The 136049-nt window shown below is 47.0% G+C and overlaps 1 protein-coding gene and 1 long non-coding RNA gene across 2 annotated transcripts; one reads left to right on the top strand and one right to left on the bottom strand.

Moving 5' to 3' along the window:
- Nucleotides 1–38770: 38770 nt before the first annotated feature.
- Nucleotides 38771–133392, top strand: LOC147106545 (mucin-2-like). Its single transcript, XM_086008475.1, is given in 30 exon segments — nt 38771–38866; nt 39640–39646; nt 46196–46273; nt 47425–47686; nt 57084–57198; nt 69472–69559; nt 69652–69761; nt 72531–72750; nt 72866–72991; nt 74371–74488; nt 74607–74745; nt 75460–75570; nt 75685–75754; nt 80425–80562; nt 80672–80836; nt 84611–84705; nt 85136–85262; nt 93788–94040; nt 94129–94181; nt 94266–94366; nt 98896–99047; nt 99162–99300; nt 99617–99727; nt 105344–105523; nt 110393–110632; nt 120907–121063; nt 122209–122337; nt 123328–123475; nt 129928–129942; nt 131005–133392. Coding segments are annotated over 30 exon segments (5994 nt in total). The 3' UTR covers nt 133256–133392.
- On the bottom strand, nt 106234–110035 carry LOC147106546 (uncharacterized). The gene is made up of 3 exons (XR_015080948.1): nt 109849–110035; nt 108162–108513; nt 106234–106636 (listed from the first exon to the last, which is right to left on the bottom strand). It is a non-coding gene; the product is annotated as an uncharacterized LOC147106546 (long non-coding RNA).
- Nucleotides 133393–136049: the final 2657 nt, after the last annotated feature.

The following is a 136049-nucleotide window of genomic DNA, read 5'->3' as shown; positions in this document are numbered from 1 at the left end:
ACTGAAATGCCCCTTAACAAAGTCACAAATGACATCCTATGTGACTTTGACCATGGTGAACTATCCCTCCTCATCCTTCTTGACCTGTCTGAAGCCTTAAACATGGTTGACCACACCATACTCCTCCAATGCTGCTCCTCCATTTTCCAGCTGGGTGGGACTGCCCTTGCCTGGTTCCATTCCTATCATTCCAGTCGTAGCCAGAAAATCTCCTGCAACGGCTTCTCAACCCGCTCCCGCACCGTTACCTCAGGTGTCCCCCAAGGATCTAACCTTGACCCCTTCCTATTTCTCATCTGTATGATGCCCCTCAGTGACATAATCTGAAAACACAATGTCAGATTCCACATGTACGCTGATGACACCCAGCTCTACCTCACTACCACCTCTCTCAATCCCTCCACTGCCTCTGATTTGTCACGCTGATTGTCCAACATCCAGTGTTGGATGAGTAGAAATTTCCTCCAATTAAATATTGGGAAGAGTAAAACTTGAAGAGCTGAACTTCCAACCCCAGATCCTCTCCATCACCAAGACCACCTACTTCCACCTCTGTAACATTGCCTGTCTCAGCTTATCTGCTGCTGAAACCCTCGTCCATGACTTTCTTACCTCTAGACTCGACTATTCCAGCGCTCTCCTGGCTGGTCTCCTACCTTGCACCCTCCGTAAACTTGACCTCATCCAAAACTCTGCTGTCCGTATCCTAACTCGCACCAACTGCCATTCCCCCATCACCCCTGTGCTCACTGACCTACATTGGCTCCTGGTTGGGCAACACCTCGATTTAAAATTCTCATCCTTGTGCTCAAGTCCCTCCATGACCTCGCCCCTTCCCATTTCTGTAACCTCCGAGATCTCTGCACTCTCCAATTCTGGCCTCTTGTGCATCCCCGATTTTCATTGTTCCACCATTGGCGGCTGTGCCTTTGGCTTTTGGAAATACCCTTCCTAAACCTCTCCGACTCTACCTCTCGCTCCTCCTCCTTTAAGATACTCTTTAAAACCTACCTCTTTGACCAAGTTTTTGGTCACTTGTCCTAATATCTATTTATGTAGCTTTTGACTGATTATGCACCTTGGGACATTTTACTATCTGAAATGCGCTATATAAATGCAAGTTGTTGTTGTGAGCTTGATGGGTGAGTATTAGCAAAGTATTCACGAATGGGGGACATCACAGCTGAGCTCAATTCTGTTCTTACTCAATATTTATTTGGCATGTATACACACCTTTTGGAAAGCATTTTCTACCTCACTACCACCTCTCTCAACCCCTCCACTGCCTCTGATTTGTCATGCTGATTGTCCAACATCCAGTATTGGATGAGCAGAAATTTCCTCCACGAGCAAGGCTATTGTCCTCTCTATGTATATAAAACCCATTTTCACTGAAGGAGGCCTGGAGTGATGAACATTCTGCTTCTTGTGCAAAATGAACTGCTGTCCTTAGTTAACTCTGGTGTATAGTTACTACTTTAGACAGAGAGTAGGAATAAACAGATCTTTTTCAGGTTGGCAGGCTGTAACTAGTGGGGTGCCATAAGGATCAGTGTTGGGGCCTCAGCTATTTACAATCTATATTAATGACCTAGATAAAGGGACCGAGTATCCAAGTTTGCTGATGATACAAAGCTAGGTGGGACAGTAAGCTGTGAGGAGAACACAAAGGGCTGGATTATGGCAGGCCCGAGGAGGCGGGTTTGGAGGCATGTGAGTTGTTAAAATTGCAAAAAATGGCGGGCGGATCCGATCCCACCTCCAGCCCGCCTCTGAGCAATTTTCCCACAATCGGGGTTTCAGACCCTGTTTCCATCCCGCCTCCAAGAGTCGGGATAGGCCCTTAACAACCAGTTAAGGGCATCTATAATCCCATTTTGAGAGGTCTTACTGAATTTAACACATTTCCCCCATGCTGCACGTCTCCTCTCGAACATGTCAGTGAATCCTGGCGGCCTCACAAGTGGACTGCTTACTAACAGCTGCAGCTCCACCATTAAAAAGGAGTTTTCAGCGATCATCATTTGCAGGTGGCAGAACTTTGTTGTCTCAGGTCTGGGGGAACTTTTAGCAGGCCTACTCATTGTTGTGGAAGTTTAGAGCCTAAGACCCATCTCCAGTGTGTAGGGGGTTTCTCTTACTTGCTCTGGTCTCCTGCCAGGCTTCTTGCAATAATTACCCGTGAGTGGTTCGACCCACTCGCCCCTACGGTTCTCGACCTTGGACTTAGGTGCAGGGAGCTGTAGTGCAGAAAAACTCAATAGACCAGGTCGAATAGCACGAAATGGATGCCTTTATTGAACAGTTTGCAGCATTATAAAATACATGTCATATGCACAGATTAAAGCAACTACAAGCATGCACACATCTATTAACTTAACTCTATAAGAACATAAGAACATAAGAAATAGGAGCAGGAGTAGGCCAATCGGCCCCTCGAGCCTGCTCCACCATTCAATAAGATCATGGCTGATCTGATCCTAACCTCAAATCTTCTATCACTCTGCATCCACCCGAACCCATGTGATCTCCCGGGAGAGGCGAAAAACCAGATAAAGACCCAATGGCCAATTTGGGAGAAAAAAATCTGGGAAATTCCTCTCCGACCCATCTAGGCGATCAAAATTCTTCCAGGAGATCACTCTGTCCCTATATTTTCTACAGTACTTACCTTCTGTAAAGGCGATCTCCACCCCAGCCAGGAACAGGAATAAAACCATCTCCTGAAATCTAACAGAATTAGAACACAGTAGGAGCAGAACAAGGCTACACGGCCCCTGGGCCCGCTCCACTACCCACAGGGCCATGACCATTCCGAACCCAGACTCATGTCCAATTTCCTGCCCGCTCCCCGTAACCCTTTATTCCCTTTACTTCTAGGAAACTATCTATTTCTGTTTTAAATTTATTTAATGATGTAGCTTCCACAGCTTTCTGGGGCAGCAAATTCCACAAACCTACCACCCTCTGAGTGAAGAAGTTTCTCCTCATCTCAGTTTTGAATGAGCAGCCCCTTATTTTAAGATTATGCCCCCTAGTTCTAGTTTCACCCATCATTGGGAACATCCTCACCGCATCCACCCGATCAAGCCCCTTCACAATCTTATATGTTTCAATAAGATCGCCTCTCATTCTTCTGAACTCCAATGAGTAGAGTCCCAATCTACTCAACCTCTCCTCATATGACCACCCCCTCATCCCCGGGATTAACCGAGTGAACCTTCTTTGTACTGACTCGAGAGCAAGTATGTCTTTTCTTAAGTATGGACACCAAAACTGTATGCAGTATTCCAGGTGCGGCCTCACCAATACCTTGTACAACTGCAGCAATACCTCCCTGTTTTTATATTCCAACCCCCTAGCAATAAAAGCCAACATTCCATTGGCCTTCTTAATCACTTGCTGCACCTGCATATTAACTTTTTGAGTTTCGTGCACCAGGACCCCCAGATCCCTTTGTACTACAGTACTTTCCAGTTTCTTGCCATTAAGATAATAACTTGCTCTATGATTTTTCCTGCCAAAGTGCATAACCTCACACTTTCCAGTATTGTATTCCATCTGCCAAATCTCTGCCCACTTACTTAGCCTGTCTAGGTCCCTTTGCAGGTTTTTTATGTCCTCCTCACTCACTACTTTCCCTCCCATCTTTGTATCATCTGCAAACTTTGATATGTTACACTCGGTCCCCTCCTCCAAATCGTTAATATAGATTGTAAAGAGTTGGGGACCCAGCACTGACCCCTGCGGAACACCACTAGTTACTGGTTGCCAATCTGAGAACGAACCATTTATCCCAACTCTCTGCTTTCTGTTAGAGAGCCAATCCTCCACCCACGCCAGAATATTACCCCCAATCCCGTGATTTTTTATCTTGAGCAATAATCTTTTGTGTGGCACCTTGTCAAATGCCTTTTGGAAGTCTAAATACACTACGTCCACTGGTTCCCCTTTATCCACCCTGTATGTTACTTCCTCAAAAAACTCAAGCAAATTTGTTAAACATGACTTCCCCTTCATGAAACCATGCTGAGTTTGCCCTATTAAATTATGTTTATCCAAATGTCCCGTTACTGTCTCCTTAATAATGGACTCTAACATTTTACCAACCACAGATGTTAGGCTAACAGGTCTATAGTTTCCAGCCTTCTGCCTACTACCCTTTTTAAATAAGGGTGTTACATTAGCAGTTTTCCAATCTGCCGGGACCTTTGCTGAGTCCAGTGAGTTTTGGAAAATTATTACCAATGCATCCACAATCCCTACCGCTACTTCCCTCAAGACCCTGGGATGTAAGCCATCAGGTCCAGGGGATTTATCCGCCTTGAGTCCCATTATTTTACCAAGTACCACTTCCTTAGTGATTTTAATCGTATTTAGTTCCTCCCCCCCTAGAGCCCCCTGTTTGTCCAGTGTTGGGATATTCTTAGTGTCCTCTACTGTAAAGACTGATACAAAATAATTGTTCAGTGTTTTTGCCATCTCCATGTTTCCCACCATTAATTTCCCGGTCTCATCCTCTAAGGGACCAACATTTACTTTAGCCACCCTTTTTCTTTTTATATAACTATAGAAACTTTTACTGTCTGTTTTTATATTTTTTGCTAATTTACTTTCATAATCTATCTTCCCTTTCTTAATCAATCTTTTTGTTATTTTTTGCTGTCTTTTAAAGACTTCCCAATCTTCCATCCTCCCACTAGATTTGGCTACCTTATATGCCCTTGTTTTTAGTCGGATACTATCCTTAATTACTTTGCTTAGCCACGGATGGCTATCTTTTCTTTTACACCCTTTTTTCCTCAGTGGAATATATTTTTTTTGGAAGTTGTAAAATAACTCCTTAAATGTACACCACTGGTCATGTACCGTCTTACCCTTTAATCTATTTTCCCAGTCCACTCTAATTAATTCCGCTCTCATACCTTCATAGTCTCCTTTATTCAAGCTCAGCACGCTTGTTTGAGATCCAACCTTCTCACCCTCTAATTGAATATGGAACTCAACCATGTTATGGTCACTCATTCCAAGGGGATCCTTTACTAGGACATTTTTAATTAATCCTGTCTCATTACACAGGACCAAATCTAAGGTTGCTTGCCCCCTGGTCGGTTCAGTTACATACTGTTCAAGAAACCCATCCCTAATACACTCAATGAACTCTTCCTCAAGGCTGCTCTGCCCAATTTGATTTGTCCAGTTAATATGATAATTAAAATCCCCCATAATTATAGCTGTTCCCTTATTACAAGCCTCAACTATTTCCTGATTAATACTCCGTCCAACAGAGTTGCAACTGTTCGGAGGCCTATAGACTACACCCACTAGTGTTTTTTTCCCCTTATTATTCCTTACCTCCACCCAAACTGTTTCACTATCCTGCTCCTTTGACCCAATATCATTTCTCTGTATTATAGTGATTCCTTCCTTTATTAACATAGCCACCCCACCTCCTCTCCCTTCCTGCCTGTCCTTCCTGATTGTTAAATAACCTGGTATGTTTAATTCCCAGTCATGGTCACCCTGCAGCCATGTTTCTGTAATGGCCACAAGATCATACCCATATGTCATTATTTGTGCCGTTAACTCATTCATTTTGTTACGAATGCTACGTGCATTCAGATAAAGAACTTTCAAATATGTTTTGTAACACTTAGTTCCTGTTTTTTCCCTTTTTAGTACTTTACTTTTTACTTCATACCTTCTGTCCCTTCCTGACACATTCTGTTTTTTAATTCCCCCACTGCTACCTAAGTCTATGACCTTCTCTGTTGTCATTTCTATTATTTGCTCTCTAGAAACCTCCCCCCCACTAATTAGTTTAAAGCCCTCTCTACAGCCCTAGTTATATGATTCGCCAGGACTCTAGTCCCAGCACTGGCCAAGTGGAGTCCGTCCCAACAGAACAGCTCCCTCCTGTCCCAGTACTGGTGCCAGTGTCCCAAGAAGCAAAACCCATTTCTCCCACACCAGTCTTTGAGCCACGCATTTAACTCTTTAATTTTATTTATCCTAGCCAAATTCGCTCGTGGCTCAGGTAATAACCCAGAGATTATTACCCTTGAGGTTCTGTTTTTTAATTTGACCCCTAGCTGCTCATACTCCTTTAACAGAACCGTCTTCCTTGTCCTATCTACGTCGTTTGTACCAACATGGACCACGACAACTGGATCCTCCCCCTCCCACTGCAAGTTTCTTTCCAGCCCAGAAGAGATGTCCTTAACCCTGGCACCAGGCAGGCAACACAGCCTTCGGGACTCCCGCTCTTGACTGCAGAGAACCCTATCTATCCCCCTAATGATACTATCCCCTACCACTACAACATTTCTTTTTACTCCCTCCACTTGAATGGCCCCCTGTACCACGGTGCTGTGGCCAGGTTGCTCATCCTCCCTGCAGTCCCCGCTCCCGCCCTCACAGGGAGTAAGAACCTCGATCCTGCTGGACAAGAACAAGGGCTGCGTCTCCTTCAACACTACATCCTGGATCCCTGTACCTTCCTCACTCGTAGTCACACCGTCCTGTCCCTGACCACGGACTACATCTGCAGTAATTAACTTCATAGGTGTGACCATCTCCTGAAACATAGAGTCCAGGAACTTCTCCCCCTCCCTGATGTGTCGCAGTGTCCGAAGCTCGGTCTCAAGCTCCATAACATGGAACTTGAGTTCCTCTAGCAGCAAACACTTGTCGCAGATGTAATCACCGTTAGCCTCAATGGGGTTCACCGGCTCCCACATCTCGCAACAGTAACACATCACCTGCTCCATTCTATATAATTAATTAAATTTCTTATTATTAGTTATGAAGACCCTGCCCGGATATATATGATAATATCACACCACTATTCAATAGGACTTACCAACTTAAAGGTATGAAAGAGAAGAGAAGGAAGAAAACCAACCAACCAGCTGATCACCAACCTCCTCCTTGAATACTGTCTGTGGAGCCTGTTTGGTTGACTCGTCTCGCTGCTCCGCCTCCGCAGTGCTGTCTAAGCCTGGGAGTGGGGAATAAAACAGAGCAAAAAACACACCCTCACCTCCCACTTATCCGAACTCTCCCACTTAGCAAAACTCCAGCAGCACTCAATGCACAAAGCACTCCGTGCACCGCACTAGCCCCTCCCCTTTTATACCTGGATTCTACTTCCTGTTTAAACTGCCCAAGAGTTTAAAAAACCCTTAAAAAATTAAACTTACTTCAAATAATTGACTTCTTAACACACTAAAATTCACAAAATACACTTAAATGATTTTTCTCCCACTTAGCAAAACTCCAGCAGCACTCAATGCACAAAGCCCTATGGAAATGGGGAACACACGGCACATCGTAAAAGGGGTAACACATTACAACTACCCTTAACCCCCTCCCCTAGACCTAACTACGTTTCGATTTGAGGAACTCGGGATCATGCTCACCACTTTAAGAATTGCGAAAAAGGGGTTTGCAGCCTTTCGACACAGCTTTCCGTCGTCACGTGGGTTTGGAAAGTTCTGGCGCAGCTTGTTTTCCTCTTGGTTCTCCTGCGATGTAGGCAGCCGGTACAGCCTTGGTGAGCGCTCGCCACGGATGAATCCGTTACCGACGTGATTTTAAGAACTGGATGCACATGGGTGAATCCATTACCGATGTGATGTTGAGACACTGGAGTGCCGGGCCCTGAGTGTCCTCTTATACAGTCATGATAATTGTCCTTCCGAGGGTGTCTTCTTCTTCGGCCTGGGTCGTCGATGATCTCCCGACAAAAGTACCTGGGCCACCCTCGTCGTCTTCCCGTCGTGGCCGGGCCTTGCCTGCCCGAACACCGAACACGTTCCGCAACTGAAGTGCTGTCTCACCGAAGAGTCTGTCCCGAAGCGTTTCTGAAACGTCCAAGAAGTGAAGCCGAAGTGAAGCCCCTGATGGACTTTTTCAATCCACAGTTATACCTTTTTGGAACATTCTTATCTCCCGCCAAATCATAGTCCTGTCTTTGTAATAATTTTGGCGGGCAGAACTCTCTGCAGGGGTGTTTTGTCTTCATAACGGGAGTCGGTGATAGCTTAACTGGCCTTCCTGGGCCAATAATGTCTTTGCTTTGTCACCGTAACTCGGCTTGTATATTGATCGGTCTGGAGATTGCCCTTGATGGCTGTTAAACGGCTTCTCTTTGTACAGTAAATGGGTTAAAGTGATCATTCAAATGTCTGCCCATTTCTTGATGGGTCTCATCCTGCTACCCAAATCTGTCCTGTACTTATAATCTAATCAATATGTATACTCAGTTCCATGAGTTTCGGTTTCCCGAAACTGGTTTTCGCGGGTTTTTAATGTCCTTAATCCACAAGCCTGTCTGGCTTGCAGTAACAGAAATTCAAATGGTCCCAGAAGCTGGTCACGAGGTCTGGCGGCCATTTTGTGTGCCCTTTTATCAAAGGTTTCTCTGTACAAGCTTCTTTTGGTCAATAAAGCTGTTTTATTAACCCTGACTTCTTGCGTGATTACTTGTGAAAATTTCACGAATCTTACAGTCCCTCCTGTGATACTGATAGCTTGCTTAAAGTATCAATAACCCTTGGTGAGCAAATTTTCCCTGATTCCTCACATCCAAACATTCCTAGTAATTAACTACCTATAACCCCCACGACACATGCAGTTCCCATTTCAGAAAATTACGTTGTGTACAGTTGGGCAACCATAGGCAGTACTACCTTAAACTATAATACATTCATCTTTCAGATGTGAAAGGGGCCGATAACCTTTACACCACCTGCATACACATTTTGCTGAACAAAATTGAAAAACCAATCAACGGTTATAACACAACAGTATCCATACACTTAAATCATATAGTAACCAAAGCCAGGAGTGGAGGGACGCTTTATCCTTTAATACGTAGCAGCCTAAGCGGGGGTCTCTTCACCCACTCGTACATAGCGTTCTCTCCATTCTCCTGTGTTTTCGTGCCTCTGGAGGCGTTTGCCTCTCTTGCAATGCACGAACAGTAGATATATTACAATCAAAACCTGACACACTACTAGGATGTGAGATGCTATTCTAATCCAGGGCGGGATCTCTATATTAGTGAACAGGTCCCACCATGGTGGGGTGACTGTGTTCAATATGTCTTTCCCTATCTCCAATGTCTTCTGCTCTAGTGTGTAAAAATGCTTCTGTGAAACTATTACGGCTTTTAAAATCTTGGTGAGGTGTTCGGGGAGAGGGGGAATGACATAACCAAAATGCACAACGAATCGCTACAAATCCGTGAAATTCTCTTTTACAGTGAGGTGAACAGTGGAAGGTACAGGAATGGGGACAATTCGTTGTTGTGCCACTTGAACTTCAGCCCTGGGTTTGAAACAGAAACTGCTGTCACTGACCGGACACCACCTGTGCTGTCCGTGTTGGTAGTGAGGCGCTGCAGTGGTGACACATTAAGTCCCACCTCCGATATATGCCACCTGCGGGGGCACATGGTCTTTTGCCATTGCCTCCATGGTGCAATTTACCGGCTTCGCGCTAGCGGCTCTGAACCCGCACTGTGGTTTTAAAAAGGCATTCAAGTGCTGGGGACACAGGATGATGTGTGCTCCCCGGCTTCGACACCCCGAGAGGTCGGTGCCTGTCATCGTACGCTCCCATCTGATGACATAAGGCGGGACCACTGCGTAACGAATGTGCGCACCCCCCTGAATGACTCCAATGTTCTCCACCCTGTATACCGGAGCGGGTTTTGCTGTGGGACCCAACACCGGCATCCTCACCACTATTCCCATGATAGTGTGATTTGAGCGTCCGCAGTCCACTGGGACTGGGTACGCCTCTGCAGCTAGTCTGAGCTGGCACGGACTTAATGCATTCTCAAAAGGGTGGAGCGCTTGCAAGTGCTTGTTGCTGATCCAGGACGGGACCAAACCTTGTTTTAAATCCTCCAGATTACTGCGGCCCTCGCCCAGTAACCATGCCCCATATAGCACACAAGCCTCGTTCTGTGCTGCCTGATCGGACGCATTCCGATCCTCCCTAATGAGTGCATTTACCATTCTAGCGTGTTTCTCCAGCTCAGCGATTATCTCTTTTAAGTGTAGTGTCATGGCCTGGTCCTCATGTAGCTCAGAACCCACTACCTTATTTTCGTTTGTCAGTATGTTCCTTAACTGTGCCTTTAGACCATTAACCTGTGTCTGCAGCTCCATATTGTCTAGAGCGTTGACAACAGATGTCCCGGTACTAAAAGCAGTGAATATGTCATTTACAGTACCCCTTCTTTGCCTCCCTACCCGATCCAAAACTTCCTGTGGTGTGGTGTACAATTTGGCTTTGTCGATGTCGGCAAAGTCAAATTCATAAAATTGTCTGAACATCCTGGTTAACAGAACCTGGTACAATTGCTCCGTTTCCTTGGGACACCACTCTGGCAATCGTACCTCAGTGAGGTTTAAAATCACTGAGGCCACCGCGTAGTGTACCCCTTGGTACAGCATCTGACCGGTGGGTACCAATACTAAACCGTTCCCGGGTCCCTTTGTGGTGGTGGGGCACCCTTCCTTCTGGGCTAGTGCTACCGGAATCGTGGGCAGGGGTTTGCGTGGGCGGGTGATGAGTTCGGTGGCGTTTACCGGAATCGGGGAGAATGGGGCTCCGCACGCCCGGGTGCTGACGTCCCACCTCATCCCCTTCCCTTCATCCTGCCACTGCCTCTGGAAAAAGATGGATATGCCTTTGGGGCAAACGTGCTTTGAACCCCACATGCAGACATATATCCCTTCATCTGGTTCCCACCATTTGTCCCAACACACACGTAATTGTCCGTGAGTCCCTGTAATTGTCCGATGGGTATTGTTACCCAGTCGCTCCCACTCGATTGTAGAGTTCTTCAGATTCTTTCCCAGCTTTCGGAGCCACCATCATCTACTTAGCGGTACGTTCCCATTACACACCAAACAGATCCTCTTTCCCACGGTAACGCTGACTCTGGGTGCAATGATCCTCACCCGAGGGCACAGTAACGAAGTCTCTTGGTAGGCAAACCCGGATTTGCTGCAGTATTCTGTAGAATTCGACCCCAGCCATCCTGGCCATCTCCCTTGGTGGAAGTAGGTGGCGGTTTCCTCAACCTCTCGCTTCCCCGTCCCATCCGTCGCGATGGGGGCTGTGTCCCCGGAGCATCCGAACACGATGACGTCCTTGGTGCGGCCTCGGTAGGCCAACCCGCACCCGATCGCCGCGAGCACCACGAGAATCCTCTCCATTGTATCCCTGGTTTCTGTAACCGATAAGATGATGTAGCCCGGCTCCCAATGGGCGCTGGCCTAATTAAACGGATGCTCGGGTCCCCTGACCCTGCTTCCAAACACACACACATACTGGGCAGACTTTGAAAACTACCTGTTAAAACATCCCCATCATCTTAAACTTTGCATGCCTTAAACTAACATTAAAAATTACTTAACTTAACTTATCATTACCTAAACTTATGTACAGCGCCGCCCTCCTTCGGGCGGCCTACCTAATTCCTGTGAGGGCTGCAGCGTTCCGCCCCCTGTGGCGGGGCTGCACTGACCTTCGGCTTTGATCCCCCGCAACCTGTCGCTGCTGAACGGGAATCGTGCCTTTCCTGGGCTACCCTGGGTCGAGGTTGGGGGAAGTATGGAGGATCTGACCAAAACATTCTGGGCTGAGGCGTCCGAGCCGACCTACGAGGGGGCACCTTGGGTGAGGCTCCCAGGGCTAACGGACCGGGGATCGGGACCTTCACCGTCGCAGCCTGTGGTCCCACCACAGCTGCTGGCTCCGGCTCCCTTCCCTCAGGCTCCGCCCCCCCGGGGCTGGGATCTGTGGCATCCGACTCCACTCCACCTGTCCCCACAGGTGGTGAGTCTCCGCCTCCAATCCCTACCTCCCCCAAGCATGAGTCGGGGGCGAGACCTTCGTCCTCCGACTCCTCCTCCTCCTTGATCGGTTCAGGGGCGGGGTCGAGCTGTTCGGGCTCTTCCTCGTCCGAATCCCAGATCAACGGGGAGACCTCCCACTCCAATGGGATGACTCCTCCCCTCACGCAGGCTACAGTTCCAGCCTGTGTGGTCTGTGACCCTGTCTCAGGCTGAGGATTTCTGTCCTCAGACCTGGCCCCTGTTGTTGGCCCTTGTGCACCCGGCTTAAACAGTTTACACTGGTTAATGTGAAACCATTTAGTGCGTCGGGGCACCTTCACTGCGTACACCATGGGGCTGGCCTTGTCTACAATGCTGTAGGGCCCCATGTACAGTGGTTCTAGACTCCCTACTCGGGCATAGTTCCTAACCATGACCTGGTCTCCGACTTCCCACTCTTGCATCTTACGGGGTTACAGCAACAGTCGATTGCCCTGATGCTGTCTCCCCATGTTCCCAGCCGCTTGCTCATAAACCTGTTTCAGGCGCTCCAAAAGGGTTTGGACGAACTTGTCCCGATTCACCTCTTGGAGCTGGCCCTCAGTGAGCACCGGGGCTAGTACATGGGTGGGTGTTCGCATGATCCTCCCAGTCATTAACTCGTGCGGGGAGTACCCCGTACTTTTGGACTGGCTGGCCCGGATCCCCATGAGGACTAGAGGCAGGACCTCCGCCCACTTCTGGGGCGAGCCCATTGCCTCTTTCCTCAGCTTTTCCCTGAGGGTCCGGTTCATGCGTTCAACAATCCCGGATGATTGGGGATTGTGCGCTACGTGCCACTTCCCTTCAATGCCCAAGAGCATGAAGGTGTTCTGCATCACTTGGCCGGTGAAATGACTCCCTCGGTCGGACTCCACAAACCGGGGGAGCCCCCACCGTGAGAACACTTCCCGGATCAAGATCTTGGCAGTACCCAGCGCCATAGCTGTTCTACACGGGAAGGCTTCTACCCACTTGGTAAACACATCCACTAGGACAAGGCAGTACTTATAGCCTCCCTGGTCGGTGGGCAGGGGCCCTATGTAGTCGACTGCCATGGTCCCTCTACCCTCCTGATGTGCCCCATGGGCACCTTCCTTTTCTGGGGGTCTGGGTTGTTTGCAGCGCACACAAGACAGCTTGCACAGAACTCGCGGACATCGCCTCGAAGTCCCGGCCACCATCCCGCCTGCTCTACCCGTTGCCAGGTAACCTCAGGCCCGGGGTGTCCTGCCCCTGGACCCTCATGGGCCAGTTGAAGGAATTCCCTCCGGTGCTGCTGCGGCACAACCCACTGTTCCTCCCGGAACAACATGCCTTCCTTTACGGAGAGGGCTGCCGTACTGTACGGACCCTCTACCTGCTTGCCCTCAGTGATGGCATTGAGGACTGTTTTCAGGGCGGGATCCCGGGTTTGGACGGTCTTTAGGTCTAGGGGCGGTGTCACCCCTGTGTTCCCTGGAGTCCCCTCCCTGCCTCGGATCGCTGCCACGGGTCCGGGTCCATAGGGGTCCCAGAAAATGCCGTTGCGGGCACCCTCCCTGGCTAGCGCATCCGCCTGCTGGTTGCCCTGACTGCGGGGTTCTGTGGTGGAATGAGCCTTCACCTTGTGGATGAACACTTCCCCTTCCTCCCCCACTGCTGCCAGGATCTTTTCCAGCAAGGGCTTAACTGTTAAAGGTCGCCCGTCCGCGGAGGTGTATCCGCGACGAGACCAAATGGCCAGGTATTCCATACACGAATTGCATGTGAACATGCTGTCCGAGCAGATCGTGTATGGGGTGGGGAAGATCTCGGGGTGGGTAACCACGTACGCCACCGCGGACAGTTCAGCCTGTTGTGCGCTCATAGTGCTGGGGAGCTTAATCGCCAGGGCAATGTTTGCCGCGGGGTCATAAACTCCACACCCTGTGAGTCGTTCGCCAGCAGATACCGTGCTGGAACCGTCTACGTAGATCTCGCGGCCGTTGGGGTGTATCCCGGCCCGTAAACCTATGTTGACCTCCCATACCCCTTCGACGGAACACCGATGGGCTGTTCCGGGATATACCATGTTGGCCGCGAGCTTCGGCTCGCAAAGACCTTTAACTTTGAGATCCATCTGGGAAAGGAGGAGGGTCCAGCGCGCAATCCGAGCGCTGCTTACGGTCCCATCCTTAATCCTTCCATCCAGAAGCATCTTTGTGGGTGTGTGGTGGGTGAGGAGAGTGATGGGAGAGGGTCCTGTGAAGATCGATGATCTGTTCACAGCCCAATGCGTGGCCAGGAGATGCCGTTCGCAATTGGAAAAACTCCTCTCCACATCCGTAAGCACCCTGGAGGAGTAGACCACCGGCCTCAGCTTGCCGTGTCGCTCCTGGAGCAGCACAGCACTCAGGCTGTCTCCACTGGCGGCTACTTCCAGGAAAAACTCCTCTCCCCCATCTATGGCCCCTAGGGCTGGCGCGGTCTGCAGGTCCCTCTTCAACTTCTCGAATGCTGCCTGACAACCCTCGTCCCAAGACCACTCGACTCCCTTGTGTAAGAGTCGGAGTAGCGGGGCTGCTGTGGCTGCATAGTCCTCGATGAACTCTCTGCAGTACCCGGTCAGTCCCAAAAAGGACCTCACACCCGTTACTGTGTTAGGAATCGGCAAATCTTGCACCGATTCCCACCTAGCATTATCTATGGCTCTTTCCCCAGCGCGGATGGTCAGACCCAGGAATTTCACCTCCTGCAGGCCGATCCGTGCTTTCTTTGGGTTTACTTTAAAACCCTCTCTTTCCAGCAGCTCCAATAATTCGGCTAATAGTGGGCCGTGCTCCTCCCTCGAATACGTGAACAGGAGCAAGTCGTCCACATACTGCACTATCTGATTGGGCTGGCTAAATTCCTTTAAACTTCCTGCCATGCACTGATGGAAAATGCTGGGGCTGTTGTGGAAACCCTGTGGCAAGCAGTTCCAAGTGTACTGTTGCCCTTTAAAAGTAAAGGCAAACTTGTACTGATCCTCCCGCCGCAACGGAATGGACCAAAAACCGTTCGAGATATCCAGCACCGTGAACGTGGTCGCGGATGCTGGAATACTCCCTATTAGGTCGGCAACTGCTGCTACCGTGGGCGCGCAGGCTGGGATGTTACTGTTGAGGACTCTGTAGTCCACTGTGGCCCTCCATGAATTGTCCGGCTTCTTTACCGGCCATAATGGGGAGTTCACGTGAGTGGCTATCGGCCTCAACATGCTCTGCTGCACTAATGAAGATATTGCTATCTCCATATCGGGTTCTGCTTCCTTGGGGAAGTTATACTGCTTTTGGGGTCGGATCATGGGGTCCCCGTCTACGCTGACCTCAAACCCGGTGACCTTCCCACAGTCGTGCTTGTGGGTGGCAAACGCGGTCAGATTGTCCGACACACGCGCTTGCAAGTCCGTTGGGACGTCCGCGACCATAAGCTCGAGGTCGTAACCTCCTGACGGCTTCATGGTGCACAGGGCCCCTTTTTCTCCCTTCCCTGGGATCACGACTACCTTGCCTAACCCATTCTCGGCTCCCCAGAGACAGTGATTTCTAAGGTCCACGAGGATCCCGTGTTCCACCAAGAAATCAGACCCGAGGATGCCTTTTCCACCCCCCTTGCTCCACTTCAGCAGGATAAACGTCCATGTGGTTTGGAGTGCTCCCAAATGAATGGAGAGCGGGATGGAGAACGCGCCAGCCTGTTCTTTGCCTGTGAAACCCGTTACTGAGAATGGAGCCTGGGCAGACAGAGGTGAGGCAAAGTGTTTAGCTGTGTGGATCACGGTACATGATGTCCCTGTTTCCTTCTCTACCTCCATCTCCACAAGGGGTCTTCTCCACGCATCATACCGGAGCGGACACAGGTAGACGGGCTGCGCGGGCTTTAGTCATTTGGGCGCTGCGGTTTGGGCTGGGGGAGCAACAGGGCCGTTGGCAACTGCCACCTTCCCCTGCGAGGTCATTAGAGACCGCATTGCCTCTAAAACTGACTCGATCGCATCGGGATGGATCGACACATCGGCTCCTTTCTCCCGGATGGGCGTCTGGGCTGGGGCTGAGGGAGCTTTTCCTTTTGAATCCTTCCAGGGATTTTTACAGTCCCGGCGCCAGCGACCTTCCTTCCCACACCCGTAACAACTACTTTTGGCTTGGGGAGGGCGATTCCCCTCCTGATGCCATTCCTTTTTAACAGGAGCTGCAGGCCTCAACTCATGCACCTTTCCCTTCGGGGGAGGCACTTCCTTACTCCTGCTGTTCCTGTAACCTATCGTGAGCTGATCAAGTACTATCTCTTCCGTGGAGCGGGGGTTATTGGGGTCAAACCATGTTTTGGCCTGCACCCTTGCCTGTGGCAAGCAATTTGTGACCAGGCACCAGAGCCAATGAGCCCTTTGACCAGCGTCCAGCCCGTCCCTGGGCGGCCCGCCCGGGCAGCTGCGCCGATACACTGACCACAACCTTCCGGCGAAAACCCGTGGGGGCTCTCCCTCTAGCTGTACCGTCCTACCCAATCGGAGGAACGGATTTCCGTCATCTTCCCCTATAACCTGCAGGACCTCGTCCCGTAACTCCTCATAATCCCCGTGTCCTCTCTTGCGCTCGTCAGAGAGACACTGGAGGATCGAGCTGTCCAGGGAGAACAGCAGCATTCTGGACTGCTCTCTCCCGTCGCAGTCATTAACTGCTGCGGTCTGCTCCACGTCCCGAAAATGGACGAAGGGATCTCCTGACTCGGAGAGTTTTGGGATGTGGCTTACCATTGCCCTTAGCTGTTGTGCGCTGTGGGGCATTATGACCTGATTCACGAGGGGTCCGTCATCGCCATTTTCATTGTCCGGACCGAGCCTCCGGTGTCGAACGGGACACACCGGTGCCGGCTTCGACCCTACTACCTGGAGTTGCTCTACCTCAGGAATCTCTTCGACTAACTTCTCCGTTTCCTTCCCCTCATCCCAAGACTCACTATAGCTGGGAGGTGCCGAGGGCTCGGTGGTTGGTACCCTAACTGCCTCTCGCGGAATCGGTCTTTTGGATTCCCTGGCTAACTGTAGATGGCTCGCTGGTGGGTTTATGAGACACACCAAGCCGTTTGCCTTCGCTAGGGCCATCCTCAGGTCCTCTAGCTCCCTTTGGCAAGCGCTATGATCAGCGTTCTCAGACCTATCCTCGATGGCCATCTTGTAAGCTGCCCTAGCTCCCAGAATACTTTCCTCCTGTGCCTCTACCTGCTGAGCTAGGCGGAAACACCTGTCTCTTACTCTACCTTCACTGGCCTTGGCCTCAATGACCTGACACTCCAAGTAATCTATCTTGGTCTCATGGCGATGGGTTACGGATTGGCGTTCCTGATTCAGCGCGTTGAGCGATGCAATCAGTTTCTTTCCTCCCGCAACCTTTTCCTCTACTTCTGCTAGTAACCCTTTGATCTGGGCCGTCTGTGCTACAACGACTTGGTCCAAAAGCTCGACTTGCTTCTTGTAGCACATCAGCCAGACCGCTTTCTCTGCAGATCTTTTGTGCTCTTTGCTTTCTGTCCACTTGATGGCTGCGCCTAGCGGGCGCCTATCTCTTAATAGGTCAGATATCCACTGTTTTGTAAGGTTTACCTTCCCAAAAACATAATCCGCTATTCTCTCATCCATCACATTTCGTTTATTCAGACCTTGATCTAAAACACTACATTCCTGCTGCCAAGGTCCTGCCGCGGTCGCCATCTCTGTAGGGGGTTTCTCTTGCTTGCTCTGGTCTCCTGCCAGGCTTCTTGCAATAATTACCCGTGAGTGGTTCGACCCACTCGCCCCTACGGTTCTCGACCTTGGACTTAGATGCAGGGAGCTGTAGTGCAGAAAAACTCAATAGACCAGGTCGAATAGCACAAAATGGATGCCTTTATTGAACAGTTTGCAGCATTATAAAATACATGTCATATGCACAGATTAAAGTAACTACAAGCATGCACACATCTATTAACATAACTCTATGGAAATGGGGAACACACGGCACATCGTAAAAGGGGTAACACATTACAACTACCCTTAACCCCCTCCCCTAGACCTAACTACGTTTCGATTTGAGGAACTCGGGATCATGCTCACCACTTTAAGAATTGCGAAAAAGGGGTTTGCAGCCTTTCGACACAGCTTTCCGTCGTCACGTGGGTTTGGAAAGTTCTGGCGCAGCTTGTTTTCCTCTTGGTTCTCCTGCGATGTAGGCAGCCGGTACAGCCTTGGTGAGCGCTCGCCACGGATGAATCCGTTACCGACGTGATTTTAAGAACTGGATGCACATGGGTGAATCCATTACCGATGTGATGTTGAGACACTGGAGTGCCGGGCCCTGAGTGTCCTCTTATACAGTCATGATAATTGTCCTTCCGAGGGTGTCTTCTTCTTCGGCCTGGGTCGTCGATGATCGCCCGACGAAAGTACCCGGGCCACCCTCGTCGTCTTCCCGTCGTGGCCGGGCCTTGCCTGCCCGAACACCGAACACGTTCCGCAACTGAAGTGCTGTCTCACCGAAGAGTCTGTCCCGAAGCATTTCTGAAGCGTCCAAGAAGTGAAGCCGAAGTGAAGCCCCTGATGGACTTTTTCAATCCACAGTTATACCTTTTTGGAACATTCTTATCTCCCGCCAAATCATAGTCCTGTCTTTGTAATAATTTTGGCGGGCAGAACTCTCTGCAGGGGTGTTTTGTCTTCATAACGGGAGTCGGTGATAGCTTAACTGGCCTTCCTGGGCCGATAATGTCTTTGCTTTGTCACCGTAACTCGGCTTGTATATTGATCGGTCTGGAGATTGCCCTTGATGGCTGTTAAACGGCTTCTCTTTGTACAGTAAATGGGTTAAAGTGATCATTCAAATGTCCGCCCATTTCTTGATGGGTCTCACCCTGCTACCCAAATCTGTCCTGTACTTATAATCTAATCAATATGTATACTCAGTTCCATGAGTTTCGGTTTCCCGAAACTGGTTTTCGCGGGTTTTTAATGTCCTTAATCCACAAGCCTGTCTGGCTTGCAGTAACAGAAATTCAAATGGTCCCAGAAGCTGGTCACGAGGTCTGGTGGCCATTTTGTGTGCCCTTTTATCAAAGGTTTCTCTGTACAAGCTTCATTTGGTCAATAAAGCTGTTTTATTAACCCTAACTTCTTGCGTGATTATTTATGAAAATTTCGCGAATCTTACAAGTGTGCCCTCCTGGAAAACCCCTCTCCCCACCTTGACTGAGTGCTTCCTCAACTGAGGTGTATACCAGAAGAATGGGAACCATTTATTTCCTTTCCTCCTGGACATCAGATTCAGACGAAGACCAGCCGCGGCAGCAGCAGAACCATGAACAACAGCAGCACCAACAGCAGGAGCAACAACAGGAGCACCAAGCTGCTGCTCACCCACCTGAAGCTGCACAGGTCAGAAGGCGCTGTTACATTGTTATAGTATCACATCGTTAAATGGAATTACTTTGGTATGGAACTACTTTGGTATGGTGTAGTTATATTGCTATGTGGCACACTGTGCACGGGCAGTGCACAGTGCAGCGTCGGACATCTTATATCACTCCGCACCATGCGGCAGCACAGAAACAAAACAGAAATACAGCTAGTAAAAGCAGTAACTAAAATGAGCTAAAAGTGTCTATTATTTATGGTAAAAGAACACAAGGAGACACAACATGGTGGCAGCGGTATAAGTGAGTAAAGAATTGTGCTATACGAACTACAAATAAGACGAAAAGTGATTTTATGAGCTGATTGTGAGTGCCGATGTCTGCGGTGATTTGAGAGTGAATCATTTGGGAAACTAAAATGACGACTGTGCAAATGCAACCCCTCATGAACTGGGAAGCCGACGATATAGTAGAAGCATTCCGCAAGTTCAAACAGAAATGTGAACTTACATTCAAAAGCTTCCTGAAGAGCGCTACCAACGAGGAAAAGGTTAGTTACATTCTGTTGTGGACAGGAGAAAAAGGTCTAGATTTGCATAATAGCTGGAGTTTGACTGAAGACGAAAATGAAAACCCTGCGACAATTTTTGATAAATTCAGCAACCATCTAGAGCCTAAATCCAATCACCGTATACACAGATACAAATTCCAGAGTCTAAGACAGGAACCCGGTGAAACAGCTAACAATTTCCTAACAAGGCTGAGAAATGAAGCCAGCAAGTGTAAATTTAAGGAAATGGAGGAAAGGCTTGTGGACCAGCTAATATGGGGGTCAGCGCATGTAAAGGTACAAAAAGCCCTGATAGGAAAAGAAAAGCTCGGAATAACAGAGGCTGTAGATACTGCGAGAGCTCATGAAGCCATGAAGCAGCAAATGAAAACGCTGATTTCTCAAACGGCTGACATGCGGACGGCTTCTGAGACGGACAACAGAGTGGATGCAGTGAGAGAAAAGTACAACACACAAAGACATACACATGACAACGGGGGAAACGTGCAGAAATTGTGGAAGACCGCACGATTACACAGACAAGAGGAAATGTCCAGCATATGGAACAAGCTGCAATGCATGTGGCAAACCAAACCACTGGGAAAAGAGGTGTAGAACGAAGAAAGAAGGAACATACATCAAAAACAAAGGTGGACAGCAGAACCAGAGAAAGAAACACAATATCCATGCCATGGATGAGCAGGATGATGATGATGATCACGACAATCCACTAAACATCGAAACCATAAAGATACAGCTTCACGAGATGTCCAGAGCGGAAAATACTCCGAGGAGAGAATTGCACACCATCATCCAAATCAAAAAAAAGATCAAAGGTCGGCCCAAAACCATCAACTTAAAGTTGAAGCTGGACACGGGCTCAGAGCAACATTCTCCCATTGAGACTGTACCAGCAGATCTTTGCCGAAAATCTGAGAGAAGATGGCTACCCAAAAAATGGTTGTTTAAAGGCAAGTAATGTCACGCTGACAGCATACAGGGGGAGTGAGATTAAACAACTCGGAATAACCTTTATCAAAGGGACACATAAAAGAAAGAACATCAACTGCATGTTCTATGTCACCAACACTGAGGGGCCAGCGATCCTGGGATTAAACAGCTGCGAGAAGTTGAGATTGATCTCAGTGCATCACGAGCTGACGGAAACGCCACTGAAGATAGACAGCAACACCCCACTGGAGAACCGCCCACAAATCAAGAGTAAAAAGGACTTGATAGACATGTATCCGGAATGTTTCGATGATACAGTGGGATGCTTCGGAGATTTCCAATACCACATCATCATCGATCCAGAGGTAAAGCCCGTTATCCATGCTCCATGAAAGGTACCCATTGAGCTGAAGACAAAGCTTGAAAGAGAGCTAAAGGGGATGGAAGAAAAGGGAGTGATCGTAAAGGCTACTGAACCCACAGACTGGGTAAACTCAATTGTGGTACGAGAAAAGCCAAATGGACGTCTCAGAATATGTTTGGACCCCAAAGATCTAAACCAGGCGATAAAGAGGGACCACTATCCCACCCCAACGCTAGAGGAGATTACACCATCACTGGCAGGAGCCAAGGTTTTCTCAAAACTAGATGCCAGAAATGGATATTGGAACGTGAAGTTGGATGAGGAATCAACAACACTGACAACATTCAACACACCATTTGGGCATTACAAATTCCTGCGGCTACCATTCGGGCTAAAGGTCAGTCAAGATATCTTTCAACAGAAAATAGACGAGACATACAGAGGCTGTGAAGGAGCTATAGGAATAGCTGATGATATTCAGATCTATGGAGCAGATGAAAGAGACCATGACATGCACCTACATGAGGCCATAAAGAGTACCAGGAAGGCTGGCATCAAGTTAAATGCAGATAAGTGCATAGTTAAAGTCAAGGAATGCCAATTCTTCGGTATGATTTATACACCAGAGGGAGTCAAGCCAAATCCAGAGAAGATTGCGGCGATTGCTGAAATGAAACCACCCAAAGACAAGAAAGAGCTGAGGAGTTACCTCGGCTTGGTCCAATACATGAGTTCTTTCATCCCACACTTGTCGGAACATACAACAAATCTCAGAGAGCTATTGAAAGAAGACGCCGAATACCAGTGGTCTGAATCACACAAAAGGAATTTCAAACAACTTCAAGAACTGTTGTGCAAAGAAACAAGTCTGTCATATTATGACAGAAGAAAACCAGTCACTCTGCAAGTAGACGCTTCTACCAGAGGACTAGGGGCAGCTCTGGTGCAGGAAGGAAAGCCGATAGCTTTCGCATCAAAGGCCTTGACGTCAGCCGAGACGAGAAATGCACAACAGAAAGAGGAGATGATACCTAGTGAAATACCGTCAAGACCATGGCACAGTGTTGGGGCAGATCTCTTCATGTGCAATCAAGAATGGTATCTCATAGTGGCAGATTACTATTCCAAGTTTCCTTTTGTGAGAAGGATGAAAGACTTGAGAGCCACAACTACCATCAGGATTGCAAAGAGCTTGTTTGCTGAACAAGGAATCCCGGAAAAGGTAATCTGTGACAATGGAACCCAGTTCACATCGAGTGAATTCCGAGCTCTGGCAGAAAAGTATGGGTTCAAAATAGTAACCTCATCCCCACATTTCCCAAGGGGACACGGGTTCATCGAAAGACAGATCCAGACTGTCAAGAGAACTCTCATCAAAAGTAGTGAGATGGGGGAAGACCAAGACCTTGCCCTCCTATCACTCAGATCAACACCACTGAAAGCAGACATGAAATCACCTGCGGAATTGCTGAATGGGAGGAAGTTTAAGACTACACTACCAGCAAAAATACATCCTCCCCAGGACCAGGAGGACTTCAGACAAAAGCTGGCAGAAGCACAAATCGTAGGAAGCAAACATTACGATAAACATGCAAAGACGCTACCAGAATTGCTGAATGGACAATCAGTGCATGTGCAAGACCCGGTGTTGAAAACCTGGAATCCAGCCAATGTCATTGGAAAAGCTGATACTCCAAGATCCTACTTCGTAGAGACTGAACCTGGTAACCAATACAGACGGAACAGACTCCACATCAGACCTTCACCTGAACTGGATAAGCAGCAGACAACATCAGCAACATTGACAACACCAGCTACCACAAGCAGCACAACACAAGAAACAAGCGCCACAAATCAAACAACCACGAGCATGCACACTCCAACTCCAAAGGCAACAGCAACAACAACAACGAGAGCGGAACACACCAAAACCCCGCAGAGAGGAATGGTCACCACCAAATCCACAAGATGGAGGGACAACATCCAAACACCTGAGCGATATCGCGAATAAAAAAAAACCTCACGATTCTTTGTAGTTGATAATAATAGTTTAGATATATTTGTTAATTTAAATTGTTAAATTTCATGTTTTTGTTTTTTGAGAAAGAGGGATGTTACATTGTTATAGTATCACATCATTAAATAGAACTACTTTGGTATGGAACTATTTTGGTATGGTGTAGTTATATTGCTATATGGCACACTGTGCACGGGCAGTGCACAGTGCAGCATCGGACATCTTGTATCACTCCGCACCATGCGGCAGCACAGAAACAAAACAGAAATACAGCTAGTAAAAGCAGTAACTAAAATGAGCTAAAAGTGTCTGTATTATTTATAGTAAAAGAACACAAGGAGACACAACAAGCGCCAGCGCAGGGAAGGACGTCGCCGCATGAGATACCCCTAAAACAGGGATTGCAGAAAGAGGATGAGCTACCTCAACATGACTGAGCAGCAGTGCCAAAGGAGGCTCAGACTTTCGCGAGAGGTAGTGGGTGACATCTGCGCAATGCTGCAGCAAGACCTGGAGCCCAGAGGAGTGGGTGGACACCCCTTACCAGTGGCCATCAAAGTCACCACCACACTCAACTTTTTTGCTTCAGGCTCATTCCAGGGATCAACAGCAGACATCAGCGGTGTCTCCCAGGCGGCTGCACACACTTGCATCATGCAGGTAACCAATGCCCTCTTTGCCATCACGCACAATTACATCAACTTCTCCAAGGATCAAGCTAGTGTAACCGCACGTGCGGTTGGGTTTGCAAATCTGGCAGGCTTTCCAAGGGTGCAGGGCGTCGTTGACTGCACACATGTGGCCCTTAAGGCACCCCATCACAATCCAGGTATTTTTGTCAACCGCAAGGGCTTCCACTCCGTCAACGTGCAGCTGGTGTGTGACCACAAGAAGGACATTTTGCATGTTTGCGCCAAGTAACCTGGCAGTCGCCATGACTCCTTCATCCTGCACCAGTCTAGTGTGCCTCCGCTCTTCAGTCTGCCAGACCAACTTTCTGGATGGCTACTTGGAGACAAGGGCTATCCCCCGACGACGTGGCTAATAACGCCATTGAGGAGTCCATCCAACGAAGCTGAGGAGCGCTACAAATCCAGCCACATTTCCACCAGATCCATAATCGAGCAAACCATCGGCTTGCTGTGATGCGCCCATCTGTCCGTCCCCCACTTGCGCATCCTCCTCCACTTCCACGACCTCCAGGGCCGCCTCCTTTGCAGTGGTGAGCTGGGCTATTGAGGGTGGCCCTCCTCCTGTCCTCGCCCTCCCCCTCTTATTGTGGGCTCTTTTTTCCTGCAATGAGGGACACAAGTGGAGTTTGAGTGACAATGAAGGAGCGAGTCTAGAGAATCCATAGCATAGATGCTTAGAAGGACACAAAGATGGAGTGAGGTGCCAAGACCAAGGACCCTCCCTGTGTGTTGCAAGTTGTTGTCATAGCATCACAGTGATAGGGAGTGTGAGGGCTGCATAGTCGAATAGTTAAGTGAATGTGAACATACAGAGAGAGGGAATGGGTAAGGGTGCAGGGATGTAAGGGTGAAGGGGGATGTGGAGGAAGAGGTTGACAAAGCAAAGTGCTGGTGATGTGAGGCGATGGGGATCAGATTGAGGGTCATGGGGATGGAATACTCACTTTTCTTGTACGGAGAAGGTCATGAAACCTCTTTCTGCACTGCAGCCAGGTTCTGCTGCACACTGATATCGCATTCACCTCCTGGGCCACTTGCAGCCACACAGCTTTGGTCTGTTGTGGAGGCTTTTTTCTCCCTGAGGAAGGAAAGAGCACTTCCTTATTTGCTTTTGCTCCCTCCACCAGAGCTTTGAGGGAGGCCTCATCGAATCTGGTGCTGGACATAGTTGCAGTAGGAATCCCTCAGGAGTATGTTGATAAAGTTGTAAGGCTGAAAAAGAACCAAGGCTGCTTGCAGGCCTTAAATCCAGCTGCATAGATGACATCATCGGAGGCGAGTTTCAGTATCAAAAGACTCATTGGGCCAGGGGTTCCCACATGCTGGAAATCAAGGGCCCGATTAGGGTAAAATCGCACTTTTGTCCCACCTCACATCAGAGGCGGGGTCCTGACACGCTGACCACCTGGCACGCCCCCAGCCCGCCCCCAATGACAAAATCCAGCCCAAAGAGTCTACAAAGGGATATAGATAGACGAAGTGAGTGGGCAGTAAGGTGGCAAATGGAATATAATGTAGGGAAATGTCAGGTTATTCACTTTGGTAGGAAGAATAGAAAAACAGAATATTTTTTAAATGGTGAGAAACTTTCAAATGTTGGTGTTCAGAGAGATTTGGGTGTCCTCGTGCAAGAAACACAGAAAGCTAGCATGCAGGTACAGCAAGCAATAAGAAAGGCAAATGGCATGTTGGCCTTTATTGCAAGGGGGTTGGAGTATAAGAGTAAAGAAGTCTTGCTACAGGGCCTTGGTGAGACCACACCTGGAGCACTGTGCACAGTTTTGGTCTCCTTATCTAAGGAAGGATATACTTGCCTTGGAGGCGGTGCAACGAAGGTTCACTAGATTGATTCCTGGGATGAGAGGGCTGTCCTATGATGAGAGATTGTGTAGAATGGGCCTATGCTCTCTGGAGTTTAGAAGAATGAGAGATGATCTCATTGAAACATACTTGATTCTGAAGGGGATTGACAGGGTAGATGCTGAGAGATTGTTTCCCCGGGCTGGAGTGTCTAGAACTAGGGGGCATAGTCTCAGGATAAGGGGTCGGCCATTTAAGACCGAGATGAGGAATTTCTTCACTCAGAGGGTGGTGAATCTTTGGAATTCTCTGCCCCAGAGGGCTGTGGAGGCTCAGTCTTTGAGTATATTCAAGGCTGAGATCGATAGATTTTTGGACTCTAGGGGAATCAAGGGAAACGGGGATCGGGTGGGAAAGTGGAGTTGAGGTCGATGATCAGCCATGATCTTATTGAATGGCGGAGCAGGCTCGAGGGGCCGTGTGGCCTACTCCTGCTCTTACTCCTTATGTTCTTATATTATGTTTTTATGTTCTTTAGCTAATACTCAGAAGAGAATTTCACCAATGTTCCTTCTAAGCTGCAGTGTGTGTGCAGCAATGGGAAAGGTACAGCGCAGGCCGCCCACAAGTTATTCCCTCTAAGATACTGCTGGTGCTATAAAGGGAGTGTTTAGTTTGGCAGGGTGTAAAGAGTTGTGTTCCCCAGGGATCTGTACTGATTTGGAATAATGATGAAGGAATAGAGAGTTGTCTATTCAAATATGCAAACACTAAGAGGCACAGTAAGTTGTCAAGATGTTACAAAGGGACATAAACAAATTGAGTGAGTGGGCAAAACGATGGCAGATCGAGCTCATGTAGGGAAATGTGAGGTTCCAAGAAAGTCAAATCAGAATATTTTCTTGAATAACAACAGAAAACGCTGGAAAAACTCAGCAGGCCAGGCAGCATCGGTGGAGAGAGAAACAGAGTTAACATTTCAGGTCGATGACCTTTCGTCAGAACTGGAAAAAAGCAGGAAAAGGAATAGATTGTGAAGCAAGTTAGGGGCTGGGAAAAGGGGGAGGGGATGAAAGAACAAAAGGGAAGAATATTTTCTTAATGGCGAGTGACTGGGAGCTGTTTAGGAGCAAAGGGATTTAGGTGTCCATGTACACACATCATTTAAAGTTAGTGCACAAGTAGAAAAAGGCTAATGGAATGTTATCCTTTATCTGAAGAGAGTTGGAATATAAAAGTGACGAAAGAATGCTTCAGTTACAGAGAGCCTTGGTCAGACTCCATCTGGAATACATCTTGGCCATTGTACCCCTTGGAAGAGGTACAATGCAGATTCTCCAGAATGATGCCAGAACTTAAAAGGTTAAATTATGAGGTTGCAGAAACTTGCTTTATATTCCCTTTAGTTTAGAGGGTTGAGGGATGATCTAACTGAAGTGTTTAAAATGATAAAAGGATTTGCTAGAGTAGATACAGAAAAACTAGCCTGGAAATTTGATTGCGCCTGAAAACAGGCATGCCCCAGTTCAGATGGTCACAAGGACCACGTTAAATTGGTGTTGCCAGCTCATTATAATGAGTCAGACGTGCAGCAAGCGCTTCCCATGCTATTCATTGGCTGTGCGTCTGTTTGGGGTGGGTCAGAAATGGGGCTTCACTTATGTCACTTAAATGGAGCTTGCATCTCTTAAAAAGGAAAGGGTGGGATCATCTAAAATGGCTGGAAGAGGTACAGAGGGAGCACCCAGGTTTTTGGGTACAGCTTTGGAGGATGTGGTTCAGGCTGTTGACAGGAAGCTCCTGTCCCCCACAGGGGACAGATAACCCTCCAGGCAACACCTCCCATCGCCTGTGGGAGAAGTTCAATGACCTCACCAGAGATATCAAGGTAAGAATCTTACCTCTCACCTTAATTACGCTCTCCTCACACCTCCACTGCCTACAGGTACACTACTCACAATACAGGTTGACTATCCCTTATCCGAAAACCTTGGGACCAGCTGTGTTTCGGTTTTCAGAAATTTTCGGATTTCAGAAGGTATTATTTCAGACTGCGAAACTCTGAACATTAAGTTAATTTGGTAATTAGTATTTGTATTTAATATAAATTTTAAAAGTTCAGGCTACCTCTTGCGACTGTTCCATGTCTCATTCCCCTTCCTGCTTCTTTGTGCTGCCGCTCACAGTCTGTTTACAGCTCCCCCTGCTCCGTGTTTCATTCCCCTTCCTGCTTCTCTGTGCTGCCGCTCACAGTCTGTTTACAGCTCCCCCTGCTCCGTGTTTCATTCCCCTTCCTGCTTCTCTGTGCTGCCGCTCACAGTCTGTTTACAGCTACCCCTGCTCCGTATCTGAATTCCTTGACTTAGCGGGGGTCTGGGGCTCGACTGCCATCACCAGTTGTGGGAAAGCCGGATATCGGCGGACTCCTACGCTAAGCTGGCCCGCAAATCAGGTCAGAAAAGCATTGGCCGCGTCGGGTCATGTTTGGCGCCACTTGGGTTATGTCGTGCTCCACAAAAAAACTTTCGGTTTTCAGAGGTTTTCGGTTTTCAGAAGTGCGGATAAAGGATAGTCTACCTGTACTCTTCCTGCTCTTCCCTTTGCTCTCCTGCAATTAATGCACCGCACTTCACTCCACCTACTTCTCCTCCTACTCACACAATCGGCATCTCCTCCTCTCCCCATTATTGCAACACTCACTTCCCCACGCCTCACATCTTCCACACAACATATGAACTATTTTACCTTGACAAGAACATTCTCAAAACAACTCACAAGGCTGTTACTGGCACATTCCTTTCTTGCAGTAGAAGGTTGTGCACAATGTGCAGCAGGAGGCTGCGACCATAGGAGGCGGAGCCCGCGATCACACCCTCTCCCCTGTGGAACAAAATGTGCTGAGCATCACAGGCAGCAGGAGAGTTATAGCCGTGGTGAGTCGCAAAGCTAGAGGAGATGTTGCACAGGGTTTCTTCACCCCCTCATCCTCTTTTTCCCCTTATTACTTCTATCTCACTCTACACACTCTGGATGACAAACTGCAGCTGCTTTCACCAGCCACTCATCTTTCTCTGCTCTCCCTTCAAGCTAACCCTTGATCCTCTCTTTCATTTCAGGTGCTGGAAGTGTAAACGCTTCTGTGCTACTTCAGGAAGATGCACCATCACTCGATCTGACCCTCGCAAGTGTGTGGCACCACGCATACATTAGAGGCTAGGCTAGAGAAGGGGGTCTTCCCGTGGTGAATCACTGGTCACAAGTGTGCAGGATCCAAGGCTGGGGATAGGACACCACAGGGTCAAATTACATAAAAGTTTTGCTGCAGAGGACTCGGATGCATACTTCAAGGCCGCAGGCAATTGAAGAAGGCTGACAGTCATACACCAGAAAATGTTAGGTGTAATGGGCTGTTTGGCAGTGAGGTTACACAAAATGACTCAGAGCATGGTAGAGTCCAGCTCCAACTTGTGTTTGGTCACCGTACTCTTTGCACAGCCCTTTCTGTCCAACATAGAATGAGTGGTCATCTCCGTGAACATGTCATTGCCACGCACCAAAATGAAGCCTCTGCAGATAGCTCAACCTGCTGCCATCGAAGCGCAGATGGATGCTGTCTTGGCTTTGGGAGCCAGTGTTAACAGGGGCTTCCAGAACATCACATCACTCCTGCACTCTGTTCTTGTGCAGAACAATAGGCGGGGGTGGGGGGATGGGGAGAATTCGTGTTCGCCAGCAAAGTTGCCGTTGTTCCTGACCCACTGTCAAAAACAGCAACTTTCCCACCCCACCCACCACCAATCGCACCTGCTACCACCCCAGAAAATTCCGGCCATTATCTTTCTCCTCTCCTTCCATTTTTAATACTCAGTAAAATAATTATATGGTTTGTAGCAGGAGAGTTTTGAATTTTAAACCAATTCATGTGACTCAATTTAAAAATATGTGACCCAATGGCTAATATCAGGACTGCATTTGCAGCTGTTGGCAATGTTTCTAAGTCTAACAGTACAATCTACTCTTAATTCAACGTCACTTAATTCAAATTATTTGATGATTGAGTTTCTTAGCATTACATTCTAGGGATTATCAACTGCATACAAATGTGTACATAGGTGCCTACAGCCAATTGATGGCCTAACACAATTAATGTGTTGGTTGTTTGCAGTGCACAATGAAAGATTCACATAATTCCTGGATCATCACGTGATGCCTTTATTCTCAGTTGGATTGTAATAACTGACTGTAAGGCTGATGTCAAGGTATATGGACTATGACCTGAAAATGTAAGTCATGCTCCTTTCTACATCTGTAGGTATCAACAAAACACAAGTACAAGGTGACATGCTGTTATTGAGCAAAATGTCACTTTCCTCAAGAGGCAATTCAGGTGCTTGATGCTAGGGGGAGGCTTTTACGATATGAGGCAGAATTAGATGTGCAATGGACCCATGCTGTCAGCATGGATGATAAGAAAGCCTGTCTGCCTGCACTTGCAAAAGCAGAGTTGAGAAGGATAAGCTCTTGCTCTCAGCAGGGAAGCCATATTTTCAGATAGGCTACTGTATTATAGCCCTGATTCTGACCTATGCTTCCTGTGAACAAGGCTTCCTGCTAAGAGCACAGAATTGTGCAGTCATCCTTATCGTGCACCCAGGAGATTAAGGACAATCTGATTAACATTGTTCTTCTATTGTAACATTTCACAACAGCAAACAGGATGCTGTTCTTGATCCACCCTGGTTGGAAACGCAAATCTAAGCTGAGTCATTTGCTTCTATGTATGAATTGACCAGAATGTCAATTGATCAAAATTTGTTGGAATGAGTGTCATAGATAATAGCATAAATAGTGGTGAGTACTGGTTTGGATTGGATTTGTTAACACTAACATGTTCCAAACCCACCATGTCTTAGCAGAGCAAAAACCTTATGCACAGCTGAGGTGATACTTCTTCTAAGACAGATTTAGCCAGTGTAAACAACAATGGGCAATCAATAAAATCCAATTCATTTATTTAAGAAGAGTATCTTGTTTCTGGTTTATGATGGCGCTAATGTTCCATTACCTGCATGTTTACAGAGGTGCAAGTGGCAGTTAAGTGACGTAAATTACTCAGTGCAATAATAAGCAATTTCTCAGGCCCTTCAATTAAAGAGTAAGTTGTATAACTATTTCTGAACAAAACAATCCAAAGCAAATACTTTCTTAATCAGTGTAATCCTTAAATTAAGATTGTAGCTTTTGTGTTTTAAATCCCATTTGTTTAGATATCACACCATTTTGGGGCTTGTTGATGTGGTGTGCCAGCATATTGTCCCTTTTTTCCCGGGGCCTGGATTTGAATGCATCTCGGAGTAATGTAATTAAATTCACCTCTATCACTGCAACTTCTTCATCTCCCACAGCCTCCCTGGTGTGCCTTCCAAAGAGTTGCAGAGCTTCCTCTTCATGTCTACTGAGGGACCTGATGCTTGCCATTCCTCCACTCATGGCAGTCCTTTGCGTCTGTTTGCGCATGTGTCACTCCTCCTAAAGAACACAAAGATTTAGACATGTTACTGACTAATTTACAATATCTTTTTATCGAGGTGTCTGCAGACATTCTCTTGTGAACATGTTATCAAGTGCTGGCAATACAGCAGTCTCTGTACTTCTCACTCAAACATTGTAGGAAATCAGAGGAGGTCTACACTTGAGGCCTTAATCAAAGTCACAAATGACAACCTATGTGACTGATCGTGGTGCACTAACCCTCCTCATCCTCCTTGAACTGTCTGTAGCCTTTGAATGGAACTTCCCTCACCTGGTTCCATTCTTATCTGTCTAGTAGTAGCCAGAGAATCTCCTGCAATGGCTCCTCTTCCCGCTCCTGCACCGTTACCTCTGGAGTCCCCCAAAAATCTTTCCTGGCCCCCTCATATTATGTATATGCTGCCCCTCAGCAACATCAACTGAAAACACAGTGTCAGGTTCCATATGTATGCTGACGGCACCTAGTCTATCTTACCACCACCATTCTTGACCCCATCACTGTGGGGTCAGGCTGTTTGCCTGCCATCCAGTAATGGATGAACAGAAACTTCCTCCAATTAAACATTGGGAAAACCGAAGCCATTGTCTTCAGTCCCCACTATGAACTCCATTCCCTAGCCACCGATTCCAACCCCCTCCCTGGCCACTCAGGCTGAACCAGGCTGTTTGCAAATTCAATGTCCTGTTTGATCCTGAGCTGAGTGAGGTGCCTTGGTATATTTTACTACATTAACGGCGCTATATAAATGTAAGTTGTTGTTGAGGGAGATGGTTGAGGTCTTTTTGTGCCTAATAAGGGTCATTCATTTACTCATTTACATTGTGTGGTCCTGGATAGTACGGAGGAGAGTCAGGCCGCCAGCAGTATCTCAGCATTAGCATGATCGTCAACTTCCTGGGGTCACCATTGACCAGAAACTTAACTGGACCAGCCACATAAATACTGTGGCTACAAGATCAGGTCAGAGGCTGGGTATTCAGCAGCAAGTGACTCACCTCTTGATTCCCCAAAGCCTTTCTAGCAGCTTAAAGGCACAAGTCAGGAGTGTGATGGAATACCCTCCACTTGCCTGGATGAGTGCAGCTCTAACAATACTCAAGAAACTCGACACCATCCAGGACACCTCATCTACCAACTTAAACATTCACTCCCTCCACCACTGGTGTACTATGGTTGCAGTGTGTACCATCTACAAGATGCACTGCAGCAACTCGCCAAGGCTTCTTCGGCAGCACCTCTCAAACCCGCGACCTCTTCCACCTAGAAGGACAAGGGCAGCAGGCGCATGAGAATACCATCACCTGCAAGTTCCCCTCCAAGTCACACACCATCTTGACTTGGAAATATAGCGCTGTTCCTTCATTGTCACTAGTTCAAAGTCCTAGAACTCCCTTCCTAACAGCACTGTGGGAGTACCTTCACCACATGGACTGCAGAGGTTCAAGAAGGCAGCTCACCGCCACGTTCTCAAGGGCAATTAGGGATGGGCAATAAATGCTGGCCTTGCCAGCGACGCCCACATCCCATGAACGAATAATTAAAAAACTGATCACTTACCTTGGCCAGCCAGGTGAGGTCATCAAAATGTTTCTGGCACTAAAGGAAGAAAGAAAAACTTGCATTTCATGGAATGGGATAGTTGGCACTGATCAGTGTTGTGTATGTACCTTTAAGGGAATAACTGGTCTCAGACTGCAGTACCGGCAGTGACCACCCCTGTATAAAAGGCCCTAGCAGGCTTCTGTAGTTTCAGTTTTCCAGGTTGTCTCCATTCAGTAAAGACTTGTTATAATCAACTCCTGCAGTCCGTGTCTCAATTATACACGGACATAATAATCAGCAGAGCAACTACACCACCTTTTCTGGGGAAAGACTCCCATGATGACAAAGAACCGTTGAGCTGAAATTTCCTCAGTGCTGATTCCACTCTGCCTCTGCAACTTCGCTGGAAGTGCGGCTGAAACTTTGTTTAAGCATATAAACAGGATTTCCACTGCACTTCTGGCAAAGTTATTGTGGAGGAGAGGGAAAAGCTATGAGCAAGTTCCCAGTCTTTGTGTTTATGCTGTGATCTCTGCCAGCTTCATCACCATTGCTGCTTCTGAGAATCTTGGGGCCTTGGTCTTTCCAGAAAGTACTATGAACATAAGAACATAAGAAATAAGAGCAGGAGTAGGCCATTCAGCCCTTCGAGCCTGCACCGCATGCAATAAGATCATGGCTGATCTCCTACCTCAACTCCACCTTTCCGCACTATCCTCATATCCCTTGATTTCCTTAATATGCAAACATCTATCAATCTCTGTCTTGAATATACTCAACGACTGATCATCCACAGCCCTCTGGGGTAGAGAACTCCAAAGATTCACCACCCTCTGAGTGAAGAAATTTCTCCTCATCTCAGTCCGAAATGGCCGACCCCTTACTCTGAAACTGTGACCCCTGGCTCTGGACTCCCCAGCCAGGGGAAACATCCTCCCAGCATCTACCCTGCCAAGCCCTGTAAGAATTTTATATGTTTCAATGAGATCACCTCTCATTCTTCTAAACTCTAGAGAATATAGGCCTAGTTTCTTCCTTCTCCCATCGCGTTTAATCATTCGAATGCATCTTGCCTTGATTTTTCTCTCTCCCTGCGGCTGAGACTCAGTCAGGAGCAGGATTCTCTCTGAAATCCCACCCTGCATATTAAATTAGCCCCCCCCCCAACCAGGAAAATGTGGTCAGTTACTGATGGGATCACATGAGCTGGGGGAAGTCTCAGTGCTATTTTTCGGACAATTTTGGGAAATCCAACCCATAAAGTGAAATAGGAGAGATACAGAAGATAAAAGGATATAGACATTTTCAGACAGACACATTAAGAAAGAGTCAGAGAAGAGGTACAGACAAGAGGTGTGTGAAAGTCATGCAGAGAATGAGAGGAAGACAGAAGGCGGGGGGGAAAAAAACTGAAAGACACGGAGGAAAACAACAACAACAACTTGTATTTATATGGCGCCTTTAGCGTAGTAAAACATCCCAACACGCTGCACAGGAGTATTATAAGACAAAAAATTTGACACCGAACCACATAAGGAGAAATTAGGGCAGGTGACCAAAAGCTTGGTCAAAGAGGTAGGTTTTAAGGAGCGTCTTAAAGGAGGGAAGAGAGGCGGCGAGGTTTAGGCAGGGAATTCCAGAGCGTGGGGCCTGTGCAACAGAAGGCACGGCCACCAATGGTGGCGCGATTATAATCAGGGATGCTCAAGAGGGCAGAATTAGAGGAGCACAGATATCTTGGGGGGGGGTGCGGGGGGTGGTTGTGGGGCTGAAGGAGGTTGCAGAGATAGGAAGGGGTGAGGCCATGGAGGGATTTGAAAATAAGGATGAGAATTTTGAAATCGAGGCGTTGCTTAACCGGGAGCCAATGTAGGTCAGCGAGCACAGAATGAACTAGAGTGCAAGACAAGCGGGGATATGTTTTTACGGAGAGAGTGACAATTTAGTGATTTATTTTTCGCTGTAAGAAATGCCACAGTTCATTGACAATTTGTATTTATTTCTATAGCAACTTTATTTTTAATAAAATGTGTCAAAGCATTGCACATAGGAAAAAGTAGACCTAGCAGTAGTAGAAGAATTAGGAGTGTTGACCAAATAAATGGTCAGAAAGATAGGCAGGGAGCGAGGAGCAAGGCAAAGAAAATTAGCAAGGGAATCGCAGAGGGTTTATGTCAGGGTTTCCAATGATCTTCTGATGAAGCTACAGCTGGACATTGGGAGAACCACTGTGAAAATTACTGGTGATGGTCTCAAAATGAAGACAAATTTTTAAACAAAAAAATAAATAAAATTTACTAGTAAAGTTCAATTTCATTGAACCATCAGAGAGGCGAGTCCTGATACTGTGCTTGTGGAATCGGGCAGGCTCAAATGCCAGCAATACCGCAGTCCAGATTCAGTGGCAGAATGTAAAAGTTTTTTTCAAGTCATGTTACAGGAGTGCATGGGCTCTATACCATAAACTTTCCCTCCAATACACAGCACTTGACACGTCACTTGAGAAACTCACTCAGCAGCTCATGGAGCTAACAGGTAGCAAGGACCCTACAGCCAGCATAGATTTGTAGAGGACAAGTCATGTCTACACCTCCGGCGTTCTGACACCTGTGGCATCCTATCCCCCTGCCCTAGCTCCTGCACACTTGTGGCCGGTGATTCACCACAGGAAGACTCCTCCTCTAGCCTAGCCTCTAAAGTACACATGAAGTGCAGGAGTGGCACTGGCCATAATGCCCTTAGCTTACACAGTTCTCAGATAGCAGCTCATTCAAGAGTGCTTCTTGGGAACTATCCCTCCCATTCCCAATAGTCCCGCAATCCTTATCACCACCATCTGATTGTCTTCCTTCAGTTCAGCCTTATGAGTCTTGCCCTGACCTCACGATAAATATTAACATCAACACCAAATCCAGAACATATATTTACCTATTCTAGTGCTCCTAAGAAGTGTATCCCCAGTGGTTACAGCTTGGGAGGTGGAAGGCTGCTGAGCTTTCTTTTGAGGACACTTCAGATGGTCCTGGTGTCTGACCTTGAGCAGTTCTGGGACTTGACGACCCGCCTGCACACTGCAGCATCTCGGCGTAGGCCTATGCAATCTGGCTCAGCTGGCTGTGTGGCATGAACAAGGGCACTGGCGGAGTGGGTAGCGGGAGAGCAGGCATGCTGACATCCTGAGAGGACAGCAGGTGCCTCTCCCATGGAGCCAAGTCCAGTCTCCTGATTCTGCGTATCAGCACTCCTACTGCTCTGCGCAAGAACAGCATTCAGAAGGGATGTGACACTGAAAGCCTTTGTCAACACTAGCCCCAAGATGGCAGCTGTCTAAGCTTGCATGGCAGCAGTGTGTGTTGCCATAGAAGCAGTCAGAACTCTCAGCAGAGGTTTCATCATGGTGGGTGCCACAGTGGTGTTCATGGAGCTGACCACTCTCCATCTTGGACCGTATGGTCTCCATGCTCTGCGCAAAGCCCTGACACACGTTGGAGTTGGACTCCTCCATGCTCTGATCCATTGTGCGCAAGCTCACTAGCAAACTGCCCAGTGCACTTAGAATTCCTGGTGTACGCTCATCAGGCATCTTCACTAGTCTGGACATTCAAAGTCAGCATCTGAGTCTTCTGCAGCAAAGCTAGTATGTGATCTTGCCCTCCGGTGGTCTGGCACCTGTGGCATTCTATCTCCCCTGCCCTAGCTCCTGCACACTTGTGACTGGTGATTCACCACGGGAAGACTCCTCTAGCCTAGCCTCTGAAGTACACATGATGCCAATCTCTGACCTGATGTATGCTCGGGTCAGATCGAGCCAAGGTGCCTCTTCAGGAATTCTCTGTCCTTTTCCTGAAGTGGCGGTGGCATCTCCACATTTTCAGTATCTTAAATGAAAGAGAGGGTGAACAGTTAGCTTTTATTCTGAAGTGAGAGCAGAGTAAGAAGTGGCTGGTGAAAGCAGCTGCAGTTTGTCATGCAGGATGTGTAGGGTAAGATAGAAGTAAGAAGGAAAAAATAAGGATGAAGAAACCCTGCGTGACATTTCCTACAGCATTGCCACTCACCACAGCCACGACTCTCCCGCTGCCTGTGATGCCCAGCCCATTTTTTCACATGAGAGAGGGTGTGCATGCAGGCCTGGCCTCCTTCAGTGGCAGCCTCATAGCACAAGCTGCATGCGACCTTCTGCAAGGAAGGAGTGTGCTAGTGACAGACTTGTGAGGTGTTTAGAGATTGTGCCTGTCATTGTAGAATAGTTCATATGCAGTGTATAAGATGTGAGGTGTGGGGAAGTGGTGAGTGTGAGTATGAGGAGAATGAGGTGCAGTGAAGTTTGCAGTACAAGAGTGAAGGGAAGCTGGGAGGGAGCATATTGTGAGTCATGAAGCTGGAGGTGGTGGAGGTGTGAGTAAAGAATAAGAGAGCAGTAGACTTATCTTGACAACTCTGGTTAGGTCATTGAACTTCTTTTGGTGTTGCAGCCATGGCGTGAGAGATAAAGTCCTGGCATTGATCACCTCAGTGACCACTTACCTCTAGTGGTGGAGGTGTTGCCTGTAGGGCTTTTTGCTTCCTGGGGGGGAATCAGAATCTCCCTCCTCCTGTCTGGACCAGGGCCTCCATCGCGGAATCAGAGAACTTGGGTGCCCTCTCTGGTCCACTTCCAACCATTTTTTCCAACCTCGGGAGTTTCTCTGTTGTCTGCAGTTAGAGTGCACCTCTCTCTTAAAAGGTGCTGGCTGCCTTTAACTGGCATCAGAGACACACGATTTCCCGTTCACCCCCAAACAGGCATGCAATCAATTAATAGTGCAGGTTGTGCTGGCTGTTGGTCTGAATCATTATAATGAGCTGCCAGCACCATTTTCAAGTGATCAGGGATGCATTTCACATCCCTAGATGGTGGCTAGGGCCATGAAAGATTCCTTTAATATCCACTCGTATGCTGCATATTCTTGCATGGTTCTTGCATGGTTCTTTGGGGACGCACAGTGGCCAATTGCACAACTGTAGTAGATGTCAGGGAACTGTCAGCCATCATCAATTTTTGATTGCAGGCAAAGGAAGCCCACAGTAGAAGAAAGCATTTGCAAAAAGAACGGTGCAATTGAACTTGATAGTCATCCCTTCCCCACTGGCACACTGTGCTGCAGTATATTTTATCTACAGCATACACTACAGCAACTTATCAAACTTACTTTGATAGCACCTCCCAGCACCATGGCTGCTACCACCAAGAAGGAACAGAGCCCATGGGAACATCATCACATCCAAGTTCCCCTGCCATTCTGACTTGGACATGTATCACTGTTCCTTCTTTGTTTCTGGATCAATATCCTTGAATTCTCTATCAAGCACCATCATGGGAACACGATCACAATAGGAACTGCAATTATATATGAAGAAAGCCCACCACCACATTCTTAGGGAAACTACGAATGGACCCTAAACGCAGCCTAGCCAACATAGTCCAAACTCAGAACAAATTAAAAAAGAAATGAGTGTGCTGACTTAAGGGCTTCGATTCTCCTCTGAATTACTGCTCATTTTGAAGCGTATTAGGAGTGGTAAATAGAGAAAAAATGCATTCTTAAAGACTACCGCATCAAATCTGCCACAAAAAGCTGCACCTGATTTCTCCTACCAAAAACATTAAGATCAAGTCCAATCGAGTACATTTAAATGTGGTCAAAGGGGCATGGTTAACCCTTCTGCCACAAACCTGCCCCAAATAATTACCACCACTATATCATTAGCTGTAAGAGCTGCTGCAAAGTATCCTTGAGGCAGATACCCTGTTGAGGAAGCCATCTTATGTGCTGCTATTAAACTTGGAGTGGAAGGGAAAGAAATTACCATTCCTGCAAGGGAGGCCGGGGGTCGGGGTGGGGGGTGGGGGGGGGGTGCGGGCGGGAGGAACTACTTCCCTCAGCTAAGAAGCATAGGAATCCAGATCTCAAGGGCCCAGTCTTCAAAAAACAATTCAGGAGCATCGATCTTATGTGTCGACAGTGAAGACGGTTTTCACACACATAGTTGAAATGATGGATAAGTGGAAGGAGCTCATTACCAACATCTACAACACATTACAGGAAATTTCTCAGGAGCTGCAGAACACCCTGGACATTGTGACAGTCCAGGTAATGGCTGTGACAACAAAACATCAGGAAGAGCTTCTTAGGGCATTGGTGGCTTCTGGAGTGGCAGGTGCTAATGCTTCAATAGGGGTTCTGAACAGGACACTTTCTGGTGAATGTTATAGAATCACAGCACAGAAGGAGGCCATTCGGCCCATCATGCCTGTGCCAGATCTTCGAAAGAGCTATCCAATCAGTCCCATTCCCCAGAGCCTTGCAAATTACCCCCCTTCAAGTATTTATCCAATTCCCTTTTGAAAGGTATTATCGAATCTGGTTGCACCACCCATAAAAAAAATTCTCTTTATCTCATCTCTTTTTTTTGCCAATTACCTTGAATCTGTGTCCTCTGGTTACCGACCCTTCTGCCACTGGGAGCAATTTTTCCTTATTAAAACTGTTCAAAATTTTGAACACACCTATTAAATCTCCCCTTAATTTCTCTGCTCTAAGGAGAACAGCCCCAGCTTCTCTAGTCTCTTCATGTAACTGAAGGCCCTCATCCCTGGAACCATTCTAGTAAATCTCCTCTGCACCCTTGCCTTGACATCCTTCCTAAAGTACGGTGCCCAGAATTGGACACAATACTCCAGCTGGGGCCTAACCAGTGATTTATAAAGGTTTAGCATAACTTTCCTTCTTTTGTACTCTCTGCCTCTATTAATAAAACCAAGGATCCAGTATGCTTTTTCAACAGCCTTCTCAACTTGTCCTACCACCTTCAAAGATTTGTGTACGTACACCCCCTGGTTTCTCTGTTCCTGCACCCCCTTTAGAGCCCAGGTGACGAATCACTGATTTTGGTAAACTCCCGCTGAAACCAGGACGGTAGGGAACCCAAATTAAAGGGAGATGGAGAGGAATTCAGGTACTGTTTTTTTGTAAACAATAGCATTTAAGAACACATTTCCCTCTGGTTACCACCCCCAAAGCCGCACAAAGATGTGAACTAATTCAGAGGAGAGTCCAAGCCTGTGTGTATTTCAGATCTGTGTATTGTAACAGCTTGAGGGATGTTTCAGTGGAACTGCTGGAGCAAGGAAAAATAACAGGCATGCTTGTAAAATCGATTTTCAAGTTACCTTGCAATCTTTAAAAGAAGTAAAAATATCAGTTGTTACTGCTACAGCATTACCCATTGATTTCAATGTGCAATGTGCCACAATCTGACAAACTCAAAAAACTCAATGATTTCTATGTATATTTACATTATATATAGTTATTTTTGTGCTCATAGGACAAGGAATGTCAATGCTGGGGAACAGAACTCTTCCACTTCTTGCACCCTGTGCTCAGTATCAACTACTTCCATGTTAACATGGCTTGCAAATAGTAACATTTTCTCTATACTGTCCACTCAAAATTCAGAAGAGCATCTTTATTAAACTATTGTGGCACATCTATTTCCTACACCAGCCATCCTGTATCATGTCTGAGTAGGATTGGCCATTTAAGTGTCAATTTGTGACAAATTCTGGTCAGTTTGTGTTGTGGAACTGGGTTGAAGATTGCTCAAGCTCATAGCAGTTGGGACCTTTATAGTTGGTAGATAGCAGATTTTTCAGCTGTTAGTCTGAGTAAGATTTAAATCCAGGCCCACTTGCATCCATATCTTATTGCTGTAGTCAATGTATTGATATATTTACAGAGAACAGACTCTGTGTGTGTTTCTCAAAGACTGTTTTACAAATAGCTTCAAATTAGGAAAAGCAATTGTTACCCGTCAGTCACATTCTGATTGTTGTGATTTTGATTAGTTGCTTGCAGAACTTCTCTTATTACCAGATGAACCATTTGTTCTAGCTTGCGAAGATACTAATAACATTTCTGTTCATCATAAAATTACATGGGTACTTTGTTCAATATAGAATGGATTTTAGCAGCATGGGAATATTTAAATTCTGAGGGGGAAAAATTGGGTTGGTTTGCACCTCTCGTTAGCGCCCCTGGGGGATGCTAACGGGGCGTAAATCTTTGGGCGCGGCGCCACTTACGCCTCTCGCGAAATTCAGCTGGAGGTTAGTGGCGGCGGTAGCCGTTGGCGCCCTGCACTGCCGGCGTTGACGTCATCGCCGTGCGCAGTGCCCCGCTTGTGCCCCGGCCACAAACTTCTGTTGCGCCCCCTGACCTATCGCCAGATGATATGTCCGACAGGATCAAGGGCGTATTTTGCAGTGGCGGTGGCGCTACTTAAAGGGTAGATGTTGGGCGGCCATTTTTACTTTGACACTTGATTCTAGAAGAGTGCCAGGCTGTTTTCACGGCATCCCGCTCCCCGCTGATCCAGCAGGGTCCCGGTGCACGCAGCGCTAGGCCCCTCCCCTTTAATCAGCGGAGGAGGCCTGAAATGACACGGTGCTACGTGCCACCGCGCGTGGCACTGCTACACGTAGCGCCGTGATATTCAGTAGTAGCGCCTCAAGCAGGAGCTGGAACGCTTTCCAGTCGTGCCCCACCTCCTGCTTGGGGCGCTACTACTGAATTTATGGCGGGAGGGGCACCAACTTTTTCAGGGCGCTAATATGTTAGTGCACCAAAATGGGCGCCACCCAATTTTTCCCCCTAAATTTCATGTTCTTTGGTGTCCCTGTGGAAGTCGTGGTCAAACACGGAAATTGGATTTAAATTGCCCTTTTCTCCAATTATCTTCTTTAATATACAAAATAATTATTTTATAATAATTGCTATTGCACGCAGATATGTTTTTCGGTAAATTTGTGCATGGAATTTTCTTTCTTATTGAATAAATAAACCGCAAAGGTTGAACTCCCGTTCAGTAAACAATCTCTGCTACAAGTTCCAGAAATCAGATCTCTGTAGTGTTTTGCTGATTACACTGGGAGTAAAACAAATTCTATCTTTTTGAGCTCCGCCCGATAGACACTTGTAAGGTGGAGACTGTGCCAAATTTTCCTGTATAAAAGACTGAGCCACAGGTGACCGACACCTCACAGGGACCTCGGTAGCTCGTACCGAGCTTTGACCAAGATGGGGACAAGTAGGGTAGCCTCAGTATGGATCCTTATACTGATAATCTCATACTCTTATGGCTCTGTCGTCTTAGAACGTAAGAATGTTCTCCTTTTCATAATCTTTCGATAATTTTGAGAATGCACTTGGTAAATGAGTTAAATGTTTTTACAAGTATTGAATAATCTGAAAGGCTTCAATCTGCTGCTCTGAACTTGATGCCTTTGCTCTGTGGTTCTTGTTGCAAGGCTGTGTTAAATGTGAATACCATTGTGGGAACAGAAAAGCCTCCTGAATGTTACTTATCAATCCAATTCGGGAGGAGTATTTTCAATGAGCATCAAATCCAAGTGCAGTTCAAAAATTGGTTTGCTGATTATTGTATAAAATAGTTAACTTGCGTGTTTCTAATACATTTCTACCAATTAGTCTGATTTCTAATTCAGTCTAAATTGCATTGATAATTTTTAATGTTAGCACGGATTTTTTTTTAAATGAGGAAAATGTATTTACAGAATACCTTAGAATTGTCACAGTTTACATGTCTAATTAAAAATAACGATGTTCTTTGTGACTTAACTTTTTTTCTAAATCTATGTCAGGTTCAGGTGTGTTGATTTTTTTTAGTAAAAACCCATTACTGTCATAAAAAAAATGCTGGAAACACTCAGTAATTCAAGCAGCATCTGTGGAAAGAGAAACAACAACAACAACTTGTATTTATAGAGCACCTTTAACATAGTAAAACATCCTAAGACGCTTCACAGGAGTATTATAAGACAAAAAATTTGACACCGAGTCACATAAGGAGAAATTATGGCAGGTGACCAAAAGCTTGGTCAAAGAGGTAGGTTTTAGGGAGCATCTTAAAGGAGGAAAGAGAGGTAGCGAGACGGAGAGGTTTAGGTAGGGCATTCCAGAGCTTAGGGCCTAGGCAATAGAAGGCACGGCCGCCAATGGTTGAGCAATTATAATCAGGGATGCTCAAAAGGACAGAATTAGAGGAGCGCAGATATCTCGGAGGGTTGTGGGGTTGAAGGAGATAACAGAGATAGGAGGGGGCGAAGCCATGGAGGGTTTTAAAAACAAGGATGAGAATTTTGAAATCGAGGTGTTGCTTAACTGGGAGCCAGTGTAAATCAGCGAGCATAGGGGTGATGGCCGAACGGGACTTGGTGTGAGTTGGGACACGGGCAGCCGATGTTTGGATCACCTCAAGTTTACGTAGGGTAGAATGTGGGAGGCCAGCCAGGAGTGTGTTGGAATAGTCAAGTCTAGAGGTAACAAAGGCATGGATGAGGGTTTCAGCAGCAGATGAACTGAGGCAAGGGCAGAGACGGGCAATGTTATGGAGGTGGAAATAGGCGGTCTTAGTTATGCTGTGGATATGTGGTCAAGCTCATTTCAGGGTCAAATATAACACCAAGGTTGCGAACAGTGTGGTTCAGCCTCAGACAGATGTTAGGGAGAGGGATGGAGTCAGTGGCTAGGGAACAGAGTTTGTGGCGGGGACCGAAAACAATGGCTTCGGTCTTCCCAATATTTAATTGGAGAAAATGTCTGCTCATCCAGAGTTAACGTTTCAGGTTGATGACATTTCATCAGAACTGGAAGATGTAAGAGATGACCAGCTTTTAAGCAAGTGCAGAGCCAGGGGAAAGGGGGGCAGGGGAAGAACAAAAGAGGTCTGTGATAGAATGATGGACAGGAGTGATTAAATGACAAAAGTGATGATGGTGCAAGGCAAAAGTAGGTAAAAATGAGACAAGTAAGAAACAAAAGATGGGTCCAGTGGAGGTGTAAATGGTTATTGTGTGTCTACTTTTACAAATGATGGTGGAAGTAAGAATGAATGGTATTGGAGGAGAACATGGAATAGCTGATAGGAATAGCTGTTGAAAATGAAAAAAAAATCTCTTCCTAAGCCGCTTCACCTTCCTCTCATCCTTTAAGACCCTCCTTAAAACCCAACTCTTTGACCACTACCTTATCCCAGTCTATCTAGGCCTTTCTTGGGACAGTTAAAATCACTTAATATTATTGCCCTGCTGTTCTTACATATTTCTCTGAGCTCCTCTATCTCATTTCACATTATGCAGATCCTTGCTACGGATTCTGTTTTAATGCAATGCCCGCAAACAAGGCAAAAAGTGCACTATATAATGGATATTGCCTGGAAGATATCACTATCATCAGTGCACCAGGGACATAACAAGGCAGAAAATACCATCAGCAATGCACACTGGTTAAAGCAAGGCAGAAAGTACCATCGCCAGTGCGTGACGATGTAAACAGTACCATTATCAAGATAACCGAGATGTAGGAAAATAGCAGTTCCTAACAGTGCATTCCAACAGAAACATTATAACTTTGAAATTATGGTTATAGATAATTGGGTGCAAACGCTTAATACATTCTTTTGCTTTTGCTCTGACTATTATTCTAATGGGACATTGGCCAGTTTAAAATAAATATAGAATCGTAGAATCATAGAATGTTACAGCACGGAAGGAGGCCATTTCGGCCCATCGTGTCCGCTCCGGCCAACAAAGAGCTATCCAGCCTAATCCCACTTCCCAATCTTGGTCCGTAGCCCTGCAGGTTACAGCACCCCAAGGGCACATCCAAGTACTTTTTAAATGTGGTTAGGGTTTCTGCCACTACCACCCTGTCAGGCAGTTAATTCCAGACCCCCACAACCCTCTGGGTGAAGAAATTTCCCCTCAAATCTCCTCTAAACCTTCCACCAATTACTTTAAATCTGTGCCCCCTGGTTTCTGACCCCTCTGCTAAGGGAAATAGGTCCTTTCTATCCACTTTATCTAGGCCCCATATAATTTTCAATAAGGTCTCCCCTCAGCCTCCTCTGTTCCAAGGGAAACAAACCCAGCCTATCCAGTCTTTCCTCATAGCTAAGATTCTCTACTCCCAGCAACATCCTTGTAAATCTCCTCTGTACCCTCTCTAGTGCAATCACATCTTTCCTGTAATGTGGTGACCAGAACTGCACGCAGTACTCTAGCTGAGGCCTAACTGGTGTTTTATACAGTTGAAGCATAACCCCCCTGCTCTTGTATTCTATGCCACAGCTAATAAAGGCAAGCATTCCGTATGCCTTTTTAACCACCTTATCTACCTGGCCTGCTACCTTCAGGGATCTGTGGACATGCACTCCAAGGTCCCTTTGTTCCTCTACACTACTCAGTGTCCTACCATTTAATGTGTATTCCCTTTCCTTGTTAGCCCTCCCCAAATGCATTACCTCACACTTCTCTGGATTGAATTCCATTTGCCACTGTTCTGCCCACCTGACCAATTTATTGATATCTTTCTGCAGTCTACAGCTTCCTTCTTCAGTATCAACCACACAGCTGATTTTAATATCATCTGCAAACTTCTTAATCATACCCCCTATATTCAAGTCTAGATCATTGATATATACCACAAAAAACAAGGGACCTAGTACTGAGCCCTGTGGAACCCCACTGGAAACAGCCTTCCAGTCACAAAAACACCCATCAACCATTACCCTCTGCTTCCTGCCTCCGAGCCAGTTTTGAATCCAACTTGACACTTTGCCCTGGATCCCATGGGCTTTTAACTTAGTGACCAGTCTGCCATGTGGAACCTTATCAAAAGCCTTGCTAAAGTCCATATACACTACATCAAACGCTCTACCCTCATCTACCCTCCTTGTTACCCCCTCAAAAAATTCAATCAAGTTTGTCAGACACGACCTTCCCTTAACAAATCCGTGCTGACCATCCTTGATTAATCCGTGTCTTTCTAAATGGAAATTTATCCTGTCCTTCAGAATTCTTTCCAATAATTTTCCCACCACCGAGATTAGGGTGACTGGCCTGCAATTACTCGGTCTATCCTTTTCTCCCCTTTTAAACAAGGGTACCACATTAGCAGTCCTCCAGCCCTCCGGAACCACGTCTGAAGCCAGAGAGGATTGGAAAATGATGGTCAGGGGCACTGCTATTTCCTCTTTTGCGTCGCTTAACAGCCTGGGCCTGGGGATTTATCCACTTTTAAATATGTTAAAATAGTGGACAGAGGAAAGTAACAGGAACTTGATAAACATTTGCTCATATCAGAACATTAATTTAAAGCTTGAAACTGAACTTTTATATAATTCTGTATTTTATATTGAATTCAAACACATACAATATTGGTAAACAGACAACAAATAGCATAATTTAAGAAGACAGTGATGTTCAGCCTTTGATTAATAGAACACTCTTCCAACTCAGTGTAATGTATAAGTGTCTAGTTACTACTTTATAACATGAGATAATTCACATTTTTATACTGGTTAGTTCATTATTCAAATGTAATTTTTTGTTGTGTTTTTAGATGAGGCAACAGAATCTACTTCGTTTGACAAGACTGTGGTGCTGTTTCCAGGAATACCATCAGCTCCATTTTTTACAAGTAACTAAATAATAAAATAAGTAAATTTGCCTTCCAGTTGTAAAGCTATATTCCTTTTTCCAATTGAGAAACCTAGTTAATGGGCTAAGATCCATAGTCAGGATACCATCAAGGTTCAAAAGAATAGAATAGAATAGAAGATGGGATAAATCAAGTAACAGTGATTTGATGATACCACACTATATATTTATTTAGTAAAGTCTATATATTTCAGGAGGAAGAGGCGGCTAAGGAAGATAACAAATTGCAAAGTGTTGAGGTCTCAGGAAAGAATGAGTTCCAGTAAGAACCAGTATGATAAATCCTAATTTCAACATAGTGAGGGTGCAGGTGGGAGAAAAATTATGTAGAATCACATGTGATGATTAGAAGGAGCAAGAGAAGAAAGTTCAGAGGGTTTATGACCATAGTAGCACAATTACAATAGAGAGAGAGGGACAATAAATATTGCATTGAGGAAGAACGCTGGAGGCTAGAAAAGAGAGGGAGAACCATTCCATTGAGAAGCTTTTCTTGTATTCTGCCCACAAGTGTGAGAGATGCTAACAGCACCTCTCCAGAAATGTGGGTAGTATCCAATTCTGGAATGGATTGTGCTTCATAGAGAATGAAGAGCTATTCAAACAAAAAACAGTGTTTGTTAGGAAAGAGAAATCAGGCTTCCTGGAGGCATCATTGTAATGGAGGAGATGTGGGAGTTCTATCTGAGGTCTGAGGAGGTAGTGATCCATTAAAGGGAGGAGGTGGTAGCTCTTAGGAACTTGAAAAAAATCAACCTATGAAGCATGTTCTTATAGACCAGCCTGTGCCAGCTTTATCTGATTAAGTAAGCAACGTTCTCTGCGTCACACAAAACAATTTACCAGGTTAGTAAACAGAAGGATGATCAGGAAAATGTGATCAGAGGCAATAATCTCTTTGCTGATCACATTTGGTGGAAGTATTTTTTTAAATTTCTTTAAACAAGGATGAATTAAATGAACAAATACATTACAAATGTTATTACTTTGGCAGATATAAAACCTATTGCAGTATGACCTTGTTGTGGCAGCCAGTACCATAACTGCACCAGCTGCTCTGCTGACTAAATCTTCCAAAAAAACTCCCTATGTAACTCCTCAAAATAATTATACACTATTCTCAATTCATAGGTCACAATCCAGACCACAATTACCGTGTTTGCAGTACCTGGGGAAATTACCACTTTAAAATCTTTGATGGAGATGTTTATCATTTTCCTGGAACCTGCAATTATGTCTTCGCTTCCCAATGTTTGAGTACTTATGAGGAATTCAACATCCAGATGAGGCGTACCACTGTTGATGGCCTTCCAAGGATCACTCAAATTGTCATGAAAATTGACGGATCAGTTGTTGAAGTACATAATTCAACTATTTCAGTCGATGATAATGTGTAAGTATTTTGTAATTTAATGCTTTCATTTTGCTTTTTTCAACATATAACAATGTAACAGAACATTGCATAGTGTAACGGTTGAAGGGTGAGTTGTAGAATCATAGAATGTTACAGCACAAAAACAGGGCATTTAGCCTATCAAACCTGCACCAGTCTTTTTCTCCACATGAACCACCATCTAATCCTATTCTCCTGCTCACTCCCCATACCCCTTAATATGTCTCTTTTACAAACACCAACCTAATTCCCTTTTAAAATAATTTCTGGATTCTGCATCAACAACATTCTAACCACGCTTGTGTAGTAATTTGTTTCTCTAACTTTCACTTTAATTCCTTTTGTGATTAACTTAAATTTGTACCTTCCTGTTACCATCTTGCTGACCAATGGAAACAATCTATCACTAGTTACCCGCTCGTGACCTTTCGTGATCATGAAACATCTATCAGGTCATCCCTTAAACTTCTTAGCCCTGGTGGAAAAAAATAACTCCTCAAGTCTCACTTTGTAACTATGCCTCTTCATCCCTGGTACCATCCTAGTGAAGCTATGCTGCATATTTTCCATTGCTTTTGTGTTTCCAATAATGGGTGCCCAAAGTGTGCTCAATACTTCAACTTTAACAAAGCTCTTGTTCAAGTTCAACATTACCTCCTTGCTTCTTTAATGTATGCCTCCAGCCAAACAACAAGGATTCCATTTGCCTTTTTAATGCCTATCTACCTGTGCTGTTACCTTCGATGATTGGAGTATCTGCACACCAAGACCCCTCTAATCTTCTACATCATTTAAATTCTAGCCATCAAAAGTGTTCATCTTTTGCCTAGTTTTATTTCCAAAATGTATTACCTCACATTTCTCAATTGAACTGCTTCCATCTGTCTACCTAGCCAATTTGGTGTCATCAGCAAATTTTGATATTATTCCCTCAGTTCCTAAATCCACCAGTTATATATAAAGTAAGTAAGAGCAGTCCCAACATTGGACCCATGTGAAACATTGCTCACCACAATCTGGAGCCAATATAATGAAAAAACATCGATTTCCATGTTTTATCCTGTTGTGTATGACATTGATAACAGGAGCAAACAGTCTGTACAGCAATGCACATGGTGTCCGTAATAAAAGAGGGGAACTGGAGGCAATAATACATTGCAAAGAACCAGATATAGTAGGGATTATTGAGACATGGCTACAGAAAAATCAGGACTGGGAATTAAACATGGAAGGGGATAACATAGCTAGAAAAGATAGAGAGGGAAAAGGGGGAGGTGGACCAGCTATACTTATTAGAGATAACATAATGGAAGTAGAAAAAAGTGATGCAGCCATCAGTAAGACAGAAATAGAATCCATGTGGAGAGAAAAAAAAAAGATAAATTACACTAATAGGGGTAATAGTAGAAGGGAGGCGGAGGAAGAAATATGCAAACAAAATTAGGGAAATGAGTAAAAACATAGAATAATAATCATGGGGGATTTCAACTACCCCAAAATTAATTGGCCAGAAGAGGTAGGTAAAAGGGATAAGGGACTGGAGTTCCTACAATGTGTAAGAAGCCCAAGGGACGATTCGCGACTGGATCTAGTAATGGGGAATGACCAGAGCAGATAAGAGAAATAAATGTGGGGGAATATCTAGGCAATAGTGACCGTAATATAATAAGCTTTAAGATAATAATTGAGAAGGACATAAATATGACGAAAACCAGGGTAATAGATTGGAGAAAAGCTGATTTTGAGGGGCTGAGAATAGAACTTGGGAAAATAAAATGGACAACAATATTGGCAAACAATGATGTAGAACAGCAATGGGAAATATTTAAAATGGTGCTCAACAGAGTGCAGGAAAAATATATTCCACTAAAAGACAAGAACAAACTAAACACGAATGAGACACCATGGATGAATAAAGACATAAGGGAAAAATTGACGGGAAGGAAATAGGCATACGCTAAGTACATAGACAGCAGGGGAAAGCATGTCAAGGGAGACTATCAAGCGATTAGGAGAGAAGTCAAAAACACAATCAGGAAAGCAAAGAGGAACTATGAAATTAAATTATCAAGGAATATAAAACAAAATGGTAAAATATTCTGCAGGCACATAAATAAAAAAATGAAAGTCGGGATGGAAATAGAGCCACTGAGGGATGGACATGATAAAGTCACAGGTAGCGATAGCGAAATGGCAGAAATATTAAATAATTACTTTTCTTCAGTATTTACCAGGGAGACATTGGACGATGAGGTTAGAAATTATATAACCCCATTTAAAATAAAAAGAGGAGAAATATTAAGTAAACTAATCAAACCCAAAGAGGATAAAACCCCTGGTCCATATGGATTGCATCCACGCATTTAAAAAAAAATTTAGAGAAGAGATAGCAGAGGCACTATTGCACATAGAGTCATAAGAGTCATAGGGGGAGAAATTGGGTTGTTAGCGCCACCGATTATTGCCTAAAGAGGCCGAAAAGTGGGGCGATAGCCAATTTCTGTGTGGTCGCAGGGAACCTAGCACCTCGCCCCATATTGATCATGCATTTAGCGCTGGCGCAAAAGCTTAGCGCGCGCTCGCGGGCGCAGGCTGATCATGACTTCATTCCATGGTGCAACGCCTTTTTAGCGCACCGGACCGGAAATTGGGTGGTACCCGCCTCTGTTGCGCCTGGCGCTAATAGTGACAGCTCACTGGAATGTTCCCCAGGCACTCTCGGAGTAGGGGGGCGCTGTTTAAAGGGGACACCACTGTTCTGAAAACGTCAGCCCTTTTGTGAACGCAACTTGTTGGCTGGTTTGATACAGTTGAGCAGCTGCAGTGCTAGAGCCTTATTGCCATTCAACCAGCGGTGCCAGAGGACCTTTAGCCCTGTGAACATTACCTAGCTGCTGGTAAGAGCTTACAACCTTAACCTTGATCACTCTTATTATGGGGGCTGCTCTGGAAGGGAACATCCTGCTGCTAGAACATCTTGAGAGGGCACAGAGACGGAGGGAGAGAGGGCCAGGAGTGGCCAGATGGAGGAGGGCCAACAGACGTCGCCACACCAGACCTTACGCAGCGAGGGTTTTCAGACAGCAGTTCTCCTACCACAACATGTTGGAGCAGCAGTGTGTCAGAAGGCTGCGATTCTATAAGGAGGTGGTGACTGAGCTGTGCCAGCTGCTTCAGGATGATCTTCTGCCGCGCATACGGTGCAGGACATCTCTGTCGGTGCCTGTAAAGGTTACTGTAGCCCTCAATTTCTTTGCCAGCGGCTCCTTTCAGGCCGCGACTGGGGACATAGCTAACATTTCCCAGTTTGCGGTGCATTGCTGCATCCGCCAAGTTACAGATGCCCTATATAACAGGAGGCGGCAATTTATTTCGTTCCCTTTGACACCGGAGAAGCAGCAGGAGCACGCAGAAGGCTTCGCGGCAATAGCTGGCTTCCCCACGGTGCAGGGCGCCATTGACTGTACGCACGTGGCTTTGCGGGCGCCTGTGAACAATCCCGAGGATTACCGCAACCGCAAGGGGTTCCACTCCCTTAATGTACAGCTGGTGTGTGACCACCGGCTGCTGATCCTCGCGGTTAACGCACAATTCCCTGGCAGCAGCCACGACGCTTTCATCCTGCGTCAGACCACAGTGACAGACCTTTTCGAGGCCCCGGCTCACCCACGAGGCTGGCTTCTCGGAGACAAGGGCTATCCTCTGTGCCCATGGCTTATGACCCCGCTACGTTCGCCCAGCACCCAGGCAGAGGAGAACTACAACTCCAGTCATCAGGCGACGCGGAACACTGAGGAGCACACAATCGGCGTGCTGAAGCAGTGGTTCCGATGTCTCGACCATTCGCGGGGCGCCCGGCTGTACTCGCCGGAGCGAGTCGCCCACATCGTCGTTGTTTGCTGCATGCTCCACAACCTCGCCATCCAACGCACCCAGCCAATGCCAGCCGAGCTTGAAGGACCAGCAGAGGAGGAGGAGGAGGAGGAGGCGGAGGCGGCGGAGGAGGAGGAGGAGGAAGACGGGAGGGTTCCCGAAACTGGAAGGGCCGTTCGTCAGAGGCTCATAACGACTCGTTTCTAGGCCCCACTGACGGATTGCTTGGTGTGTTTGGGAGAGGACTGTCCGGTTCACCCAAAGCCTATGAAGGACAGAATAAGTGTAAATAGTTTAGATGTCCAGTGTAAATAAAAAAATGTCTTTATTTTCAAAAAAGTGGAGCCTTCCAACTACATAAAGCAATTGCAGCAGAAAGCAAATCTAATGAAATAACACTTAAGTAACGGCTTAACACATAACTAAGGATTTAACACTTAAGTAACGGCTTAACACATAACTAAGGATTTAACACAAAAGTAACGGCAAAATACATAACTACGGATTTAACACATCAGCAAGGAAATACAACTTTAATGTCTGCCAAACCCGCGACAGTAACCAACACATCCCCATCATTCACAAGAGCTGTAGAGGGCCTTGAAATGTTCAACCTCGCCATCTCCGAAGCTCCCTCTACTTTTGACCCCTTGATGGGCTTCGACTTCTCTCTCTGGAACGCCCCCTTCCCTCCCTGCAGCTCCTCCTTAATTGGACCCCAGTGGCTGCATCAAGGCTGGGGGAGGCCTGCTGAGTGGCCGAAAGCACAGAAGCCCCTGAGGGATGGGCAGGACGACCTCTGGGCTTGGAGGGCCCGGGTGCTGACTGCTCCAACTGCTCATGGGCGGATGCAGTCTGTCCTGCAGGTGGTAGCAGCTGCAGTGGAGGCGTGCCAGTGGTGGCATCAGGAATGCTGACATCCTGAGAGCGGACACCTGCTCCGTGGGCGTGCGACACACTGGCACTCTGACGGGGCAGCAGCGCAGCATGCGCCCCAATCGGCTGGCCCACAGATTGATGCCCTGCTGTGGTGCTGCAAGGGCCCCGGGTAATCCTACCTGATCCTTCAACGGTGGCAGCAGTCAATGCTCGCGTGGCCTCAATCTGCGCCTGCATGAGGCCAGCGAGTGACTGCGTGGCAGGTGCCAGTGCTTCGATGAAGCCCTGGAAAGTCCTTCCCAGTGCTTCGGTGAAGCCCTGGACAGTCCTTTCCAGTGCTTCGGAGAAGCCCTGGACACTCCTTTCCTGTGCATCGGTGAAGCCCTGGACAGTCCTTTCCTGTGCATCGGAGAAGCATTGGACACTCCTTTCCAGTGCTTCAGAGAAGCCCTGGACACTCCTTCCTGTGCATCGGTGAAGCCCTGGACAGTCCTTTCCTGTGCATCGGAGAAGCATTGGACACTCCTTTCCTGTGCATCGGTGAAGCCCTGGACAGTCCTTTCCTGTGCATCGGAGAAGCCCTGGACAGTCCTTTCCTGTGCATCGGAGAAGGCCTGCGCACTCCTTTCCTGTGCTGCACCGAAGTCCTGGAGACTCCCTGCCAGTGTACTGCAGCGATCAGCTCATTGTGCCTGAGCCGAGCCTGGGCGCTCATTTCAGCTAGGGACCGAACCTCCTCTGCGCTCTGTGCAGCAGTCATGGTGGCCTGACTCGGCCTCCGGGGAGACGGCCCCCAAGCTTCCCTTCCCCCCCTGCGTTGGTGCAGCCCGCTGGTTCCTGGAGCTGGTTCCTCATCAGAGGCACCCCCCCCCCGCTCCCCTCCAGGGAAGAACTATCCCCACTCTGCAGCTGGCGTGCCTCCCCTGAGGCTGGCACGGAAGGTCCGGCTTCCTCCAGCTGGTCGCCTCCGGACTCAGTGGGACTGGCAGCTTGAGGGCCCGGCTCCCCATCTGGTGATGCAGCATCTGAAAGCAGGGAGGTTGAAGAGTGGCTTTAGCGAGAGGAGAGGGTGGCAGCAAGGGATGCAAGATTGGTGCAATGCTATGACATGGGTCCACAGTGAAAAAGCATGCCGGTGGGGGGTCACAAGTGGAAGGACACAGATCAAAAAGGTCATAACCTTACCATCGCCGTGCACAATGGGGTCGGCTGCTCCACTAGTGACAGAACCAGTCAGGCGGCCGCCAACAATCTGGTGGACTCGCTCCTCCAGGTCCGTCAGGTTCTGGAGGTTTGGAGGTCCTCCACCGGTCCAGAGCTGTTCTCACCAGTTCCTTGCCAGCTTGGACTGCAGGAGAAAGGACAGGAAATGATGAGACATCATGGCCTCATCTGTCATGTCATGCCCCCCTTGGTGGAATAGCCCGGACATCATGGCCTCATCTGTCATGTCATGCCCCCCCTTGGTGGAATAGCCCTGACATCATGGCCTCATCTGTCATGTCATGCCCCCCTTGGTGGAATAGCCCTGACATCATGGCCTCATCTGTCATGTCATGCCCCCCTTGGTGGAATAGCCCTGACATCATGGCGTCAGCTGTATGTGCAAGTGTGTTCCCAGAAAGGGCCATGGGTGCGTGCTGACAGATGGCCAGTGGGGCATGGCGCACCCATTGGCCAAAAAGTCAGGTGCAGAAGAAGGCATGAAGAGGACTGCAAAAACATCACTCACCCTGACGACCCGAGTGAGGTCGTTGAATTTCTTGCAGCACTGCAATGGAGTCCTGACCACCAAGCTGCTGGAGTTCACCCTCTGAGTGATGGCCCTCCATGCTCTGCGGTAATCCTGCTGACAAGGCCTCCTGCCATTGTCCGCGTACAGGACCGCTCAACGGCACTCCACTCCCCCTACCAATGCATCTAATGCATCATCCGTGAAGCGCTCTGCTCTTTGCCTTGCCCTCTCCATCCTCAGAAAGTTTTTAGTGCCAAACAAAACACAGCGCCGAAATTCAGTTCTGCAGGGCGCAGAGTGTGGCTGCTTATCCTTCTGGACCCACCCCTTTAAGAGCTGGCCGGCTCCTGGCTCTCTCGTGATCATCGATGATTGACTGCGCCTGCGCTGCACCCGGTCACCCCGATATTGAGTTGCACCGCCATGTTAGTGCCCTAAGTCTACCGTGCAACGCCTGATTTAGCGCCGCGATCACCTTAGGGGCGCTACGACCCAATATCGCGCTAGGTGGCGCTAAATTGCGCCTGGCGCAAAACTTTGCGCAGCGCCAAGTCTAACGCCCCAAGCGGGGCTATACCCAATTTCTAGGCCATAGAGTCATAACGGCACAGAAGGAGGCCATTCGGCCCATCGAGTCCATGAATAATTCGTTAGAAAAAGGTGTAGTGCCACGATACCTAAATTTAAGAAAGCAGATAGAACATGTCCAGGGATCTATAGACCAGTCAGTTTAACATCGGTCGTAGGAAAAATAATGGAATCCTTGTTAAAGGAGAAAATAGAAAAACATCTAGAAACCAAAAATATAATAATGAATAGTCAGCATGGATTTCAAAAGGGAAAATTTTGGTTGACCAACCTCATTGAATTCTTTGAAGAGGTGACAGAGAGAGTAAACAAGGGTAATGCAGTAGATGTAATTTATCCAGATTTCCAAAAGACCTTTAATAAGGTGCGATGCAATAGACTAATGAATAAGGTCAGAGCAAATGAAGTCAGGGAACAGGTAGCAAAATGAATAGCTAGCTGGCTGCATGACAGAAAGCAGAGAGTAGGGGTAAAGGGAAGCTATTCAGAGCGGCAGAAGGTGGAAAGTGGTGTCCCGCAAGGATCAGTGCTGGGACCACTGTTGTTCACAATTTATATTAACGATTTAGACTTTGGAATCAAAAACACAATTTCTAAATTTGTGGATAATATCAAATTGGGGGGAGGGGGTTAGTAAATATTGAGGAGGACTGCAGCAAATTACAAGAAGACATTAATAAACTTGCAGAATGGGCATATAATTGGCAAATGAATTTCAACACAGAGAATTGTGAGGTATTACATTTTGGGAGGAAGAATAAGGAGTTCACATGTTACTTGGAAAATAAGAATCTAAATGGGGTAGAGAAGCAAAGGGATCTGGGAGTACAAATACACAAATCACTAAAAGTAGCGATGCAGGTTAATAAGGCCATAAAAAAGCAAACCAAGCACTCGGGTTTATTTCTAGAGGGATAGAATTGAAAAGTAGAGAAGTTATCCTAAACTCGTATCGAACCTTGGTAGGACCACACTTGGAGTACTGTGTACAATTCTGGTCATCATATTATAAAAAGAATATAGAAGGACTGGAGAGGATGCAAAAAATATTTACAAGGATGATACCAGAAATGCGAGGTTATACCTATCAGGAAGGGATGAACCGGCTGTGTCTCTTTTCTCTTGAAAAGAGAAGGCTGAGGGGGTGACCTAATAGAGGTCTTTAAAGTTATGAAAGGTTTTGACACAGAGAGAATGTTTCCCCTTGTGGGGAAGAGCAAAACTAGAAGCCATCAATATAAGATAGTCACCAAGAAATTAAATAGGGAATTCAGAAGGAACTTCTTTACCCAGAGAGTGGTGAGAATGTGGAACTCGCTGCCACAGGGAGTGGTTGAGACGAATAATATAGATGGATTTAAGGGGAGACTAGATAAGCATATGAGGGAGAAGGGAATAGGGGGTTATGCTGATAGAGTTAGATGAGGAAGGATTGGGGGAGGCTCGAGTGGAGCATAAACACCGGCATGGACTGGTTGGGCTGAATGGCCTGTTTCTGTGCTGTATTTTCTATGTAATTCTATGTAAAAACGCATCAGAATGTGTATCATGGGCATTTGCATTGTAAAGCTGGCAGTAGAGAGTACATAGTTCTGAGTTATTCCCGAATCACTTCCAGGTATAATCTGCTCTTGAACAGAGTTCAAGAGATCATTCCCCTCCAAAGAGAGGCTGATTATCTCTACATTTCATTCAGTTTTGAAAATCTTTGTTTCAGAGCAAAGGTTTTACAATGCAATAAAAGTGAATCTCAGCCTAACGCTGCATGAAACTTTTCACACATTTTTAAGTTCAAATCAATACAACAACTGGAACTGACACTTCTGAGCACCCACATCATAGCAAGTCTTCCCAAGACAATTGCACACTGAGCAGGAATAAAGCTCACGGAAGTCACCAAAGATGTGGTCAAAGAGATAAGTTTTAAGGAAGTTTTTGAAGGTGGGAAGATATTTAACAAGGATGAGGGGTTTTCTGAAGATAATTTTATAGTGCAGAATTAGTAAACAAGAAGAATTTTTTCAAGTCAATATAAATAAAGAAAGAACTTTCATTTATATCGTACTGGAAAATGAACTCCAGTCAAGGTTGGTGAGGATGGGATAATGGGTGAGAAGGATAGAATGCGAGTGACGGAGTTTTGGATGAGTTGGAATTTGTGCTGGAGTAGGGTGGAGCTAGGCGTGTTGGACAGAGTTGCAAATGGAATTAAGAAACAAGGAATCTGTTTTGTAAATAATCACATCATTATGCAGTTATTGAGACCATTAAATTACAAACCATGTTGAAAACTGGGATAACTGCTTGTTTTTCTTATCCTAGGTTAATACTACCTTACACCCATTCTGGAATAATGATCGAGAAAGTCAGCAATTACACCCGTATCACTGCAAAGATCGGCCTGACTCTCATGTGGAATGGAGATGATGCCCTCATGGTATGAGAATTTCTACATTAGCTGAAATTTAAACAGATATAGTATTACAACACTAAACATGTTTCACCATTCTATTTTCATAGAGTTCTTGCTGTGTTTCAAATTCCTTATCATATGTAAATGATGGATGTTGTGTTTTTCCCTTTCCTCCTCCTCATCAGTTCCTTTCTTAGAACCATTTTCCTTTCCTTAATTGAGAGAGCAGGCAGGTGCCTGATTCCTAGGCATCTGACGGTGCTGCTCTTCAGCCAACTGTTGAGTCATTTGAGGCTGATGCAGTTTGACTCTTCCTCTAATTTTCATTTGATCTTCTTTCTGTAACCAACTGCCTCCTCAAACGTCTCTCCCCAAACACCAAGTGTGAAGAGTTCATGGATTTCTTTGCAACTGAAATCGAGTATCTCTGTGCAACCTCTTCCACTATATCCACCCCTTCCCCTTGGCCCCAGTCTGCTGCAGCCTTCCATGCTTCTTCTTAGGCTGCCCCTCGGAACCGAGGATGACTTGCTTCCACATTAAAAATGAGTTCTCAGGTTACTGATGAGTCCAATGCCGAACCTACAGTCTCTGTCACAGGTGGGGCAGACGGTAGTTGAAGGGGCGGGTGGGTGGGGTGCTTGGGTTGACGTGCGCTCCTTGCACTGCTTGCGCTTGGCTTCTGCTTGCTCCCGGCGAAGAGACTCGAGGTGTTCGGCGCCTTCCCGGATGCTTCTCCTCCACTTTGTGCGGTCCTGGGCCATGGATTCCCAGGTGTCAGTGGGGATGTTGCACTTTTTCAAGGAGGCTTTGAGAGTGTCTTTGAAGTGTTTCCTCTGCCCACCTAGGGCTCTCTTGCCATGCCGGAGCTCCGAGTAGAGCGCTTGTTTTGGGAGTCTCGTATCGGGCATGCAGACGATGTGACCCGTCCATTGGAGCTGATCGAGCGTGGTCAAAGCTTTGATGCTGGGGATGTTGGCCTGAGCGAGAACACTGACGTTGGTGCGCCTATCCTGCCAATGGATTTGCAGGATCTTGCAGAGGCAGCGTTGGTGGTACCTCTCCAGTGCTTTGAGGTGCCTGCTGTACATGGTCCATGTCTCTGAGGCATACAGGAGGGCGGGTATCACTGCTGCTCTGTAGACCATGAGCTTAGTGCTGGGTTTGAGGCCCTGGTCTTCAAACACTCTCTTCCTCAGGCAACCGAAGGCTGCACTGGCTCACTGAAGGTGGTGTTAGACTTTGTCATCGACGTCTGCCCTTGTTGACAGTAGGCTCCCATGCACTATAGCTCTGAACCCCCATCTCTATGCATCTTCTCCCCATCTCTCTTCCTGCCCTCTCCAAGTTTATATCGGCTATGAGACCCACCTCCATCTCCTTTAATCCTCTTTCCACTCAACATCAGACCACCCAAGTATCTTTCCTGCCCCCATGCTAGCTTATGTTGTCAGTAATTCCCTATCTTCAGCACTGTCCTTCTTTTCAAAACTGCCGTGATCACCCCCATTTTGAAAATTATTTTTTCCATCCTTAACAATTAGTACTCCATCTCCAAAGCCCCTTTCATCTCAGGACCATGAATGTTTCGTCACCTTTGCCCATCTTTCCCCTAACAGTGTGTTTGAATCCATCCAGTCCAGTATCTGAGCACCACACAGCAGCAAATCAGCCCGAACCAAAGTTATGACAAACATCCTCTGTGACTGTAACCATGGTGCTTTTTCCATCCTTGCCCTCTTGACTTCTCTGCAGTGTTTGACATGGTCAATAATGCTACCCTCCTCTAATGCTTCTCTTCTGTTGTCCAGATCTGCGGAATTTTCCTTGCATTGTTCCAGTCTTACCTGAACATATTGGCCTAGAAATTCACTAGCCTTAGCGCCGCTTTTGAGGCGCTAGAGGGACTAGCGCCAGAGTTATGGCCAGTTTAAAAATTCCCTGGGGCCCTAAATCGGCGTTGCACCGGTAGCGCTGCGCCGGCACCGATGACGTCATCGGTGTGCGCAGCGTCCCGGTTGCCGTGGTAACCCGCCCGAACTCCGAAATTGACTTGCGGCCGCCTCGCCCGTGGCAGCCGCAAGCAACGTTCTGGCAGAGGTGCCTTACTCCAGTTTGCGCCGGCGCATTAAAGGCCCCGCGGCGGCCGGCCACTTTCCCGCCGGCCGCCTGCCCGCAGCTCCCTCCCCGGACTTCCCCCCCCCCCCCCCCGGAACAGATGCAAGCCCGGCACTTGTCCGAGGTGCCGGGCTCATTTTTAAGCTGATTTGCGCGGGCCGCGGCCGGGTGCAGGCAGCTCCTCCTTAACGGGAGGAGGAGGCCTGCACGTCCCCAGCCTGCCGCACCGCATCGGGTGCCGCAGCGCCGGAATTGCGGCGCGAAACGGCAGTTAGCGCCGATGTACCGCCGCAAAGACCCTTCAGTAGCGTCGGCAGCCGTTTGGGCGCGGCGCCACTGAATTTTTGGCGCGCGCAGGGGACTTAGCGCCGGCACTAACTTCCGGCGCTAAAGCCCTGGCTAAGCCAAAACCCAATTTCTAGGCCATTATGGTCACTGTTTGCAAAATGCTCCCTTACTGTCAGATTATTAATTAATTCTGGCTCATTACGATGTCTAGTATGGACTGTTCCCTTGTTGGTTCTAAAACATATTTGAAAGCTGTCCTGGATACGCTCTATAAATTACGATGAGCTATTTTGCATCTCCCAATCTATGTGAAAATACATGCTTCTCTGGTCTCCGTATTTAATCATCCCGCTACTACATCACTACTATAAGGAGATGTATAAACAACTCCCACCAGAGTCTTGAATCCTTTGCTGTTTCTTAATTCTACCAGAGTGTTTCCACTGCCTCATCACCCTTACTGATATTCTTTCTTTCAACTGCTGTAATACTGTCTTTTAGCAATATTGCTACTGCTACTTGTTACGTCCGTGTATAATCAGACACAGACTGCGGAGAACGGTACAAACGGTGTTTACTCAACGTGGCTCAGACTGCAACTGAACTGTACAGATTACTACTCAACGTTATATACAGGTGTGGTCACTGCCGGTACTACAGTATACATGAGCTGTAAAAAGTAGTTCCCTCCCTTAAAGGTACATACATTACAATTCCTCCCCTTTTAGATTAACAGTACCATAACACTCATTTAACAATTAAATATCAAACTAATTACAATTAACACTTTTAACATGCAACATTAGCTGAAAATAGTCTATTTATAAATTCAGTCTTTGGGGAGGCTTCCTGATCCTTTCTGGATAGCGCCTTTCCCAAGTGTCTTGCTCTTGGTGCGGAGGCGATTTTGGCCCCCTGTCGTCGGTTGGTTCATCAGCTTCCAATGCTACTGTTTCTGGGGTAGATGCTACCTGTACGTCGGGTTCATCACCAGGTACGTATGGGTGAGGCATGGGGTTGACTTGTTCCTGTGACTCTAGGACCTGGTCAGCATGGCGTCTCACGATGCTCTCCCCAACGTCCACTGTGTACATTAGTGGGCCCTGCCGTGTGCATATCGTTCCTGGCTGCCATTTTTCTGTTCGGTAGTCGCGGGCCAAGACTGGTTGCCCTACATTGAAGCTCCTTGTTGGCTTCTCATGGATGTGCTGGAATTGCTTACTCTCAACATCTCTTCGTACGTTTGGTCTGAGCAAATCCAGGCGAGATCTTAACCTTCGGTTAAAGAACATCATGGCTGGGGCCTGGTTGGTGACTGCATGTGTCGCATTCCAGTAGGCGAACAGGAAATTGTCCACCTTGTGCTGCAGCGGAATGTTGTCATTGTACATAGCCTTTATTGCCTTCTTAAAGGTTTGTACGAACCTCTCAGCCAATCCATTTGTGGCTGGATGATATGGGGCGGATGTGTAATGCCTTACCCCATTCTTTTTCAAGAACCTCCGGAACTCTTCGGACACAAACTGTGGTCCGTTGTCGGAGCAAATCTGTTCTGGCAAGCCATTCCTGGCAAAAATGGTCCGTAGGACTGCAATAGTTTTCTCCGTGGTGGTGGAGGACATTTTGATGACCTCAGGCCATTTCGAGTGCGCATCCACGGCTATTAAAAACATTGAGTCCATGAATGGACCAGCAAAATCAATATACACCCGTTGCCATGGAGATGAGGGCCACTCCCATGGGTGTAGAGGGGCCTGTGGTGGTGCATTTTGGACTTTCTGGCATCCTGAGCAGCTCTTGGTCAGGTCCTCGATTTGTTTATCGATTCCCAGCCACCACACATAAGCCCTGGCTAGGCTTTTCATTTTTACCCCTCCCAGATGACCCTCATGAAGCTCATTGAGCACTCTATCCCTTAACTTGGGTGGAATTACCACTCGGGATCCACACATCAAGGTCCCCCGGCACACTGACAGCTGTTCTCTCCTTGTTGAGAATGCTGGCAACAGTGAGTCGCCATGTGCTGGCCATCCCTTCACCGTCAAATCATATGCCCGAGACAGTGTCGGGTCATTTCGGGTTTCCTTTTCGATACAAGCGTTAGTTACCGGTAGGTATTCAACTATAGTTGAATGGAACATTTCGACAGGATCCACTGCTGGTGCTTCCTCCGCAGTAAGCAGTGGCAGGCGTGATAGCCCATCAGCATTTCCATGCTGTTTCGTGCCCTTATATTCAATCTCATAGTGGTGCGCCCCTAGAAAAAGTGACCATCTTTGTAGTCGTTGCGCAGTCATCGCCGGAACGCCCTTCTTTGGATTAAAAATAGAGACAAGAGGCTGGTGATCAGTCAGCAAGGTGAATTTCTGCCCGTGCAGATAGTGATTGAACTTTTTCACTCCCCACACTAGGCTGAGGGCCTCCCTGTCAATCTGGGCCGTCTGAGAATTTGTGCGACAGCACCGCTCCAATGCCGTAGCGTGACGCATCACATGCCAACCGAATTGGTAATGCTGGGTTGTAATGGGCCAATACCTCTTTCGATGTGATTAGTGTTTTGCTCTTCTGGAAAGCTCGTCTACATTCGTCACTCCACTTCCATGGCACCCCAGTTTGCAGTAGGGTGTTCAGTGGGTGTAGTATTGTAGACAAATTTGGCAAGAACTTATGGTAGTAGTTTACCAGCCCGAGGAACGACCTCAGTTGTGACACATTTTCTGGTGCTGGAGCCTTGACTACTGCCTCAATCTTCTCTGGGGACTTATGTAACCCCTCTTTATCGATAACGTGGCCACAATACAAGATCTGTTTTCTAAAAAACTCGCATTGGGGCGGTTAGCTCGGAGCCCATATTCCTGCAAGCTAGTGAGCACTTGCTGCAGGTTGGCAAGGTGATCACTGTCATTTTCGCCCGTGACCAGGATGTCGTCCAAATAACACTGGGTCCCTGGGATCCCTTGCAGGACTTGTTCCATTGCCCTCTGCGAAATAGCCGGAGCTGATGCTACCCCGAATACCAGCCGGTTGTATTGGTAGAGACCTTTATGGGTGTTGATTGTGAGGTATTTTTTTAATGCTTCTTCTACCTCCATTTGCAGATACGCCTGGGCCAGATCAATCTTAGTGAAGCGTTTCCCTCCAGATAGCGAGGCGAAAATATCTTCAATCCGCGGAAGTGGATATTATACAGTGTGAAGGACCAGGTTCACTGTTACCTTAAGTCCCCACAGATGCGAACCTTCCTTGGTTCCCCAGGCGTGCTGCTCAACGACTTTTTCATCACAGGGACGATGGGTGTAGCCCACTCGCTCCAGTCTACCTTGGGCAGTACACCTGAACGTTCCAGACTCTCCAGCTCTGCTTTGACGGCTGGGCGGATCGCATAAGGTACCAGTGTGGCCTCCTGTTATCAGATGCCCACTCTCACCTGCATGAAATCAGGATGTCCTCCAGTAATATCCTGAATAGGTCTCAAGCATAAAGTTGCTTGCTGCATTATTCACAGTACTGTAATACAGAGAGACATCCACCTTGAGGAGCAACAGCAGGAGTCCTCCAAATATTAGGAAGAGATCCCACAGGAGGCTGAAGCAGAAGAGAAGCCAGCACCAGTTGCCCTTTTACCATTTGCTAGAGCCACTCATCAAACTTTGATAAAGTAAACTCCCACCTCCCATTTCGTGCAATCCAATACAAACCACACCAGAACTAGGACCAGCCTGCTCGTTCCACAGCAACGCCATTCCTCAGTACATTTTTTACTTCAGCATCATCAATCAAAATTAAAACGCACAACATAAAAATTATTCAAATTTATTTCTTGATCAAAAATGGAAATGTCCCTCAAATAGTGACCTCTCCTAGTGCTCTCTTCCTATCACTGGTAGAGTTCTTGCTTTTCGCATGCTTCGTCTTGGTACTAACCCATTGGCGGGAGCAGGGAAGATGGCTGCTGGCTGAGTATCAGCAAGATGCTCCTGAGATCAAGATGGCTTTCAAACTCTGTGAGTAAGGCCCTCAGGTGGGCCTTGTTCAGGTTGCTGCTTTTCTACTGGCATAGAGGCAGCCTGGTCATAAGAACATAAGAACATAAGAAATAGGAGCATGAGTAGGCCATTCGGCCCTTCGAGCCTGCTCCGCCATTCAATGAGATCATGGCTGATCTACTGCCTCAACTCCATTCACCGGCCCTATCGCCATATCCCTTGATGCCCTTACTAGTCAGAAATCTATCGACTTCTGTTTTGAAAATACCCAATGACTGAGCCTCCACAGCCCTCTGGGGTAGAGAATTCCAAAGATTCACCACCATCTGTGTGAAGAAATTTCTTCTCATCTCAGTCCTGAATGACCTACCCTTTATCCTGAGGCTGTGGCCCATGGTTCTAGACACCCCAGCCAAGGGAAACATTCTCCCAGCATCCACCCTATCAAGCCCTGTAATAATTATGTATGCTTCAATGAAATTCCCTCTCATTCTTCTGAATTCAAGAGAATACAGGCCTAGTTTACTCACTCTCTTCTCATACGACAGTCCCGCCATCCCAGGAATCAATCTTGTGAACCTTTGTTGAACTCCCTCTATGGCAAGTATATCCTACCTTAAGTAAGGAGACCAAAATTGTACACAGTACTCCAGGTGTGGTCTCACCAAGGCCCTATATAATTGGAGTAAGACTTCTTTACTCCTGTACTCAAATCCTCTTGTAATGAAGGCCAGCATACCATTTGCCTTCCTAATGGCTTGCTGCACCTGCACATTCACTTTCAGTGACTCATGTACAAGGACACCCAGGTCCCTTTGAGCATCTGCATTCTCCAATCTTTCACCATTTAGGAAATACTCTGCTTTTCTGTTTTTTCTACCAAAGTGGATAACTTCACATTTATCCACATTATATTCCATCTGCTATGTTCTCGCCCACTCACTGAGCCTGTCGAGATCCCCCTGAAGCCTCTTCACATCCTCTTCACAACTGACACTGCCACCTACCTTTGTATCATCAGCAAATTTGGAAATGTTACATTTAGTCCCCTCATCCAAATCATTGATATAGATTGTGAACAGCTGGGGCCCAAGCACCAATCCTTGCGGTACCCCACTAGTCACAGCCTGCCATCCTGAAAAAGACCCGTTTATCCCTACTCTTTGTTTTCTGTCTGTTAACCAATTCTCAATCCATGCTAGTATATTACCCCCAATTCCATGTGCCCTAATTTTGTTCACCAACCTCTTGTGTGGGACCTTATCAAAGGCCTTCTGAAAATCCAGATACACCATATCTACCTGTTCCCCTTTGTCTACTCCACTAGTTACATCCTCAAAGAACTCCAATAGGTTTGTCAAACAGGATTTACCTTTCATAAATCCATGTTGATTCTGCCCAATCTTACTATTAGTTTTTAAGTGCCCAGTTATAATCCTTTATAATAGATTCCAGCATTTTCCCAACTACTGATGTGAGGCTAACAGGTCTGTAGTTCCCCATTTTCTCTCTCCCTCCTTTCTTAAATAGCGGGGTTACATTTGCTATCCTCCAATCTGCAGGAACTGTTCCAGAATCTATCCCAATTGCCACCTCTTTCAAAACCCTAGGATGTAGGTCATCCGGTCCTTGGGATTTATCGACTTTTAGTCCATTAATTTTGCTAGTACTGTTTTTTTACTCGTAATAATTTCTTTAAGTTCCTCATTCTCGCCAGACCCTTGGTTTTCTCGTATTTCTGGGAGGTTTTTTGTGTCTTCTTCCGTGAAGACAGAAACAAAGTATTTATTTAATTTCTCTTCCATTTCCTCATTCCCCATTATAAATTCTCCCGTCTCTGACTGTAAAGGACCTACATTTACCTTCACCAGTCTTTTCCTTTTAACATACCTATAGAAGCTTTTACAATGCGTTTTTATATTTTTCGCTAGTTTTTGCTCATATTCCATTTTCCATTTCTTTATCAATTTCTTGGTCCCCCTTTGCTGATTTCTAAAAAGATCCCAATCCTCAGGCGGGCCACTTTTTCTGGCAACTTTATAAGCTTCCTCCTTTGACTTAATACTAGCTTTAATTTCTTTTGTTAGCCATGGTTGGATCACTTTTCCTTTTGTGTTTTTATGCCCCAGAGGAATATATGTTTGTTGCTTTCTCTCATGTTCGTGGGCAGTCATAGGTGTGGGTCTCAGGCTACCGTGGATATGTTGAAGAGCCATCAACATCAGCCTTGTGCAACTCCATCCGGTATCTGCTCCCTGCCGCCCTGACACAGATTTGTGGGTGAGCAGACACCATCGCAGGAGTGACATCTTGTAAGCTCCTGTCTTAATTGGCCAATCTCATTAGCAAGCCCTCCCACTGAGGAGGTAACATTGCAAGCGAAGGCTTGAATTGCTATTCAGCATTCATGAGAGATGCTATGACTGGCATAATGGCCATGAGGGGCTGAATTGCAGATGGCCGATGAGCTGTTTTTCATTTCAAGGCTACAGCACTTTTTCAGTGTAATGCATTAGTACCCCACACATGCATGTTTTGGACACCTCCATGTTTTGGAAGCTGTGGGGCAAATCACCCAATGACTAACAACTTTTCATGCTCTGAAAGCATTCTTCTTTCAAAAGTTGGGTTCTGGAGATCTGGATTCCAGGAACCACCAGTGCTGATGGGGGTGAGCTCTCCCTCCATCAAGGTGCGTTCTCTTCCTCATCGACCATCTTCCCCCATCCCTGCTCACCTATGCTCTGTGCATCATCGATCGTGCTATTCTCAAACAGACTGCCTAAATACCCAGAGCGAATGGATGATGCTTGCTCAATCATGATGATGTGATGAAGTTTGTGGTGAGAAACTTGGTGACTGGACTTGTGAGGGCTCTGGGACAGCCATACTTGCAGAGACATAAAAACAGCAACAATTTTCATTTATATGGCGTCTTTAATGGAAAACATTCCAAGGCACCTCACAGAGACATAGGGCTGGATTTTCATTTAGAAGTCGGGAAGGAGGCGGGACTACAACTTTCGGGTTTTAGTCCCGCCTCCATCGAGATGTGGCCAATCCACGCGATTTTCCCTTGATTGACCTTGTTGAGACCACCCAGCGGGCTCAGCAGGCCAATTAAGGGCCACCCGGCAACAGGTGACGTCACAGACTGAAATTTCATCTGTCAAGACGTGTTGACAGATGAAACATCAGTGTTTCACAGCTGTTTGAAGCTGTCAAACACTGACAGTCTTACTCCTAACCTGAGTCCTTCTACGCAGACTCAGTAAGAAATCTCGCCGGCACTGAAAGCTGAAGGCTGTCACTTTTGACAGCTCGCGGCCATTCTGCTTTCTGTGTCGGCTGAATGATGGACTCCCGAAGCCTAGAGGAAGGAAGGCTGTGAAGGTAAGTACAGGTAATTTAAACTTCTTTACACACTTTAGACACACCAAACACACTTACCTTTGCACTCATGCACCCATCACTCACCTGAACACCGACATCTCGACCCCTCCAAGTCCTTCAACCCGACGGCCCGCCTCCTCTAACCTGGCGTGGTTTGGAGCCGTCGGGAATCCCACACGACACCCTTCAAAATAGGAATTAGGCTAAAAACTGCCTGTTAACTACCTGTTAACAGGCAGTTAATTGGCACTAATCTCTTCCCGCCTCGGGTCGGCGGGTCCCAGTGCGGGGCGGATACCCGCCTCCTTTGAAACTTACGTGGAGGTGGGTTTTGGGCGGGATGGTGTCAGGACCCCCGAATTCGGGATTTTTGCCCCCCGCACATCTAAAAGCCCGCCTCACGGCACACTGAAAATCAACCCCATAATTTTAATAAAAGAATGCTGAGCCATACAAGAAGATATTTAGATAGGGGAGCAAAACCTTGGTCAAAGTGTTGGGTTTTAAGGAGGGGTTAAAGGAGGAGAAGGAGGCGGAGAGGCGGAGGGGTTTAAGGAGGGAATTCTAGAGTCTCGGGCCTAGACGGATGAAGACATAGCCGCCAATGGTGGTGTGAAGGGAGGGTAAGTTGCATCAGAGGAACAGAGAGTTCAGGGGGGGAGGAGGTTGTAGTGTTGTAGGAAGTTACAGATATAGGGTGGGATGAGGCCATGAATTGGTGTGAAGATGAGGATGTAAATTTTAAGGGTGAGATAATAAGGGATTGGGAACCAATGTAGATCAGCAAGGCCAGGAGTGATGGGTGAACAGGACTTGGTGCAGGATAGGATACAAGCAGCAGAGTTGAGCTGAAGTTTACAGAGGGTGAAGGATGAGAGGCTGACCAAGAGAGCATTGGAATAGTTTAGAGTGGCGATGTGGTAGAGATGGTATCCTGATTAGAGAGATTCAAATATTTGAAACATAGTGTTGTTGAACCTTTTACATCCAGCTTAACCATCAGACAGGGCCTCAAATTAACATTTCATCTGAAAGACAGCAACTCTGACGATCTATTAAAATAATTTCCATTCAATGTTTTCTATTAATGCTCTGGTATTGTTTTTACGTTAGTCAAGAGTTGACAAGAAAGACCACCACCTATTGGATAGTTGAAATTCTAACACTTGACAATTGACACTTTGGGGGCGATTTTGCCAGCCCTGGGGAGGCGGGTATGGAGGTGGGACTGCCGGGAAACTGGCAGAATCTTGGGGCGGGTGCCCATCCCGCCCCCAACCCGCCTCCGTGCCATCTTCCCAGGAGGCGGATACTTGACCCGCGCTGGGAGCCACCTCTTCGAGGCAGGAAGGGAATTAGTGCCAAATAACTGCCCGTTAACAGGTAGTTAACAGGCAGTTTTTTGGATAATCCCTATTTTGCCACCTAAAGTGTGAGCTTCCCAACAGCTCCGAACCTCGCCAGGGTCAACGAGGCGAGCCGTGGGTCTGCGGGGGTCGAGGGGCTGAGATATCCAGTGTGCAGGTGAGTGATGGGTGCATGTGTGCAGAGGTAAGAGTTTGAGGTGAGTCTTAAGTGTTTTAAAAGCTTTACTTACCTTTGCTTCTTCCTCCAGGCTTCATCCCTTCAGGTCTCGGGAGTCCCTCATCTCACCGGCAGAGAAAGCAGAATGGCCGCTGCATTCTTCAATGCAGCAGCCTTCTGCTTTCTGCTCAGGATAGATCTCGAAGTAAGCCTGTGTCCCAGGTCTCAACTTAGAAGACAGATTGTCAGTGTTTGACAGCTTCACAGAGCTGTCAAATGATGACAATTCATCTGTCAAAAGCTCTTGACAGGTGAAACGTCATTCGCTGACGTCATCTGTCACCGGCTTTCCCTTAATTGGCCTGCTAAGCCCGCTGGGCCTCCATCACGTCCCCATTGGCAAAATCACCCCCTTGGAATCTAAAACCTGTGTATGGTCAATGCTGCCATCTGGTGGGGATACATTGGCAATATCATTTATCAATCGAAGCCATAACTGATGTAAACTATTGCAATGAGCATAGTGTTACTCATATTAACAAAAAAAATTATAAATATAAAATTATATCCCAAGAATATTGTTATTAAAGGTGATTCATTTTTAACTGTTGCATCCCAAACCCAGCAGCCCCATTCTTTCTACCTAGGACAGCTGGAGCGACAGATTTAACAGCAATTGATGGAAATTGGGTCTGGATAGGCAGGAGCAGCTGCATTGTGAGAGATCAGTCCACAATCGAAACAGTGGCTCTGGCAGGAAAGCCACTTTATATCCAGCCTGCTGGATATAAAGTTATAGCAAAAGAAAATAATTCATCACTTACATGTTTTTAGTTGACACAATTTTAGTGATTCTATCATTAATGACACTTAAATCATTCAGCTTCTTCAAAACTTTCTCATTGAAAGAATTTTTTAAATATTTTTCATAATTTACTTGAAATGTAGCTCACATTGCATTTTCTAATGTTTTTCTCTTTTGCATTAGCTTGAACTAGACCAGCGGTTTGTCAATACAACATGCGGGTTGTGCGGTGATTTCAACGGCATCCGTGATAATGAATTTTTTTCAAATGGTACGTGTAATGGGCACTACCCATCACATTTGATTGTGTTATGTTTATTACTAGATGCATGTTGTTGATTTATTGCCCATCACTGATTACAGGCTACCACCTGACTCCTATCCAATATGGAAACTTGCAGAAACTGAATGGTCCCATGGAGCAATGCAAAGACATACCCTTATCTGATAATGACAAAAATTGTTCAGAATTTGTAAGTGAATGTTTCTCCTTAATTAAACCTCCTTCTGGCTTGAACCTGTTTTATCTCACAGAATTCTTAGGGGGAAAATTTGGTAGCTTAACACCTCCCGTTAGCACCTGCAGATGGCAGTAGTGGGGCGTTGATGCAGTAGCAAGGCAAATCCAGCACCGCACGGCAAATCCGCCCCCCCCCCACGTTGCACCGCTGGCACGAGGTACCACTGGGGACTTCCAAGCCAGGCAGATTGTGACGTCAGTGAGTGTGCAACGCTCATTGGATGCCCGATCTGGAAAATTCATTGTCGCCACTTACCTTAGCGCCTCGACCAGACAGTGACAGGGAGAGCTGGCGTGCAGCTGCAGGAAGCCGACTCCAATGACGTTATTTAAAGGCATCAGTAATAATCACTCGCAGCTGTCAGAGCAGGTTAGTTTCAGTGGTTTCTTGTCAGTTTCACCCAGTAGAACAGTTTGTAATTTCAAGCTACTTTTTTAGCAGCAGTCTTCTGGCAAGTGCAAAGTAGCTACATTTATTGCTCAAAGAGTCAAACTGCTACACTGAGCAACATTATTGGGGGCTGTACTGGAATACCACCTCACCCTCCAGAATCTACAGCGGAGGGAGTCTGGCACTAATTCTCAAACTTTTCTAAAGATACCACCCATTCCTGGGCTATAATGAATTTCTAGCCTTAAGTTTCTAATCTATCTATTCATTTTCACAGTTAATTAATAGTTATTAAAGGCTGTGAATTTAGGTGGGACAGTGAATAAGTAAACTATTCTTACATAGAATGTACAGCACAGAAACAGGCCATTCGGCCCAACTGGGCCAGGCTGGTGTTTATGCTCCACATGAGCCTCCTCCCACCCCTCTTCGTCTAAGCCTATCAACATAACCAATACTTTTCCCCATCATGTATTTATCCAGCTTCCCCTTAACTGCATCTATGCTATTCGGCTCAACTACTCCTTCTCATAACAAGTTCCATATTCTGACCACTCTCTGGGTAAAGAAGTTTCTCCTGTATTCCCTATTGGGTTTATTAACGACTATCTTATATTTATGGCCCCCTGAATTTTGGTCTTCCCCACAAGTGGAAACACCTTCTCTTTGTCTACCTTATCAAACCCTTTTATACTCTAAAGACCTCTATCAGGCCACTCCTCAGACCTCTCTTTTCTAGAAAAAAGAGCCCCAGCCTGTACAGTCTTTCCTGATACGTGGAACCTCTCTGTTCTACTATCATCCTTGTAAATCTTTTTTGCACTCTCTCCACTGCCCTATAACCTTTTTTATAATCTGGAGACCAGAGCGGTGCACAGTACTCTTAAGTGTAGTCTAACCAAGGTTTTGTACAAGTTTAGCATAACTTCTTACACCACTAGCACCTTGGATTGAATGTTGCCCAGACTGTTGCGGGATTATAGCTTCTTTTCTGCAGGATAATCTTAGTTCTAAGTAGGCACAGGTCCACAGCACAAAACTGGTATTAACTCAGCAAAATTGGCATTAAATTGAAATTCTCACTGAGAAAGGCCACAAGGCGTATGATTGGACTAGAATACACCCAGGACTCCTCAAGGACATGAGATAAGGAATAGGCAAGGCTCTAGCTAATATTCTCAGGATTTTCAGAAATATATGATGAAGTATATTATTTTTGATATCCAAAAAAGGAGTGAAAGATGAACCTGGAAATTATAAGTCAGTAAACCTAACCTCAGTCATGGGTTTTATGGGATTCTGTCAGTGTTAATGGAGCCCAGAGGCTGTAAATCAAAATAGATTTAGAAGCAGGAAGTTGTGCCCCACCAATCTATTAGAAGATCATTAAGTTAACAAGAATAATTCAGTGAATACAATCTTTTGGATTTTTAGAATAGATTTGATAACTTTCCCATTGAATTAATCGCAAATTAACTGGTAGCAGAGGGTGATGGTAAATCAGAAAAGCTATCGTTGCGAAAGTGGGTCTGTTTTGGGTCTCTTGCTGTTAACACTAATAATTTAGAAAAGGGAATTTCTTGTAATATTACAATGTTTGTTAAAGCAGAGAAGTTATGTTAAAATTTATCGAAGTTTGGTTAGGCCACACATCTGGTCTCCATATTATAAAGTGTTTGATAGGGTAGACGTAGAGAAAATGTTTCCACTTGTGCAGAAGATCAAAACTAGAGGTCATAAATATAAGATAATCACTAATAAATCCAATAAGGAATTTAGGAGAGACGTCTTTACCCAAAGAGTGGTAAGGATATGGAACTCACTACCACAAGGAGCATTTGAGGCAGATAACATCGATGTATATAAGGGGAAGCTGGATAAGCACATGAGGGAGAAAGGAATAAAAGGGTATGCTGATAGGGTTAGATGAGGAGGGATGGGAGGCAGTTTGTGTGGATCATAAAAGCTGGCATAGACCAGTTGGATCGAATGGCCTGTTTCTGTGCTATAGACTCGATATAACTCGATGTAAATGGCCTTTTCTAATTTTATACTTTCAAATATTCAGGATGGCAGGTGTTTAGAACGATAATGTTACATTGGTACAGAAAGTGTGCTCTTCTGAGGTCAGGGTAGAGAGATTCTTATTCTAACTCATAGTACTTAATGCAGATACTGGTAGCAAAGGTGCAAGCATCTCTAGCACTGACATTCCACACCTTTCTGACAAGAAATATTTACCAAGTACATTAAAAAGTAAACCTTTTAAAGGTTGATGTACAGATAATGTTTGTATATGTCCTTCACTAAATAACTTCCTTTTCTCTTCAGGAATCCATGTGTGAAAGGGTACTCACAGAGCCAGGTTTTTCTAACTGCTATGATATCTTAGATTTAGCACCTTTTATCAAAAGCTGCATGCTGGACTTGTGTCTGTGTAAGGATTTAAAAAAATCATCATCCTGCATCTGCAATACCTTATCAGAATTTTCTAGACAGTGTGCCCATGTTGGAGGGAAACCCAGCAACTGGCGAAAGGAAGAAATGTGTGGCAAGTACCTTTAAAATCGATCACTCTCAAACGCTCTTAATAAAATCACAAATGCATTTATTTACTTATGGAAATGACGAAGACACTAAAAGTTGGCTGTTTTTCTCTATTGCAGAAGAGACATGCCAGTTTAATATGACCTATGAAGAGTGTGGTATTCCATGTGCAGACACATGCTCAAATCCTGATCGGAGCCAGATGTGTGAGGACCACTGCATTGATGGCTGCTTCTGTCCTCCTAGTAAGATACAATACCTCAGAAAATATAATTCATTTAAATAATAACTGCAGATGATGGTGTTTGCCTTGTCTAATGAAGGTGAGGAGGATGTTTCATGTGACTATAGGCCCATTTGGTAAAATCGGCACCCGTAGTGACCTCCGGCGAGCTGGCACCTGCGCTACCCTGTCCCCCTGCCCTGGCTGCATGCCACTTATGCCCGGTGACTCACCACGTGCAGATGCTGCCTCTGTCTTACCCTCTAAATGATACACAATGTCGGTATCTGAGCTGGTGGCAGCGAGTGTGAAATCGAGTGACAGTGCTGTGTCTTCAGCATCACTGCCTTCTTCCTTTTGCAGTTCCTGCTCCTCCACCAGTACCTGGCCAGGTGTCAGTTCTTGGCTCTCTGAAAGGAGAAAGGCACAAGGGTAGTGTTGTGGTGAGAGGAGGGAGGGAAAGCAAGAGGTGCATGCTTACACCATCTGCAGCTTGTAAATCAGAAGAGATTGTGGGATGAGGGGGAAGTGTGATATGAGAAGGAGGATTAGGTATGAGGCTACCAACATCTTGCATTGTTTCGGCCACACCGCTGACCACAGGCTCAGTGATGGCTGCTCTAATAATCTTCAGTACCGTCTCCTCCATTGGGGTGCGGTCATGCAGGCGCGCCTGACTCCTTGCAGGTAGCGCCTGCTGCCTCCGGTTGTGAGCCACCTTGTCCTGCAACAGAGAGGGAAGTGTATCAGTGAGTGTGGTGCAATATGTTTGGGTTATGTGCCTGTCATGGTTGAATAGCTGGCAGTGTGTGCAAGCTGTGAGATGTGGGTGTGAGGCTTGCAACAGTGCCAAGTGTGTGAGGGTGAGGTGAAGCTTGGAATGTTCGGTATGAGTGGTGATTGATAGAAATAGACAACGGCTATCTGCTCCCATTGGATTCTCCGACTTTGTCTGGAGGGCCTCCTGGCCCCCTGTGGCAATAGGACCCCTCTCCTCCTGTCCTTCCCCTACACCAAGGCCTTCAGTCCTGCTTCACAGAACCTTGGCACCCACTCTCTGCCATGTTTCGCCATTACTCTGTGTTGTTTCTGCTCCGATTCTGTTCCCCAGCCAGTTGAATCACCTGCTGCAGCCAGAATGCACCCCCCCCCTTTAAGAGGGGACGCCACAATCATAGGGTTGTACTATATTACAGAAAGCCATAAAAAGAGATTTGTAACAGAGGCAGTCATGCTATTTGAGAGTGTTATAAAGCAGGGTGTGCAACATCAAAGAATTATAATGAGACAGCCTGACTACAACACTTGCATTATGAATAACTGAGCCATATCACAAAATCAACTGGGAAAAGTCTGTATGTTAGGAATCTGAGCATATCTAACATATATCTTATATTTTAGATACTATTTTTGATGATATTTCCAACGCTGGATGCATCCCAAAAGAACAATGTCCCTGTACCTACAATGGGTTATCTTATGATCCTGGAGAGTCCTATTCCACCAAATGCAGTAAATGGTAAAAAGTGTTGACTTTTGCTAAAGATTCTGATAAATTGGTATGCTCGTTTTTTTTGGGAGGGGGATATAATTTGTCATTTATTGTTTCTTAATCTTCACTCTTTTTAATCTGATAGCATTTGTAATGGAGGGCAGTGGTCTTGTGCTGATCTGCCATGCCCTGGGATCTGTTCTGTTGAGGGAGGAGCTCACATTAATACATTTGATGAAAATTATTACACATTCCATGGAAGGTGCCATTATGTTCTTGCTAAGGTAAGGATTACTAGAGACTTAGTAAACTGGAAATTACCAGCACCAACAAGTTTAACCTGCCAATACTATTGCGGTGTTGCTGGCAGAACATAGATGTTACAGTGAGAGAGTTGTTCTTGATGTGTTTCTATCTTATTTCTGTCTTCAATGCAGTGTTAAAATTCTTCCAGGACATTTCAGTGATTGAAACATTAAAAAATCATTTTCACAAAGCACTGAAGATAGGAATCCTGTATGTGCCCAATTCATTGCATACATAAAATGAAACAAAAATATGACTTGTAAGAATACTGGAGAATGTGTTGCAGCACTAATACACAGTGGCACAGAGTGAGTGAAAAGTTGTAGGCTTGTTCCCTTGACTAAGTTTGTGATCTCATCTGTTCTGTGGGGGTCCATCTTCATGGGGTGGAAGGAGGTATCTGAGGGTGAGTGTCCTCCGGGTGCATCTCCTACTGACCAGCTTATTAGTGGGAGCCTGTGAGCTGCTCTCTAGCCCATCCTTCAAACTGCATGAGGTGTATGGCTCTGTGAGACCTGTAAGGGAGGGAAAACAACAGAGGTATGTGCATTGCATAAGGGCAAGCTAAAAAAATCTTCAAATTCCTCGGGGGAGAAGTTAAAGTTAGACAGTGTCATGCAAGTTAAGTTATTTGGTTTGTTTACCATTGTCAAGGTTGCTATTTGGCCTTATTCTTCTAATCTTTAATCTAGGACTACACAAATACTCGATTCACTGTCCTAGGAGAACTGCAGCCATGTGGCATTACTGAGTCTGAGACATGCTTAAAGTCAGTATCACTGGCTATCAATAGAGCTCAAACTGTAAGTGATTCTCAATTAGCTTTCTGATGACTTAAATGATTTTGATACATATTTAGGGAAAAACAATTATCTAAAAATAATTGTATTTAGTAAGCATTGGTGGATTTTTTACAGATCATCTCCATTAACCCTACTGGCAGTGTCTCTGTCAATGGAATCTTGACCCAGTTGCCTGTAACTACCGGTAAGTTCAGTTGCTGTTTCCATGGCCTAGAATCATTCGTTTTTATGCAACGAACACAGAATTTGCCCCATTCCCTTACTATAAGGAAACACTCAAGCCCCCAAATTCCTGATTGGGCACTGCACGGCAAAAGTGCAGCGCAATGGGCCTTGTATGTGTCATGGATTTCTGACACTGACCCCATCTTAAATCCCTGCGCCAGGTGATTTACCTAATATTGAGCAGGCTAGGAGTGCAGCTCCCATGCACACCTGCTGTTTACACTGGGGAGGGGAGGAAAAGTCGGGCAGAGGCAGAGCGTTTAAAGGGGCAGCTTCACTCAAGGGCTAAGACCTTACTGGGAGGGTTCAGGAATATCTACACTGCAGATTTTACAATCAATGACACAGGAGAGGACAGATGTGCTCTTTATGGCTGGTGGCACTGTGTTTGTAAAAGTTGAATGTCACCGATATAATAAAGCTGCTCATCACAGTGATTTTTAACAGAGGAGTGAGAATGCCCCTGGCTCCAGAAATGTGATTACTCTCCTTTGATGACATAGTATATATATATAAAAAATGCAATAGAAAAGGGAATAGTGCCAGAGGAATGGCAAACAGTTAATGTTATTCCTATATTCAAAAAGGGAGATAGAACAAATCCAGGGAACAATAGACTAGTTAGCTTAACATTGGGGGCAGGAAAGATATTGAAATCTTTACTCAGAAATGTAATTAGAAAAACATCTAGAAACTGAAAATACAATAAAGAATTTCATGCTTGACCAACATTATTGAATTATTTGAAGAAGTAACAAAGAGTAGACATTGGTAATGCAGTAGATGTAATATACGTGAACTTTCAAAAGGCCTTCGGTAAGGTAGTAGACTCATAACTAAGGTCAGAGCATGTGGACTCATGGGACAAGTAGCAGCATGGATAGCAAACTGGCTACAAAACAGAAAACAGAGAGTAGAGATTAAATGAAGTGACTCAGAAGGTGGGAAATGGTGTTCCACAGGGATCAGTGCTGGGACCAGTTGTTCACCTTTTTGGCAGCGGCATAGCTGAGCCCTTGGCCAGCAGCGGGGCTGAAAGGATACAAGTTGATGGTATCCTCATATGTTATCCTCCTTCTGGCATGCACCTCATGCTTTCCTGCCCTCCCGTCACCACAACTCCACCCTTGTGCCTTCCTCATTTCACACACCCAAGAAATGCAGCCTGCCCAGCCAGTGGGTGACCAAGAAGAGGGAGAGGAGAGTGAAGAAGAAAAAGATGATTGATTTGACACTCCCAGCCACCAGCTCCTCAATGTCAACTAGCAAGGCCATTTGCAGTGTCCCCCACTGAAAGGCAGCAGCCTTCCACCAGCCATGCTGCAGCCACTGGGGTAGTACTGCATGACATCATTAGGATAGGCAAAGACACTCACTAAGAGGATGCATACGAGTGATGAGTTGATTTCTTGATGTCACATTGGATGGATAGATGTATAAAGGTGGATTGAAAAGCTTGCTTTGTGGTGGCTTTTGTTTCTGCATCGTGGCCAAGCGAATGTTGTGATGGTCAGTAACAGATGAAAGGTAAGGTGTGGGATTAATGTTCAAAGGTGAATTGGGGTTTTGGACATTGGGACCACAGGCGGATGATTCCATCCTGCATATCCAGGCCAGAAAGGTTCTGTCTTGGATGCATCCTTCCATCTGTTTTCTCCTCTTCTGTGTCTTCCTCTTTGTCTTCCTCTTCTTCTGTGTCTTCCCCATCCCTTTGCAAGTGGATGCTGTCAATCTGAAATTACAGCATAAAATGCTGGAAATACTCAGCTGGTTAGGCAGCATCTTGACCTGAGACGTGAACTCTGTTTTTCTCTCCATGGATGTTGACTCACCTGCTGAGTATTTGCAGCATTTTCTGTCTTCTCAAAGGCCTTCAATTACCATCCGAGCATTTGCAAGCATCCAGGTTAACCTGCCGTGCTTAGGACCCAGCGTGGAATTCAGCGCTAGGCTCGAAGTTTGCGTTGGTGACGTTAAGTCGGCATTGCACGCCGATTGCCGTCACCACACCGCCATTTATTCCAGCCTGGCGCTGACAGTTTCCAGCAGCGCAAAGGTAAGCACGAAAACAGTGGCTGCCGCAGGACCCGCCACCAGCTGGTAAAAGAGCGACGGCCAGTGTTTTAGCACCATTTAATGGTGCCACAGAGTGGCGCTGAGGGGAGCAATTTTCAGCCCCAATCTCATTCAGTGTACCAACCTCCAGTTTTACGCTAGGTCATTTATGGGGCGGGGAAGTCGGCACTCCCAGCAGAGGGAGTCCCCAGTCTATCCCTCTCTGTCTCATTGGCCTTGTAAAGGGGAGAGGAGGTTCTGTCCCTTACAAAAATCGAGCAGGGAATCCCAACTAAGTTCGGGACCCAGAGTATTCAGGTCCTAGCCTTTTCTCAAGTCAGAGTTACAGTGGAAGTTGAGGGAATGCTATGCAAGGGTTCTTGCTTTGAAGGATATGATATTTGTTGTGTTGTCATCAGTGGTAGCATAGCCCAGGAGCAGTATAGGGTGTCTGGCAGGCAGGAAATGGGAGTGGGGCCTGAATGGAGGACGAGGTGAGGGATTGAGCCAGTGGGGCAGAAACAGGAATGGAGCCAGGGTTGCTGATATCAAGGCAGACAGGAAGAGAGCAAAGCAGAACTGGCATGTGATGAGGGCCTAAAGCAGTTGAAAGGAGAATCCATCATTGACAAAGCTGATGGGGCAGGTGGAATTTCACTCAAAAGTCAGGTAGGGCAACTGGTACAAAATAAACAGGATTGGGACCCAAGAATGGTGCTCGATTGGCAAGAAGATGTGGGAGCAAACTCTGGAAGTGGACTAGGGTGACTAACAGCCGGGTAGGTGAAAAGAAAGGAGCGGGCAGCCAGGGGGCCTAAAGCAGCCAAAGTATTAAACCACAGCAGCCAAAGCATTAAACTACAGCAGAAGTGGAAACAAGATCCAGGAATAGGGCTTGGTCAGGTGAACTCAAGCAAAAGCAATTAGCCAGTACAAACAGGAATAGAATGGTGCCCGACAGAAAATGAGTGGATGAGGAAGGTGTTGGGGAACCAGGGCAATAGTGAGGTAAGAAGTCAACAGGGTTGGAAAGGAATTTCAGTAAATTAAAAATTTTAAATGAAGATACCTGAATGGGGAAACAGAAAAAAAAGAGTGAAGAAAGAAAATTGACACCACAGGAAGGATATATTGGCCTTGGAGGGAGAGCAGCGTATATTTACCAGAATGATACCTGGAGTCCAAGGGTTAAATTACGAGGAGAGATTACACAAACTAGGGTTGTATTCCCTGGAATTTAGATGGTATAAGGATGATTTGTTCAAAGTTTTCAAGATATTAAGAGGAACTGATAGGGTAGATGGAGAGAAACTAATTCCGCTGGTTGGGGATTCTAGGACTAGGGGGCAAAGTCTAAAAATTAGAGCCCGGCCTTTCAGGAGTGCAGTTAGGAAACACTTCTACACACAAAGGGTGGTAGAAGTTTGGAACTCTCTTCTGCAAATGGCAATTGATGCTAGGTCAATTGTTAATTTTAAATCTGAGATTTATAGATTTTTGTTAACCAAAGGTATTGAGGTATATGGGGCAAAAAGGGGTATATGGAGTTAGGTCACAGATCAGCCATGATCTCATTGAATGGCGGAACAAGCTCGAGGGGCTAAATGGCCCACCCCTGTTCGTATGTTATGGCCGAAGCAAACTGCGCCAAAGCATCCCACTGGCATCTGCACTGTGACAGGGAGATAGGCTTTTCTCACTGTACAAGGTTTTGACATAGGTGAAATGCTGGGGCTGGAGAAGGTGGAAAGCTTGATTTCCACTGTTGGGGGGGGGGGGGGGGTGGTGGGCGGGGGAGGGAGGAATTTGGGACAGAACCTGGATCCACCAGCAGTGCCAAGCTACGCCAGGTCCCTACCGAACCTAAGGAGTGGGAATTCCCAGTGCAGGCAGCCCCCACTCTGACCTTTTGCCGTGATTTGCTTTGTAAAAGGAAAGGGCAGATGGAGGTTCTGCCCATTACATGACAAAGAGGAAACTTCCAGAAATGGTGGAAACCTGGTGCAACTAGGTCTCTGCCATTTTTTGGGCAGTTCTTCTGGTCTTCTACTGGAGTTACTGAGGGAGGCCAGTGGAACCCCTGAAAAATGTAGTCCCTACAGTCTAAGCCCAGACTTTTGAGACAATCTTAAAAGATACAAAGATAATTCAATGGTTAAATTTAACTATGCTATTGTGAAATGTATAATTTGGGGGATTTTTAAATTATATTTAAACCTTATTTTGGACATTAGAAATATCAATTACTGAGAAACAAATTTCTGAAAATGTTTTCAAAAAGCAATTTGAGAATTTGATTGGACCATCAACACACCGTGATGGCGATAAATTGACATGTTGAGATAACGTTTTCTATTATAAATAGCAATACCCATTGTTCCCATTCTCAATGTTGACATTTAAAGTTTCACTCAAAATATGACGAGAAGTTTGTGGACCTAATTACTGTTTTATAATGATTTTTAAAGTAAATATAGAATCCAAGCAATTCATAGAATGTTTTAAAATATTGACTTCTGATCGCATCTTTTCATCAGTTTAATCAAATCCTGACTTTCCCTCCTGTTTGCACAGCCAATGTCACGATATTCAAGCCCTCAAATTTCCATGTTATCTTCCACACTACTTTTGGGCTGCAGCTCCAGGTACAGTTAGTGCCTATAATGCAACTCTACATAACTCTGGACCCTGTCTTCAAGAGCCGGATGTGTGGTAAATAACAACCTAGTTACCTTCACTATCCAGCCATTGTAATAGTCATAAATGCTTCATTGTTCTCAGTGATAATTAAACACTGTACAATTTGTTTGTGTTTATTTAGGTCTTTGTGGAAACTTCAACAATGTACTTAATGATGAGTTTAAAACAGTCAGTGGTCTTGTGGAAGGAACATCTGCTGCCTTTGCAAATACCTGGAAGACCAAAGCTAGCTGCCCAGACAGAAAAGATATTCATGAAAATCCTTGCACCCTCAGTATCGAAAATGGTAAGTCTACAACTGCTTTTCAGTGATGAGCCTAAAGGTTCGAATCATAGCATAATGGAATTGAAGAAGAGTCACCAGGACAAATAAATAAAATAATGTCAGATCCTGTATTGCAAAGTACATTACTAAATAATACATGAATGATTTTATCCAATATCATACAATGGTTCTAATTTTCATCTCTGTAAAGCCCCATAAATAGGCATAATGGAGGATTATGGAGGGGAAATATGGTGAGAATATCAAGGCCCTCAATGTGCATGATGTGTATTTTTGATAAGATGTTTGCCTGGCATAGGAAGCTTCCATCAGCAATAGGCAAGAGATTCACTGTAATATAATGTAACAGAAATGACATCATTTAGACAGCAACACTATTTTCTGGGTTTACGTAGGAAGTACAGGCTTCTTAATGTTGCCTATTTAAATTGGGTTTCTGGGATGTACCTTTGAATACAAAGTTTTTAAAGATACAGCCTGCAACCTTCAGGTGTCATTGAAATTTTGGGGGGGATATGTGCTGTGTGTTTTGGGGTCTGGGTTTGGGCACATTTTGTTTCCCCCCATTTTGCTGCCATCAAATTCTTTGGGACAATGAATGTTCCCTTAAGAATTCTTTTGTTTTTTTTCATTCTCGGGATAGCGGCTTTGCTAGCAATGTCAGCATTCATTACGCATCCCTAGTTGCCCCTGAGAAGGTGAAAGTGAGCCTTCTTCTTGAACCGCTACAGTCCATGTGGCAAAGGCACTCCCACAGTGCAGTTAGGTAGGGAGTTCTAGGATTTTGACCCAGCGATAATGAAGGAATGGCGATATGTCCAAGTCGTGATGGTGTGTGTCTTGCAGGAGAACTTGGAGGTGATGATGTTCCCATGCACCTGTTGCCTTTGTCCTTCTAGGTGGTGGGGGTGTGGGTTTGGGAGGTGCTATTGGAGAAGCCTTGGCGAGTTGCTGCACTGCATCCTGTAGATAGTATACAATGCAGCCACGGTACGCTGGTGGTGGGGGGAGTAGATGTTTGAGGTGATGAATGGGCTGCCAATCAAGCAGGCTGCTTTGTCCTGGATGGTGTCGCGCTTCTTGAGTGCTGTTGCAGCTGCACGCATCCAGGCAGGGTACAAAGTGTTCCATCACACTCCTGACTTGTGCCTTGTAGGTGGTGGAAAGGCTTTGGAGAGTCAGAAGGTGAGCCACTCGCTGAAGAATACTCAGCCTTTGACCAGCTCTTGTAGCTACAGCAGTTATGTGGCTGATCCAGTTGAGTCTCTGGTTAATAGCGACCCCCAGGATGTTGATGGTGGGGGATTTGGCGATGGTAATGTCATTGAATGACAAGGGGAGGTAGTTCGACTCTCTCTTGTTGGAGATGGTTATTGTCTGGCACTTGTGTGGCGCGAATGTTACTTGCCACTTATCAGCTCAAGCCTGGATGTTGTCAATATCTAAACTATTTGAAGGAAAAAGGAGGTGATGAAATAATTCAGATTGCATCATAGGATGACGACTGCTACCTGCCATTAATTTGCCAATCACATACATATATAAATGGCAGGCTTACTTTAATTTAACTAAGAAGCAATGTATGCGGAGGCGATGGTCTACCAAGGAACCTGTGACGGAGACTGTGTTGCAAGTTGCAAGCTGATTTGTAGCCAAGCTCCAGAGCAAGCACTGCACTAGCAAATGCCTGTCAAGTTCACTTGTAAGATGTGCGGAAATCGCCCCTCGCCCTGTCAAGCAGTTTCCAAAGTTCAGACCCGTCGAACAGACAACACAAAACCCAGTGAATCTGTGAAAACTTCTTTTACTTAAAAATCAGCAAGAGATTACAAGTAATCTGATAGTCTTGTAACGTATAATATTGGCCCAGAAATTCGGGTTGGGGGCTTCCCGCGGGTGCAAGCCCCCGACCTGCACTTACCTTGCGCGTCGGCTGTTGAGCTGTGAGCCCCCGTGGAATTGCGATCCTGGGCCTCCTCCAACTGCTGGCGCGGAGTTCTTGCATATCCCAGGGGCGCAGTTAGTTCGATGCGTCCCCTGGGATCACGTGGGCCATGGAGAGCCACTGCATGCGCAGTGCATGCACGAAACCGGCACTTCCATTGGGCCTACGGGTGAGTACCCCGTGCGTACTCACCTGTGGAGACCTGAATTTCTGGGCCAATATTCCCAATTATACCTCAGCATAGACAGAGCTATCCCTTTACTTTAAGCTTAAGCAAAACAAAACCACATACGTACTAATACCAGCGAGTGGTCAATTCAGCAGTGACTACACGCATGATTTCTGGCAACAGACCAAGTTGCCCGGCTGCAGCAGTGAGTGGTCAATCTACAGCATCTTTTATACCCCAAGACATAGCAACCCTCCCACTGGGTATGTGTCGCTAACTATATGGCATAATGGTCATTAATTGTTTCTCAGACCCTCTCATCACTAGTCCGTTAGGCATTCATGGGACTTCAAGGTTACATTCCAAAGTCTGAAGATGTTTCCACAGTTCAATAGTCTGTTCCCACAGGACTCTCAAAGCATACTTTCCTTATCTTAGTAAAAGGCAGCTTGCAGCCTTTCACAGCTTACAGCCGTAACAATTCATTTAGCAAAGTTCTGTTTCTGTCTAAGGTCTTCTTTATCTATCAATGGTTTTCGTACAAAAGTTCTCACAGGAACACTTCAACTTCCCGAAGCATGCTGATATATCAAAATGTGGTCAAGTTTTTTTTCAGTTTTGGTCAAGTTACAGCAATATTTACAGCAAATGGCTTATTCTTATACCCTTCGGTCCTGAATTATTTTTCTCATGCCGCCACAGGCAACATTAGTAATATGAGTTAATCTGCAGTCCCCAGGTGTATTAAGCAGATGCTTGACGTTGTTTTCCAGAGCAGGTGGCGTCATCACTTTCCCCATGGACAACCAGCAACAGCAGAACAGTGCTATGGGCTTTTTCCCCCAAAGGGCAGCATTTCTCAAAAGTTCAGGGCATCAGTGATTGCACACATGTAGACCTAGATGCTCTGCACACATCACCACAAGGTCTTCCACTTCACCATCACCATTTTCACAGGATCATACCTGCTTCACCAGCGGCAGTTAAGGTGCCTTTATTTTAAAACAATATACCTGTACCATGCCCCCATAATTTGACCCAGAAAGAAAATTGCAAGGTTGTCTCTTTGGAGTCTAAGGCTACTGTCTGCAGTCCTGGCATACGATATCTATATGGCAGCTACATACATTTGTCAAGTACAAAAAAGGTGCATGTATCATAGAGAGCCATCAATGAGCACATCATAGGCATGGTATAGCAAAAGAGGTCATTAGCAACGTTGAAAAAACTAAGTCCAGGTTGATGAGCCAATAGGTAGCCTCAGAAGTGGCTTGATGTAAGTCTGAGATGTCACAATGTGATCCATAGTTGAGGCCCTGGAATTATATGCAAGGTCAGCATGCACACAGTCAGATGCCTGCCAATACGCAGCATCCAATTCATGCCACAACAAAGCCCAAGGTGAAAATTGACCTCAATGTGTTGTTCTGTATTATATATAGAAGTTTTACACCTAGTAGCACAGGGGCTGAAACTCCACAGCAGTTCTGCTGGTGTCCCGACAGAGATACAGTTGGAGACCAATGGAAACCCTGTGGAATTTCTGCCCCATAATGTTTAAAGAGCAGTTTAAGAAAATGTTATTTCTGCAACAAATGAATCAGTTGCAAAAAGTTATTTTTTACAAAACAACCCTTTAATTTCTCCTTTCTTTTTATAGAAAAGTATGCTAAGCATTGGTGCGCCCTGCTAATAGCTGACAACTCTTCATTTGCTCTGTGCCATTCGCAGATCAACCCCAATCTCTACTATGAGGTACAAACAGTTGCTGTGTCATTGTATCTGATATTTATTACTATAAAAACTGCTTGTATTGATTGCACCAAGTTCAGTAGCGACTTTTTTGAAAAGTTAGCGCCCGGCAAAATCCATTGAAAAATGTTGCAAAATTAGGTGGTACCTACAGGAGCAGGGTGTTAACTTTTAGCACCTTCGCAAAAACCCGGCCCAATTTAGCGCAGAGCGCTAATATCGCCGCGCCCGGGCGAAAACCCATTTGCACCCCGTTAGCGCCCCATGGAGGCACTAACCGCAGGCACAAAGCAGCCGAATTTCGCGGCCAAGGTTTTGTTTGCATATTCTGTTCTGTATTGAGTGTTTTCATTTGAAGGATTATTTCTGAGTTCAATCTTTGTTTAAAACTTTTCACCTTAAGTGTGAGATAACACAAAGCTTTATTTTGCAGCAATGTAAATATGACAGCTGTAACTGTGAAAAGAGTGAGGACTGCATGTGTGCTGCCCTCTCCTCATATGTTCAGGCTTGTGCAGCCAAAGGCATCACCATTTCCAACTGGAGAGCTAATGTATGCTGTAAGTATAACTATATTAATCACCTCCACATCGAGTACAATACCTGTCAGATTTGTAGCAGTAACTGCAAAACATTTGCCCTTTCCCATTTACTGCAGCTTCATATTCTTATATACCTAGAAAAATCCACCATGAGGCAACAAAAGGTAATCATGAGGTAGCTCTACTTTTCGTGCTTTGCATGCACTGATATAATGTAACGGGCATTCCCTTGCCACTGACTCCACCCCTTCCCTTACTGCTATCTAAGGCTGAACTAGACGGTCCTCAACCTTGGTATCCTGTCAACCCTACACAGAACCTTGAACCCCACATCTTATCCATCGCCAAACCACATTCTTCCAGCCCCACAACAATGCTCACCTCCACCTACCTCAGCCCCTGATGCCTATAGATGACTCTAAGAGGGAGAAATTCAGTTTTTAGCGCCAGCGGCTAGCGCCTTAAGAGGGCAATAAGTGGGTCGCGAAGCGGCTAGTGCCCAGGCGTGGCGCGAACTGCGCCTCTCGCGAAATTGAGCGGACATTTAGCAGCGGCGCAAAACCGCAACACCCGCTCAGCTGCGCGCGCAGATCCTGACGTCATTTCATGGTGCAACGCCCTTAGTGCGCCCCGAACTGGAACTTCAGTGGCGCCCCCCCCTCTTTCCGCCTGGCGCTCCCAGCGACTGGTTGACTGGAACGGTTCCCAGTCGCTGTGGGGCTGGGGGGGCGCTATTTAAAGGGGGCTCTTCCTGGCTTCTTAGTGGTAGCCACTTTTGGACCACTCCTTCTGTGAGAGAGAGAGAGATTTGCAGAGAGACAAAGGGAGAGAGCTTTCTGCTTTGACTCAGCGCTCGCACAGTTACTTCTGGCTTCAGCCCAGAGCTTTGCAGTTGGATTGATTTTTCAGTGCCATAGCCTTGAGTGGCCACATGTAATGGGGGCTGCAATGAGTGGAACCGTTGGGTTTCTCCATTGCATTGAGAGGGCTCAGAGATGCCGAGAGAGAGTGCCAATCATGGCCAGACGGAGGAGGGCTAACAGGCGTCGGCACAGGAGGCCTTACCCTTCCAGGGTTTTCCGCCAACAGTTCTCATACCTCAACATGTCTGAGGAGCAGTGTATTCGGAGGCTTCGATTCAGAAGGGAGGTGGTCACTGAGCTCTGCCACCTGCTTCAGACAGATCTGCAGCCTCAGCTGAGGAGCAGGACGTCTCTGTCGGTGGCAGTGAAGGTGACAGTGGCTCTCAACTTCTATGCCACCGGCTCCTTCCAATCCGCTGCTGGGGACATTGCCAATGTCTCCCAGTTCGCGGTGCATTGCTGCATCCACCAAGTCACGAATGCCCTCTTCAAAAGGAGACGTCAGTACATTTCCTACCCCATGACCCTGGACAAGCAGCAGGAGCGCGCAATGGGATTTGCAAGAATAGCGGGCTTCCCCATGGTCCAGGGCGCCATTGACTGCATGCATGTGGCTTTGCGGGCGCCTCTAGAGAATGCCGAGGATTACCGCAACCGGAAGGGGTTCCATTCGTTGAACGTGCAGTTGGTGTGTGACCACAGACAGCTGATACTAGCTGTCAGTGCCCGCTTTCTAGGCAGCAGCCACGACACCTTCATCCTGTGCCAGACTTCTGTGGCAGACCTTTTCGAAGCCCCGGCTCACCCAGGAGGCTGGCTTCTCGGGGACAAGGGCTATCCTTTGTGCACCTGGCTGATGACCCCACTCGGTGCGCCCAGCACCCCTGCTGAAGAGCGATACAATGACAGCCATCATGTGACCAGGAACATCATTGAGCACACAATCGGCGTGCTAAAGCAACGGTTCCGCTGTCTGGACCATTCTGGGGGAGCCCTTCAGTACTCGCCTGAGCGAGTCTCCCATTTCGTTGTAGTGTGCTGCATGCTGCACAACCTGGCTATCCTCAGGACTCAGCCACTGCCAGCAGACATTGGAGGACCACCAGAGGAGGAGGAGGAGGAGGAGGAGGAGGAGGAGGAGCACCAAGATGGGAGGGAGGCACAAAGTGCAAGGGCCGTCCATCAGCGGCTTATTGCAAGTCGATTCTAGGCCCCCTCTGAGGGAATGGCTTGTGCCATTGAAAGAACATGAATGGAACCGGTCCGCAAACCCTGAGTCGGTCAAGGCAACAAATAGTTCAAAGAGCAAACATGCACAATCTGAATAAAGACAATTATTTATTTAACAAACTCTGTGCCCTTCCCGCATGACAAACAAATACAGAGAAACCCCCCAAAAAAGAGTCAGACACATAACTGGCTCGAACAACCTGCAGACAATGAACAAAAGAGTTAACCAAAAATGACCATGATCCTCGGCCTTCACAAAAAAAAATCACAGCATTTTGCCACACCTCCTACCTTTTGGCCTGCGAGGGTGATCTGCCTCGCTTGCGAGATTGGCCCCTTCCCACCCTGCAGCTCCTCCGCAATGGGACCCCAGTGGCTGCAGCAAGGCTGGGGGAAGGCTGCTGAGTGTCAGATAGTGAGTCGGCAGATGCCCTTGGGGGACGGCCTGGACTAGCTCTGGGCCTGGCGGGCCCGGCTGCTGACTGCTCCAACTCTGCTTGGGCGGCAGCAGTCTGTCCTACGGGTGGTGACAGCTGCAGTGGAGGAGTGACAGTGTTGGCAGCAGGAATACTGCCATCCTGACAGAGCACAGGCACTCCCTGGTCGGACGACACACTGGCACTCGCACGGGGCAGCACTGAAGCATGCGCAGCAATCTGCTGAAGCACAGACTGCTGGCCTGCTGCGGTGCGGCGAGGGCCCCGGTGAATCCTGCCCGATCCAGTGAGGGTGGCAGCAGTTAGTGCTCGTGTGGCCCTAATCTGTATCTGCATCAGACCAGCCACTGACTGCATGGCACCACTAAGCACTTGAGTGGAAGCCGCCTGTGCTGCCTGTGCTGCACCGAAGTCCTGCAGACTCCTTGCCAGTGCTGCACCGAAGCCCTGCAGACTCCTTGCCAGTGCTGCACTGAAGTCCTGCAGACTCCTTGCCAGTGCTGCACCGAAGCCCTGCAGACTCATTACCTGTGCTGCACCGAAGTCCTGCAGACTCATTACCTGTGCTGCACCGAAGTCCTGCAGACTCCTTGCCTGTGCTGCACCGAAGTCCTGCAGACTCCTTGCCAGTGCTGCACCGAAGTCCTGCAGACTCATTACCTGTGCTGCACCGAAGTCCTGCAGACTCCTTGCCAGTGCTGCACTGAAGTCCTGCAGACTCCTTGCCTGTGCTGCACCGAAGTCCTGCAGACTCATTACCTGTGCTGCACCGAAGTCCTGCAGACTCCTTGCCTGTGCTTCCCCGAATTCCTGTACACTCCTTGCCAGTGACTCTATGGAGTCAGGCATCCTTGCCACTGCAGCCATGAGCTCAGTCTGCCTGTGCTCCGCCTGGGCGCCCATTTCAGTGAGGAGCCGCATCTCCTCTGCGCTCGCTGTAGCAGGACTGGAGGCCAGACTCTCCCTCCGGGGAGAAGGCCACCGAGCTTCCCTAACCCCCCCCGCGTTGCTGCAGCCCGCTGGGCCCCGGAGCTTCACCCTCCTCAGAACCTTCCCCCCTGCTCCCCTCCAGGGAAGACCTGTCCCCATTATGGCCTTGGGCTGCCTCGGCTGAGGGTGGCACTGATGGTCCGGCTTCCTCTTCCTCCTCCTCGCCTTCAGAATCACTCACAGTGGCAGCTTGAGGGCCCGCCTCCTCACCTGGTGAATCAGCATCTGAAAGCAGGGAAGTACAAGAGTTGCTTTAGCGTGAGGAGAGGGCGGCAGCGATGGAGGCATGAGTGCTGCAATGCACTGCATTGGTTCGATAGTGGCAAAGGATGTTGGTGTGAGGCACAAGTGGAAGGCGAGAGGTCAAAAAGGTGATGACCTTACCACTGCTGTCCAGAACGGGGTCGGCATCTCCAGTGGCGACGGAGCCAATCAACCGGCCTGCCGTAATCCGTTCCACTCACTGCTCCAGATCGCTGAGGTCTTTAAGTTCAGGACGGCCTCCCCCGGTCCGTTGCTGCTGCCTCCTATTGTGCGCCAGCTTGCCCTGCAAGAGAAAGGACGGGCTCTCAGTACAGTGTGAAGTCCTGATCTTGGCTGCACTGCCTCCCATGGTGGAATAGCCCTTACAATGTCAAGCCCTGATCTTGGCTGCACTGCCTCCCATGGTGGAATAGCCCTTACAGTGTCAAGCCCTGATCTTGGCTGCACTGCCTCCCATGGTGGAATAGCCCTTACAGTGTCAAGCCCTGATCTTGGCTGCACTGCCTCCCATGGTGGAATAGCCCTTACAGTGAGTAAAGTGGTGAATGTGCATGTGAGTTTCATGAGAGGCCCATAGGTGTTGGATGAGGGCTGGGCGTTGGGGCTTTCAGGACCCTTTGGCCATAAATTTAGGTGCACATGCAGGGATGAAGAGGATACTGGAAAGGGTACTCACCCTGACAACCCGAGTGAGGTCGTTGAACTTCTTCCTGCATTGCGTTGGGGTCCTAGGTACCATGCTGCTAGAGGTCACTCTTTGTGCCACCTCCCTCCAAGCTTTTCGATATTCGTTGGGCAGCGGCCTCCTGCCACTGTCCGGAAACAGGATAGGTCGCCTGCGCTCCACTGCGCCAACCAGAACCTTCAGGGCCCCCTCACTGAACCGCTGCGCTCGCTCCCTGGCCCTCTCCATGGTCGTAGGCATTACAATGTCGCAGCAGGTCTGTCCAGGCCGAGAATCAGGGCTCCAATGTGCAGGGCGTGGCTGCAAGCCAAATCGACCCTCCCCCTTTAAGAGGTGACCAGCTCCAGCGTGTCTGCCTGCAATCGCTAACTGGCCGAACCTGCGCTGCGCCCGCCCTCGGTGGTAGCGCCTCGCCTCTCCGGCTTAGCGCCTTAGGATAGTCATGCAGCGCCTGCTTTAGCGCAGCAATAACCTTTTGGGGCGAAGCAACTCAATTTCGCTGAAGGTGGCGATAATTTGCGCCGGGCGCTAAATTTAACGCACGCTCGACTGTAGCGCCCCAAACGTAGCGATACTGAATTTCTAGGCCTAATACTCTTCTAGCTGGCCTACCATCCTCCACTCCATGAACTCAAATTTGATCAAACCGGCAGCACGTATCCTGTCCCACTTGCTCCTCAGTCCCGTCTTCATTGACTTATATTGGCACCCCATCCCCAAAAGTATTACATTTAAAATCCTAATCCTCATTTTTAAATCCCTCCATGGCCTTGCCACACCCCACCTGTGCAATCACCTCCAGCCTTATGTTCCCTCGGAACAGTCCATTCCCCGGACTCCAGCTTTCTGTGTCACCCTTCCTCCCCCTCCTCTTGGTATGTGTTGGTCTTCATCTCTCCCTAACCTGTTTCCACCTTTAAAATCCTTCCCAAAACTAATTTCTATGAACATGTTTTCTGCCACCCCTCCTTAATCAGTCACTTCCTGGCTCAATGTCCATTTCTGTCACCTAGTTGTGAAGTGTCTTAGGACATTTTTTCATTAAAGGAGCTATGTTAATGCAAGCTGTTGTTCTTGTGAGTGGCAGCAAATGTTAGTGGCCTGCGCCTAGTGGCACAGTATGTTAGTAACTGGCACATGGGGGGCATTTTAACCCCCAAAAAACAGGGGTGGGGGGGGGCATGTGGTTGAGGTCAGGTGGGAGGTTAAAGTGTTAAAAACCTGAATCCCGACCCCAACCCACCTCCAACTTTCGGTGTTAATGGAGGCGGGACGAGGGCGGGCAGCCAACCCGCTCCCAGGAGGCGGGTTGGCACAGTAAATATTATAATAAGGCTGGAAGCCTCAGATTTAACCTGCTGTGCAGGTTTAGCTGTGGCCGGCCAGGGTTCCCGGGCCTCCGGATTCCCGGCAGCTGCAACAAGGTGAGGACAGCTTTGGGGAGCAATCCTAGTGGGAGTGGCAGGAATGCTTCCTCCCGGCCTCCCAAGCTCCCCCACCATCAGCCCCCTCCCCCACCCATACAAACCCAATCCCCCGGGTTGGGGTTCAGACTACCCTCCCAGGTTCAGACCCCCCCCGATTGAGGATCGGACCCCCCTCCACTCCCCGGGATTGCCCCCGCTGTCGGGGCTCACACCCACCTGGTCCTGTGGCCGCTTGTCCAGCATCCCCTCAACCTGTTAATTAAGCTGACTTCCGGGCGGGAAACTGGTCCGTGACATCACACACGTTTTGGAATGAAAACTCCAGCTGGTGTGCAACCATAGGCAGTGAATCGGGCAGGTCAGTGCTCAGTATCCTGGCAGCAGTCATGATGCCTTCGTTCAGCGGCAGTCCGCTGTGCCATCTGTATTTGAGCCACCACGGCAAATCAAAGGGTGGCTATTGGGCAACAAGGGCTATCCGCTGACGACATGGCTCATGACTCCAGTGCACAACCAACACACACTTGAGCAGCATGCATACAATGAAAGCCATGCTGCCACACAAAATGTGATAGAGTAACCATTGGCGTGCTGAAACAACGCTTCCGCTGCCTTGACCGCTCTGGAGGAGCCCTGCAGTACTCGGCAGAGTGGGTGTCGAGATTCGTGGTGGACTGCTGCATGCTGCACAACCTCGCCATCATGAGGGGACAGCCCTTGCCACCAGCTTTATGGCAAACAGATGAGGAGCAGGAGCATGAGGAGGAGGAAGAGGAAGGAAGGAGACAACCTAGACAGCCCCTTTCTGCCCAGGCTGTCAGTGAAGAGCTAATTCACAAACAATCCCACACCTTAATTTCCCTCTGTCACTGACCATCACAATGTCTGTTTGGCCACAATGCTAAATTAAAAGTCACCACAAAATAAGTATTCCAAACAAAATTTATAAATTAAGTCATGCCATATTGCATACAAATGTAAACTAATCACCCTTAGTGCCGGTCTTCTGTGTGGCTTTGCCTGTCCTAGTGCTCCTACGCAGTGCTACCCCAGAGGCTGCAGCATGGCTGGTGGAAGGCTGCCGACTTTCTGTGGCTGATACTGCAGATGGCCTTGGAGGACAACGTCGAGCAGCTCGGTGAGGAGGGATGGAGTGAGGGCTGCATGCTTACACCATCTACAACTTGAAGAGATTGTGGGATGAGGAGGATGTGGGATGTGAGGAGGATTTGGTATGAGGATACCGCCATCTTTGATGGTTTCAGTCTCGCCAGTGGCCACGGCCTCAACAATAGCTGTTCCGTCTCCTCCATGGGGGGTTATGACATGCAGGTGCACCTGTCCCCCTCCAGTTAGCTCCTACTGTCTACGGTTGTGCTCCACCTTGTCCTGCAAGAGAGAGGGAAGCGTGTCAGTGATGTCATGCAATCTGTTTGTGTGATGTGGCTGTCATGGTTGAATAGCTGGCAGTGTGTGCATTCTGTGAGATCTGGGTGTGAGGCTTGCAGCAGTGGTAAGTGCGTGAGGGTGAGGTGAAGCTATGAATGTTAGATATGAGTCCTGATTGATAGAGATTGTTGGTAGGTAAGTGATGGGGGTGTGGTGAATTGGGCAGTGGCTGAGGCTAGTGGTGCAGTTGGTGGGATATGGCATTTGAAGATGCATTTACTGACTTTGACCAGTCATGTGAGGTCATTGAATTTCTTGTGGCATGGCATCCAGGTCCTCGGGACTTGACCCCTGGCATTGATCTCCACACCTATCTGGTCCCACTACCTTTTGACCTTGTGTCTGGAGAGCTTTCTGTCCCCCTGTGGATAGAGGACCTCTCTCCCCTCCTGTCCACCTCCTCCACCAAGACCTCCAGTCTAATGTCCTTTAGGGAAGGAAATCTGCCGTCCTTACCTGGTCTGGCCTATATGTGACTCCAGACCCACAGCAATGTGGTTGACTCTTAACTGCCCTCTGAAATGGCCTAGCAAGCCACTCAGTTGTACCAAAACTGCTACGACAAAGTCAGCACTGTGGGAGCACTGTCACCATAAGGACTGCACTGGTTCAAGGCGGTGGCTCACCACCACCTTCTCAACAGCAATTAGGGATGGGCAATAAATGCCGGCCTTGCTAGTGACAGCCAAATCCCGTGAAAGAATAAATTTTTTAAAAGTGCCGTGTCCGAAAACGTTGAAGCCTGCTCTCTCCCATGTTGTGCCATTCCTCACTGTTTCCTAAGACTGATTCACTTCCTGCACGACTCCCAGCACCTGCTGCAGCTACAGTGCACCGCCACTTTAAGAGGTGCAGGCTAGCTTTAAGCAGTGCAGGCTAGCTTTAAGTGGTCCAAGGAAGTTACGATTTTAGGCTCCCTGCTGATGCGGTTAGCGCTGGCTACACACAGAAATCATTATAATGTGCAGGCAGCATGAAGTTGGCAGGCTGCCTGCATTTCAATCAACCGGTGTAGGTTAATTGCGCATCGCAATCCCTGCGCCCGTTTTCGGGGGCTATCCAATTTAGCCCCCATTGTGTTACCAACTGCCACTTTGAAACAATACTTTTCAAAATGTTTTGTATTTATTTATTATTTTAGACTTGTTTTAAACTGAAGTCTGGAAATTTCTCAACTTGTCTGTTTTTTTAATTGCAGCCGAATACATCAACTGTCCCAAGACTCTCGTCTACAGCTACGCTATGACAAACTGCCATCGTACTTGCCAGTCCTTGGGAGCACCAGATAAAACCTGTGAGGTTGACTTTGTGCCAGTGGATGGATGTGGTTGTGCTGATGGAACCTACATGGATGACACTGGTAAATGTGTACCACCCTCCGGTTGCTCATGCTATTATAGGGGGTCGGCAGTGCCAGCAGGAGAGGTCATTCATGAGGAAGATGCCATGTGGTGAGCTTGTAAAGCTAATTAATGATTTCATTGAGCAGTAGAAGTATCTGAATTCAGTGATTGATGATATTTTGTTATTTTATTGTAGTACCTGCAATCAAGGGAAGCTAGAGTGTATTGGAAACAATTCAAAACCTCAAGGTAACATTTTGAGAAAAAAGTAATTATTCAGACAAAAAATGTTTCTTATGTGTATCTAAATCCATTTTTGGTTTTGTTTTCCAGCCTGTGTTGCTCCCATGGTATACTTTGACTGTAATAAGGCTTCAGCTGACAGTACTGGTACAGAATGTCAGAAGAGCTGCCAAATCCTTGACATGGAGTGTGTAAGTACTAGTATATTGATGAGTGGTATTGTCTGTGCTAATATTTCAGGGGCCAGATACACTTGTGTGATTCTTAGATACTATTCTTCTTTCTTGACTTGTGATTTGTGTGCTCAGAGGTACTTTTTTTTTGCCCTTTCAGTTTCTCTGTAAAAAGTAGCACGTGAAGCAAGGGCACTGCAGTATCTCATTGATTTTAGCAGCACACAATTACTCTGAACCTTTCATTATGTGTTCTTGAAAAGCCCTATGTTAGTCCATGGAAGAACATAAACCTCAATGTTAGAATTCATTGATAAGTAACACTATGGATTTTTCACAGAATGCATTTTTCTGCTGCCTCTGAAACTCTGCAAAGCTGTGGAAACCTGACATTTGCACAAACTCACCAAAAATCTATGTAAAACACTTCTATGTTTTTTTTAATTCATTGATGGGATGTGGGCGTCGCTGGCTGGCTAGGCCTACATTTAGTGCCCATCCCTAATTGCCCTTGAGAAGATGGTGGTGAGCCGCCTTCTTGAACCGCTGCAGTCCATATGGTGTAGGTACACCCACAATGCTGTTAGGAAGGGAGTTCCAGGATTTTAGCCCAGCGACAGTGAAGGAACGGCGATACAGGTCCAAGTCAGGATGGTGTGTGGCTTGGAGGGGAACTTGTAGGTGGTGATGTTCCCATGCGTCTGCTGCCCTTGTCCTTCTAAGTGGTAGAGGCCGCGGGTTTGGAAGGTGCTGTTGAAGGAGCTTTGGCGAGTTGCTGCAGTGCATCTTGTAGATGGTACACACTGCAGCCACAGTGCGCCGGTGGTGGAGGGAGTGAATGTTGAAGGTGGATGGAATGCCAATCAAGCGGGCTGCTTTATCCTGAATGGTATCGAGCTTCTTGAGTGTTGTTGGAGCTGCACTCATCCAGGCAAGTGGAGAGTATTCCATCACACTCCTGACTTGTGCCTTGTAGATGGTGGAAAGGCTTTGGGGAGTCAGGAGGTGAGACACTCGCCGCAGGATTCCCAGCCTCTGGCCTGCTCTTGTAGTCACAGTATTTATATGGTTGGTCCAGTTCAGTTTCTGATCAATGGTAACCCCCAGGATGTTGATAGTGGGGAATTCAGCGACGGTAATGCCATTGAATGTCAAGGGGAGATGGTTAGAGTCTCGCTTGTTGGAGATGGTCATTGCCTGACACTTGTGTGGTGCGAATGTTACTTGCCACTTGTCAGCCCAAGTCTGAATGTTGTCCATGTGCAAATCATCAGGTCCCTGAACATCAGCAGGTTCAAGGATCCAGCAGAAAAATTGTACTCCATGAAAAACATACAGCTGGATTGACAAGTAAAGTTGCTTTGACCTGTGAAAGTGTAGTTCTGCTGGTAGCTATAACATGCAATGTATCAGTATCTGCAATCTGCATCAGATTTCCTTAACTTTTATTTAGGAATTGGATATTTTGAAAAAAATTAGTATAAGAAAAGTATGATGGGGACATATTTTCTGACTGACACTTTGGGCGTGATATTTGGCTGCTTTGCGCCTGCCGTTAGCGCCTCCATGGGGCGCCAACCGGGAGCACATGGATTTTCACCCGGGCGCGGCTGCCCCACTCCTGTAGGTACCGCCCCGCTTGGCCGCGCCTGGCAATGATGATGTCATTCCCATGTGCAGCGCAGCGCCCTGAATGCAAAATTTGGCCGCGCCCCCTCACTTATTGCCCGGCGCTAAGAACCACAGCATCAGCTGTCGAGTTGCAGTCGGGAGTTGGCTCCGCGCGCTATTTAAAGGCACCATCTTGGGGAAACTTTTTTGTCAGCCATAACTCTGCTGAGACATTGTCAGAGAAGCTGCTGAACATATCCAATTCCACATCGCTGGCTCGAGTAGCCCTCTCCCTCTCCCTTGCAGCAGCCATGGCACAAAGCTGTCTCAGTAGCTGAGAGGTCGCACTCAAGTGCAGCAATGCTGATAATGAGCAGCTGCAGCTTGAAATGACCTCCCCTTTACAAGCTGGAATTAACTAGAGTCAAGGCTTGAAGGCTGATTGCTGAACGCAAGTCAGCTGAAATTGGGTAGCGCTCTGGCAACAGCGCCCCTGCAGCGCTCCACGCAGACCATAAGCGCCCCTGCAGCACTCCACGCAGACCATCAGCACCCCTGCAGCGCTCCACGCAGACCATCAGCACCCCTGCAGCGCTCCACGCAGACCATTAGTGCCCTGCAGCGCTCCACGCAGACCATCAGCACCCCTGCAGCGCCCCACTCAGACCAGCAGCGCCGCTGCAGCGCTCCACTCAAACCATTAGCGCCCCTGCAGCGCTCCACTCAGACCATCAGCGCCCCTGCAGCGCTCCACTCAGACCATCAGCGCCCCTGCAGTGCTCCACTCAGACCATCAGCGCCCCTGCAGTGCTCCACTCAGACCATCAGCGCCCCTGCAGCACTCCACTCAGACCATCAGCGCCCCTGCAGTGCTCCACTCAGACCATCAGCGCCCCTGCAGCGCTCCACTCAGACCATCAGCGCCCCTGCAGCGCTCCACTCAGACCATTAGTGCCCTGCAGCGCTCCACTCAGACCATCAGCGCCCCTGCAGCGCTCCACTCAGACCATCAGCGCCCCTGCAGCGCTCCACTCAGACCATCAGCGCCCCTGCAGCGCTCCACTCAGACCATCAGCGCCCCTGCAGCGCTCCACTCAGACCATCAGCGCCGCTGCAGCGCTCCACTCAGACCATCAGTGCCCCTGCAGCGCTCCACTCAGACCATCAGCGCCCCTGCAGCACTCCACCCAGACCATTAGTGCCCTGCAGCGCTCCACTCAGACCATCAGCGCCCCTGCAGCGCTCCACTCAGACATCAGCGCCCCTGCAGCGCTCCACTCAGACATCAGCGCCCCTGCAGTGCTCCACTCAGACCATCAGCGCCCTGCAGCGCTCCACTCAGACCACCAGCGCCCTGCAGCGCTCCACTCAGACCATCAGCGCCCCTGCAGCGCTCCACTCAGACATCAGCGCCCCTGCAGTGCTCCACTCAGACCATTAGTGCCCTGCAGCGCTCCACTCAGACATCAGCGCCCCTGCAGCGCTCCACTCAGACATCAGCGCCCCTGCAGCGCTCCACTCAGACATTAGTGCCCCTTGCAGCGCTCCACTCAGACATCAGCGCCCCTGCAGTGCTCCACTCAGACCATTAGTGCCCTGCAGCGCTCCACTCAGACCATCAGCGCCCCTGCAGTGCTCCACTCAGACCATTAGTGCCCTGCAGCGCTCCACTCAGACATCAGCGCCCCTGCAGCGCTCCACTCAGACATTAGCGCCCCTGCAGCGCTCCACTCAGACATCAGCGCCCCTGCAGCGCTCCACTCAGACATTAGCGCCCCTGCAGCGCTCCACTCAGACCATTAGTGCCTCATTTACCACCCCGCTTCACTCCTGGGGCGCAAACACACAATTTTGCAACATTTTCAATGGATTTTGCCGGGTGCTAACTTTTCGAAAAGTTAAAAGGTGGCTCCCCAAATGAATTTTGCGCCCTTTATCTCTTTGTACTAAATCCCTCTGTGCATTTTTAAGGCAAGTGTTTAGAATTAAGTAGTTCTATGGGAGTCAGAAAATTTACTCCATGGTGCAGCAAAATAAATATGCTGGTACATCAGGGGCCACATTCTGAGATTTGAGGCAGAGTGTTGACCTGTCTCTTGCCTGTGCTAACACCTGACTCCAGACAGTGCAGAGAAAGCCATAACTTAGATCGGGTGTAACTGTTCCTGACCTGGAAGTGCTTGACGGACAGTGTGGAGAGAGCTTTACTCTGATTCTAATCCGTGCTAAACCTGATCTAAGGGTGCTCGATTATGAATTTCATGCACATAGTTCTATGTGCCAGGAATGGCAAAAATAAAATCACACTAAACAACATTTAGAAAATGCACGTCATATCATTAGAAATTATGGGGTTTAGAATGTAGACTCATAAGGAAACCATTGGGAACATCTGTGATGAGATAGAATCATAGAGTCTTAGTGCACAGAAGGAGGCCATTCAACCCATCGTGCCTGTGCCGGCTCTTTGAAAGAGCAATTCAATTAGTCCGACTCCCTTGCTCTTTCCCCAGAGCCCTGCAAAATGTTCCTTTTCAAGTCTACATCCAATTCCCTTTCTAAAGTTTCTTTTAAATCTGCTTTCATCACCCTTTCAGGAAATGCATTGCAGCCCAGAAATACTCCAGCTGATGCCTAACCAGTGATTTGTAAAGATTAGCATCACTTCCTTTCTTTTGTACTCTGTGCCGCTATTTATAAAGCTAAGGTTCCCATATGGTTTTTAACAGCCTGAGCAACTTGACCTGCCATCTTCAAAGATTTGGCAACTTTCCCATCAGGTTCAGTACCATCATAATTAGGGTCATTCTGACAGTGCAGCGTTTCAGCATCTACTGTCTAGCTCTGCAGATGGATTTTTAATGAAAGGACCAAACACAATTCATCAAGTGCAGACATTGAATTTTAAATTCCATTTAAAAACACTTTCTCTGCAGTATGCCACAGGTTGTGTCTCTGGGTGTGTGTGTCCTGAAGGTTTAGTCTCTCACGAAAACGGTGGCTGTATTCCCATAAATCAGTGCCCGTGTGCACACAATGGCGTCCAGTACCAATCTGGGGACATTGTACAAGTGGACTGCAACTCATGGTACGTAGCAAACATTCACTCTTGTTTTTCTGTTGAGATGAACTGCAAGATGTAACTGTGGAACCTCAATGCTAATCTATTCTGGTTAATGTACATCTTATTTGATTTTCTCAGTAAATGCAACAACAGATTGTGGAACTGCACAAAACAACAATGTCATGGGACATGTATGATCTACGGAGATGGGAATTACATCACTTTTGATGGGAAACGCTACAATTTTAATGGAGACTGTGAATATATTGTTACACAGGTATTGTTAGACAAATATGCCTTTTTCATTATTATTAGTAATTATTACCTTATTCTAATTAAAACAAAAATAATGACAATATACAATAACATTTGAAGCTTAAATCAGTAACAATAATGAACTGTGTAATGATGCTAAATCAATAATTCAACTGTGTAATGATGCTAAATCAATCAGTTTATGATTACTTTTATTCTTCAAATTCAACATTTTTAGGCCTGAATAAGTTTCTTTTGTGACATATCTATAGACTTAAAATGATGTACTGTGTGGAGCTGGTAGTCTTTAATAATGTCCTTATTCATGATTGTTTCAGGATTATTGTGGAAATAACCCTTCCAATGGCACCTTCAGAGTAATCACTGAAAACATCCCTTGTGGGACCACTGGAACAGCATGTTCCAAATCAATCAAAATCTTCTTGGGGGTAAGTGAACACAGGATAACATACAATCAGTGTCACTGGCCTAGAAATTTCCTACCTTATCGCCACGAGTTAGCGCTGCAATCCTGGCAAAAATGGCGACCGCCACTCTAATGCCCTTCTTTGGTGCGGGACTCAGCGGCCGGCATTTTGGTGAGGGCCTTAACGCTGCCGATTGCAGCACTGGCCCTGGAGATGCAAATATCGAGAGCATGACGTACTTAACGTCACACTCTGCGAACTTGGACCTTAGCACTGAGTTTAGAGCTGGGTCCCAAGCTCGCTCTGAAAAGCGAGCGTGCAGCAGTCTGACGGAGACGCTGTCAGCACTTCTTAAAGGGACACACACATCTTTCAGGTAAGTCTGCATTTAAGTTTTTGGACTGTGTTTTTTATTTTATTGAAGTAGTGGCTTGATGCAATACATGATAAAAGTCTTTTAAGTGTGCAGGGAGTGCTGCTGAATGCTTGCAAGGCCTCGGATGGTAAAGGAAGGCCTCTGAGAAGACAGAAAATGCTGGAAATACTCACAGGTCAGGCAGCATCCATGGAGAGAGAAACAGAATTCACGTCGCAAGTTAAGATGCTGCCTAACCTGCTGAGTATTTCTAGCATTTTATGCTTTTATTTCAGATTTCCAGCATCTGCTTGTAGAGAGAAGAGGAAGATGCAGAAGAGGAAGAAGCAGAAGAGGAGGAAGCAGAAGGAAGGATGCAACCCAGGCAGCCCCTTTCTGGTTGGGACATCTGGGATGGAATTATCCGCCTGCGGTACCATTGACCACAACCCCAGTTCCCCTTTCAACATTTGTCACACGCCTCTGTTACTGACCATCACAGAATCCTCTTAGCCACAATGCTGAAATAAAAGCCACCACAAAGCAAACTTTCCAGTTCAGCTTTATACACCTATCCATCCAATATAACATCAAGAAATAAACTCGTCACCCTTATGCATTCCCTTAGTGACTGTCTTGTGTGTGCCTTTGCCTATCCTACTGATGTCACACAGTGCTACCCCAATGACCGCAGCATGGCTGGTGGAAGGCTGCTACATTCAGTGGGGGACACTGCAAATGGCCTTGCTGGTTGAGAGCTGGTGGCTGGGAGTGTCAAATCAAGTGACGGTGCTTATTCTTGTTCATCTTCACTCTCCTCTCCCTCTTCTTGGGCAACCACTGGCTGGGCAGGCTGCATTTCTTGGGTGTGTGAAATGAGGAAGGCACAAGAGTGGAGTTGTGGTGATGGGAGGATGGGAATGCAAGAAGTGCATGCAAGAAGGAGGATAGCGTATGAGGATGCCAGTATCTTGTATCCTTTCAGCCCCACTGCTAGCCAAGGGCTTAGCCATGCCCCTGCCAAGAATGGCCAGCACCGTCTCTTCCAAGGGAGTGAGGTGAAGCTAGGAATGGGAGGTGTGCCTCATGTTTGGTACAAATTGTTGGTACGTGAGTGATTGGGGGAGGGGGGAGTCGTGCATTGAGAAGTGTGTGAGGCTAGTGATGCAGTTGATAGGAGATAGCTTTTGAAGACCACTGGTCTGAGGTCATGATGTTTCTTTGGGCACTGGAGCCACTTGGTGGGGAGACACTGGTGGCAGTGACGGCCTCGGTGATCTGGTGCCACATCCTTCTTTCTGGAGAGTCTCCTGGCCCCTGTGGGTAGAGGACCTCTCTTGTAGTGTTGACCCCCTGAACAAAGCTGGAGTGCTGCATGCAAGACCCTGGGTGCCCCTTCCCTGGATTGCTGAGCCATTTGGGTTAGTGCTGAAGCACTTTTAGCATTTTGTTTAGGTGCGGAAAGAAATTCAGCTTTAAGAGCTGAAGACTGTCATTTGGGAATTCTTTTTAACGTTAATTTTTTTGAGCTCTAAGGGCTAAAAACTGCCTATTTTTACTTGATTTTTATTTTTTTCATTTCAGAAGACAGTTCCCCTTTAAGGGACTGAACTGCTTTCTGAAATGGCAGCCTTACTTTAAGGGAAGGCTGTTCTTGCTGCATTAACACTATGGCCACGCTACATTGAGGCCTCCTATCGGCATTGCATGGTAAGTTTAGCGCTGGGCTAATGTTAATTAGCCACCAGCTCCAATTTACCGATCCTGCCAGCGCCATCGTTTTTGGCAACTGTTAACACCAGCAGGTTCTAGGCCACTGTCTCTTTGTTCTATGCACCTGAAACGACCCAGCTAAGAGTATGTCAGGAGCTAGGAGCTAAATTAACAAACAGGACCTCAAGCATTATAATCTCTGGATTATTACCCAAGCCACATGCAAATTGGCGTAAGGATAAGCAGATTAGTGAGGTGAACACGTGGCTGAAGGAATGATGTGGGAAAGTGGGGTTCCATTTCATGGGACAGTGGCACCTGTACTGGAACAGGAAGGAATTGTACTGTTGGGAAGGGCTCCAACTGAACCGGTCTAGGACCAGGGTCTTAGCACAAAGAACGAATAGGGCGGTCACAAGGACTTTAAACTAGTGAATGGCGGGGGCAGGGCTCAGGTGGAAAAGGTAATATAAATAGTAATTCTAAAACAACGAAAGGGAAGAGAGTAGAGTAATAGTCAGGAATTGTGCTTTAGGCACTACAGGTAAAGGGAAAACTAAAAGATGTAAAGTAATTAAATCAGGAGAGAGAAATAAGAAACTTGTGAAAAAACCTGCATTACAGCAGAAGCACAGGCTAGGGTGTGTGGCCCAAGTAAGCGTTCTTTATACAAACGCACGTAGTATAATGAACAATTGAGTGAATTGGAGGCGCAAATTCAACTTAGAGGGTATCACATGGTAGCTATTACTGAGACATGGCTGCAAGACAGCCATGACTGAGAATTGAATATACCAGGTTAGAAAGTCTACAGGAAGAATAGGTCAGATTCAATTTCTTCAGTATGTTCAGGATAGCTTTCTGCAACAATATGTCCTAGAACCAACAAGGGGACAGGCCATATTAGATAATAATGAGCCAGATTTAGTTAACAGCCGAATGAAGTGTGAACATTTATCTAATAGCGATCATAATATGATCGAGTTCAACATTATGGGATAGGGTGGGATATGTGTTGGTGTAGGGGTTACGGGGATCGGGTGGGATATGTGTCGGTGCAGGCTCGATGGGCCGAAATGGCCTCTATCTGCACTGTGGGGTTTCTGTGTTCTGTGTGATTATGTTTGAAAGGGAGAAACGCAAAACAGTTACTAAGATTCTAGGTTTAGGTAAGGCTGACTTTTAATGGGATGAGACAGAGACTCTTCACAGCAAACTGGGTAAATCGACAGGCGATCAGTGGGAGGTGTTGAAAAAACAATTAAATGTAATACAGAAACAGTTTATACCCCGAAGAGGCAAGAGCTCTACTCGCCAAAAAAACAGCCAAAGGAGGAAAGGGACAACATAAAACTAAAAGAAAAAGCATACAAAAATGCAAAAACTAGCACAGATCCTGGCAACTGGGAGAGATACAAAGAATGACAAAAGTTGACAAAATAGTTAGTAAGAGACACTAAAAGGGAGTATTAAAAGAAACTTGCAGGGGATATCAAAATCATGACAAAAAAAATTCCAATTATATTAGGAAAAAGAGGGTGATCAGGAGTAATGTGGTGCCCTTGAACCCTTGAATACTGATAATGATGATATTGTAAATGAAAATAAGGAAATGGCGGACATGTTGAATAATTACTTTGCATCAGTATTTACAAGGAAACTAATATTGAATCAGGGATGGGAACTCACCTTAATTAACGTAAGCAAAATTACAGCAATGAAGAAAATAATGGCACTAAAGAGTGACAAATCCCCAGGACCAGATGGTTTCCATCCCAGGGATTTAATGGAAGTAGGTGAGAACATTGCAGATGCCCTAACTATAATCTTCCAAAGTTCTCTCGATTCAGGAACTGTTCCTTTAGATTGGAAAATTGCACACGTCACTCCGCTATTTAAGAAAGGTGAGGGAGGGAAACCAGGGAATTATAGACCATTTAGCCTAACATCTGTTGTCGGGAAATTATTAAAGTCTACAATTAAGGATAGAGTGACTGAACATGTTGAAAATTTTCCGCTGCTCAGAGAGAGCCAGCATGGATTTATAAAGGGTAGGTCATGCCTAATGAAGCCGATTGAATTTTTTGAAGAGGTGACTAAAGTAGTGGACAGGGGAATGTATATGGATGTTATTTATATGGACTTCCAGAAGGCATTTGATAAAGTCCCTCATAAGAGACTGTTAGCTAAAGTTGAAGCTTATGGATTTGATAGCAAATTATTGACCTGGTTAGGAAATTGGCTGAGTGGCAGAGATAATGGGCAGAAACTCTAATTTACAGGACGTGACTTGTGGTGTCCCACAGGGATCTGTGTTGGGGCTTCTACTATTCACTATTTATTAATGACTTAGATGATGGGATAGAGAGCCACATATCCCAGTTTGCTGATGACCCAAAGATAGGCAGCATGGAAACATAACATTACAAAGAGATATTAATAGATTAAATGAATGGACAAAACTGTGGCAAATGGATTTCAATGTAGGCAAGTGTGAGGTCACCCACTTTGGACCTAAAAAGGATAGATCAGAGTACTTTCTAAATGGTGAAAAGCTAGAAATAGTGGTGGTCCAAAGAGACTTAGGGGTTCTTGTACATTGATCATTAAAATGTTATGGACAATATAATCAAAAAGGCTAATGGAATGCTGGGCTTTATGTCTAGAGGACTAGAATACAAGGGGGTAGAAGTTATGCTACAGCTATACAAAGCCCTAGTTAGACCATACCTGGAATTATTTGTTCAGTTCTAGACACCACACCCTAGGAAGGATATATTGACCTTGAAGGGAAGTCAACGTAGATTTACCAGAATGATACCTGGACTCCAAGGGTTAAATTACGAGGCAAGATTACACAAACTAGGGTTGTATTGCCTGGAATTTAGAAAGTTAAGGGGTGATTTGATCAATGTTTTCAAGATATTAAGGGGAATGACTGAGAAGAAGGATGAATTAGAGTGAGTGAATTAGAGTCAAATCAGGTACAAAGAGAAATTATGAGGGAAAAAAAGATTGGATTAAGAGAGAGATAAAAAGAGACAGAAAGGAAAAGTAAGAACAAAAATGTAAAATGTAAAATTTGACATTTTAAAAATCTCTAAGAACAATTAACTAACTGAAGGAATGAGACTCCACAGTTTCAATTGTTCCATTTCTGGGCCAGAGAGGTTGATTGGCATTGCCAATTATCACATTGTTAAAAAGGTACTTACGCTATTCATTATCAGACTTAACTTTCTGTGGCAAGTGTAATGGGCAATTAATGTTCAAATCCAGAAAGTTCTTAAAAATTACGGGGAGACTAAGGGTGAGATGCCGTTTGTGCAAAGCAAACAGTGGAGCGGTGCAAATCGACCAGCAAATTCTGGAGATTCGCAACTCACAGCGCATCTCTTAATCCCTGAACTTGCTGGCCGATTCGCACATTACTAACGGCGTGCGTCGTTAGCATGCCGTTATTTTTCCAGCAAGATGCAGTCCAATAGATGGGGAACAATTCCTGGTGCAATTTATATGTGGCTATTTTATATGCTATCTGTCTAATATGATTATTTAAAACCTTCCAGAACTCTGAAATAAAACTCTCAGATGGAAAGTATGAAGTGGTGAAGTTTGGTAGCAGTATACACATACCTTATGAAGTACGTCATCTTGGCATTTACCTTGTAATTGAAGCTAAAAATGGACTGGTATTGATCTGGGACAAGAAAACAAGCTTGACTATTAAACTCAGTCACTCCTTTAAGGTAAGTGCTTATTCCTGAACATTGCCAATATTACCAAAGATGTTCTATACATTAACAGAAATGTAAAATCTTTTGAGCAAGAAAGTCTTGCATTTACAACACCCCTTATCATGCCTCACAGAAACATCTCAAACCCCTTCACATACAATGAATTACTTTGAGGTGCAGTGACAGTTGATATGGTGGCAGATCTAACGTATGCAGCCACTGTGTGTTAGCATGTCGTTTCCAGTTACAATTTTCATTGCCTGAGCATGACTATCACAGACTTCCATCCAAGGAGTCACTTTGGGACTTTCTCCAAGCAGAGCTAAAAAACTCGACATAAAACGCTCCTGGAAACAATCTTAATCATGGTTGAATAGCAAGAATGTTGGAGCAGGCATCCTGCCTGACGATTAGACAGCGAATGATAGGCACTTTGTAACAAATAAACAACTAAAATTAAAATTCAGATCTTTGGATGATTTAAGTTTTATATAATCACCACTACAGAGCATTCTTAATAATCATTACTCAGTACAGAAATAATAAATGTTTGGCTTCTTATTTCATGAGAATTGAAGTGGTGAATAAGATTACATCTACTTTATATATAAAAGCGATTGATCTGTCTGTCTGTCTGCCCTTCTGTCTGTCCGGCTAAACACTCTCAAGTTATAGAGCGTACCTACACGTGCGTTACATCAAAAGAAAGCTTACGATTCCAGAACGGTCATAAGCGTATTTATGTTTCGGCGAGACAAAAATTGCACCCGCGGTATCCAAAAAACGTTCAGAATTCCGCTCATTATCCACTCATTATTCAAAATTCCGCTCATTACCCGCTCATTAGCATCGAGTGACATCGAGGTCGACCAATTGTACAGTCGAGCGACCCGACGGTCGACCAATCGCTGCGTCACGGGGGCGGGTTCGTCGCGCGTGCGGGCGGGCCCTCCTAGAGTCAAGTGACAGGACGATTGACCAATCCTACGCTTCAGTGACATGACGGTTGACCAATCGGTGCGTGTGTGGGTGGGCCTTATCCTTCTGAACCGAGGTGCGTGGCCGCCATCTTGATTCCAAACTGTTCATTTCTTTTTCCCACTTTCTGCGTGTTTCTTTTCAAATCTACATTTCCAGCAAAAAAAAATTGCTTTTATTAAATTGTTTTAAAAAAAAGTTAATTCATTTGTAAATATTTTCTCTACCCTGATTCTTTTTCCAACCTTTCCCCGTTTTTGTAAGGCCTCAAAGCCTGGGCCTCTCCTGCCCAGCCACGCCCGAGCTAGGTAATTGTCCCATGGCTTGTGGTAAGCTCCTCGCCCCCCCCCAGTCTCCCCCGTCACGTTACCCGGGGCAACGGCGTCGGCCGCGAGGGACACGGCCCGTGTCCCTCGCGGCCGACGCCGTTGCCCCGGGTAACGTGACGGGGGAGACAGGGGGGGGGGCGAGGAGCTACCGAGCGGAAGCCAGGGTGGGGGACAATTACCTAGCTCGGCGGTCTGAGGGCTAGGGGGGGGCGGTGCTCCCGGGAGAGCGGAGCTCGGGAGTGTGGGGCGGGGCGGCCGGGGCTCGGGAGGGCGGGGAAGTGTTACCCCGGCAACCGGGCCTGGCCGTCTCTCACAGCCTCAAGCCGGCTCACGCCTGTTCCCGGGGCTTGGCTCCATTTGCGCCCGCGGGCCACTCGCCCTCTCTCTCTCCTTCCCTCTGTGTCTCTCTCTCCTCCCCCCCTCCCCACCTTCTCTCCCCCCACCTTCTCTCCCCCCTCCCCCGCTTCTCTCCCCCCTCACCCCCTTCTCTCCCCCCTTCTGTCCCCCCCTCCCCTTCTCTCCCCCCACTCCCCCCTTCTCTCCCTCCACCCCCTTCTCTCCCCCCTCCCCCCTCCCCCCTTCTCTCCCCCCCACTCCCCCCTTCTCTCCCTCCCCCTCTCCCCCCTCCTCCCCCTCCCCCCTCCCAGTCATTCTCTCTCTTCCCCCCAGTCGCTCTCTCTCTTCCCGCCAGTCGCTCTCTCTCTTCCCCCCAGTCGCTCTCTCTCTTCCCCCCAGTCGCTCTCTCTCTTCCCCCCAGTCGCTCTCTCTCTTCCCCCCAGTCGCTCGCTCTCTTCCCCCCAGTCGCTCTCTCTCTTCCCCCCAGTCGCTCTCTCTCTTCCCCCAGTCGCTCGCTCTCTTCCCCCCAGTCGCTCTCTCTCTTCCCCCCAGTCGCTCTCTCTCTTCCCCCCAGTCGCTCTCTCTCTTCCCCCCAGTCGCTCTCTCTCTTCCCCCCAGTCGCTCGCTCTCTTCCCCCCAGTCGCTCGCTCTCTTCCCCCCAGTCGCTCTCTCTCTTCCCCCAGTCACCCTCTCTTCCCCCAGTCGCTCTCTTCCCCCCAGTCGCTCTCTCTCTTCCCCCCAGTCGCTCTCTCTCTTCCCTCCCAGTCACTCTCTCTCTTCCCCCCAGTCACTCTCTGTCTCTCTTCCAACAACAACATGCCCTCAAAAAAGCCTCGGCACCGCCGGGCACTCCAGCTAGTATATATAAAGCAGTATGTCTCTCTGTCTGTCTCTCTGTCTGTCTCTCTGTCTGTCTGGCTATACAATCAAAAGTTATAGAGCATAGCTACACATATGTTATATCAAAAGAAAGCTTATTATTCGGGGACTCTCATAGGCGTATTTACTTTTTGGTCGGACAAAAATTGTGCCGACGGTATCCAAAAAACTTTCAAAATACCGCCCATTATCCGCTCATTAGCATCGAGTGACGTGAAGGTTGACCAATCGTACAGTCGAGCGACCCGACGGTCGACCAATCGCTGCGTCACGGGGGCGGGTTCATTGCGTGTGTGGGCAGGCCATCCTAGAGTCGAGTGACGTGACGATTGACCAATCCTACAGTTCAGTGACCTGATGGTTGACCAATCGGTGCGTGTGTGGGCGGGCCTAATGCTTCTGAGTTGAGGTGAGTGGCCACCATCTTGGTTCCAAACTCTTCATTTCTTTTTCCCACTTTCTGCGTGTTTCTTTTCAAATCTAGATTTCCAGCAAAAAAAAAAGTTGCTTTTAAAACACAAATTGTTTTTAAAAAAAGTTAATTAATTTGTAAATCTTTTCTCTAACCTCTATAATTTTCCTACCTTTCACCGTTTTTGCAGGCAGGCCTCGAAGCCTGGGCCTCTGTTGACCAGCCACGCCCGAGCTACGCACCTCCCGTCCCGCTCAACAAGTGGCCCGCGATCGCCGCCTGCTTTCTAAAGGCTGGCGGCGCGGGACTGAGGCGAGCGTAGCCATTGCCGCCATCTTAGTAAAGGCGGGTGGGGCGGGAGTCAGCGCGCGCGTCAACGTCGGCCCGGAGCGCGAGTGAATCGGCGGTCTTGAAGCCGGTTCGGGCGGGGGGCGGGGCTCGGGAGGGCGGGAAGCGGGGGGAAGGGTTACCCCAGCAACCGGGCCCGGCCCTCTCTCACAACCTCAGGCCGGCTCACGCCTGTTCCCAGGGCTTGGCTCCAGCGCAGACCCAGCCGCAATCGGCGGTCTTGAAGCCGGCTCGGGAGGGCGGGGCTCGGGAGGGCGGAGAGTGGGGCTCGGGAGGGTGGGAGGCGGGTCTCGGGAAGGGGGGGAAGGGTTACCCCGGCAACCGGGCCCGGCCATCTCTCACAGCCTCAAGCCGGGTCCAACACTAATAAATACTGATGGGTATAACCAATCCTTATCATCTCATGGTCATCAACTGCTTTGGGTTGATAAGTGGCAAGTTACATTTGTGCCACACAAATGTCAAGCAATGACCATCTCCACCAAGAGAGAGCCTAACCATCTCCCCTTGACATTCAATGGCATTACCACTGCCGAGTCCCCCATCATCAACATCCTGGGGGTTACCATTGACCAGCAACTAGCCATATAAATGCTGTGGCTACTAAAGCAGGTCAAAGTCTAGGGGGGGGGATATTGGGATGCTTTGCACCTCCCGATAGCACCCCCGGCACAAGTCAGATGTGTGTTGGAATATTCTCCACTTGCCTGGATGGGTACAGCTGCAGCAGCACTGAAGAAGCTCGACATCATCCAAGACTAAGCAACCCACTTGATCAGCAGCTTATCCATTAGTCTAAACATCTAACCCCTCTGTCACAGGCATACTGTGGCTGCATTGTGTATTATGTACAGGGTACACTGCAGCAACTCGCCAAGGATTCTTCAGCAACACCTCCCAAACCCACAACTGCCACCACCTAGAAGGACAAGGGCAGCAGGTGCATGGGAACACCATCACTTCCAAGTTCCCCTCCAAGTCACACACCAACCTGACTTGGCAATATTGTGCATTTCCTTCAAAGGTTACTGGGTCAAAATCCTGTAAGTTCTTACCTAACAGCATTGTGGGAGCACCTTCACAACATGGACTGCAGCAGTTCAAGCACCACCACCTTCTCAATGCAACTTGGGATGGGCAATAAATGCCAACTTCGACAGCAATGTCCATATCCTGAGCATGAATATTTTTTAAAAGTTAGAACAAAATACTACAAGTAGTAAAGAGAATATGGAGCTCAAAACACTATTCACTTATTCAAACAATGTAACTTTTTATCACTGAAAAAGCACAAGCAGTACCAAAGTGTAACCATTTTTATGGGTCTGTTAAAGGGACATTGTTTGTCGAAAAATGGAATTTGCAAACTTTTTTGATTTGCTGGTAAATGAATGATGCACTGATGTAAATTACTGCATCACTTGTGCATGATGTCTTTGGAATGATATGGCACGCAGTTGTATATTCCACCACCACCACCACAATATTTTTTTCTGAAATCGCCTTTAAATGAAAAATTTAAAAAGAGAGAACGAAAGCAAGTCTAATAACTTTCCATATTTTCAGTATAATAATTGTCACCTTTATTGGATATTACAGGGTACCATCTGTGGATTGTGTGGCAATTATGATGGCAATGCACACAATGATTTTACCACAAGAAGCCAATTGGTGGTTGTAAACATGGAGGAGTTTGGAAACAGCTGGAAGGTGTCTCCTACCTGTGCAAATGTAAAGAAAAATGAAGACCCTTGCTCAATTAACGTTCATCGAGATGCGTGGGCTCAGAAACAGTGCAGCATCATCAAGAGTGAGACATTCAAAGCGTGTAATTCTCAGGTACAGCGTTGTGCACCCAAGTGTTTCATGTGTCTTTTCACCACATTATATAAATAATCTTCAAACAATTGTGTACATGAGCAACAATGGTTTCCATCTTCCAATGTGCAGATGCAAATGCACCACCGAAAACTTCTAACAATTGCCAAGAGCAAAATATTTTTTCAATGCAAAAGGACAAAATCTCCTTAACTTTCTAGTGACAACTGAGAAGTAAAAAAATGGAAAAATCCCAGAATCCTTTTACTATTTACATCGTAACAGTGCAGCAAATTCTCCTTGAGGAATTTGATTTATCCATATTTAGAATTCATGAGCTTTTCCTTTGCCCCCTCTCCATTGCAGTTTGCTGAAAGGAAACTTGTAGATGCTCTTGGTTTTGTGAAGTTGTATTTTCAGTCTGCCAGGAGTCTGGAAGAATTTAAGGAACTGAGAGCATCGTGAAAACTAATTACAGGAAACTCTTTTTTATCCGGCACCGACGGGACCGGTGTGGTGCCGGTTTATCCAAAAGTCCGGATTACAGAGAGGTATAGTAAAAGGTACGAGAGCCCCGTACACAGCAACATATCCAGGCTTCCCTGTTGCTTAGCAACAGGTGCAGGAACCCTGGCCACAAGATCCAGGCGTCCCTGTTGCTTAGCAACAGGTGCAGGAACCCCAGTTACACGGCCACAGATCCAGGAACGGCCACTAATATGAAGTAAAACTTATCTGAACCTACTCCTGAATTTTGCCGGTTAACAGAGATTTCCGGTTATTTAGGTGCCAGTAAATCGAGAATTTCCTGTACTTCCAAAAGTATCAGAATATGAAGTGCACATAGAACATAATGGTTGCTGGATGATTTGCACCAGGGCAGAGATGCCCTGCTCCAACGAATTCCAGCCCAATATTCTTTATATGTAGAAAAATCTGGGAGACAACCTTTTTGTTTAAAGTACTCTTTTTATAGAAAATGCTAAATTAACTTTAAGTTTGCTTGTTGAAAATGTCAATTTTCCTGTCGGCAGCAAACCCTCCTTGCGTGGCCAATGCATCAATTATAGGGAATATCCTGGGGCAGCTTCATTGCAAACAGTGGAAGGTGCAACCTTAAACTATAATGTGGCTTCCCAGGATCAGGTGATTCTGGAGAGGCCCTCAGGTTAGTTTCAAGTTACTTCACCTTCCCACTCCGGGCACCTGGGACATTCCCTGCGATTGGAAGTACTAGAGCTACTTGGCAGGGAGGGATATGGTACCTCAGGGACTCCATGATGATAAGAAAATTAACAATTTCAAAAAAACAAATTAAATTTAAGGTGAGTTGCTTTTCCATTATGAAAAGGAGAATATTTTACATAAAAAGTACGCCCATAGACTTTCCTTTCACATGAAGCAATGCAAGTCCAATTGACCTTGTAAGTAATACTATATAGTATGTTCCTGAAGATATGAATAAGAAGCACAAGGTATGAATACATGTAGAAACTGGGCAGGTAAAAAACAAAGGGGTTACTTACCTGCTCAGATCCTGACCAATTCTGATTTTAACCTGCAGGGTTTTGCAGGTAGATCATCTGTCTGCTAAAGAAGGTGGGAGCCTCATAAATGTATGCAAATCTAACTCCTACTACATCAATAGAAATCTGGAGCCTCAGTGGAAGGGTTTCCAACCCTCCTGCTTTTGGTGAGAATCTCCCGAAATCAGCGATTCCTCTCCCGAGCGCTGCCTCCAGCAGCCCAGGACATCAGCACTTTACGTTTCCTGTCGCAGTGCGCTCCCTGCTCCATGTGGTTAGCCCCGGCTGCTGCTTGGAGAAGCCTTCCGCTCGATGACATCACCTGACCATCACCACAGAGAGCCCTGACAGGCTGGTGTGCAGTCGGGAGGGGGCTGGGAAGTCTAGAATGGGGGGCTTGGGAATCGGGGAGGCTCGAGAATGGAGGGGGAGAGATGGTGAATGGGGGCTTGGGGCGAGAGTAAGAGACGAGGGATTGGAGGCTCGGGGGGAGAGAGATAGGGAATGGGGGCTTGGGGTGAAAGCGGGAGCCTGGGGAATGAGGACTGGGGGAGAGAGATAGAGACTGGGGAATGGGGGCTTGGGGCGAGAGTAAGAGACGAGGGATTGGGGGCTCGGGAGGGAGAGAGATAGGGAATGGGGCTTGGGGCGAGAGTAAGAGATGAGGGATTGGGGGCTCGGGAGGGAGAGAGATAGGGAATGGGGGCTTGGGGCGAGAGTAAGAGATGAGGGATTGGGGGCTCGGGGGGGAGAGAGATAGGGAATGGGGGCTTGGGGTGAGAGTAGAAGACTAGGGAATGGGGGCTTGGGGGGAGAGATAGAGACTGGCGTATGGGGATCAGAGGATGTGATGTTGGGGACTGGGGTGTGGGGAAGTGAAGGAGACTGGGGATCGGGGATTGGGGCTCAAGTTGGAGGGGCGGAGAATGGGGTTGGGAGTGGGTGTGGGAACCAGCATTTCCTGCAGATCCAGGAACAGCAGTGATGTGAAAGCTGGGGACCCGGGTAAATAGTGAAATATTGTTTCCGCTGGTGGGTGAATGGGGAACGAGTGAACCGAAACCTAGGATTCACACTAGGAATTACTGAGGGGGAAGTGTAAAGTCTGTGGGTTGTGCAGTTAATAAATACACAGACTTCAGAAGTAACAAACAAACAGGTCTTTACTATTCGAGGGTCCGGGCGAATCTGCCCCAGCAATCCTGCCACAACACTTATATACTGGTGTGGTCACTATCGGTATTACAGTATACAGAAGCCAAACAAATAGTGCCACACCTAAAGTAGTTCTCTTAAAGGTGAACGGTTACATTCAATAGTTCCCTTAAAGGTAGACGGGTACATACACTACAATCCTCCCTTTTTAGCTTATTACTTACAGAGTCCCCGTTAAACATACATATCTTCAACTTCCTATAAAACAAATTACAGATATAATCTCGGTGGAGTCAATGTCATATAAAACAATTTACAGATATAATCTCGGTGGAAACAGCTCACAGGTTCAGTCTCTGCGGAAACAGTTCATAGATTCAGTCTCTGATCTTGACTCATTCCGAACAACGTTTCTTTGGTGCAGCCGGTTCACCTGGCTAGCGTGACTCCTCCATAGCCTTTTTCTTGACGTAACAGCTTGAACTTTCGTCCTGTTGAACCAGCAGTGCGGACTTTTACAACCAACTGGCTGTCTTGACATTTTACAGTTTTTCAACTAATTTAGCTCCTTTCGTAATGTCCCGCCTGGGATGGTAGAAGTGCTAATGTTTTAGACAGTTATTATCTTCTGCTTCTAATTTTTCTTTTCTGCCTTTTTGAAACTCTCGGAGCTCCTTTCTCGGCTGCCAGCTGTAGCGCCACCAACTCTCTATGTTCCTTAGACCTTAAGTGCTTCATCCGGATTTCAGCACTTTGGGAGTTTTCATCACAAGCTGGGCAGACCACATCCTCGTAATATTCAGTGTCACTCAACAGGTCATGGTAATATTCGGGTCCGTCCTGAGTTAGGCCCGCGAGAGAGCCTTCTTCTTCCTCCTCACCCGTCTGGACGTTAGCTGACGGTGGTTCCTTCCTTAGACATCTTTCTTGAAAAGACTTCTTCATGCATTCATATTCATCCCGCTCTTCCTGGGTTATCTGCCATTCCTTCACGACGGACCTCATTTGTGAGTTCAATACCTTCCCTTCCATCGGGAATTGCGTTATCAGGCTATTTAAACCTTCTACTGAAGTAACGGGTTCCACATTCTTCTGTTCCCCTTGACGTGATTCAACGTACTTTTGGCATCCTTGTAAAATTTGTGTTGCCATCTCAGCTATCTCCGTGACTTTTGAGAGCTCCGAACTCGTTCCCCCTGAAGATTGAAGCTCATGTTCAGATTGTTCCCCTTGCAGAGTCTTGTCCTTCAGCATATGAAGGAGTTAGCTGACCGTTAACTCTTCCCTGGGAACACGGTGGATCAGAGTCTTCTCCATTTCATCCACCTCTTTCTCCAATACTTCCACCTTACGTTCCTCTTGAACTTTGGCTTTCAGCGCTCGGAAAAGTTGCGCCCTGATGCTCTCTAGTTCATGTTCAGGGACCATTCTTACAGTCGCTGAGTTTCTTACAGTTTCCTTTTCGTCCACTGAAAGGATTCCCAGTTGAATCTGTTCTTCAAGTTGTTGAACCTCGGTCATTGCCGCCTCATATTTGTCTTGGGTGTCCTTCAATGTTTTTATGAGTTCTTGGACATCCTGTCTTTCATGCTCTGCCATGTTTTTCACCTCTAATTTCTCATCAATGGATGGAACTTCTACCGATGAGTCTGTCTTGGCCTTGAGCTCATCAAGAATTTCCTGCAGCCTTTGGACTTCTTGCTCATATTCAACCTTTAGTTGTTCATATGCTTCTACTGAAACTAGCTTTTCGGAGGCTGCCGAGTTAACCCCCTCCAGAATTGTAGCCTGGGCCTGTTCATACTGTTCTTTCAACTTCTCACACTCTGCTTGTAAGGAGTCGTAGAGAAGAACTGGAATAAAATCCTGGCTTCCTGAAGATTCCTCTTCCTTTGGTTCGTTCTGTAAATATTCTAGTTCCTGAACAGCATCAGGGGAATGTGATTGGTATTTGACCACGATGGCTCTATGGTCGCTCTCTGCTTGAGCTAGCTGTCTCTGTTGTCTTTCCAGGTTCTCCCATTCGGTGTCCCAGAACTTTTCCATATTTTTCATCTCTTGTACGAGACGGTCACTCAACTGTTCTACTTGTTGTCGTACTTTGACATAAGTTTGCGTCCGAGCTCGGTGTTCTTCCGTCGTGGATGAATCCTTTGCTTGAACAGGCTCAGAATTCTCTGTCAACCTGGAGTTCTGCTCTGCAGCTTTATTCTTCTTGGTACCATAAGTCCTTCTGCATGTCTTCATTTTCTTCCCCATCGTCGGCAAGTCCCTTTTAGCCTTGTCTTCCATATTCGACTTGGTCTTATCATCATCCCTTTCAGAATCTGAGCTAATAGCTTGCACTGAGTCCTCCCTCATTATGGCTTTTAGGTAATGCCATTCCATGTCTATTTTCTTAATCCACTCCCGTCCTAGAAGTGGTGGTCCTCCCTCAGGTAATACGTACAAGTTCATTCTTGGGTGTTCCTTACCCCTATCTCTCACCTTGACTCTTATTTTCCCCACGGGGTATACGTTATGCCCCGTGTATGTCTGTAATACGAACTTGGTATTTCTTAAAGGTATGTGAGAGAATAGCCGGTGGTAGTCCCTTCGGTTGATGACTGATAGAGCTGATCCAGTGTCCAGCTCCATTCTTACTTGGACTCCAGCTATTTTTAGTATGACCCAGATGGTCTGTAGATCCGTTTCTTTACCCACATTGTGGATTCTCAGACTACCCAGCTGCTGGTTGTTTGGGTCTGAGTCTGAATTCTGTTCGTCTGAACTCTTCTCAGCCACCTTGTGTACCTTGTTGTACTTTTCTTGTGGTGGCTTCCTTTGATTGTTGGTCTTTTTCCCGGACCGGCATACCTTCGCGATGTGACCCAGTTTGCCACATTTCCTACACTCTTGGTTCTTAAACCAGCATTGATTCTGGTCATGCGTTGTCTTCCCACAATGGCAGCATTTTGTTGTGCTTGAAGTAATTTGGTCCACCCCGAGTGCCGCCGCCTTTAGTTGCATTTCCGCCGTTCCTTTCGCTGCGGCTTCATGCGATGCAGCTATAAGGACAGCCCTGTCCAGTGTGAGGTCGTTCTCTTCCAGTAGTCGCTTCTGCGTCCCTTCTTTGGACAATCCGCATACGAACTTGTCCCGCAGTGCCTCTGTCAGATTCCCTCCGAACTGGCAGTATTTCGCTAGCCTACGCAGTTCGACCAAGTATTCCGTGTTGCTTTCGTCTTTCCTCTGCGTTCTTGCATAGAATTTGAATCGTTCAGCCAGCATCAACGGTGTGGGGTTCAAGTGGTCCTTCAGCACAGCCACAATCTCTTCGAAGGTCTGATCCGCTGGTTTATTTGGTGCTATTAGATGCTTCAAGAGCCCGTATGTTTTTGCCCCCATCGAGTTTAGCAATGTTATCGCCTTGTCGTCTTCCTCTATTTTGTTGGCTTCGCAATAGATCTCTATGTGTTCCACGTACGTGGCCCAGTCTTCTATTTCAGAATTAAAGTTGTTAATATTCCCTCGCTTAGGCATCTTTCTTCCCTTGGGAGCAGCACCAGTATTTCTTTAAGTATTCTTATTTATTTGTTTATTTCTAAGATGGCGGTTTTCCTGCGAAATCGGCGGTTTCCCGCTCTTTCCTTCTCTCCCCGCCCACTTCAATGGCGGTATGTCAGTTAAGATGGCGGTTTTCCCGTGAAAATGGCAGTTTCCCGCTCTTCCTTTCTCGCCCCTCCCACTTCAATGGCGGTTTCCCGCTTCTGGCGTCTTCTCCGCCTAATGGCGGCTTCCCGCGTTTCTTCCCGGTGGGAGGGGTACGCTTCCCCCACAGCGGACAGGTTCAGCCGTTGGCTGGCTTCCGCACAGCTCCCCTTACTCGGCTCTGTCTTTTCCTCCCGCCCGCACGGCTCTACCGGCGCTGGGTACACCCCGTTAACGGAGGACAGTTCAGCCGCTGGACTGGCTCTCGCGCAGCCTCTCTCTCCGTACCCGGCTCTGTCGCTCTCTCTCCCGCACGTTCGGTGCTACCGGCCCTGGGTACCCCGTTGGTGGAGAACAGTTCAGCCGCTGGACTGGCTCTCGCACAGTCTCTCTCCCCTTGCTCGGCTCTGTCTCTCCCTCTCCGGCACGATTGGTTCTACCGGCTCTGGGTACCCCGTTGGTGGAGGACAGCTCAGCCGCTGGACTGGCTCTCGCGCAGTCTCTCTCCCCTTGCTCGGCTCTGTCTCTCTCTCCCACCCGCACGGTTCCTGTTCGCCTCCCAGCCCTCTCGCAGACTGGTGTTTCCCTCCCCGGCTGCGGCTGGATGTCTCTTCCCGCGCCTACTCGCAGTCTCAGCGCTTCGTGGCTGCGGTCGCTGCCCGGTTTTCCCGCCGATCGAGGTCCGACTGTCTCACGACGCCATTGGACCTGACTTTCTGACCGGCTCCGTTCCCCCCTCGACCGTGGTCGAGTGCACAGCCCTTATCCTCCGGATATTCTCTACACCTTCCCCTACTCACAGTCTCTGCGGCCGCCTTGTTTCCAGCTGATCGGCTCACTCCGCACCGTGGTAGAAGGGTAGTCAGTGCCTGTTGCAGATGGAAGCTTTTGTTGCTAAAGTCTTCCTCCTTCCTCCTGCTGCAGCCTCGTGTTTTCTTTCAGCAGCACGCCGAGGGCGGTTGCCTCTCTTCGACGCTCTTCGTTGCTTTGGTAGTCTTGCCGCAGGGTACGATCGGACTCGTCGCCACTGTAAAGTCTGTGGGTTGTGCAGTTAATAAATACACAGACTTCAGAAGTAACAAACAAACAGGTCTTTACTATTCGAGGGTCCGGGCGAATCTGCCCCAGCAATCCTGCCACAACACTTATATACTGGTGTGGTCACTATCGGTATTACAGTATACAGAAGCCAAACAAATAGTGCCACACCTAAAGTAGTTCTCTTAAAGGTGAACGGTTACATTCAATAGTTCCCTTAAAGGTAGACGGGTACATACACTACAGGAAGGGAAGAGGAAGATCCTTGAACTGAGGACTATTATACTGTGGCTCCTTCACCAAAAGTGGCTATTGAGGTAGAGTAGAACATCATTTAAGAGAATGGGATAAATATTTGAAATTGAGGAATATAAAAGGACCTGGAGGAATGGGGTTGCAGGAGAGAGCTCCTCCTGTGCTGTAATTTCTATAATTCCACGAAAACTCTCCCGATATTGAGTCTGAGCTCAGGGAGTGGATTAGAATTGTTGGTGCTGAGCTGAGTTTGGGACGATCTGCCCTGTGAGAAGTGCCCCAAACACTGAGCCCGCTGCCCTTTGTGCGATCTCTCGGTTTGGTTCAGGTCGGTCTGTACCAGTCAGTTTTGACATGTGAAGTCCAAGTACAGATCAGCTCTGACTGAGGCTCCCAGTCCAGAGCTGTCACCTTCACATGGAACCGAAGTCCAAACCAGAGTCCAAGGAGATAGGGAGAGAGATCGAGCCTATTACAACTGGGGAGCCTGACCGCTCCTTGTGCTGTGCAGGGGGATTCTGGCTATGTCTTCAACAACAAAAACAAGTTGCATTTATATAGCGCCTTTAACATAGTAAAACGTCCCAAGGCGCTGCACAGGAGTATTTTAAGACAAAAAATTTGACACGGATCCATATAAGGATAAATTAGGGCAGGTGACCAAAAGCTTGGTCAAAGAGGTAGGCTTTAAGGAGCGTCTTAAAGGAGGAATGAGAGGGAGCGAGGTGGACAGGTTTAGGCAGGGAATTCGAGCTTAGGGCTGAGGCAACAGAAGGCACGGCCACCAAAGGTTGAGCGATTATAATCAGGGATCCTCAAGAGAGCAGAATTAGAGGAGCGCAGATATCTCGGGGGGTTGTGGAGCTGAAGGAGATTACTGAGATAGGAAGGGGCAAGGCCATGGAGGGATTTGAAAACAAGGATGAGAATTTTGAAATCGAGGCGCTGCTTAACCGGGAACCAATGTAGGTCAGCGAGCACAGGGGTGATGGGTGAACGGGACTTGGTGCGAGTTAGGTCACCGGCAGCCAAGTTTTGGATGACCTCAAGTTTACGTAGGGTGGAATGTGGGAGCCAGGAGTGCGTTGGAATAGTCAAGTCTAGAGGTAACAAAGGCATGGATGAGGGTTTCAACAGCGGATGAGCTGAGGCAAGGGCGGAGTCGGGCGATATTACGGAGGTATAAGTAGGCGGTCTTTATTATGCTGCGGTTATGTGGTCGGAAGCTCATTTCAGGGTCAAATATGACACCAAGGTTGCGAACAGTGTGGTTCAGCCTCAGACAGATGTTCAGGGTGAATATCAGCAGGTTATAGGATTAATACTAATTATAGATGGAATATTGGGGAATTACACCTATTACTACCAGTTAATTATAGACTATCAATGAGTTATTGTATTACTGTTGGTTATGAGGGGAATCTGAGTGTTACCAGCATTACTATTCATTAATTTCAGTGAGTTGCCGTTAGTTATTGGTGAAATCAAAGTTCTTCCCACCTTTGGTTTCCCCTCTTCCCCGCTCTCGATTTCCCCTCTGTGCCTGCTCATGGGTGGCTGCCTGGTTCTTGGAATTTCTAGCACAACAGCTGCTGGTGTGAAACTACGAGCAAAATTTCTCAACTACAGGGAACATAACCTTCATAAGGTAAATGCAATAACATTTGTAGATGTCCTATGATTGGATATCATGAGATCAGACATCACATGATCAGATGTCATGTGGTCAGAACACCATGTAATCAACCTCCAGGAATGCCTCAAACCAGAGTTGGCAGCCCTACTCTGTGAGGAAACTGCTGTGGCTTTTCCGCTCAGGAGAAGCAGGTGTACAGCTGGCCTGCAGATATTAGAGGCCGTTCAGATAAGTGATAAATCTTTCCTTTGTGGGACCAGGAGGGGTTGGAGTGCTCATCTGCTTCTTACAGGGAAATTCGTGTCTTTCCTAGCCCCACACCCCCCCTCCCCCCTTCAATACCCTCCTGAAACCTCCCCGCCAGTTACCTGTGACCCAGCAGGTGGCCAAGTGCCACCTGATCTTCATCTGCTGATAGCCACTCTGAGCCCTCTTCACACCCATTCTGGACGGAAATTGCTGTGGCCTCCCGCTGGTTCTGCTGGGCGAGTAATAAACTGCTCCTATGGTTTTCCATCGGAAGCTCGCTCTGTGTTAAAATACATTCCAATGGTTCAGACCCACAGAGGCCATGGTATTTGCTATCTGTGAGATGCATCAAATTTGGATTGAATAGCGCACGCACGCATATAAATTAATCAATTGCACAAGAGAGAAATTTTTCTCTCCTAGAAGGATTTACCTGGAGTTTTTTTGAGCTGCGAGAAGAGGCTAATCTGAGGAGAATCCATTGCAAATCCCAGGTGACCTTTTGGAAGAAATAGGCTGAGTGCCAGCAATGACCTTTTCATGGTGCATATTTTCTTCAATTCTAAGCACAGCCTGAGAAGCTGAGGAGAGAGCTGCAGCATTTTCATTCCTTCTCTTCAAAGACATACAATGTTAGCTATGTAGGTGCATCTATATGAATATGCAGGACTGTTTCACATCGATCAAGATATCCATCTATTTTTTTTTCATATGAGGTGCCAAATTTTTTCATGTTTACTTTTCAGATCAACCCAGCCCCATATTATGAGGCTTGTGTACGTGATGCATGTGCCTGTGACACTGGTGGAGATTGTGAATGTTTGTGTACAGCTGTAGCTGCCTACTCTTTGGCCTGCAGTTTGGTTGGGGTGTGCATTTCCTGGAGAAGTCCTGAAGTTTGTCGTGAGTAATATTCTGCTTTCATTCAGTTTTAAGCGAGGGAGGATAGTTAATGCCACTTCTTTCCATCCAGTCCCCCACCTCTCAGGGTTATTCGCCAAACCTCAGCTGAGAGGCTAGGCCCCTAAGGTTCTCCAGTCCTCGAGCAATACTAATCCTGAGTCAGTCACCAGAGGATATGCAAAGGGTGGTATCTTCCTCAGTTTTGCATCCCCGTCCTTGAGGAGATATCGAGCCACTGTGTTGCTTCCTCACAGGAGCATGAGATTGAGAACTCAGCAACAATTTGAACCTGCATCCTGCCATCTCCTCCATTGTCTTTGCATGCTAGTGTTCTTAATGTCTTGTGTACCACCTTCATTATCTTTTACAGTGTTTTAAGTGGGATTCAGAACATAGTTTCACACGAATGTTTTTATCAGAAGAAAAATAAAATGAAATAAAACTCCAGAACAATTTTATATTTTTCAGTTAGAATTTAAGAAACTCCTTTCATGGAACTTTGAACTGAGCCTCACTCAGTTTTAAACCACCTTATTAGAATCATCTGTTTTGCAATTTTGCTGCAAGTTACCAGTGAAATAGCTGTACATTTTCTGTGGATTTACTATCAATATAACTCCATCCTCAGCTAGGAGAAGACATTTAAGGGGTAGATTTTAAATAAAATAAAAGATGGGCAATCCACTCCGCCAGATTACCACCCAGGCAGGGGATCCACTCCACCAGAATAGCACCCAGGCGGGCGATCCACTCCGCCAGATTACCACCCAGGCAGGGGATCCACTCCACCAGAATAGCACCCAGGTGGGCGATCCACTCCACCAGATTACCGCCCAGGCAGGGGATCCACTCCACCAGAATAGCACCCAGGTGGGCGATCCACTCCACCAGATTACCACCCAGGCGGGGATCCACTCCACCAGAATAGCACCCAGGTGGGCGATCCACTCCACCAGATTACCGCCCAGGCAGGGGATCCACTCCACCAGAATAGCACCCAGGTGGGCGATCCACTCCACCAGATTACCGCCCAGGCAGGGGATCCACTCCACCAGATTACCGCCCAGGCAGTGAAGACGAGAATCTACCCCATGATTTTTGAATACCAAGGAGAAAAACTCATTCGATGCATTCTTTCTTTTCAGCTCTGTTTTGTGATTATTACAATCCTGATGATGAGTGCGAACAGCACTATGCACCTTGTGGGATCCCCTGTCTGAAAACCTGCCAAAATCCTAGTGGAGCATGCTCCAAAATTATCCCCAAGCTTGAAGGTAATATTTCTACTTGTTCATCAATATGGTAATATGATTTATTATTTTATTAAATGTTTATTTACTTGCTAAAATTACATAATTTCAGAAATATTTTGTTTGTTCTAGTTAAGTGAACACAATCCATTTCCATTTCACACAAAAGCTTTCTTACACAGTGAAATCTGAGGTGGACAAAACAGATTATACACTTTATTACGGACTTTAATTGTGAAAATCAAAATATGAACTGTTTCACACTGCCCTAAACAATTCATTGAAATAACAAGCAGCCCGCTTGATTGGCACTTCATCCACTAGCCTAAACATCCACCCCCTCCACCATCGATTTACCATGGTCGCAGTGTGTCCTATTCACAGGATGCACTGCAGCAACTTGCTAAGGCTTCTTCTGCAACATTTCCCAATCCCATGACCCACATCACCTAGAAGGACAAGGGCAGCAGGTTCATAGGAACACCATCACTTCCAAGTTCATTTTAAAGTCACACACTATCCTGATTTGTATGCAAATTGCCTTTTCTTAAGTGTCGCTGAGTCAAAACTCTGGAACTACCTAGCTTACAGCATTGTGAGAGCATCTTCACAACATGAACTGCAATGGTTCAAGAAGAAGGCCCACCATCACATTCTCAAGGGTAACCAGGGATGGGCAATAAATGGCAGCATTTCCAGTGATGTCCACATCCCGAGAATGAATTTTAAAAAACATAAACTACACAGCAGGTTACACCGACAATTAACAGGGTTAGATGTAGGGTGTCCATTGAACCTTAAGCTATGGCTAAATTACTCTATGATTAGGAATCAATAAATCTGGTGGAGATCAATGGGAAGTGTTCCTAAATCGGCACGACATGGGTTAGAGACAGAGCTAACTTCTCTCTACTCTATAAGTTTGAGCTGTTCACTTATCAAGAGTTCACTGATGTGGAGCTGACTGCTGTTAGAGAGTGAACAGTAATCTAATATCATTGTCACATCCCATAGGCTGCTACCCAGACTGTCCTGATGATAAGCCATTTTTGGATGAGGAAAGAATGCAATGTGTTGAACAGGGTGACTGTCCCTGTCATATTAATGGGAAACACTATGAGCCAGGCCAGACTGTGCCAAGCACTCAGAACTGTGAATCATGGTAGGTTTTACCATAAACATTCATGCATTTATTATTAACTAGCTGGAGTGCCCGGCGGTGCCGAGGGCTTTTTGAGGGCATGTTGTTGTTGGAAGAAAGAGAGAGAGAGAGAGACTGGGGGGAGAAGAGAGAGACTGGGGGGGAGAGAGAGACTGGGGGGGAGAGAGCGACTGGGGCGGAGAGAGAGAAAGAGAGAGAGACTGGGGGGAAGAGAGAGAGAGACTGGGGGGAAGAGAGAGAGAGAGAGACTGGTGGGAAGTGAGAGAGAGAGACGGGGAAGAGAGAGAGAGAGAGAGACTGGGGGAAGAGAGAGAGAGAGAGAGAGAGACTGGGGGGAGAGAGAGAGAGAGAGAGAGACTGGGGGGAGAGAGAGAGAGAGACTGGGGGGAGAGAGAGAGAGAGAGAGAGAGAGACTGGGGGGAGAAGAGAGAGACGGGGAGGAAGAGAGAGAGGGAGACTGGGGGAGAAGAGAGAGACGGGGGGAAGAGAGAGACTGGGGGGAAGAGAGAGAGAGAGAGACTGGGGGGGAGAGAGAGAGAGACTGGGGGAGAGAGAGAGAGAGAGACTGGGGGAGAGAGAGAGAGAGAGAGAGAGAGACTGGGGGGAGAAGAGAGAGACGGGGAGGAAGAGAGAGAGAGAGACTGGGGGGAGAAGAGAGAGACGGGGGGAAGAGAGTGAGAGAGACTGCTGGATTTAGTTCGGGATTAGCCTGGAGAGAGAGAGGGGGGGAAGGAGCGCCTCAGACCTGGCCCGATGGACCCCTGCGAAGGAAGGAAGGAAGGAAGAAGGCGAGCTCTCCCTCCCTCTCCCACCCCCTCACTCTTTCCCTCCCTTTCCACTCTCTCTCTCCCTCCCCCTCTCTCTCCCTGCCCCTCTCTCTCTCCCTGCCCCTGTCTCTCCCCTCTTTCTCACCCCCTCCCTCCCCTCTCCCTCTCTCTCCCTCTCCCCCTCTCCTCTCCCTCCCTCCCCCCTTTCTCTCTCCCTCCCCCTGTCTCTCCCTGGTCTCCTCTCTGTCCCTCCCTCCCCTCTCCCTCCCTCCCTAGCGCCTCAGGCCCGGACACTGAGCTGAGCCCCGGGACCGGGCCGAGGGGGGGAAAGGCCGAGTCCCCGGCCCTCGGCCGCAAATGGAGCTGAGCCCCGGGACCGGGCCGAGGGGGGGAAAGGCCGAGTCCCCGGCCCGCGGGCGCAAACGGAGCCGAGCCCAGGGACCGGGCCGACAGGGGGAAAGGCTGAGTCCCCGGCCATAAACGGAGCCGAGCCCCGGGACCGGGCCAAGGGGGGGAAAGGCCGAGTCCCCGGCCGGCGGGCGCAAACGGAGCCGAGCCCCGGGACCGGGCTGAGGGGGGGAAAGCCCGAGTTTCTGCCCACCAGCCTTTACCAAGATGGCGGTGGTGGCTACACTGGGCTCCGCCCCGCCCCGCCAGCCTTTACCAAGATGGCAGCGATCGCGGGCCGCGGGTTTGGAATCGGGCCAGTTGAGGGAAACTGATGCTGGGCAATGGGGAACTTTCCTCTTTCAGAATTCAGTATTAGCAGGAAGTGTTCCTAAATCAGCACAGCATGGGTTAGAGACAGAGCAAACTTTCCTCTACTCTACTTCAACAGTCTGTCTTTTCCTTCCACTGCTTGGTGTCTGTTTTCTCTTATGTGAAGCACCTTGGGATAATCATTATGTTAATGGTATTATTTAAATGCAAGTTCTTGTTGACAGTCCTCTAGGGTTGCCAACTCTGGTAGGAAGCATTCCTGGAGGTTCGATTACATGACATTCTGGCTACATGACGTGTGATCATATAATATCTGCAAATGTTATTGTATTTACCTTATAAAGGTTGGATCCCCTGTAGTTGAGTATTGTTGCTCGTTGTTTCGTGCAGCATCTGTTGTGATAGAAATTCCAAGAATCAGGAGGCTACCCGTGAGCAGGCGAAGAAGGAAAACTGAGGGCGGGGAAGAGGGTAAACCAAAGGTGGCGGGGACTTTGACTGGGTGGGAGCAATTCACTGCAATTGCACCAATAAATAATAGTAATACTAGTACAGGAAACTTTTTTATCCAGCACGACGGGACCGACGCGGTGTCGGTTCATCAAAAATTCTGGATAACCGACTGCTATAGTAAAAGATAGGGAGAGCTGACAGCTCTGTATAAAGCAACAAACCCTGTTGCTTAGCAACAAGTGTAGAACAATGGCCACAAGTTCCAAGCATCTCTGTAGCTTAGCAACAGCTGCAGCCACACCCTTGCACAGCAACAAATGGAGGAAGGCAAGTACAATATGAAGTAAAACCTACTCCTGAATTTTGCCGGTTAACCGAGGTTTCCGGTTATTTAGGTGCCGGTAAATCGAAAGTTTCCTGTAACACTCAGAATCTTTCATAACCACAGTAATACATTAACTTACTGATAGTCTATATGTAACTGGTAGTAATAGGTGTAATGCCCCGATATTCTACATGTTACTCATAGTAATCCTATAACCCACTGATAGTCACCCTGAAACTACAGCTGGAATTCTCCTGTACTACACAAGGTGTGGTCAGGCTCCCCAGTCGATGCTACTTTTAATAGGCCCGATCTCTCTATCATCTTGGACTCTGGTTTGTACTCAGGTTCACCATATTGCTGCTGCAGCTCTGGATTCTGCAGAAAATTATGGTCCTCAAGCCCCCCGTATTCCCCAATCTCCCTCTCTTCCCTCCCCACATTTGCCACAATCCCCCCGAAGATCAGTCCCCAGTATCCCTGTCTCCTCCAACCTTCCCATCTCCTGACCCCCATTCTGCAGTCTCCCTCTCTCCCTGACCACCCATCCCAACTGACATTCCCCAGTTTCCCTCTCTCTTCCGAGCCCCCATCGCCCAGTTCCTCTCTCCCCCAAGACCCATCACCATTCACCCTCTCCCGACCCCCTCCATTCCATACTCTCCCCCAAACCCCAATCCCCACTCCCCCTCTTCCCAGAACCGCCATCTCCATTCTCCCTCTCAACCTGATTCCCCAAGCTCCGACTCCCATTTCCGAGTCTTCCTTTCTCCTCTTGAGCCCCTATCCCCAACCCCTATCCCCCTTCTCTCCCTGACCCCCAAATGCACATTCCCCAATCTCCCTCTTTCCCGTGAGTCCCCATTCCCCAGTCTCCCTCTCTCCCCCGAACCCCTTTTAGCCTCTCTCACTCCCCATGACTCTCAACTATTGATTGTCCCCAGCACAACATCTGGTTTCGTTCTCTGCAGTGGTGGAACATGACTTCACTGATTAGGAAGTATCTCTGCTGCGGCAGCCGGTGATGTTACAGAGCGAGGAAGTGTTGCTGTTACGGTGGGAAATTTAAAACATAAAGTTCTCCTGGGGTGTGAGCAGCAATGCCCGGGAGATCTATGCCCCAATCCAGGAAATTGCTGGGTAATCCAGGAGGGTTGGCAAACCTACTGTTTTCTGGAGAGTGGGGATTATTATGTTGTGTAACAAATGGAGGGATTACAACAACATGCGTGGCCAAATCCTCAGCTATGATATATCAGCTATCAGAAAGAGTTTGTGATACAGCACATTATGAACAAAAAAGTCAGTACTGTATTGCATTGAGAGCTTTAATAGTTACTATATATCCTACAGCAATTTTACAGCCTGGAGTTTCCGCTCGGTTGTGCTGGGTTTTTTTTGGCGCAATTCACCCAAAATTGACCAAAGCAGCGCAGAAGATCGTAGAATTTTCAGCGCAAATTACATCCAGCGCAAATCGAATTTCCGCGATCTTTTGCACTGGTTTAAAAAACATTGTGCTAGAAGCTGGACCCGCCCACAAAACTGGCCACACCCCAGATCCAATTACTCACCATTGGGAGTTTCCTGTAATTGCGCACAAATGCGGGCCTTCGAGGAAGCTCTTAACATTAAGCTGGTTATTTTAGGCGCAAGGACACTAATGGGTTATGTTTTAAAAGCCTTTTAAGTTTAATTTTTTTTTCATTTAAAAAAAATTTACTAAGAAACTGAGTACTGCACACCACTATAACTAGGAAATGGTCCTGTATAGTTTTTTTTAAAGTATTTCTGAGTTATTTAAAATTGGATTACTCACAGGTAGTGAACCAGAGTCACTGATTAAAATGCTTATTTTTTGTGATAAACCCATTTTCAGCTGTATTAATCAAATCACACAAAGTTACCACTCTTAAATATATCAAGGAATATTTATTAAAGCAAATTTAAAAAAAAAATTATGTTCTAAAACGCTGCTCGACTATGCTGGTTTATGGCAGATTTTGTGTTTGCCAACATGCAAATATATTTGAGTGGAAACTTGAGGAAAAAAAACACTTCTCAAAACTAGCGTAATTTTGGGCACAATTTGAGCCTGAATTACCGATTGCACTCCAAGCAGGAACTCTACTCCATTATGTAGAAATCACACAATTGTGTAAAGTATAGATCTATGCAGCTGATTTTCCGACTACAATAAACTATGGAATGATGCTTTATATAAAATGTTAATTTTGGCAAACTCTGTGCTGGATGGAGTTGGTCAGTGCCCTCGGTTATTAACTAAAAGGTTACCAGTTCAAGGCCACCCAAAGATGTTCTTCATGGGCCAATAACCTGTTCTCATTCCATGCTTTCTTATATATCCATGATAATGTCACAATTTTAAACTATGGCAAGAGAAGTGAAGTCATTATAAAAAAACCTAGACCGATTTTATTGTATTTTATTAAACTAAAGTACTCCAAGAAGTATGAAAATAAGTAACCATAATATTGTGTTAATTTTTTTAGCAAGTGTATAAACAGCGAAGTACAGTGCACCTATGACAAATCGGGTAGGTTCATTCTACATAATGTATTCTTCTTGGATATTTTATTCATTTATGAATAAGCCATTTGATGGAATGTTGTTGATGTCTTTTTACTGATGATCAAAGTTTTCAAGATATTAAGGGGAACTGATTGGGTCGATAGAGAGAAACTGTTTCTGCTGGTTGGGGATTCTAGGACTAGGGGACATAGTCTAAAAATTAGAGCCAGACCTTTCAGGAGTGAAATTAGGAAACACTTCTACACACAAAGGATGGTAGAAGTTTGGAACTCTCTTCCATAAACCCAGTTGATGCTGGGTCAATTGTTAATTTTAAATCTGAGGTTGAATGGATTTCTGTTAACCAAAGATATTAAGGCATATGGGGCAAAGGCGGGTATATGGAGTTAGGTCACAGATCAGCCATAGTGGAAAAAGATCAAGGGGTTAAATGACCTACTGACTGTAAAAGCTTTTATAGATATGTGAAGAGAAAAAGATTGGTGAAGTCAAACGTAGGTCCCTTGCAGTCAGAATCAGGGGAATTTATAATGGGGAACAAAGAAATGGAAGACCAATTAAATACATACTTTGGTTCTGTCTTCGCAAAGGAGGACACAAATAGCCTCCCAGAGATGTCGGGGAACATAGGGTCTGATGAAGGGGAGGAACTGAAAGAAATCAGCATTTGTAAGGAAATGGTGTTAAGGAAATTGATGGGACTGAAGGCCGATAAATCCCCAGGGCCTGATAATCTACGTCCTAGGGCACTTAAGGAAGTGGCCCTAGAAATAGTAGATACATTGCTGATCATCTTCCAATATTCGATGGAATCTGGAACAGTACCCATGGATTGGAGGGTAGCTAATGTTACCCCACTATTCAAAAAAGGTGGTCGGGAGAAAACGGGGAATTACAGACCGGTAAGCCTGACATCGGTAGTGGGGAAAATGTTAGAGTCCATTATAAAAGATGTAATAGCAGAGCACTTGGAAACAGTGACATGATCAAACAAAGTCAACACGGATTTACAAAAGGTAAATCGTGCTTGACCAATCTACTGGAATTTTTTGAGGATGTAACTGGTAAAATAGATAAGGGAGAACCAGTGGATGTGGTATATTTGGACTTTCAGAAGGATTTCAATAAGGTCCCACATAAGAGATTAGCGTGTAAAGTTATGGCACATGGGATTGTGGGCAAGGTATTGACTTGGATAGAAAACTGGTTGGCAGACAGAAAGCAAAGAGTTGGAATAAACAGGTCTTTTTCCGAGTGGCAGGCAGTGACTAGTGGGGTACCGCAGGGATCAGTCCTTGGACCTCAGCTATTCACAATATATATTAATGATCTAGACAAGGGAACTAGATGTAATATCTCCAAATTTGCAGACGACACAAAGCTGGGTGGGCGTGTGTGCTGTGAGGAGGATGCCGAGAAACTACAGGATGATTTGGACAGGTTGGGTGATTGGGCAGAAGCATGGCAGATGCAATATAACTTGGATAAATGTGAGGTTATCCACTTTGGTGGCAAAAACAGGAAGGCAGATTATTATCTGAATGGCAATAGATTGGGAGAAGGGGAAGTGCAACGAGACCTGGGTGTCCTTGTGCACCAGTCGCTGAAGGTAAGCATGCAGGTGCAGCAGGCAGTTAAGAAGGCAAATGGTATGTTGGCCTTCGTAGCGAGAGGGTTCGAGTACAGGAACAAGGATGTCTTGCTGCAGTTGGACAGGGCCTTGGTGAGACCACATCTTGAGTATTGTGTGCAGTTTTGGTCACCTTATCTGAGGAAGGATGTTCTTGCCATGGAGGGAGTTCAGCGAAGATTCACCAGGCTGATACCTGGGATGGCAGGAATGATGTATGAGGAGAGATTGGGTTGATTGGGTTTGTACTCGCTGGAGCTTAGAAGAATGAGAGGGGATCTCATTGAAACTTATAAAATTCTGGCAGGACTGGACAGACTAGATGCAGGAAGGATGTTCCCGATGGTCAGGGAGTCCAGAACCAGGGGTCACAGCCTAAGGATAAGGGGTAGGCCATTTAGGACAGAAATGAGGAGGAATTTCTTCACCCAGAGAGTGGTGAACCTGTGGAATTCTCTACCACAAAGGGCAGTAGAGGCCAATTGATTAAATATATTCAAGAAGGAGTTGGATATATTTCTTAACGCTAAAGGGACCAAGGGGTATGGGGAGAAAGCAGGGACCGGGTACTGAATTTGGATGATCAGCCATGATCGCATTGAATGGCGGAGCAGGCTCGAGGGGCCGAATGGCCTACTCCTGCTCCTATCTTCTATGTTTCTATGTTTACTCTTGTTCCTATGTTGCTATGTCATTATTGTTATTTTACCTTGTCAGAGTGCACCTGCGTTTATGATGGTAAAACCTTCCATGAAGGTGATATTATCTACCATACAACGGATGGGATTGGAGGGTGCATCAAAGCAACCTGCAGTGTGAATGGCACAATAAGCAGAAAAGTCTACCCATGTACTCCTAAGACCTCCACAGTCCCCAGTACAACACTTACCTTCGAAACAACAACTCCAACTACGGCATCTAGTACTTCAACCTCGACCACAATGGAAAGTACATCAGAACGAAGTGAAACAACACCAACTACTTCCTCAGCAACAACAGTCAGCCCCACAACTACTATTTCAACAAAAATAGTCTCTGTCACTGCTACAACTACTGCTGAGACAGCAGCATTGCATACTAGCAAGGCAACAACAACCCCAACCACTACACCGAGCACAACAACCCCAACCACTGTACCGAGCACAACAACAACCCCAACCACTGTACCGAGCACAACAACAACCCCAACCACTACACCGAGCACAACAACAACCCCAACCACTGCACCGAGCACAACAACAACCCCAACCACTGCACCGAGCACAACAACAACCCCAACCACTGCACCGAGCACAACAACAACCCCAACCACTGCACCGAGCACAACAACAACCCCAACCACTACACCGAGCACAACAACAACCCCAACCACTGCACCGAGCACAACAACAACCCCAACCACTACACCGAGCACAACAACAACCCCAACCACTACACCGAGCACAACAACAACCCCAACCACTACACCGAGCACAACAACAACCCCAACCACTACACCGAGCACAACAACAACCCCAACCACTACACCGAGCACAACAACAACCCCAACCACTACACCGAGCACAACAACAACCCCAACCACTACACCGAGCACAACAACAACCCCAACCACTGCACCGAGCACAACAACAACCCCAACCACTACACCGAGCACAACAACAACCCCAACCACTACACCGAGCACAACAACAACCCCAACCACTACACCGAGCACAACAACCCCAACCACTACACCGAGCACAACAACAACCCCAACCACTACACCGAGCACAACAACAACCCCAACCACTGCACCGAGCACAACAACAACCCCAACCACTGCACCGAGCACAACAACAACCCCAACCACTGCACCGAGCACAACAACCCCAACCACTACACCGAGCACAACAACAACCCCAACCACTGCACCGAGCACAACAACAACCCCAACCACTGCACCGAGCACAACAACAACCCCAACCACTGCACCGAGCACAACAACCCCAACCACTACACCGAGCACAACAACAACTCCAACCACTGCACCGAGCACAACAACAACCCCAACCACTGCACCGAGCACAACAACAACCCCAACCACTACACCGAGCACAACAACAACCCCAACCACTACACCGAGCACAACAACAACCCCAACCACTACACCGAGCACAACAACAACCCCAACCACTGCACCGAGCACAACAACAACCCCAACCACTACACTGAGCACAAGAACAACCCCAACCACTGCACCGAGCACAACAACAACCCCAACCACTGCACCGAGCACAACAACAACCCCAACCACTGCACCGAGCACAACAACAACCCCAACCACTGCACCGAGCACAACAACAACCCCAACCACTGCACCGAGCACAACAACAACCCCAACCACTGCACCGAGCACAACAACAACCCCAACCACTACACCGAGCACAACAACAACCCCAACCACTACACCGAGCACAACAACAACTCCAACCACTACACCGAGCACAACAACAACTCCAACCACTACACCGAGCACAACAACAACCCCAACCACTGCACCGAGCACAACAACAACCCCAACCACTGCACCGAGCACAACAACAACCCCAACCACTGCACCGAGCACAACAACAACCCCAACCACTGCACCGAGCACAACAACAACCCCAACCACTGCACCGAGCACAACAACAACCCCAACCACTACACCGAGCACAACAACAACCCCAACCACTACACCGAGCACAACAACAACTCCAACCACTACACCGAGCACAACAACAACTCCAACCACTACACCGAGCACAACAACAACCCCAACCACTACACCGAGCACAACAACAACCCCAACCACTACACCGAGCACAACAACAACCCCAACCACTACACCGAGCACAACAACAACTCCAACCACTGCACCGAGCACAACAACAACCCCAACCACTACACCGAGCACAACAACAACCCCAACCACTACACCGAGCACAACAACAACCCCAACCACTACACCGAGCACAACAACAACCCCAACCACTACACCGAGCACAACAACAACCCCAACCACTACACCGAGCACAACAACAACCCCAACCACTACACCGAGCACAACAACAACCCCAACCATTACACCAAGCACAACAACAACCCCAACCACTGCACCGAGCACAACAACAACCCCAACCACTACACCGAGCACAACAACAACCCCAACCACTGCACCGAGCACAACAACAACTACTGAAGTGACATCAGAACGAAGTGAAACAACACCAACTACTTCCTTACCGGCAATAATTTGCTCATGCTTTGTAAGTGGGCAGATACTGTCACCTGGTAAGTGTGCTAATGATTAAAATTTGTTATATTAACTACTTTAAACAGGTGATTGAAAAATTTTCTTCATATTCATTCAGCTTATTTAGATAATTACTTCCTGACCCTTCCAAATGAATTGTGTTGTCCTCCTTTTCATCCATTTTGGATTGGTCTCTGTTATACAGTATTCCTCAGCCATTGAAGCTTTTTCTATGCTATGTCCCAGCCAATCTGGAATATATGCAAGAGTTCCCCAGATGAACCAACCACCATCTTTCATTCTCTATCTAGAACAGGGTGTGCCTCCCACATACATTGTGACAAAATATCAGAATCTTGCTTAGTGTGTTGCCCTATGCGGATGTCTACTCCTCAATTCTTTGCTCTCTGTTGAATTTGTCCACAGAAACAGAATCCATTGACAATGAGCAATGGTTAATGTGCTGACAGTGTACATTTCTGATACGCTGTCCAGCGTGTACTGCAGATTAGTAATACTGGTACTAGACTAGCAACCCAAGGTTGCCCCGCTCCCATCGCCCCTGCGCTCACTGGCCTACATTGGGTCCCAGTGCCTAAACACATCAAATTTAAAATTCTCTTCCTCCTGTTTAAATCCTTTCATGGCCTCACCCCGCCCTATCTGTGTAACTTCATCCAACCCTACAAACCTCCAGAAACTCTATGTTCCTCCAACTCTGGCCTCATGCATTCCCAACTCCCTTCATTCTACTATTGACAGCCACGCCTTGACCTGCCTGGGTCTTACTCTGGAATTATTTCCCTAAACAACTCCGCCTGTCCACCTCCCTCTACTTCTTTAAGACCCTCCTTAAAACCCATCTCTTTGACTAAGCTTTTAGTTGCCTTTCCTAATATCTCATTCTTTAACTTAGTGTCAACTTTTGTCTCATTACGCTTCTGTGAAGTGCCTTGGAATGTTTTTCCACAAAGCACCATGTAAATGCTTCTTGTTGTTTTCTGTTTGTTGTTCCAAATCTCAGCATGGCAGGTTGTAAAAGTTGTCAAAATAAATCTGGTAATTTGCAGGCTCAGACCAGAAAAAAGAGCACAAAAGTTGTCAGATTTTTGTGAAAATCCAAGTAGTCTCAGGGAAGGGAACCTGCCCACTCAAGTTGGCCTAGCCTGCACATGATTCCAATCCTTCCATTTGTGGGTGACTCTGAATGAGTTCTGAAGTGGTCAAACAAGCTCACCAAAAGGAGAGTAGGCCAGCTGTCGAATCATTCGGGCAACCCCTATAAAGTCCTTATTGACACCTGGGGTCTGTGGAAGAGATGTCCCACACACTCGTCAAGCAACAGCCTGACCTGGTCACTTCCGTCAGCCAACAAACCAGCATAGACCCACTAGATTTGGGTCATATACAATCGAGGTCAAACAAGATCAAGGAAACCTCCATCTGATTGCCGCCTATTACCCATCATCTCAACTTACAAAATAGTATTCCTTCATGTTGAACATTATTTGGAGGAAGCACTATGAAAAGAAAGGGCACAGAATGTACCCTGGATAGGAATTTCTGCATCAACCATCAAGTAGTAGTCACTCAATGGTACCATATCTGACCAAACTGGCCAGGTCTGAAAGGACATAGCTGCCAGATTGGGCCTGCAACAAATGGTGAGGGAACAACATTACCTCAGCAACCTCCCTATCACAGACACATCTGCCCAGGGTAGCATTGGTAGGAATGACCATTGCACGTTTTTTGTGAAGACAAACTGTCATATTCACAGTGACGTTTCTCTCCATTGTGCAGCATAGCATGTTGAGTGAGATAGACCAATGACAAATCAAGCATCTGTGGGCCGTGCACAGCAACATAATTGTATACCGTCACAGTATGTAAACTCGTGGCCAGACACATCCCTTGATCCTCCATCTCCAGCAAGCTAGGAGATCAACCATGGTTCAATGGAAAATTTAGAAGGGTATGCCTGGACCAGGCCGACATACCTTAGACTTAGGCACCAACCTAATGAAGCTACAACAAAGAGGTGCCTCCAAGCAAAACACCACATTAGCAGGTAATAGATAATACACAACAGTCCCAATCGAAGGTCAGATCATGGCTAGATAGACATTACTGCCAGAATGATATTAGACTTTCAGGCAATTAATTGGTGAAGGAGGCTCATTTTTGTGCTTTTTTTAAGGTCCCTCCTTACCACACCATTTTACCTGGTCTATCAGTCGTCTGCATTGTCTCGACATCACACATTTTCAAGCCATATCTTGAGATGTATAAAAGTGTTGGTCTGGTGGCTTTAATGCAAATACATAATTTTGTGGAGCAATTTGAGGAAAACGGAGAGCACACAACTCAAAAGAAACACTCAAAAGAAATAATTGTTGCCAAGCCCATGAAATGTTTAGCTGCTATTTCCTAGGGATGTAACATTCTTAAATTGTAACCATACAGCATTGTACTTAGTGCTTAAATGTCAATATATGAGACACAGTTCTCTACATCTATAATTTCTGAATGACGAATTGCTACTAGATGCCTAAATCCTCATTTCCATTGTGTTTGCTTACAGGGCAGGCTATCGTGAGTTCTGCAGGGAAATCAGGCTTCTGTAATTTCACACTATGTACTGAGAGTTGTAAAATTTTGAATTATACGGGAAAATGTGAAACCACCACAGCACCCACCACTACGCCCAGCACATCCGAATCTACAACAGTAACAATGACTCCCACCTCCACAGCAACAACAACCTGCTCCTGCAATGACAATGGACAAATAATGTCACCTGGTAAGTGTATCAGTTATTAACAATCTGATGCAATCAACGTCACACAAGA

This window comes from Somniosus microcephalus, chromosome 15, assembly GCF_052327205.1.
Source record: "Somniosus microcephalus isolate GS21.2 chromosome 15, FLI_Smic_1.0, whole genome shotgun sequence".
Lineage (NCBI taxonomy): Eukaryota > Metazoa > Chordata > Chondrichthyes > Squaliformes > Somniosidae > Somniosus > Somniosus microcephalus.
This window is presented reverse-complemented; position numbering and strand designations above follow the sequence as displayed.